This window comes from Pteronotus mesoamericanus, unplaced genomic scaffold (assembly GCF_021234165.1).
Source record: "Pteronotus mesoamericanus isolate MK-2021 breed Mesoamerican mustached bat unplaced genomic scaffold, CSHL_Meso_final contig_164, whole genome shotgun sequence".
Lineage (NCBI taxonomy): Eukaryota > Metazoa > Chordata > Mammalia > Chiroptera > Mormoopidae > Pteronotus > Pteronotus mesoamericanus.
This window is the reverse complement of record NW_026555065.1, coordinates 17,083,558-17,215,237: the sequence shown is the minus strand read 5'-3', so window position 1 is coordinate 17,215,237 and position 131,680 is coordinate 17,083,558. Positions and strand designations below refer to the sequence as shown.

General features: G+C 41.0%; 2 protein-coding genes across 3 annotated transcripts; one reads left to right on the top strand and one right to left on the bottom strand.

Moving 5' to 3' along the window:
- Positions 1–10,130: 10,130 nt before the first annotated feature.
- SHC4 (SHC adaptor protein 4) lies at positions 10,131–119,631 on the bottom strand. Its single transcript, XM_054565455.1, has 12 exons — positions 118,809–119,631; positions 88,337–88,407; positions 69,362–69,425; positions 66,302–66,421; positions 56,493–56,546; positions 51,863–51,914; positions 42,612–42,735; positions 40,956–41,127; positions 38,842–38,902; positions 32,024–32,203; positions 18,167–18,420; positions 10,131–11,450 (listed from the first exon to the last, which is right to left on the bottom strand). The coding sequence occupies exons 1-12, from the start codon at positions 119,391–119,393 to the stop codon at positions 11,295–11,297; spliced, it is 1,893 nt and encodes a 630-aa protein (XP_054421430.1). The 5' UTR covers positions 119,394–119,631; the 3' UTR covers positions 10,131–11,294.
- EID1 (EP300 interacting inhibitor of differentiation 1) lies at positions 59,875–61,614 on the top strand. 2 transcript variants are annotated; one of them, XR_008528427.1, is made up of 2 exons: positions 59,875–61,024; positions 61,367–61,614. XR_008528427.1 is itself a non-coding variant. In XM_054565454.1 (1 exon), exon 1 carries the CDS (start codon positions 59,961–59,963, stop codon positions 60,525–60,527), a length of 567 nt encoding a protein of 188 aa, XP_054421429.1. In that variant the 5' UTR covers positions 59,875–59,960; the 3' UTR covers positions 60,528–61,203. The 2 variants fall into 2 exon arrangements, 1 of the variants encoding a protein (XP_054421429.1); XM_054565454.1 differs by lacking the exon at positions 61,367–61,614 and having other exon boundaries at positions 59,875–61,203.
- Positions 119,632–131,680: the final 12,049 nt, after the last annotated feature.

Genomic DNA, 131,680 nt, shown 5'->3' with positions numbered 1-131,680 from the left:
AGACACCCAAACACTTTGCCTCCAGCTTTCAGCTAGGAAGAACCAGTCTTGCCTGGGCCCCTTGTCCCTTCCCTCACCGCAAGATGTTGGAAACTGGTGCGGTGACTCTCCCCTCTCCAACCCCCCACCCCACGTTTGCCACTCCTAAACTCCGGCTCACAGGATTCCTCGCTTCCCTATAAAACCCTTACCTTGGAGTTTGGCCTTCTGACTCTCTAAGGTGCTTGCCTCCTCATCATCCAAACAGCTTAAATGTTTTGTTTTGTTTTGTGTCTGTTGTGTTTACTTTGCATCTTGCTTACTACGTCCCACCTTGTCTGAACTTGTGTTTACAGTGCATCTGTAAACACTGTGCTTCATTTTAACATTTAGCAAGATAACATTTACTAAGAACTGTCCAGGCCTTGACACCTTTGTCCTTTCTAACACAACCTCACCATCCCATCCCTGTGAGAGCTACACTGACCCCTATAACTCCATCAACTCGCCTAATAGGCACTTAACCTGTAGCAACAAAGTGCGTGAAATCACTGGCTGAGCTGCCTATGGTTCCCAGAATATTTTTGTTTTGCTCCAGGTATTTTTTGGCTTGTATTGCCCTACCTTACTTCTCCACCTATTAGGTCTTCAAGATAGATGAGTTCCTCTTCATAGCCTTTTATAACACACACCTCCCAGAAATGATATTTCCCACCTCTGTACACAGTGTGCATATCTTATTATAGTTCTTATATCTACCATAATTAGTTGTGTGTGTTTCACTCAGTCCAATGTTGGTATATTGTAGCACTTACTTTGCTTCTTGGACATCCAGCATGCTTCATGGCCCCTGGTAGGCATTCAAAACAAATTTTTGAAATGAGTAAATGAATGAACAAACAAATAATGAAAACTTTTTGTGCCAGAAAAAGCAAATAAAGGCACTCAGGTACATGGCAGTTGTTGAAATCTGAGCTTAGGTATCTGTTAGTAAGAGCTAGGCTTCGTGATTTCTATGCCTCACTGAAGCCATCAGCAAACTTTGTGTAACGTCCTGTGCTGAAGGTTAAGGTGGAAAGCTATGGCAAGAATGTGGAGTGATCCCTGCCCACAAACTGCTGTTCCTTAGAGAGGAGAAAGCATAAAATAAGTAAGGAAGAAAAGCACATGATGAAGTAGTGTTTACAATCCCTTACATAGTTCTTTAGGATTTGGTAAATTCTTTCACAGACACTAGCTCATTTGGTCCTCACAACACAATCCTGTGAGGGGCTAGGACAAGTACCGGATCCCATTTTACATCAGAAGAGACTGACAAAAAAAATGTAAATGACTTGTCTGTGGCTGCACAGCTAATATGAGACAATTCCACCCAGCTTATCTCCAAATCCAGAGCTTGTCATTAACTATAAAATATATGTAAATATATTTAAAATATAAAATATAAATGAGACTTAAGCACATGAGTCACCAAAAAATGGTAAGTCAGAGACCCTTGCCTCTAAAAATGGATTTGAGTGGAATTATAGCTATATTATAATCAATGAAATTTTCTTGACTGCCTATCCTGTTTAATTCCTGGCTTAGGTGCTTGAATACAAAGTGTAAGACAGCCTGCCTACCCTCAAGGTAGCCACACTCTTTTTGGAGTGCAAGATGCTTACATAAAAAGGCAACACAAAAACAGATATGAAATATGAGTAGAATAGGCAATAACCATGGAGGAAAGTGAACATCTAATGAAGGCTCCATCAGGGAAGTTTCCTAGAGGAAGAGGAAGAGGGAGTCAACAGGCAGGTTGACTAGCATGAGTGATTGCAATGTAAAGACCACACCAGCAAAAATGAAAGATTCTTATCCTGAGAGGTAAGGTTGGAGAAATAAGCAGATAGAAGGTAGCAAGTGGAAGAGCTTGAGACCTGGAGGAATGGGAAGGCATTCTACATAGATAAGATATGACGCACACAAGAAATGAACATGTCCAGACATACACAAACAGACAGAGGTATTCCGGGGTAATAAAAACAAATATGGGGAAGGAGAGAAACACTAGGAAAGCCTTAAATGTTGGGAGATTATTTGTGGGAATGCTTATCATTCCCACAAATAATCCTTATCAGAGTTTATCTTCCATTTTTAAAATTTGTTTTAATATACTGACTCTAGAGAGACGGAAGAAAGGAAGGGGAGGGAGGGAGGGAGAGAAAGAGAAATCAGGAGATGCTAACCACGTGAACTACATGGCCAGGGCTATCTTGCATTTTTTTTAAACAGACATACCTGTGAGCTAGGAGGAGCTACCTCTACCAGACTCGTTTACATTTCAAGTGTAAATGTCACATAGTTGATGAGAAATGGTCCCTCTCATTAAGAAGCATTTTTAAAGGTGGAGTTAAGCTATCATTTCTCCTTTTTCCTACCTACTCTTTGATGTCAAAGCTATCAGATCAATGCAATGCCATCATGAAATGAGTGCTATCTTTAAAAAAAAACCAAACAAATACTGAACTTAAAGAAGATCTGAGCTCATCTCCCAGCTCTCCTACACAATAACTTTTGTCCACACAATTTCTTTAAACCCTCTGAGCCTCCAAGTCCCTATCTGAAAATAGGAATGATATCTACTACACAGGATTATGGAAAGGATGAAATAAGATTGTGTGAAAGAGCTTTTGAAATGTGGGAATCTTATTTCAACATTTATTATTTTTATTCTGTCTCTCTGCAATTATGGCTGATTGGACTGGAGTCCATACTGGAATCTGAGATAGTAGGGAAAAATCAGGAAGTTATAATTGCCGGAACCCAAATGCTGCAGTGAGTTCAGAGTGGATGGTAGAAAAATACAAGTGTGAATGTGTGCAGAGGGCAACAGGAACTTATGAAATGGGGCAAAGGAGAAGTTTATTCAAGAGAGATAGCTTTATAAGAACAAGACAAAAATAAGAAGTGCTAGAGATAGATAGAGTACTTAAAAGAACTGAGGAAGATCAGACCATTATCTGTAGTATTCAATCCATGATATTTTGGGAGCATCGACTCTGTGCCACACACCCTTCCAGAGGCTGATTTTCTGCTTACACGTGGGTCAAAATGCCTGCCCTGATCAAGCTCCTTCTAGAATCTACTCCTGCCCACAGCCACTACGACCTCACCATCATCACCCCACCACTACCCTGAGACCTGATCCATACCTGATTGGATCAAAGGTGAGCATCAGACCCGAACTATGACATATTCCCTTTCCAGATAACTGAAATAAGGTTTCATGAAACTGAGTCAGGTGGTAACCATACAGAGAGAAAGCAAACTTTTATTACACTTGTCTGTATTTTATGGGAAATATGCTTCCTCCATAGCTGTGTCATATATATGGTAGACCTTAGACGGAAGAAAATGAACTTCTGTCACTCAAAGCCATGGATCTTTCTGGTTCCTGCACTTGTTTTTTATACTCACCCAAGGACATATTCATTGATTTTAGAGATGGAGGGGAGAGAGAGAGAAAGAGGGAAAGAAACATTGATGTGAGAGAAAAACATCAATTTGTTGCCTCTCATAGGCATCCCAACTGTGGGCCAAACCTGCAACCTAGGCATGTGTCCTGACCAGGAATTGAACCTGCTGTGACTTTTTGGTTCATGGGATGATACTCCAACCAGCTGAGCCATACCAACCAGCACTAGTTCCTACACTTTGTAAAGGCTGACACCTCAACTTTTCCTTGGGGTTGTTGATATCCAAACTTTAAAACATCTTTTGACTTGAGCTGGCTTGGGTCACATAGTGGTTGAATAGTTTCACTTAAAGTTTTACATTCACCCAGAACCTTATTTGGAAATAAGTTCTTTGCGAATGTAATTAGTTAAGCGGTCATACTGGGTAAGGATGGGTGCTAAATCTAAATACTGGTGTCCCTAAAAGAAGAGGAAAGGACACAGAGTGACACACAAGAGGAAGATAGCCATGTGAAGATGGAGGCAGAGATTGGAGTTATTCTGCCACAAGCCAAGGAACACCTGGGGCCACCAGAAGCTGGTAGAGGCAAGGGAGGATTCTTCTGTAGAGCTTTCAGAGGGAGTATGACCCTTGAGCTCATGGTCAACACCTTGATTTCAGACTTCTAGTCTCCAGAACTGTGAGAAAATATATTTTTGTTGTTTTAAGCCACCTAGGTGGGTTTCCATTTCTTGCAAGCAAGCATTTATGACTAGGATGTATTTGTGATGATAGATTGTATTCGAAAAGTCTAGACCAATTGAAACCAGAACCAATAAGTAGAGACAAGGATTGAATCTTTATGGGCATTTCTTTCAGATGCTGGCAATCTGAGAAGATGGCAGGTTATATACCCTAAAAACCATCTGAACATCTCATCTCAAGCCAGCCTTTTTAGAAGAAGAAAGGGTAGGGAAAGAATTTGGAGAAAAGGTTAATCAAATAAGAGTTGCAGCTTGGAGGCAATTTTCCTAGTACTTTATCTGTTGAACAATAATTATTCTTTTTTTTTTTTTGAACAATTCTTTATCTGTTTCCTTCTTGGAATGCAATGGCTCAGGTACCATAACCATGGCTTGCAGACCCCCAATACACAAAGGCTGAATTGCTTTGTCACCCTCCTGGAGTCATGTGGTCACGCATTCTAGTTCCTGGAATAACAGCTTTCCACCTGCATTAATCACTTAAGTCTATCAACTACGACTGATGCTAAAATCTTTAACTCTTAAGTTTCCCTATCACAATTACTCTCCCAATATCACCCATGGTGCACTGTTGGAACTCGAGGATCTTCTGATGGGTCATTAAATGATACAAACAAGTCATTTCTTCAGTTACCATGAAAAATATGTAACTTGCAATTTTATTTTATTTTTTTAAAGATTTTATTTATTTATTTTTAGAAAGAGGGAAAGGGAAGGAGAAAGAGAGAAAGAGAAACATCAATGCGTTATTGCCTCTTGCGTGTCCCCTGCTGGAGACCTGGTCCGCAACCCAGGCATATGCCCTAGACTGGGCGTCGAATCGGTGACACTTTGGTGTGCGGGCCAGCACTCAGTCCACTGAGCCACATTAGCCAGGGCTTTCTTTTTACTTATTTTTTTTAAATATTTTATTTATTTATTTTTAGAGTAAGGGAAAGGGAAGGAGAAAGAAAAGGAGAGAAACATCAGTGTATTGTTGCCTCTCGCATGCCCCTTACGGGGGTAAATTGAAATTTTATATGTTTTTATTTTCACATAAAAGTAAGGCTTGTGTATTAGGGATCTACCAAGATATTAGGGATTACTAATGTTTAGAATTCATAAATTAAAATTAGCACCTTATTCAAGTTTATCATGAGTGATTGTTCATAATTTCTATGCACAACATTGCAAAGCCCCTGTCATATATACTTGAAGATAATGAAATTCCCAGTTGGGGAGAAGAATGTTAATAGTGATACAATGACAAGTTTTTTGAAAAATTTATAAGGCAGTTTTTTGGAACATAAAAATCATATGAATGAGATCAAATTCTTCCCTTAAAGGTAAGTAAATAAGCAATTCCTGGTGTTACTTTCCATTTCTTTATTGTTACTGAGTTACTTTGTCCCTACCAAATAAAAGGGAGTGGTTTGGGGATGAAATGTATGTGTCATGGTCTTTTGCAAACTCTTTGTCTTTAGCCAAATGAGTATGAGAACCGATTGCCTAGATTTAAGGTTTATGATTTTCAGTCACAAGATTTTTAATCAGAAAACCATGAATGCTATCAGAAGCAGTGATAATGACCATTTGATAAAGATACAAATCTACGAGTTATTTGAACCTTGGCCAGGTAGTTCAGTTGTCCCAATATGCCAAGGTTACAGGTTTGATCCCCAGTCAGGGCACATGCAGGAATCAACTGGTGAATGCATGGATAACTGGAACAAGAGATCGATGTTTCTCTCTCTCTCTCTCTCTCTCCCTTCTTCTCTCTCTGAAAATCAATAAATAACATTTAAGGAAAAAAAAAGAAATATATTTGAATTTGGAATGCAGAACCTCCCAAAGGCCACTCCACTTAATGTTTCTTGAAATATTCAGTAGATTACAGAGACGGAAGTACCCAAAACGAGATATTAAATTGATGTATATTTTATTTTTTATTATTTTTTAAGGATTTTATTTTACTCATTTTTAGAGAGGGGAAGGGAAGGAGAAAGAGAGGGAGAGGAAACACCAATGTCAGAGAGAAATATAGATCGGTTGCCTCTTGTACCGGGGACTGAACCTATAACCCTGGCATGTGCCCTGACCAGGCATCACACCGGTGACCCTTTGCTTTGCAGAATGATGCCCAACCAACAGAGCCACACCAGTCAGGGCAAATTGGTGTATACTTTTAAAGCTTAGATAACACATTCAATGCATATTGACAAAACACAACATAATGTAATCATACCATTCATAAAAATACTACAGGATTTATTTAAAATGTTAATGGATTTGAAAACTCAGATAGTATAGTCCAGTAATGGATACATGTTTAAAGTTGTTTGGTGTTCTTCTGTCTTAGGTCGGGTTCTTAGAAGTGAACGTTGGGATGAATATTTGAGCACAAGTGATTGACTAAGGAAGGGCTTCCCGGAGAAAGCTGCCAGGGAGGCAGGGAGGCCAGGGGAGGGGAAGAAGCCCCGCAGGGCTGTGCTTTGGGAGAAGTGCCCGCCAAAGCCTGATTCACAGGGAGCTATGGAGTGGAATCAGGATGGGGCCAAGGAGCTCCTGCACCAATGACGGTGGCAGGGAAGCGGAGGAGGGGCAATCCCAGGTGCTTCTGGCATTGTGGGGGCTCAAAGCAACAACCCTAGCCTGAGGCAGTCCTCAGAATGACTAGTCCCTGTGCACGTAGTTAAGAGCAAAACACGTAGTCACCAGCAGAAGAGCATACACGTATGGTTCAAAGATCCAGCAGGGTCTGGGTGGAGTTGGCAGTATCCCCTGCAACATCTGTGTTTGCCATCCTTTGACTTTGTCAGGGTATCTCTGCAGATGATATTAAACATCTACTTTGGAGGCTCTTCATGAAGGTGATGGCTCATGCAGCTCCTCCAGGCGACCCCACCTAGTCCCAGCACAAGGAAGTCTAGGGCAACCGAGAGGATCCTACCACCATGTTCTGTGGATTCAGGGAAACTGCCCGGAGTTAATAAAGCGGCAATCTTCCTAAAAATCTTTTGACATGTCTCAGTTTCACCACAAAACTTTTTTTAAATTAAAGGTTTTATTTTGAGAATATTGTAGGTTCATATGCAGTTGTAGGAGATAATACAGAGAAATCTCCTATAAGCTTTGCCCAGTTTCTATCAACGATAACCTCTTGAAAAACCATAGTCCAATATCACATCCAGGATGTCTGCATTGATAGTCAAGATTCGAAACAATCCCATCACAAAAGGATCTTTTGTGTTGCCGTTTTCTAACGTTATACACCTCCCTCCTTCCTCCTAACTCCCTCCTTAACTCCTAATCTGTTCTCCATTTCCATAATTTTATCATTTCAAGAATGTATATGAATGTAGTTCTAGTCCTGACTGGTGTGGCTCAGTTGGTTAGGCATCATCCTGCAAACCAAAATGTCACACATTCAATTCCTTGTCAGGGCACATGCCTAGTTTGCAGGTTCGTTCCCTGGTCAGGGCATGTAGGAGGGGCAACCAATCGATGTTTATTTCCCTCTCTCTCCCCCTCCTTTATCCTCTCTCCCCTCCTCTCTCTATAAGAAGCAAGGTAAAAATGTCCTTAGGTGAGGATTAAAAAATGTTCTAAAATATGTAACCTTTTGAGATTAGCATTTTTTGCTCTGCATAATTTTCTGGAGACTTGCTCAAGTTGTTGGGTGTTTGCGTATCTCATTCCTTTTTATTGCTGAGTAGTATTCCATGGTATAAATGTACCACAGCTTGTTTAACCATTCACCTGGGAACATCTGGGTTGTTTCCAGTTTTAGCTAGTTGAAAACAAAGCTACCATGAACATTCCTGTACAAGTTTTTGTATGACATAAATTTCCACTCCTCTGTGATCCATGCCCAGGAGTACAATTACTCAATTGAATATTAGCTGCATGTTTAGTTTTGTAATAAACTACCAAATTGATTTCCAGAGTAGCTGTACTATTTTACATCCTCACCAGGAACGTATGTGTGATCTACTTTCTCCGCGTCCTAGCCAGCATTTAGTGTTTTTTGCTAGTTTTCATTTTACCCATTCTAATAGGTACGTAGTAGTATCTTCTTATGATTTTAATTTGCATCACCCTACTGGCTAATGGTGTTGAACATATTTTCATGTGTTTATTTGCCATCTCTCTGTCTTCAGAGGAATGTCTGTGGTTTTTTTTTTCTTTTTTGCCCATATTCTAATCAGACTTGTTACCGTTGTTTTAAAGTTTTTTTAAATATAATCTAGATATTAGCCCTTTTTCAGACATGTGGTTTGCAAATATTTTTGCACAGTCTATTGCTTGTCCTTCCTCCTCCAAACAGTCTCTCACAAAGCAAAAATTTGTAATTTTGATAATGTGCAATATACCAATTTTTTCTTTTTTCTCCAGTTTTTTTTTAATGAATCATGCCAAGTCTAAGAACTCTTTGCCTAGCCCTGTATCCTGAAGACTTGCCCCAATGTTTTTCTTTCTTAAAGCTTCATAGTTTTACATTTTACATTCAAGTCTATAATGCATTTGAGTTCTTGTTTATGTGAAGTGTGCGGTTTGGCCTTTTGCCTAGAGGTCCAATTGCTCCAGCTCTGCTTGTTGAATGACCCAGCATCTCCCTCTTTTGGAGTCACCGAGACTGGCTGAGTCCCTCCACCATAGGCCATGGCTCCTAAAACGTAGCCCTTCTGCACAGCCCGCCCACCTTCTGTTACTGTTCCCTCCTCTCACCCTTCGCAGGCCCCCCACTGCGCCCTCCCATGGGTTTCCCACACTCGGCCCTCACCTTTGCAAAACAGAGTTCCTATTTAAAATCTCAAATTACTCAATTTAAGAGAGCCATCTGTTTCCTGTCAGGACCCTGACACACCCTACACGTGACAAATTTTCCAAATCCCAAACATCAGACATATACTGACAATTGTCACAAAGTAATAATCATTTATTTTTTTTTTGAAAAGTCATTTACAGGTATTTATAGGCAAATAGATTTCTACTTGAAGACAAATGAAAATAAGAGTGTGTCATTAAAATAGCATGCAATCAAACAATTCCCTTGTTGTTTCTTTTTGTTTTAACTGCACATGGGGTATCTGTAAGTTCAATATTTGCTCATCCAACTATTATACGATTACAGTCAAATACTGACTATCCATGTGTGCTGATCTCATCATTTATACTCTCTGAATCTGTTTATATCAGGAACTCTTTCTTGCTACCCAGGTAACACTACTCAGCCAGACTGAGACCACAGCCCATTTCTTTCTCTGACAAAGGGGATTAGATCACCTGTAAGTTTCTATGTCCTATACCCCTCCTGATCCTCTTCCTTTATGAGGACAGATAATCAGGAACTAAGGTGTATGCAAAATTGATGAAAAATACATTATTTCCTAGTTGTACAAAAGGAAGCAAACCTGTCTAAGAAATTAATAGCAGAAGAAAGAAAATCATAAACCTTTTCATAAAAATATTAGAGTTCAATATGCTGGATTTCTGATTACTTCTATCCAAAAGAAGATCCCATATCTTATTTAAAACGTAGCAAGTATATCACAATTACAAATATTAAGTTGTATCTACATAGCCAAAATGAAGTGGGGTTAAGGCTATTCTCCAGATAACTCAGGATAAAAAAAAGCACTCTATAGTAACGGCCGTACCTCTCTATGCAAAGGCAAGTAAAGGGCTGAAGCAGTTTTCTACTGCTCAAAACCACCACATCCACTTCTACCATGTTTACTTATATTATGCCAAAGTTTCAATGTTTTTGACCAAAAGGCTTGGGGTATCCACTATCAGAATGTTGATCTCAGTGGCACCATTCATTTTGAGTACACAGACTAGAGGAAAATAGCGAAGTTTTCACCTGAACTATACAGACTGGTAATCAGCATTGACCCCTAAAAAATGGAAATGTTGTTTTTTATATAGATTCTTATTACCTGAGGGCTGAAATGGACCTCGGAATTCACCTGGCCCAGCTCTCTCACTTTATGGAAGGGAAATGGGAGTCCAGGCAGCTTCAGCGACTCGCTCATGGTGACATTGGTGACAGTCATCCCCGAGTCCCTCCCTGCACGGTGCTTCGCTATGCCTCAGGTGCCAGTGTGTCTACGTGTGCCAAACCTTTCCAAATGGCTCATCTACTGTTTCTCCCTTCTGTGTTTTATAGGATCATATTCTAGAAGAGGTGCTATGGATTCATGTAGGTGAAGGAGAGACTGTCATTCACTCACAGCCAATCAGGAAGATATCTCTCCATACTTTCAAATAAATTCAGTATTTAAAATAGTAATGGAACCAACTTGGATAGTAAATATGAAGAACACTGGTTTGTTTTCCATCTTTAAAATCCATGCACTCATGGGCTATTTTTGGTGGGGGAGGAGGGAAAAAGGGAGAAATACGATGAAATCAGAAATGGCTGATAGATTAGCCCTCTTCAGCTTGTCACACGCTGCGTACAAACAGTCCAAATACCAAAAACTGAGAAATACTAGGCCAAACAATTTGGGCCCCAACCCTTTAATCAGCAAATGGGATAGGCCAATGAAACAGACCAACACTTTCAGTGGCTTCTGATTTGATTCCACTGGCATAGACACAGTCCAAACTCAATGTCAAATTTATTTTAACATTGCAGTGAAAGTGCTACTAAACAGAAAATACAATAAAGTCAAACAAATTGCTTCTTATTTTTGTAACAAGGAAAAACTTCTTTTTGGCAAATGGTTCTGCAGTAATAGAATATGAAGACATGTAACTAATCTCCCCAATATGAAAATGTCCCCAAATTATCAAGTTGAAAGGCACATACTGCTGCCCCAGCAGTTCATTCAAGTTGTCTTTAGCATGTGAAATTTTAGTTGTGCTTTTAGCTTGTTTGTTAATGCAATATGGCCTTAAAAAGTGACATCCGTGCATATGTACAATTTGCTTTCAAATGGACCAATCCTCTTCCCCTTTTCTGATGTCCACTTTCTGAAGATAAATTTTTGTTAGTCCACAATGGTGTTGTAAAGATGCACTTCACAGTTTGTGTTCTATTTCATCTAGAAACCAAGTTTGAATTATCCGTTTGTCCTAACACAGAATGGATTTTCTTGGATTATCAGCATGATGATATTTATATTCTCATTTGTTTAAATGCAAAAGTCCTGGTATATTATCTTTTCTCACTGGTTGTTTGAGGCTCACTTCACTCCCAGAAGAGATGATTGGCAAACTATTATCCATGTGGTATCTGATAAGGTGGCCGACATTATCAAATACATGATCCTTGGTCCTCACCTTGAAAGGGAAGATGAAAGAATTTAGGTTAAGTGATAACAGTTCTCCTGACAGATGTAAATAATCAGGGGGTGTGCGTGGAAAACAGACATATTCCTGAGGGAGATACTTTGCTTAATAAAAAAAAGGAAAAAGAAAGGATACTTTTAAATTTTGTATCCTTAGTAAACAATTTTTTCATTCCCCAATACATTTTTAAAGCAATTATCCCTCCCAGTTAGGAAAATGGTAAGGACTTTTCACTCAATCCAAATTTGCAATCAATTGTTTCCCACATTACTGTTTGATATATTCATGTCACTATTCCTATAATTAGTGTAATTAGTTACGTGGGTTCTATACAAGCATGAATCTCAGGATTATAATTAAATCCCATCAAGCATAGTCCTTTCTTAATATCCTGTCTGTGTAGGAAGGAGGCCCTTCTGGAAAAGCCCTACTTCTCTGCAGAGGCTCAACACAAATCCCGTGTCCTCCAAGAAGCCTCCTCAGACCTTTCAAAATACCAGAAGTGTTTTAATAAAATACTTTTGTTAATATTTAGTATTAATAAAAATACTTTTGTTAATAAAATCTTTGTATTAATATTTACTAATACTATATTAATATAATATATGATGTAATGTTAATATAATTATATTTAATAATATATGATATAATATTAATATAAAATTAATAAAATGTATTAAATTGGTACAAAAAATTGGTACTCGTGTCTCCTTCCTGCAGACTTCCTGGTAGTGATTCATAAATACCTGTTATATTGAACTTCTGGTCTGTATGCCAAAGATACCCAGTTGCCATAGGCCTGCCTTCTCCTGTGAACTCTCCTCCCTAGAATTATATCCTCAGCCTAGGCCTGGCACAAGACATTGCTTTCCGCTGTGACCCCCCGGGCTCAGCAGCCTGGCCGTGAGGCACTGCTGTCTGGAGGGTGGCTGGGAGCTGTCTAGGACAGGGAAGCTGTGCGGTCGGGAGACACCTTGTTATGTAATTCTACTACCTCTTGTCAAGGGATTCTTTGAATTCTGTCTAGATATTGGTTTTCAGAATATTAAACACAAACTTATTGGAATAACTGACTGAATTTCAATATGGACTGTGAATTACATAGTGGTATTGTATCAAGATTTTAATTTCCTGATTTTCATCAATGTACTATGTCTATGTAAGAGAATATCCCTACTCTTAGAAAACCCACACTCGAGAATTAAAAGAAAAAGGGCATGATGTCTCCAACTTACTTTCAAAAGGCTCCAGACCTGGGAAATGTGTTTGCCTCTTCCATCTCATCCCTAACCCAAGTCAAATCAGTGGATCAGCCCTGCCAGTCCGTGTTCTTAATATCGGCTCAGTCTGCCCCCTCCTCTGTATTTCTCCTGCCTCCACCTGGATCGAACTTTCACTAGTTTTTACCTAGAATCTCCTACTTACTTCCTCTGTCCCTGGTCTTTCCCCTTCTCTCTAATTGATCCTGCATACAAATGAGAAATTAATTTTCCTAGTGCAAGGATTACAAACTAACCATTCTGGCCAAACACCCAGGAGATGTTTTTAGTTTGCTGGGAAGTAAGGTGGAAGGTGCCCAATAAGGAGTTTTTAAGTAAAAAATGGGGAGGTTTCATGTAAAATCTGGCTTTGTGGCTTCTTTGGAAAAATCAAATCTGGCTATACCGGCCCCTGCTCCAACTGACAGCAGCTGACTGGGGCTGAGGTATGACGGTCCGCCTTACACAGGCCATGCACGTTCTAGTTCGTTACAGCCCACCATACCCTATGCTCACCCCCGTACTTGCCCAGCTTCACACACTCACAGCACTGGCCCGGCCCTGCAAACGTGAGCTGCTGTGACTCCAATCACACAGGCTTTATGAGTGTGTGTGTGGTGACAGATCTACCCTCTGAACAAAATTGCAAGTGTCCACTATACAGGCGTATCTCATTTTATTGCACTTTATTGAGCTTCACAAATATTGTATTTTTTATAAATTGAAGTTTTGTGGCAACCCCGTCTCAAACAATTCTACTGGCACCATTCTTCCGAGAGCATTTGCTCACTTCGTATCTGTGTAACATTTTGGTAATTCCCACAATATTTCAAACTGTTTTTGTTATTATTATACTTGTCATGGTGACCTTCGATGGTACTATTGCAGTTGTTTGGGGGCAACACGAGTGAGCCACACCCATAGCAAGTGGAGAACCTAACTGATATGTTGTGCGTGTTCTGACTGCTCCCGGGGAAGGCATCCCCCTGGGGATAAGTCTTTTGGATACATACCCAGAAGCTGGATATTTGAATCATATGGGAGTTTTATTTTTTAATTTTTTGAGGGAGCTACATACTGTTTTCCATAGCAGCTGCACCATTTTATATTCCCATCAACAGTGCACAAGGTTCAAATTTCTGCACACCAACACTTACTCTTTCCTGTTTTTTGGCTAATGCCCACCCTAACAGGTGTGAGATGATTTTACAGTGAATTAGATTGGCATTTCTCTAATGATAGTGTTGTTGATCATATACTTGTTGGCCATTTGCACATCTTCTTTGGGTAATGTCTCCTCTAGTTGTTTGCCATTTTTAAATCAGGGTATTTGTCTTTTGCTTTTGCTATTGAGTTGTAGGAATTCCTAATATATTTTGAAAATTAATCCCTTATCAGATATATAGCTTGCAAATACTTTCTCTCATTCTGTAGGTTGCCTTTTCACTCTTTTGATTGTTTCCTGTGCTGTGTAGAAAGTTTTTAGTACCATTTGTTGTGTTTTGCATTTGTTTTCTGTATTTTGGGTGTCGTATCCAAGAAATCACTGCCAAGACCAATGTTATGAAACATTTCCCCTATGCTTTCTCCTAGGAATGTTAGAGTTTCAGGTGTCACATTTAAGCCTTTGATCTATTTTAAGTTTATTTTTGTATATGGTATAAAGATAAAGGCTTGATTTCATTCTTTTGCATATGGATATCCAGTGTTTCCAACACCTTTGTTGAAGAGACTGTCTTTTTCTCCATTGTGTGTTCTTGGCAACCTCGTCAAAGGTTATTTGACCATAGGTTTATTTCTGGGCTCTCTATTTTGTTCTGTTGGTCTATATGTCTGTCTTTATGCCGGTATCAAACTGTTTTGATTATTACAGCTTTGTAATATTGTGTGAAATCAGTAAGTGTCCTGTCTCCAGTGTTGACCTTCTTTCTCAAGGTTATTGTGGCTTTTGGTGTCTCCTGTAGTTTAAAATGAATTTTAGCATTGCTTTTCTATTTCTGTAAAAAAAAAAAAAAAGCTATTGGGGTTTTAATATAGATTGCATTAAATCTAGATTGTTTGGGGTAGTATAGACATTTTAACAATATTAAATATTCCAATCCATAAAATATGGTCATCTTTCCATTTATTTGTCTATTCTTTAATTTCTTTCAGCAATACTTTGTAGTTTTCAGTGTATCAGTCTTTTGTATCCTTGGTTAAGTTCATTCTTAAGTATTTTACTCTTTTTTAATGCTATTGTAAATGGGATTGTTTCCTTAGTTTCCTTTTTTGATTGCTCTTTCTTAGTGTACAGAAATTCAATTGATTTTTGTATGCTGATTTTGTATTATGCCACCTGTTGAAATTGCTTATTAGTTCTAACAGTGTTTTGTGGAATCTTTAGGGTTTTCTTCATATTAGATGACATCATCTAAAATCATTTTACTTCCTCCTTTCCAAATTGGATGTCTTTTTATTTCTTTTTCTTGCCTAATTGCTCTACATAGTATTTCTAATACTATGATTAAAAAAAGAGGTAAGGGTGGGCATCCTTGCCTTGTCCCTGATTTTAGAGCAAAAGCTTTTAGTTTTTCACTGTTTAATATTAGTTGCAGGCATTACATATATGGCCTTTATTAGTCTTTGTTGAGTGTTTTTTAAGCATGAAAAGCTATTGAATTTTGTCAAACGATTTTTCTTCATCTATTGAGGTTATCACGTGATTTTTATCTTTCATTCTGCTACTGTGATATGTCATGCTGATTTTCACGTGTTAAACCATACTTCCAATTCCAGGCATAAATCCCATTTGGTCATGGTGTATGCTCCCTTTAATGCACTGCTACATTGAGTTTGCTAGCATTTTGTTGAGGATTTTTGCATCTATGTTTATCACAGATATGGCTCTGTAGTTTTCTTTTCTTATAGTATCTTTGTTTTAGTTTTCAGTATCATGGTAATGCTAGCCCCATAAAAGGAGTCTGAAAGTGTTTACCCCTCTTCTATTTTTTGGAAAAGTTTAAAAAGGACTGGCATTCATTATTCCTTAAACGTTTGGTAGAATCCACAAATAAGCCATCTGCTCATGGGCTTTACTTTATTGGAAAGTTTTTGATTACTGATTCTATCTCCTTCCTAGTAATTCATCTGTTCAGATTTTCTATGTCTTTATGATTCCATCTAGGTGGACTGTGTTTTAAGGAATTTATCCATTTCTTCTAGGTTATCCAATTTCTTGGCATGTAATTTTTCTTGGTAATCTCTTACAATCATTTGATTTCTCTGGGATCAGTCATTTGTTCCTTTGTTGCTTTTTGTTTTATAGCCCGCAAATGAGTTAAATCATGCACTTCTTATTTTTTTCCATTTGACTTACTTCATTTAGTATAATACTCTCAAGATCCATCAATGCTGTTGCAAATTGCCATCAGTTGTAATGTCTCCCCTTTCAGTTCTGATTTTATTTATTTGTGTCTTCCTTCTGGTTCTCTTAGCTAACTCGTTAAGGGTTTGTCAATTTTGTTTGCCTTTCAAAAAACCAACTCATAGATTTGTGGATTTTCTATTGTTTTTGCTATTCTCTTTCATTTATTTCTGCTCTAATCTGAATTATTTCCTATCTTCTGCTAATTGTAGGCTTAGTTTGCTTTTCTTTTTCTAGTTCCAAATGTGTAAAATAAGACTGTTTACTTGAGATCTTTGTTTTTTCTTAATGTAGGCATTTATAACTACCAACTTTCCTTCATATTGCTTTTGCTGCATGCCATAGTTTTGGTATGCTGTGTTTTCATTTTAGTTTGTCTCCAGATATTTTCAAATTTCTCTTTCACATCTTCTTTGACTCATTGGTGATTCAAGAGTGTGTTGTTTTAACTTCCACATATTTGTAAATATTTCAATTTTCTTTCTGTCATTAATTTCTAGTTTCATCCCATTGTGATTTGAAAAGATACTTCGTAGGATTTCAATCTTCTTAAACTAATTAAGACTTGCTCAGACCTGGTAGCTTAGTTGATTAGAGTGTTGTCCCAATACAGTAAGATTGTAGGTTTTATCCCCAGTCAGGGCACATATAAATTTCAACCAATGAATGCATAAATAAGTGGAACAGAACATTGATGTTTCTCTTTCTCCTTTCCTTTCTCTCTCTCTCTCAAATCAATCAATAATTTTTTTTAATTTATTAAGAATTGTCTTGTGATCTAACATACAACCTATCCCAAGATTTGTGACCTAACATTAATGTTCCAAGGGTGCTTGAGAAGAATGTGTATCCTGCTGCTACTGGGTAGAATGTTCTGTATATGCTTATTAGGTTCATTTTATCTATAGTGTTGTTCAAGTCCTTGGTTTCTTTCCTGATATCCTATGTGGATGTCCTATCCATTATTGAAAGTAGGGTATTGAAATCCCTTACTGATATTGTTTTGCTGTCTATTTCTCCCTTTAGTTGTGTTAATGTTTGTGTCATACATTTGGGTGCTCTGATGATAGGTGCATAATATTGATAACTGATATCTTTCTAGTGAATTAATTCTTTTATCATTATATAATGTCATTCTCTGTTTCACCTGACAGTTTTTGACTTAAAGTCCGCTTTGTCTGATATAAATATGGCCACCCCTGCTCTCTTTTGGTTATCATTTGCATGGAATATCTTTATTTATCCTTTCACTTTCAACCTCTGGGTGTCCTTAAATCTAAAGCGAGCCTCTTATAGGAAGCATATAGGTCTTCTTTTTTTATCCATTGAATTGTTATACAGCTTTTGGTTGGAGAGTTTAAACTATTTACACTTAAAGTAATTATGAATAAGAACTTCATATTACCATTTTGGTTTTATTATTCCAGGATCATTTCTGTCTACGGGCATCCTCTGCCCCAGCCATACATCTTTTATTGGCTTCATACCATTTTAATGCTGTGCCTACTCTTGTGGTTCCTTTCCTACACTCCAAATGTCCCCCTCTTTTAAGATTTTGCCCTCTTTCAAGGTTCATTTTACATGTCAGACTCTGCAAGAAGCCTTTCATTTTGCTTCATCTACAGCATCGCTCTATCCTGAAAAACACCATAATGCTTTGATTGAATGATTGTTATTTCATTCATCCTTATAATTATTTAAGCATCTATTTTAAGAAATTGCAAGCACCCTGACAGCAAGGATAAAGTATGTAATACTGAGCAATTGTCAATTGTGAATCCCTGTACTTCCATGTACGTATTCGTTTAATTCACTGAATTGAATTGAGAGGGGCAGAAAGAGGTTGTGCCCTGCTTGATCCTCACAGGGTAGCTCCCTCTCAAATCCCTCCACTAATCTCTATTTAGGATTTGCTGTTCCAGTTGGAGAGTTCAAGAAAAAGTAAACCCTTAGCTTTGAACACTCTTTAACAATACCAGGTTTGGGGTCTCTCATTCAGAGTAATCAAACATCCTGTAAAGACTATAAGAAGTCAATGATACCTTGCCTTCAGGATCCACCAGAAGAAGATGTTTTGCCTGGCCTCCCTGTAGTCCACTCAGCACGTATTGGCCAGGAGATGTTGCACTCTCTCGAACCAAAAAGTCCCCATCCTTGACTAAGAGGCTCTCTGCAGCCTTTCTGCTAAGCTTGCCATGGTAGCAATCTTCATCCCGCAGCTGCTGCTTAATGTGTGGCAAAGAATGTGGGCTGGCAGGCTGGGCCGTGGCACCTGGCTGAACGGTTTCTGGTGCTTCTGAAGTCAAAATACAAAAAGAGACATCACGAAGTCACCCTCCCATCCATCCATTTATTCACTCAGCAAATATAACTTGAGGCCCTACTATGTGCCAGGCACTATTTAAATAATGCTGTTTCTGGAACAAATAGGGTTTTTGTTTTCAGAACTTCCAACAGGCTCTAATTTAATGGTAGATCCAAACATTTCCTTTGGCTTCTGTTACAGGAAAGTAAAGGCTTATCCAGGTGCAGGAGTTCTTTCAGATGAGACATGGAACTGACACATGAGAACTGCTTTTATAACTATGGCCAGAGGCTCTTTATGTCCCAGGGGCTATATGATGAAGAGAAAGAGGCTTAGCTTTATTTAGATTCTAGATAACTTTAAGACTTTCCCAAACTCTTTGAAAATGCCGAATTTGGGCTGTGCCAATTTTTCAGAATTTAACCATAAAAATTAAACAAATTACTAATCTGCTTCAGAGAGGCTTCTAACCAAATCCTTTAAAGCTATGCTGAACCTCACAGCATTCCTGTTAAAGGACTACTCTGCTGTTTGCATCATTCACTTGCCTGGACAAAACAGAGTCAATCAGGTAAAAGAAGGCAAAACACAGGAATGCATGGCCTGAGCAGCTCCCCAGGTCTGTCCAGAGTGTTATCCAGAGTTGAGAGCACTGGAGGTGACAAGGTACATCCAGGCAGCACTTAATAATACTAATGATACTCAGTGATGATAATTATTGTGTAGTTCCCATTTATTGAGTATGACAGGTACTGTTCAATGTACACACACACACACACACACACACACACACATAATTGTGTTGTACTGTCAAAATTAGATAGGTAAGGAAATGGATCTTTAAAAAAGCTTAAATAACTTACCCAAAGTTGCACTGCTAATATGTTATAGAAATGAGACTTGAAATGAGATCTGACTCTAATGCCCAGGTTGTTAATCACTACATTCTATGTCCCTTCCTTGCCTGGGATGTGAAAATCTTTCCATTTTCACAACTGGTCTAGCCACTGTACTTCGGTAGTACCCACAAAGGTCCTTAGAAGATAACAAGGCTATCAGGATGATGATATACAGCACCTCCAAAAGTAATAACAAAATTCTTATGTCTAAATCCAGGTAAAAGTTATATGTTTATTATGGAAAACTTACCACAAAAATAACATGGATACCGGACTTTGTCTTTCAAATGCAAAGGACCTTTTACAAAAAAAATTAGCCTTCACCTTTATAAATGTGAAGGGGTGTTTACATGTCCTTACTCAAGGGTCTCACAAATGAAAAATTCTCTGGATTCTGAGTTTTACAACTTACACGTGACAATCCTATGAAGTCATTGATATAGGAAACCAAGGCCGTGTAGACAAAATCCTGTTCTTCTGTTACTATGTTATAGTATTGTCCCTGCTTAAGAACTTCTTTCCACATAACACTATTATAATGCAGCATTCACAAATATATCTTTTAAAAATATCTGTAGTCTATATCTAGTGTGTATATTCTCCTCCACAATCAAGTATTTCTATCATTGTTGGAAAAAACCTGAAATAATGTGTCTAGATTTGATAAATAAGACTTGTAGTTGGTCTCACTGCTGCCTTCTTTCAGGCATAATGGGGAACCTCTGATGGGCAGCTGTGTGTGTGTTTATGTATATGAGAGAGAAAGTGTTTGTGTAAGTGTGAGGGAGAAGCATGCATGTGTGGGGGCGCACACACATCTTAGTGCATGATGGATTTTTGTTTATTCTGATATTATGATGGAGAGCTTTCGGATAAGGACACAACAAAAGAAAAAGAGACATTATAACATCTTGAAAAAAGGCAACTAGTCATGGGCCAGCCACAGGATCTGGACAATATTTTCTTAACATGATTTCCCAAATTAGCACAAGGACAAGATACACTGTACTAGATTTCAATCCTCCGAACATCTGCTGAAAATCTAATTCTACTAAAAGAGAATATCTCACAGACTTGTGTAAATTTCTGTTTTAATTAAAAACTTACACATGCTAATTCTTTCAAATCTTGGAAAAACAAAGAAAATTAATTACCTATGGTCCTATCATCAAACACAACCACCTTAACATGGTGGTGCATTATCTATTATCTTGGTCCTTTCCTTACATAAAGTTAACTTTAAGAAATATAATCATAATTTAAATATAGTTATTACATGTAATACCCATACAATACCTAATACTGTTTTTTGCCATGTATAATGCACACATTTTTGCCTAAATTTTTGAGGGAAATATAAGGATGTACATTATACCTGGGTAGTATTAATTCCATACCTATATAAATGTTTTTAATTGTTTTATTTGCTTATGCATTAAAATGTAAATCTAGAAAGCAATAACAATATACTTATGTTCAAAAATAAGTGCTAAATTCCTTTATAATACCAAAAAAGTATTTAAATATAAATAAATAAATAATTGAATTAATAAATTAAACCAAAAGATTTTTTTCCTGAAAGTTTGGGCTAAGAATGTGGGTGAGCCTTATTCATGGCAGAATATGGTAAATAATTGATTTGACATATTTTCTCAGAAGTAGGAAATGTTAAGAAAGCGACAAGGAAAGCCACTCTAGATTTAACTGAGACCACAAAAGTAAAAAAGTGATAAGAATCATGGAAGTAATCATTTTATCTTGGAGTTCCCATTAGCAACTGAAGATACATTGATCACAAGCAAAACTGCAGGACAGAACAAGATAGATATGAATATCCACACCCATATGCATCTGATGGGCAAAATCTCTGAGAAAGGGAATATAGCTTAAAAAATACAAAAAATATAAACTCTAGAATAAACAATTGCAAATAATGTTAATGTGAAAGGAAGGATGAGACATTTAAAGAAACAAAACAATGTGAACTGTTACAGCATTCAGATCTGGTGCCTCCAAGATGGTGGAGTAATTTCCTCCCAGGACCAATCTGGAATCACAAGTAAATTGTAGAGAAATCATGTAGAATAATGAACTGAATAATAGTTGGAGATAAACTTTATAACCATGGACAGCAGAATAAACTACTTCACCACAAGATGACTGGTAGGAAGTGTGGACGAGGCGTGAGAGGGCTGGCGAGCCCCCACAGGTAGCAGCCGAAGTTTTGGAGGGATATTTCAGTGGCCAGGCGGGTCTCCCTGAAAAGTGTGGGGTCTACCCCAGGCTGGGCTCCCCAGCCTACAGCACCAGAACCAGAAAGGAACCCAGAGAACATCCAACTGTGAAAAGTGGCGGGGTTTCTGTTTGCCAGGGAGAGATGGCTGGAGACGCAGAGAGCCTCCTCAAGAGCCAATGCACACAATTTCACTTGCAGCTTCTTACCATGGGCTTGAGCAAAGGTGGGGGCAGAGTGGACTAGAGATGCCTGAGGAGAGTCTGGGGATGGTGGCGTGAGAGAGAGAACGGAGGCAGCAGCTGCCAGGATCCCTGGGCTGAGTCGTCCCCCACACTGCAGAGCCACCTTTCTCAGGCAGAGCACTGCTCTCCAAGCGGCATCAGCCTGAGGGGAAGCAACCTACACAGACTGAAAGTGAAGGAGTGGAAAAAAAATTCCAAGCAAACAGACATAAAAAAAAAAAGCTGGGGTAGGAACACTTACATCAGACAAAATAGATTTCAAAACAAAGGGCATAAAAAAAGACAAAGGACACTACTTAATACTTAAGGGAATAATCCATCAAGAAGATATAACCCTTGTAAACATACATGCATCCAACATAGTAGCACCCAAATATATAGGGAAAATCTTGGAGGACTTCAAGAACCATATAGACAGCAACACTCTGAGAGTACGTGATTTTAACACCCCACTATCAACAATGGACAGATCTTCCAAATACAGAATCAAGAAGGATACTGTGGCATTGAACGACATCCTAGATCAAATGGACTGAATTGATACATAAAGACAGTTCCCCCCAAAGAAGCAAAATATACATTTTTTTCAAATGTACATGGAACATTCTCAAAAATAGACCACATGATAAGCAAAAGAAGCCTTAACAAATTCAAGAAAATTGAAATCATATCAAGCATTTCCTCAGATCACAATGACTTGAAACTAGAAATCAACCTAGAAGAAAAAACTCAAAAACAGTCAAATTTATGGAAACTGAATAACATGTTATAAAATAATGAATGGGCTAACAACAAGATCAAGGAAGAAATCAAAAAGTTTCTGAAAAAAGATGAAAATGAACATACAACAGCCCTAAACCTATGGGACACAGCAAAGGCCATCCTGAGAGGGAAGTTAATAGCCATGCAGGCCTATCTAAAAAAGAGAGAAAAATCTCAAATAAGCAACCTAACCCTACATCTACAAGAAATAGAGGAACAACAATAGACAAAGCCCCAGAGCAAGTAGAAGGAAATAATCAAGATCAGAGCAGAATTGAATGACATAGAGACTAAAAGAACAATTCAAAGGATCAATAAGTCCAGGAACTGGCTCTTTGAAAAGATAAACAAAATCAGCCTTTAACCAGACTCATCAAGAAAAAAAGAGAGAGGACCCAAATAAAAGCAGAAATGAAAGAGGAGAAATTACAACCAATACCACAGAAATACAAGAGATTGTAAGAAATTACTACAAACAACTATATGCTAAGAAATTTGACAACCTGGGTGAAATGAACAAATTTCTAGAAACATATAATCTTCCAAAATTGAACCAAGAAGAAACAGAAAGGCAGAATAGACCTATAACAACTAGGTCTATCCTACTAGGTTACAACTAGTGAATTTGAGGCAGTAATCAAAAACTCCCAGCACACAAAAGCTCTGGACTGGATGGCTTCACAGGCGAATTTTACCAAACATTTAGAAAAGAGCTAACTCATATCCTTCTCAAACTATTCCAAAAAAATTCAAGAAGAGGGAAGACCCCCAGGCTCTTTGTATGAGGCCAGTATTATCCTAATTCCAAAACCAGGTAAAGGCACAACAGAGAAAGAAAACTACAGGCCAATATCACTCACTGATGAACATAGATGCTAAAATCCTCAACAAAATATTGGCAACTGGACCCAGCAATACATTGAAAAGACCATAGGCCATGATCAATTGGGATTTGTGCCAGGGATGCAAGCATAGTATAATATTTGCAAATCAACAAATACAATACACCACAGAAACAAAATGAAAGACAAAAATCACATGACCATATCAATAGATGCTGAAAAAGCAATTGATAAAATTTGCACCCATTTATGATAAAATTGCTCAGCAAAGTGGGAATAGAGGGAATATACCTCAACATAATAAAGGTCATACATGAGGAACCTACAGCCAACATCATACTCGACAGGCAAAAACTAAAATCTTTCCCCCTAAGATTGGGAACAAGGTAAAGGTGCCCACTTTTGCCACTTTTATTCAACATAATAATGGAAGTTCTAGCCACAGCGATCAGACAATAGAAGAAATAAAAGGCATCCAAACTGGAAAGGAGGGAGTAAGACTGTCATTATCTGCAGATGACATGAGAGTGTACAAAGAAAACCCTATAGGCTATACCAAAAAAGCTGCTCGAACTAATAAGTGAATTTGGCAAAATAGCAGGATACAAAGCCAATATTCAGAAATTGAAAGCATTCTTGTACACCAACAATGAAATAGCAGAAACTAGGAAAAAAATCTCATTTACTATAATAGCAAGAAAAATAAAGTACCTAGGAATAAACTTAACCAAGGAGGTAAAAGACCTGTACTCAGAAAACTATGTAACACTGAAGAAATTAAGGAAGATACAAATAAATGGAAGCATATACTGTGTTCATGGACTGGAAGAATTAACATCATTAAACTGTCCATACTACCCAAAGCAATCTATAGATTCAATGCAATCTTTATTAAAATACCAATGACATATTTCACAGATTTAGAAAAAATATTTCAAAATTTTATATGGAACCAAAAACAACCCCAAATAGCCTCAACAATCTTAGAAGAAAGAACAGAGTAGGAGGGATCACAATACCTGATATCAAACTACACTACAAGGCCACTATAATCAAAACAGTCTGGTACTGGCATAATAACATACATCAATGGAACAGAATAGAGAGCCCAGAAATAAACCCATGTCTATATGGTCAATTAATATTTGACAAAGGGAGCAGGAGCATAAAATGGAGAAAAAATAGCCTCTTCAACAAATGGTGTTGGGATGGTGTTGGGATGACTGGAATGGTAAATGCAGAAAAATGAAACTAGACCACCAACTTACACCATACACCAGAATAAACTCAAAACGGATAAAAAACTTAAATATAAGTTGTGACACCAGAAAAATCCTAGAGGAAAATATAGGCAGTAAAATTCAAGATATCCCACACAGCAATGTATCTGCCAATATATCTTCTAGTGCAAGGGAAATAAAGGAAAGAATAAACAAATGGGACTAAATTAAATTTAAAAGTTTTTGCACAGCTAAAGATAATGTCATCAAAATCAAAAGGGAACCAACCATATGGGAAAACATATTTATCAATGATACCTTGGACATGGGCTTGATCTCCAAAATACATAAAGAACTCATATGATTCAACACTAGGAAGACAAACAATCCAACTAAAAAATGGGCAAAGGACCCAAAGAGACACTTCTCCAAGGAGAACATGCAGAGGTCTCATAAGCATATGAGAGGATGCTTAACATCACTGGCCATAATAGAAATGCAAATTAAAACCACAAGGAGATACCACCTCACACAGGTCAGAAAGACAGGTCATTAACAAATCAACAAACAAGTGCTGGCAAAGTTGTGGAGAAATGGGAACCATAATACACTGTTGGTGGGAATGCAAACTAGTGCAGCCACTGTGGAAAAACAGTATGGAATTTCTTCAAAAAACTAAAAATGGAACTGCCTTTTGATCCAGCAATTCCACTGCTGGGAATATATCCAAAGGAACCTGGATTTGGGAACCCTGGATGAACAGAACGAAAAAAGCAAACAAATGAGCAAAATAGAACCAGAAGCATAAAAACAAGGAGCAGACTGACCAAAGGGGAAAGGGGAAGGGAGACAAGTGGGGGAAGAATTAGAAAGATCTAGTCAAGGAACAGGTGTAAATGACCCAAGACATGGACAACAGGGCGGGGACTGACTGTGGGAGTGGGAGGGTGGGCGGGGCAGGGGAGAGCAACGGGGAAAATTGGGACAACTGTGATAGAACAACAATAAAAAAAATGAATAAATAAAGTTGTTTTGAAAGACAGAATTCAGTTTTTTTAAATTGATTTGTGGAGAGACAGAGAGAGATCAGTTCATTGTTCCACTTATTTATGCATTTGCTGGTTGATTCTTGTATGTGCCCTGACCAGCAATCAAACCTGCAACTTTGATGTACTTGGACAACTCTCCAACCAACTGACCTACCTGGTCAGGGCAATGCATTCAGGTTTTTAAAAGCATCTGTAAAGGGATGTTTTGATAATATCGATTATTATATTATCAAAGGACTGGAAAATAACTCTTTATAGAATTAAAAATGTATACAAAAGTCAGTACAGCAGATAGCCACATAACTAAAGATAAAGTCAGAAGAGGGATATAAACTTTGTGAGATAGGTGTTAGGGTTGGGGGACAATCATCAGTTTTCTGTTGTGGGAAGAAGAGCCTTCCCTTTTCTCCCCATGACATGTTATAATGACTCCATCTCTGATTCAGGAGGACCATAAGTGGTGACTTCTCTTTATTCACATAGTTGTATTTTACAAAGTTGCCATCAACACTGAATTAATGAAAAGTGAGCCACTGTCCCTAGGGAATATGCAGGGTCATGCACCTCTAAGCCTCAGCTCACATTTTCATCAATCATACATAATCTTGTTTTATGTGTGTTTCTGTACAAAGACTCCTTATGTAGTATATATTGTTGATTCATTAACACTGAACTCACAGCCAACAGCACTGTAACTGAGTGAAACTTACCTAACACACTTATTTTCTCAGTAAGGCACATCACAGCCTTCTTGAGCTTAGGAATGCTACACAGAACTTCAACATTACACTTGGAGGCCATTTTAAACAGCAAAATCATCAAGAAATATCACAAAGTGTGAAAAACATGGCACTAAATAGTCAGTAAAGGGTGCTTAGTTACATCATGAAAGCTGAAACAAAAAGTCAGGGAACTGCCTTGTTTGACTTCAGATGGAATGCACACTGGCAACTCAAATTTTCTGTTGTTCTGCACATGTCTGCAAATCACCCCTAAAGTGCCATTGATACCAATAGACAGCCTGTCCCGACTACTGGGAGCAGGTTCCAGGTGGCAAATAGGAGGGGATCACCAGGGGAGTTGAGGTTAGGCCTGTGAAATGGAACACATGAGCTGCTTGTGCACCAAGCCACGCCCCTTGTGCATGGAGGCCTGAGGTTCAAACATGGAGGGCCTGGCATGTAGCCAGACAATACCTTAGCAAACCACTGGGGGCCATGGTGAGCACACGGAGTTTCATTTACGCGTTGCCCAGGTAATGGAAGGTGCCTTGCAACCGGTTGGCCCCCAGAGTGCAGAGGTCCTGTTCCTGGCGGCAGATGCCCCCCACCCACTGAGGCTGTCCTTGGTGCTGGCTGAGAAACAGTACAGGGTTTCCAGTGTCCCTTTACTAAGGATTTGGTTTGGTCACTCTGTGGGTGGGCTCTGAGTGTGGGCAACTTGCTAAACATGGGGACTAGGGTGTAATGCTCTTGCTCATCGCTCCCTGCTTCAGACCTGCACTCAGATGGTGCACTGGCCTGTCCTCTCCCTGGGCCATGTGACGTTAGCAGTCTGGCCCAGGAGCATGGGACGTTGTGGCCCTAAAAGCCGCAATGGCTGCTTTCAGCCAATTGCTGTGCCAGCTCCACATCCAGCCATCAGGAGGGAGCCTGAGGCCAGACAGCAGCTGGAAACAAGCTAAGCTACCTGGATGACTGCTCAGCAGCCGTCTCAGGCTCCAAAAGACCATAAAGCGGAGCAGGAACTGTGGGCACTGCCTTTAGTTTTGGTCTTGCTGAGGATGGTTGTGCTTTGTCTGGGTTTTGTGGAGGAGGTGAGTTTTGAGAGGAGTCCCCCATTCTCCCAGATCATTCAGCATCTGAATAAAAACCTCTTTTCTTTCTCAACAGCCTTTGCCTCTAGAGTTTGCCTTTGGTGGCAGCAGGCAGCCAAACCCCCATTTTTGTTCAGTAACACCATGAGTTTGATTTTGGTGTTATGAATAAATTTTAATGAGTGAGCAAATTCTCAAATGTGGAATCCATGAATAATGAGAATCAACTGTATATTGTTTATCAGTATAGATTACTGGGCATGTGAAAATTATAAAATATGAATTTATTTGCATTATTGAGGGGAAAATATGTTCACTCAATAAGACATCTAGCCCTGCCTGGTGTGGCTCCGTGGAACGAGCACTGGCCTGTGCACTGAAAGGTCGCCAGTTCGATTCCCAATCAGGGCACATTGCTGGGTTGTGGGACAGGTCCCCAGTTGGGAACATGCAAGAGGGAACCAACTGATGTTTCTCCCACACATCGATGTTTTTCTTCCTCTCTTTCTCCCTCCCTTCCCTCTCTATGAAAATAAATAAATAATTTTTTTTAAAAAAAGATGTCTAAAAGTTGGTAATAAAAGATGTTAACATAAAATGTTAAGCATGGATGAAGGGCTGAAATGCTACTCAGATAAAAATTATCTGTAATATACATGAAGAATTACATATTTATAAGGTACATTATAAAGCCTTAGTAATTAGTATATAGTAATTACTATACTGTTACAAAACAAATGGGCCGATAGAAAAAAATATTCACATATATAAAGGCTCAGAAACATATTCATAAACACAGAGAAATCTAGTACAATAGAGGTTGGCATTAAAGAAAGAGGAGATTATTTAGTCAGCGGTGTTTTGAAAATTAAATCCTTTACATAGATAACATTGTTAGATCCCTTATATCTCATAAAATATAGTTCAAGTAGAGTACATATTTTATTATAAAAATAAAACAACAAAGCTGATAGAAGAAAATGTAGAAGTTGGATAAAGAACAGAGAAATTTAATCCAAAGCAAATAGAAGGAAGATATAGGAAAGATAAAAAATTGAAATCAATAAAACAGAAAACAAGAAAAAATGGAGAAAATGAAAGCAAAACTTGGGTACTTTGGAAAGATTAATTGAATTAATAAATCTCAATGAACACTGATCAAGCAAAGAAGAGAGAAGATAGAAAATACCAATAGCAGGAAAGAAAGATGGCATCCTTCAGGCAACAAGGGGGTAACAAAGAAGTATTTGGGAGATTTCACGCAGAATTGACTCTAAGTGAATAAAGCAAAATCCTGCTAAGTTTTTTGGTAAACTACATTGCCAAAGAAATAACAATCTCTTCTGGTCTCTGGCTGTTTGGCCTCTAAAGCAAACTCTACCCTTTCAAGCCCATACCAACAGGAAACAGGCTGTAAAAGCAGTGAAGCCCCCAAGAAAGGCATGTTTTCCAACATCTACTTTAAATGTACACATGAAGGATAATGGCAGGAACAGCCCAGAAGGCACAGTTCCAGCCCACAGGTAACAGAGAGTTCCTCTCCCAAAGCAGAACGAGAGTCCTAGCAAATCACCTTCTCCTACTTCCAGCGCAGGGAGCCAGCACAATTACCGCCTGGCAGGGTCTGGAAATCACCAGACACCAGTGACCGCTGTGTATTCTGCACGCTTCCCTTTTGTAAGCGTTATGTTTTTTGCGGTCACGTTATTGGTTGTGGAGGAGGGCAGACAACTTGATAAATTATAAGAATCCCTATCTGATCTTGATGGAGAGGACACACATCACCCGGATGTCAGGGACTTTTAACCTGGATGCTGTAATCGTATGCGGTATTTGCAGTGACTTCCTTTTGTAGAGCAAATATATTCTATGTGAAAAGAAGAGCTCATGGATATTTGGGTGGCAGAAAGGTAGCAGAGACTTTCGTTCACCAGCATCTGCTCTCTCTTTCATTACACGATGGTTTAGCTGGATTTGTGGCCATCCAGCTACAGTAGCTTTTCTAGCCCCTTTGAAGCTGGGTATGGCCACATGACTAAGTTCCATGATAAGAGAGGCTAAATATGCCTGAAAAAGCTAGAAAGAAATAAGAAGAAACATTAGAGGAGAAATGTTAAAAAGTGTATGTAAGGTATTTTCCAGAAATGCATGTACAGAGAGTTATCCCTACTTTGGGAGCTAGATTAAAATTTTTGGAGGGAGTAATGATAGGCTAAAATTAACCTTGAGGGTGTAGCAAGAAGCTCAGGAGGGCTATGGTGTATTAAATCCTAGTAGGAAATAAAGAGTGAAAGAGTACTAGAGAGCTAAATTGTTAAAGTTGTTGCCACCAAGTCAGGGAGTGGGGAAAAAGATGACAAAGTAGGCTGGTGTCAGTGAAAACACATTTTGACTTACTGTCTCGGATTCAGCAGGACTTATTTACTTTCCACCAATGGCAGGAATGATGTTATGGATTACTTTTGCCTTTTCACATTATTAAACTATTCATGACAAAAGGCAAAATTTCTTTGCTTGAGTTATGAATACTTTTCACATTAAAGACTTGATTATAAATGAACTGCAGCTGAGAATCAAGGAGTAGATCAGATCACCTAATTTGGGCCATATTTCTAATAATATGTTGCCGCTCTGTAAAATCCATGACATGGAAGCTATCGAGCGTATAGTCTTATAAAGTTACTTTTAAAACCTGAGGTCCACAAACTTTTTTTTCCAAAAAGCCATCCCTCTAACAAATACTGCCTTATCCATACCGGATACCCTACAGTGTAGTGAAGTCCACTGCAGCAACCTGAACTCATCGCATACCCCATCATCCATGGAGCGAGACTCCCTCTGTGGTGAACGTGGAGATCCACTACTCAGATCCCCTGCAAGGGAGGACCGAGTGCCTCAGGTGTTAGCGGCCAGCCCCTAGCTGGCCACCCCTTCAGGGTCTGCCTCAGCTGCAGAGAGCTGCCCTCCCCTCCTGCAAGCCCTCGTGTGGCCCACATCCAAAGGCTGAGGTAAGTGGGCCCAACATGGGGCAATTCTGACAGGTCCTATATGTTCTCTGCAGGGTTGGCTGAGGCTCTGTCAGGGCTGCATGGGAGCTCCATCTCTCCCTCTGCCTAAGCCTGCACCCTACCCCCACCCTTCCTGATAACTGATCCCAATAAAGACCCTGCCTGACAAGCCCCATCTCAGTGTCTGCTTCCAGAGAACCCTACAGGGATGTTTGGGAGCCAAGAGTGCTCTTGGGAAGCTGGCTAGAAGATGGCCCCTTTGCCATCGGGCTGGCAATGAGGACCTTTGTTTCTTAGTTGAGAGTTAAGGTGACCTGGTTAAGCCAAGGCTCAGTAAAATCTCCTTTTAAATTTCATCCTGCCGTCTGGCCATGTTAGCTGTAAAGTTGCCCTTGGCAGTTCTGGCAAGGCTTCCTGGGCTAGTGAAAAGACTTGTTCAGCGACCAGTTCTCCATCTTTGTAATTAACCAAATTTGACACTTTAGCCAATCTCTGAACCCAACACGCTTCAATATTTTATGAAGAGCACGTTTTGTTTATTTTTCAGTTGATTATAGGCTTTTTGCTTGTTTTTGCTTTTATTTATTTATGTTCCTGTTTCTGCATTTTTTTCCTGGAAGCAATTTGGCAAGAAAGTGATATATTTTAAGATTAAGTAAGATCTTATTGTTTTTACTCACAGTGTATGGTTTTTAAAAGGAGCCATCTTATTTCAGTCTATACAAATGACTTACCAAGTGGTTTTGAAATGAATAAAACTAACACCATCAGCCCAAATCATGGCCATTGTTCCTCAGGCAAACAAATTCAGAATTTTCTCCTGGTTTTGACAGTCCTTCCTACACCAAGAGTATAGAGCAGGAACCAAAAATTGGGAGTCAATTTAAAGTATTTGAAAAGTTTATTCTAAATCAAAGTCCCAAAATCTTGAAATCCATTAACATTGCCACAAGGTTCTGTTAATAACTGTTATTACCAGTTATTGTAGTGAGGGACTGAGGTAAGAAAGAACCGTTTTAGTTCCCTGAAAATAAAGCCACGAAAATAGATTTTTGTAAAATGAGAGACTAAGTGTAGTGAGTTGAATAGTAACCCTAAAAGGATAGGTTCAAATCCCCAACTCCCCATACCTATAAATGTGACCTAATTTGGGAAAAGGGTAATTGCAGATGTCATTAATGATCTCGAGATGAGATCCTCCTGGATTTAGGTGGACCATAAATTCAGAGACTGTTGTCTCATTAAGATAAAGAAGAGGGAGATTTGAGACACAGGGGAGAAGCCCATGTGAAGACTGAGGCAGAGATTGGAGTGATCTGCCTACAAGCCAAGGAACCAGGAAAGTCATGGAACAGATTTTTCTCCAGAGCTTTCAGAGGAACCAACCCAGCTAATATCTTGATTTAGGATTTCTGGCCACTAAAACTGAAACAATAAATACCCTGTTTACGGTAGCAGGTTTGTGGTAACTTGTTACAGCACCCACAAGAAACTAGTACAGACAGAAAGTTGCTACTTACTTTCATGGTGCCACAGGCTCCCCGTTGGCTGAGCTGAGCTTTGATTTCGGGCAGGACTGAGTGTACTTTGAAGAGCCTGCGTATTAATGTAGCAAGGGTCGTCGAAGAGATCCACTCGACACGTGTGCTTCATCAATGAGGTGTCTCTTTGGGACAGCAGCCCTCTCTCATGGGCATTACCTGTAGTGATTAGTCATGATCAGTGTATCGTGTTTTGCTTTGTGAACAATAAATAAAATGATACTTGAGTCTAGAATTGATAGGAAGCGAAAAGCCACCCTTAACCCCTACAAGGATTGAATGTTGACCTTTAGGTTTGATCTGTAAAAATAAGATAAGCTCAAGTCTTTGAGGAAGAGTTCCCTGTCCTTGGTTTCCCTGCCCTACGGCTTCAACAACAGACAGAAGAGAAGCAAGAAGATCCCAAAGAAGAACTGCCAGGAAGGAAAAGTGCCAACTTTCCCGCAAACAGCACAAGCCCACAGGACAACACTGCTCTGAGCTGCAGTCCAGGAACCAAGAAAACACATGTGCCACGTGGAACTCGAATATCAATTATTTAAATTGCTTTTCAAAAACCTCAATACTTGATTAAAAATTATTAAGAGTGGGAAGTCTCTCTTCTCTCTATGCCCAAAGCTTTGTCCTGGCCAGCTCAACCTTGCAGCGACTCCTCATGTTTGCTGTCACGTAACAAAAAGGACTCAGTCCACAGGTTATCATCTCCTCCCCCTTGCTCTGTCCTCTCCTTCTCCACTCTATTCTACATAGTATGGCAAAATGACTGTTTGAGAACTGAAACTCAGATTATATTTCTCAGCAGTTCAAAACCCTTTAATTCCTTTCCATTGCATCTTCAAATAAAGCTCAAAGTTGTCAACAAGCCCTGGGCTCTACTCTTGGCCACCCACCTTGCCTTGTAAGCCCTCTCCTACCCAGGGTCTGCCAGGGCTCACACTGGCCTCCTTGCAGTATGACCTCCAACGTGGGGCCATCTTCTATGATCGACGTGCTCTTCTCTCCCCTTCTCCATCATCCTCATCCTTCGAGTGTCAGTTTAAACCTCACTTTCTCAAGAGAGCCTCCTCTCACCTTCTCAGATTAGGCTGTCTCTCTGCTTTCCTAGCAGTTTGTGCCTGACCTTTGAAGTTCTATGTCACAAGGGAAGTAAGTTCTGTTGCTTATGTTATTATTTAATCTCTGTGCTACTTCTAGACTGCGCATTCCATGAAGACAGGTATCCTGTCTGTCTTGTTTGTGGCTGCAAACCCCAGCTCCTAGCACACATCTGGTACATAAAATGACATCAACAAATAGTCACTGGATGAATGGCTACTAGTACCATATTTCACTACCGGATTGCAGGTGGTTAAAGTACTTTGTACTATCCAGATGGTTCTGTCCTGAGACTGCTGGGATAGAATATTTGCTTTTCTGTTGAAACAAGTACATTTATAGGCGTGGCCATATGTGCTACAAGATGACCAGAAGGCTGCATGTAAAGTGGTGGCATTGACATTCCATTCTCTCACCATAAAACAGTAACAATCGTTCTATTGTTTCTGTCATTAAACCACTTCCATGTGGCCCCAAAAGGACCAACTTCATATTGAATTTCACATAGTGCTATGGTTCCTGGAATGCATAGAATGGAAATTCAAGAGTACAACAAATAGGGGACGCCCAGCCAAAGGACAATAGTTCTTACTACCTGCTCCTCCTTTACACCTTGTCAGCGTTACATGTCACTTATGTCACATGATATTACGTATATGGGATACCCCGAGGGAGTACTGGGTTTTCTACAGAGGAAGGGGTTGACAAGGCATTTCATTTGTTTGCAGCATTTTGTAACACATGACAGTTTCCATTTGTTTGGTTAACTTAATTTATGAAACGTATTATCTAATTTAAACTAAACTTACTTTCATAAATGGATATGTCGCTAAAAGATCACTCCAAAGATATCAAGGACTGAAGATTATTCTTCCTAGTACAATCTCCTCCTTAGAAACATAAGAACTTATGAATAAAAATAATCTAACTAGATCCAAAATTTGACCTACCAAAAGTTAAAATTTTTAAGATTTGAGTGTGGATTTATAACAGTTTTCTTTATCAGTAAATGCTTTAAATGTCTATCAGGCCTTGAGATGTTATCTAATGACAGTATTCTGCCAATGTAATTAACAACACTTTAGAAAATGTTTATCATTAACTCTTATTTTGAAATTTTCTATTTTTGTGTGTTTTATAATGTGCAATAACTTATATATAATTATCACTTATTTAGGAGTGCTTGTGTAATAAGGTACAGCTAAGCCCCCCTAAGGGGATTTGTAATGGGGTCCAGAAATTGGGGTGTCCAAGAAAAATATAGGATATTCTCATCCCTACCCCACCCCTCCATGAGGGATGGGAAACAGGAGCAGGGCCACCGAGTTATTTTGGTATCAATAAAAGGCCAGTTTCACATCAGACAAGGAGCAGGGCCCTTGAGAATTATTTTGCATGTCAATAACAGCTGGACAGCTTCATTCCTCATATGCAAAGATGGTCATTTTGGATCTCAACAAGGCTAACCAGGAAAGTTTGCAGACGTTTAACCCAGATTGTAACTGGGCAAGCAGCTCCCCTGATTGCAGGACCTGCTAGAGGAGTCAGATGTGGGGTTGCTGGGGAGGCTTCCCACCTGGGTTGGGACCCAGGCGCAGCAGCCATGCTAGAGGCTTCGACCACGCAGCTGAGGAAGCCCCCGTTACAGCGTGCGTGCAAGAGAGATCAGAGATGGTTCGCTCCGCGCCCCGAGGGAACAATGAGAAGACCACGTGGGAAGGAAAGGGGAGAAAGGACTCTTGCTAGTGGGTCATGAGAAGGTGCCACATGGTTCTGAATTGAGAACTGGAGATCGCGGCGACGCAGTGAATGGTGCCAGGGACAACGAGAGGCCTGCCTAGCTGAGCCCTGGACTTCTGTTCTTTTTCTTCTGAAGGGCGGTCCCCCTGACTGGCCTGACTAGGCAAAGTGGCGAAGGCAGGACTACATGTGTGTTAGTGGGTGTTTTAAATGGTGGGTGTTTTAAAGGGACTTTGGGATTTAAGGGCGACATTTAGCCATTAATCAAAACCTATATAACTTTTGAATAAATAGTTCCTTTCCTTTTCACCAGGCTCTGCCATTGAGAGCCATGATTTCAAGGGCGGCCGGCAAACCTAGAACAGAAGGACCCCAGAGGAAGTAGGGGGTGTTGTTCTGGTAATGGTGTCTGGGGCTCCCCTGACAACGGGTCCATTGTTCGGTAACACCTGCTCATAAAAATTTACTGAAAGTGGAATATGAACTAAAGTGTTTGCAATCAGTGTGCTTCTAAATTCACATGAACCTGACTTCAAACCCCTGTGTTATCTCTTACTATTTGTGTGGCCTGAGGCGTTACTTAGCCTGTCAGTTTTCATATTTGTAAAATGGGGGTGCCCAGCTTAAAATGCAGTTATGAGGATTAAGTGAAAGAATGTGGGTGAGACACTCACTGAGCATAGTGCCTGACTCATAGCAGGCATTCAGTAAGTAGTTCCTATCAATGCTCAGTTGTGTATTTATTCATTGACGCTGGACCTCTGCCTCTGATGATTATCTGTGGCTGTAATATCCTCCCCATCCTTTCTTTACCTAACTTCTATTTATCTTTTAGGGTTCTTCTCTGTCCTGGCCAACTGTACACTAAATGCCACACTATACACTAAAAGTTTGCAGGTTCGAATTCTAGTCAGGGTGCATTTGGGAAGCAACTAACTAATGTCTCTCTGCCTCTCTCTCCCACCCCCCCCCCACCCCTTTCTTCTCTCTTTAAAATCAATAAACATATCTTCGGGTAAGGATTTAAAAAAAGAAGATTCTTCTCTGATCCATCTCCTTCAGGAAGCCTTCCCCTAAGTTCTTCCCGCCCCCAGGCTGGGCAACGTACCACTCTCTGGTACACTATAGGTATCTGTTTGCTTGTCTGTCTTCCCCTTGAGACTACACACTCCTCTAGTCCTTGAGGAGACTAGAATCGACTTACCTGTGTATCTTCTTCATCTACAAAGCCTGGTGGAAAGCAGAGGCTCAAAAGGAAACTGTTTGTCAGCTGAGTGGACAGATGACTGAGTGCCTTCCCATTTTGACCCCCCATTTTCTAATGACCCTGAGCCAAACTTTAGCACTGGGCTCTGACTCGTCTGTTCCTGGCAGGGCATTGACATGAGCTGACCACAGCAAGTCTGCCATCCCATGGGGTTGCACAAAAGCGCCAATGTCTATTCCCAGCCTGTCTTGGAAACTACCGTACTTTTTTTTCAAATGTGCCATTATATTTAAGTCAACAATCTTGTCTTAAATTTAAAAAATAAAAAAGAGATATCTCACCCTGTACCCAAATTTAAAATCTTTCTAGGATGAAGCGTGTGGGTGATGAGGCTTAACCACACATGCCAGCCATTAGGCATTCCACAAGTTTTTTGTGCCAAGTATTACTCTGAGAACCAATCCAACCAGCCTAACTGAAGATTTGCGGCATAATATAAATGCATGCACAGTGTATATATTATAAGTACCAACATTTTTAAGTGCAAGCCCTTAGGGTTGGTAGGAATTTAACATCTTTTTGATTAAAAATATCAACATTTCCATTTTAACTTGAAGGCTGGGAAACACTATTTTATCTTGCTAATTATTTTTTCCATAAGGGAATGTGTTATTGAGGATAGGAATATTTTACACATCTGGCAGTAAATACAATTAACTCCTGCAACAACCAGAAGCCTTTAACAGTATTTATAATACACTGGAATTCAAGTTTAGGAGGAAATGTCTTGGGAGGAAAAAGCCAAACCTTATTGAAAATATTTGTATAGGTGTCTCTCAAATGCTTATATATGTATCTCTGGGAAAAGCCATAAAAATATCTATTTGCTATTCTAGCAATTGCTATTAATTTGCTCATTGGCCAAGAATTTCAGATCACTTTTTAAACACATGCCCAAGTAGTCAGAGGCAGGCCCCACGACAGAAACGCCTGATTCCTGGGTCTCTGTGGGCGCTGAGGTAGGGAAGTCCTTCCTGCCACAACGGGAGGAAACGCACACTTGTCGTGGCCCCTGGAGCGGGGCTGAGTCTTTCTACCCATCACGGTCTCAATGACTGAGGTCCAGGGAGATGGCATCCTAGCCATCTAGTTCCCACGGGAAGCCAGGACTCTGCTTTTTAAAAAACAATGCTGTAGCTCAGTGCTTGACCCATAGGACAATAAGTCGTCATTGAGTGAACAATTAAATAAATGAAGAATATAAAATGAGATGAAAGCAGAGCACAGAGATAACTCCAAGAGAGCTTCAGCACAGGTAGAAAATGGTTACAGTACAACAGGGTGCATGTGCTGTGCTCCTGACTGTTAGGTCCTTGGGTCAGGGATTCCAGAATAAGGAAAAGGAGGGAGGGAGGGAGGAATTAGGCATCCTAGGGAGCACAGTTTTAGAAAGACATTTACATTTACCATTAATTTAATTTGTTTTAGTCGTATTATTAAGAATTAGTTTAAAATTTTAAACAACTTTAAAGAATGGCATGAAATTTTAATCTCTACCAAAAGAAGCCATGTTTTTGAATAATTTTAAATACTTCATTAGCTCACTACTCTTATTATTTTTGCAGGTTGGATGAAAATGGTAATTACAGCTGTACCAAAAAAACGATAAACCCTCATGTTCCCCTACTGTATAAAAATGATAAAATTAATATATTACATTGGCGTAGTTCCTTAAGAAATACAAAAGCATCCTTGGAAGTGACTACCTTCTACATGGCCAGTTCCTGCTGGTTTAGTTGTTGTCCCTAAGTGTGGTTATCCAACTCTATCCTCCTCTGCATTATTTACAGTCCAGTTATCTCCTGCTTTAAAGCTGCAAAGCTTTTCTTCCCAATTAAATAAGTACTTTCGACGATTTATAAGAATGTAGTGGCTACCTGTCAGTGTGCCTTGTTTTTATGAAAATATACTTCCAATCTGATAGGCGATGCCCTACACTGGGTGTTGTGCAAAAGCAGGCCTGAGGCACGGGGGCAGGACCATAATTGGAACTCTCATATATCCGGTTTCTTTTTGTTCCCTTTGCCAAGCAGAGATAAAGGTTTTCTATTAATCCTAATCAATTTGACAAGCATTAATTTTCACATTAGCCTACTGTCTGATCTTTGAAGTGAGTCCCTGGTGTTTTGAGCAAAGAAAGCACCCTTTTCAGTGAGAGCTTTCATGATGTCAAGGCAGCGAAAGACCCCATTAGGCAGAAGGACAGATGGTAGAAGGAGAAACAAGCCTTCCAAGTGACACACATGTGGCATTCAAAGTCTCTTGGCATATGGGATGCCTGCAGCTGAAGTAGTACGTGTTTAGTTACATACACCTGCCTTTCCCATGAAGTGTTTAAAAGCAAGGTCCACACATCACTACATGACTTAAAGGGAGTAGAGAGATGTCCTGGCTAGTGTAGCTCAGTTGGTTGGAGTGCAATCCTGCAGAGTGAAGGGTCATAGGTTGGATTCCCCATCAGGGCACAAATCCAGGTTTCGGGTTCGATCTTGGTCAGGGCATGTACAAGAAGGCAACGAATCGATGTTTGTCTTTCACTTTTCTCTCTCTCTCTCTCTCCTCTCTCTCTCTCTTTCTCTCTCTCTCTCTCTCAGCAACAGAAAAGAAAAAAAATATCCTTGGGTGGTGATTTCAAAAAAAAAAGAAGAAGAAGAAGTAAGGCGAGTGGCAGATGGGGAGGAGCAGCTGTACCTACCTGTTGCCCTGCTTTGCTCCAAACAGTTCTCATACACACTGCTGCACTTGGAGTTTCCAGGCTGTGTGAACAACAAATCATGAAACATTTACAAACATAGCATATGTTCCTAAACTTCCAAAAAAACAAACAAAGCTCTAATAATACTCCCAGCAGAATACAGCAGACTTCACTTTCTGATACAGGAAGTGTCTAATGGGTCAAAAAAGGAAACTGAGGTGTGGGGTGGGGAGTGTAGACTCCTTTCAACAGCGCATTGTTTTGGAGCTGTGGAGACTGGGTTGAGGGCTGTCAAGGCTGCCACTGTGAGGCTCATACCCAGAGGGATATTGCTTCTGCTTGGGAGGTCACATTCCAGGACTCAATCCAAGCCTCAGCAAGAAAGTGTGGCTTCCAGGACACTTGTATAAACACTGGCCATTTGGCAAACCTCTATCTAACTGTGAAGTGGCAAATTTGAGCTCTACTCTGCTGAGATCTGTGCCAGGCTCACCTTTCATACTTAAACATCTCATGCTCTCTTCACTAACGGAATGGGGTCCACTGATACCTTTGAGAAGGAGTGTTTTTGCTTTAGAATGATTAATCTAGCAGTTTTGTTCAGGACCATTTTGGGGAGTGAAATTAGAGACAAGGAAGGAGCTTTCAGAATCATCTGGGCAAGTGAGGACCAGAACTTAGAAAGATGCAATAGGAATGCAAAAGGCTGGATATATTCCAAAGGCCTTTTCATGGCAGAATCCTAGGTCTGGACGACTGTGTTGATGTGGACCTCAAAGTGTGAGAAACGCAAAAGACTGCAGAGTATTGAAAGAGTGGTAATGCCATTATTTAACATGAGTAAATCAGGAGAGAAATTTAGTTTGGAGTCAATTCTGGGTTCAATCCTGATATATTCTGGATTCTGGGTTCAATCCTGATATAAACAAGCAATGTAATGTTTGTGGCATGAGAGCTGGAGAGAGAGGCAATAGCTGCAGAGAGAGAAGCTTGAGGAGTATGCACACAGGTGTCAGGCCTCAGGAGAAGTCGGGGCCAAGGGCAGTGCACTGGAGTGTGCTTTCTGGTTGGCAAAGCACGGGCTCGGATTCCCAGGGGAGGGGATGCAAGAATACTAGATATAAAAAGAAACGATGCACCGTACTTTGGAACACATCAAAAATAAGATGGACTGATGGATGATAGATGGCTACATAGGATGACATAGCAAAAATAGTAAAATGTTAATTGTAGAATCTGGATGGTAAGTATATGAGTATTCATTGTATAACTCTTTCAAATTTTTTGTATGTTTGAAAATTTTCATAATAAAATTTGGAAAACATGACAAAAAAAAAGAAAAAGAGCAACTAGAGATGGAAGATCAGTATCACACAATGAAAATGTTTTAGAGGCTAACAGAAGAGGCCTAAAAATAGAAGTAGCCAACAGGTATCGAATGCTGGAGACAAGTTCAGAATATTGAAAGAGGAAATAGATCTAGCGATTAAACCATTGGTGACCACTGTAAAAGTAATTCCTATCGAGTTGTCGAGTTCAGATCTTAAAAGCATAGTATAGATTTGAACGCAGAGATAAAGCCAGTTTTTTTTCTTAGACAGTTGTGAGTGAAGATACATGAAGAGGTGGGACATTATTAGTTGGGTTGGAGGAGCCCAAGTGTATTTGCAGACAGAAGGGAAAGAACTGGTAGACAGAGAGAGAATCAGGATTAAGACGGAAGTTGATAAACAGAACAAGGGCACAGAATTGGTAGGAGGGGAAGGGATTAAGAGCTCAGGGGAAAGATTCATTGTGGAGACAGTAACTAAGGAAGAGAAGCAAAGAGAACACAGGAAGGCTTGGAGATGAGAAAGCGTGAAGTTGAGGATAACATGTCGGACTGCTCTACGGTTCCCAGTTAACCAAGATGGGAGGTCAGCTGCTGGGGCTGAGGCTGGGGAATCAGGAGTCAAAATGATCTACTCCAGGCATCCTCAATGATTCACTCTCTGGCTCTTTGATAAGGAAGATGATACTTTCTCTAATCTAGCATTTGGAAACCCTCAAATTAAGCTCTAGTGATAAGGACAGAATCACATTTCTAGTTCCAATAATGATAAAATGTCACTTACCAAATAGCACAATTTTTCACACCGTATTGGGCAGTAAGCCATTTGTTCTGTGGCTTGAACTTTGATCCGCACGTCTGAAACACCACCCACAGGTGGCTGCTTTCCTGGTATTTCATTGTAATACTCATGATCTTCTCTCTCCTCCGCATGGTCATCAATATGCACCTCCTCACTGTAAGGGAAAAAAGAATCCCCAAGAGGCTGGGCGGGAATTCAAATGCTGTAGGGGATGCAGAGGGATCAGAACCATGCAAATCATTCTGAAAAACTTTACATTCATGTTGTAAGTTTACAGATGTGCGTAAGTAATGTCCAACATCTGGATGGAAGCAACCAGATGGCTGAGTTGTTTAGATTTCTGTAGACAATTAAAGTGGGGTAAGCCAACCAAAATGCTAAGGGTGATGCTTTTGTGTCTTTCTCTCCTCCAGTAATTAAAAAAATATATGCACATGTATATGAACTCCTTGAATATAAGGAATTTTTATTTTGTCAATAGGATATAAAAATACTAAGCTTTCCTGGGTATCTCCAGCATACTTTGTACCATTTCATAAATGCTTTGCTCACAGAAAATGCAGACGGGGGCAGATGACCTGGCCCAGTTTATTAAACCAAAATGAAAAAAATTAAAAAGCTATGGCCAGCTATCTTGTCTGCACAGATCTAGAGGAGTATATGGGATTCATAAAGAAATATTAGAACCATATGTGGCAGGAGGATAGATTTATGTAAACATGCATTGCTTTTAAAATTGAAACAGGGCAAAAAATAAATAAATGTACTTTTCTTCCAAAATGGAATTAGTAAAAGTTTCTTATGAAAAGGAACAAATCAAGTCCTTTTGGACTAAACTGATTCCACTGACAACACACAGTTTTGTTGGGTTCATTACATGTCAACAGAATGACAACACTAAGATGTAAGTGCTATCCTGGGAACGAGTCAACATCCAGGCCTTCTGGTAACCCCCTCTCCTTGGCTATGCTGAACCACCTCAAAAAGGGCATCTCCAAACCCAGTGTTTGTTGACACATAAAGTGACAAGTTATTGGGCAAAATGTATTTAAAAGTGCCAAAGAATTTCACTTCTTAGGCAAGAAATCTGCAAGCCAGGGGCCTTACTGCATTCCATGGGCCTGAAAGCGTTCCCTTTTGTTGCTACCCTTCTGTGCCTTAACAACTGAATCCTTGGGCCATGCTGTGTTTCATCCCTGCCACAGTTTAGCTAGAGCTGATCTATTTACATTGCAAACCAACAAACTAACAGGAATTCCTGCAATAGACTCATTATTTTGCTCTTTTTTTTTTTTTACTGATATTCTATGAATTTGGGGTTGAAACAAATCTGAGAAGTTTGTTGATGTTTATTTATGATGCTGTTCAAGCAATTTATAGCTCTCTAGAACATCAGAGAAACATGGCTGAACCCTTCTCACTTTTAGTGTCTCCTTTAATTTTGTTACAGAGCAAGAGGAAATATGTAGACAAATATGAATAGAACAAAACACAAAATGTTACTATTAGTTTGTACTGAAACAGTGCCTATTTACAAGAAAAAAATACTAATTTCACTAATCTATTTTAAAATGCTATAATAATTTTAAAATTAAACAAAATATAGTAAGTGAAGTAATTATAGAACTCTTGGCTGACCTTTCACAAGAAGTACTCAAAGAAGGATTTTTCAAATACTGTTTAAACCGGAGTTCAAAAGCCTGCCCAATGGTACTTATGACATCTTGGGCCATTCCGTTGCGGCATTCCAATATGTGGCAGGCTGCAAAAGGACATACAAAAAAAATTATAACAAAGTTTTGGTAAGAGAAGATTATATAAAATCAAAATACTTCCAGAGCATGAACTTGTATTTGAATAAAAGGGTGCAGGTTTACAAGCTCTTTTCGGCTCTAAAATGGCATAATAATACCTCATATTTCACATGCATCAAAGACACACTCAGATTTTATATCTAAATATCCCAAAACACAAATTTTGGTCTCACTGCAGTTTCTGGGGCCCATATTTTTATAAAAGTAGGACGCCTTTTGACTAATACTCAAGTTTCATGTTAGCCCTCAAATTCAGTACAAGAAATGTTCAGGGCAGCAGTCCGCAGGGAAGATTAGGTTTTCAGTCTGGCCTTTGCATGGTATGCTACAGAAGATTGAAATAAAGGTGACTTTCCAAACCTACCAACCCCTCTAGCGCCAAAAGGTATATAAACTACTAGAGAAGACAGAGGCTTTAGAATACCCCCTCCTCTAGCCATCCCTTTGCCCTCATTGCTGGCGGGGATGGCATGCTAATCCCGTCTTTGAAACCCTCCGAAACAACTACCTCCAATAAGCATCCAAATCAAGACTTTGTGATGCTGACACTACTAGAAGATATTACAATTTTTATTAGACATTTTCTCTGAGAAGCACTTACTGGGAAGAGCTAGTTTTCACAGGCAAATTAGAGAAATAAATTGTGAAGGGGGCAGCTGACAAAATATCACTAACTAACAAATCTGCTGCTATATATAAAAAATGGGAGCTTGTGTTCAGGAACTATAAAATAATCCCCCCAACATAAGGAATATCATTCTTGCCTTGATTAGAGTATGGGAGTCTGGTGTCATGCTTAGGGCCTTGCAATATGAAGATTCAATTGAATCTGAGGTTTCATAACAATGACTTAGTCCTAAGGATGACTTCGAGGTAGAAGCAATGTCTCATGAGAAATTTTAAAAATATATGTGTAGGTTTGTATAGCCTGACCAATCGAGGGATGAGGAAGAGCTTGATAATGGTTAAATATGTACAAGAATGTTGTAAAAACTGTCAGCTATTCTCTAAGAATAGAAAATTGAGTGCATAGGAAATCAGATTAGATACTGGGGAAGCATCGTGGGTCTTGGGGACCATAAAACTAACACTGGGACACATTACTGATACCTGACTTTATGGAATGATTTAACTGTTTTGATTTGGAAGACTAATTTTATGCTGTGCATTGTCTCAGAAAGAATTTTGTATTTATTCAAAGTGAGAGCTGATTCATTCATATCTGAGAGAACTTGCAGAGCCTATACTAGCAGGTTATGGTAGTCTTATGTTGATAATCTTATCGATAAATATCACATAATGTCCTAACTGGTGTGGTTCAGTGGGTTAGGCAACACCCTGCAAATCAAAGGGCTGCTGGTTTGATTCCCGGTCAGGGCACATGCCTGGGTTGTGGGCCAGGTCCCCAGCTGGGGGTGTGCGAGAGGCAACTGATAGATGTCTCTCTTCCCTCTCTTTTCCCCTCCGTTCCCTTCTCTCCAAAAATAAGTAAATAAAGTCTTTTTTAAAATCAGATAATTGCCATTTCAGATTAGCTTAATGTTTATTTAAAGGATTTATGTCTTTGAACACTTTTGGAAGGGATGGGGGGCAGGGTGCTATTACTAAATCAAACAATGCTAAGGAGTCAAACTCCCACAGTTATTCATCATTTCTTATAAAGTTGTCTCTTTAAAGAAGCAACTTGGATCCTAAAGTAGAATAGGAGCTAATTACAGTTTTGAAAACCCAATTGGGAATACCTATAAATTTATATCCTTTCTACCAAAGGAGATGTTTCATCTTTACACTGATATTTTAAATGGCTCCTTCTTTTTCTCTACAGTAGCTTCACATAGTGACCAATGCACAGGTGTTTTAAAATTATGTTTTGAAAAAAAAATATGATTGATATGATTTGAATAAATACTGATTTTCCTGAATCACATCAATAATTCTACTGTGAGAAACTGTCTTCAACTGTATTAAAACAAGACCTACAGTGAGCCCCCATTGGGGGGCATGTTCTTACAGCATTGAGTGGTAGAAATGACTGCATGGGTCGTTTGTGGAAATGGTCTCCTCCCTCCTGGTCAGGCCTCATATCCTTAACTGTACAAAGTGCCCTTGGAGATGTAGCCTCTAGTTGAGCCAAGAAAAAAAAAGCTGTGTTACATAGTGATTTAAAAAAAAAACAAAAACGTAATTCACTTGAATTTTTTTTTGGTTTTTCATTTCATGAATTCCTGGTCCTATTAAAAATGAATAAAAGACCAGATAGTATATTGAAATGGACATAAACATTTTTGTAATTTTATTTTTTCTTAGGACCAAGGGGATGTCTAGAAATAAACACGGGGAAGACAATGAGAGAGGCAGAAAATTCAAACATGAATGATTGGATGGGTGGAAGGATAGGAGGGAGGTAGGGCTGGAAGGAGGGAGGAGGGGAGACAAAGTGTGCCTCCCAGGAGAGGGATGAGAGAACAAGGATGTTTAAAACAACTCTGTGAAAAGATTCAGATCCAAGTGCATGTTCCCATTATACCACAATCTGTGTAACCCCAAATAAGTTGCTCTACAGCAAGGTCCTCACCTGCCAAGACAGGGCACCGGATGATCTTTGAAGTCCCTTGTTGTTTTATAGAAATCTTACCTTTCCTCTGTTGCAGTACCTTAAACCCTCAGAGGAACAGGGCAAGGCACACTGGGCAGGCAGGAATGAATGAATCAACTAAACCCACAACCGTTCTCTACCACTTCTCCTATACTTCTAATATGGTTTATTTCTCTCAATGTTTCTGATACTTTGAGGTTTAGGTTCTGTTCCTGGGATAATGCTACCAACATAAAATTCTGCTTTATTTTGGATAACCTTGCTACTTGTCATATTACTTCTTTGAGAAGATTAAAAAAAAAAATGGTGCCTGTCCCCATGAAAGAAACAACACTGGACAAAAAAAAAGTCTGGCCCTGTGCAGACAGAGACTCTGTGCAGCCTCGTCAGCTTCAGAGGACACGCGCAGTTTGACAGTGCTATTACTGCCACTCACGTGCCACTCTGCGAAATGGTCTCGGTTCTTTTTTAAGTGGGTCATGGGCCAGAATGGGGACGAGCTTTAAATCACATACAAGTAAGTCCATTTTCTTAACACATCTCCAAAACCTCAGATAAGCAGCCAGTTTGGCCAAGAATTGTCCAATCTTTAGCTAACGGAAAGACAGACAAGTATATAAAAAATCCCAGGTCCAAAAAGAATGTGACTTTCCAGTGATACAATAACTTTGAAAGGAGGCCTGAGCTCTGATCTCAGTGTCTAGAATCAGAAGCTCATCTGGGTTCTTTTCATTCCATCTGTACCCAAATAGACCCACATTTATACCCCTGGGTATCAGGTACCATGTATATTAAGTAGGATTTAAGAGAATCTTAAATTCAAATGTAAGAGAATCTTAGATTCAAATGCTTCTGTCTTTTACACTTGGTTTCTTAATAAAAGTCTTGAAAAAGAGGCTGAGACTATTCTTAGAGAATAACGGGTTCTTCTTTACTGTTATATTTGTTTTTTTAATAGACAAGTTTTTTTGGTTTTGTTTCTGGGGAGGTTTTGGCAGTTAACAGAAAGTAAGAAGTTCAAAAGCGCAGTCCCTGAGATTAACCACCAGATGGTGCTGTGGGATCGAAGCATGGAGTCCACCACCCCTGAGAGAGAAACCTGCCTGAAGCAGCAAGCCAGTACTTATCTAATGTAACAGGCACACTAGTGCGTGTATTTTATAAGCACAAACATAAATCTAAATAAATGAATTAATTTAAATTGGTTTAACAGTCTTTTATAACTTTCTTCAGACTCAGAACGATGGCCTTCGTACATCTAGGTAGTCCAGGTAAATCAGGTCCTCTTAACAGATTAGACTCAGAGAAAATATTTAGGCCTTCCTGGACTGCTGCACATTTGGAGTAAGAGGTGAAGAGACTTCCTCATTTACGGCAGGAACAGGGGCAGGCTGTATTAGTCACTAAGAAAACTCAAAACATTCTTACTGGAATTTACCTTTTCTATAGAAAAGGCCTTTCATACAGTGAGGAGCTCACTAAAGGGTCCTAGCCAAAAGGGAAAAAAGTGACAACTGCCCTGACTTGAATGCACGAAGGCTAAAAGTGAATCAAACAAGCAAGAGACAGTGGGAACATTCAGGATTATTAGCTGGCCTCCCCTGCCTGTCTTCACTTCCTGTCAGCCACGCCTCCTCATCCCTGAGGCCTGGCTCCCGCCGCTACCAGCCCACGGACAGCCCGCTTCCCAAGGTGACCCGTGGCCTGTTAACTGCTCGACTGAATGACATTTTCCACCTTCATTTCCCTTAACTCCTGTTTAGTATGAGACATTCCAGAGTGTCTTCTCCCTGAGAAACCTGCTCTTCCTCCTCCTTGGATGCTCCACTCACCTCCTGCTCTTCTCCCCTCCCCGACTACTCCTCGTCTCCCATAGTCTCCTCAGACTTCTCCTACAACCCGAAGCCCTCAGCCCTCTCCTCTCTGGGCTCCTCCTTTGGTGATCTCACTCACCCTCAGGGCTAAGAAGTTGCAGTTTCTCCAATCCCTGCCCCCCCACACACAGAAGACTCAATTTAATATGCTCTTTCTCCACCCCACCCCCAGCCTCCGCCTACCATCACCCTCTCACCCCCAGACTTCTCCTGCCGGCTCAATATTTCCCCCTGAATGAACCACACTCACCAGAGTAATTTTTATAACGTTGGCTTTCTGTTTTCATTATTTTTTGTACTTATTCAAGAATTTAGAACACTTTTCCTTTTAGAAATGACAATTATTCATTGTAGGGGTTTTAGATAAAAAGACCCCAAGCAGAAATTAAAATTACACAAGTCTCACAATCCACAGATAGCTACAACTTTTTGGCACGTGCCTTTTCAGTCTTTTTTCCATGCACATCTACTTCCAAAAAATTACCTGGGGCCATACTATGTACATTGTCTCATAATCTGCTTTCTGCATTTAATAATACTACAAATATTTTCCCCATGTCATTATTTATTCTTCTAGAACACTAGCTTTAATTTATGTGTAGTATTAGTACAGTCTGTGGGTTCATTTAAATACTTGCTATTCAGGAATATTGAATTAATTTTATTTTTCCATTACATAATATATGACAATGATCTTTACTGCTTAGTCTTTGAGCATGCCCTAATTATTTCCTCAAAAGTGAAATTGTTAGTTCAAAAGTATTTATTTCTTTTTTTAAGTTTTGATTCAAGTTGCTCTCCAAAATATTTGGGGTGTATTTCTAAGAGAAGTGTTCAGGAGTACCTGCTACTCTAAACCACATTTTACCTTTTGTCAATGATTGAAACTTGATGATGAAATATGATATCTAATTATAATTTATGTTTCTTTGATTGCTGGTAAGGTTAAACTTTTTAAAAAATTTAAATGTTTCTCAGTGCCTTGGAATGTTCTTTTGTAAATGTGTGTTCAGGGTTTGGATTTGGCCCAGGTGCTTATTGGCTGGATGAGCTTAGGAAAGTCATCTCGTTGTCCTCAACTGCAGTATTTGCATTTATAAAAGGGAATACTATTAATACCTACCCTCTAAGATTGCTGTGTGAAGATGAAATGAAATAATGCAGACAAAATACTCTTGGTATATGAGAGCATGCAGTAAATGGTAGCTATTTCTTTTCGGGGAGGGGGGAGGCTATTTTTCTATTGGGTTTTTGTCTTTTTCCTATCTGTAAAAATCCCTGTTCCAAATCACACAAGATAATAGCTACCATTCACTGTATGCTTACTATAAGCCTGGCACTGAGATATTTGCACTGCATACAGGATCTCATTCAATCCTCAGGGCTGTCTGCTTTCCCTTTCTTCATCAACCCTCATATCTAAACAGTGCCCAAGTACCAGTAGTTTACAAGTTTGTCCAAACGGTCCCTTCCTCCCCCAAGGCAGTTTAGAACTAATGAGATGCCCTCTGAATTGGACTCTACAATTCCAGACTTGCTTTTCTGCCCAATGTCACTTTTACAGATACAAATGTCAGAAAAATTATTATTTTACAATTGCAATGGAATGACAACAGCGAGTAATTTTCCTAAAGCTCAGATCTGCAGTGGTTCCGAATGACCATTTGACTAGCATTCAAAACCCTTCACAATCTGTTTCTGGCCTATCTGGTCAGCCACAGATCCTCTGCTTCTATCCCTTCCCGTCTCCGTAACCCTACCTTTACACACACACATGCACATGTGAACATACACAACATAGGCACCCATGCTACACATATAACCCAAAGTTCTCGCTACATGGCCCTGTGACCTGTGCCTTTATTAATTTCTCCCACAAACCCTGATAGCACCTGCTGTGTTCCAGGCACTGTTCTCTAGGCTCCCAGTGCTCTGTGCACATCATACAGGTTATGTTTCTCTCTGTCACTAAATGATGAGCCCCTGGAGGCCACTAGGAATTGCTGTTCTTCCACAGGGATTAGCTCAGTTTCTTGTATACTGGTACGTAATTAATAATTGTTTGTAAACTTGAAAGCTGTGTCAGTACCTCTGTGCAGAAATTCGAGCTCAGAGATTCAGACAAGGGGAAAGGATTTAACCCTAGAGGGGTGTGCAAGCAGGGGTGGGTTGAGAATAGAGTGGTTATGCACAGAAGTTTCAATAACCAAGAGAAAGGACGAGGGGACAAGAAAATGAGCAATAAGTGATAGAGAGGTACTAACTTTTTAATCCAAGAAAATTATGCTATGTTTGTATGTCATTTATCTACTAGACAGATCTGTTCCCCTAAAGAAGAAAGATGAGATGAGCAAGGGAAAAAACTGATGCTTTGTGCATGTTATCTCAGTTGTTACTCCTCCCAATGCCACCAGCGAGTAGCTGTTGTCATTCCCACTTAAAGAGACTGGGGTTCAGGGATGTGAAACAACTTGACAAAAGTCATATGGTGAGATGATGGAAGAATTGGGATTCCTACCCAGTCTTTCTGGCTCCAGCATCTTTCTTATTTTCTAGTCAGTCTGAGACTAAAGGAAAAAAAACCCCTGAAACTTATTTGAACTGTTTCTGTCTCTCAAATCCCATCCATGGACTCAGTCAACAGTTTCCATAAATGTCTTCTCAGAATCCCCGTGCCCGGATCCCTGAGGATCCTACTTAAGCAGCTTAGCTCTGATGAATTACTCAAACACCAACACAGGATCTTTCAAAGCAAATGAGCTACAACATTTTCTCTGCTTCTCATGTTTCACTTAAGCAAAGAGGATATTTGCAAGCATGTAGATCCTCTTTGGCCATTACCCTCAGCAACCGGCATTAACTTTGAACTTCTCACCACCATTTACTGAAGGGCAATGACATGCCAAGCGATATTCGGTGACTGATGGCATAGTTACCAAACATCTTGATTTCCTGATTTGTTCTTCTTTCCACCCTGTCCTTTTTGGGATAAGATAAAAGACTTTGTTGTTCAGAAGCCTTACTAAAAATAGTATGCAGTTATTCTTTAGGGAAGCTCAGGCTTATTTAAAAGGGGTTGCTCTTTTCTGGTATCCTTTGTTGTGTTCCGGTCCTACACCCCCATTTCCCCTTCACTAGTTCCTGTCTCTCTACCCACTCTTTGACCATTACCTGTTCTTAAGAGTAAGTCAATTTCAAAGAAGTTTTGCATAGCATTCACCACGTGTTCCTTCCTCTCCACCTTATCAGAACCATGATCTTTTGGCAAGTATGTACTGGGCACCTACTATGTGCCTGGTTCTGTGCCAGCAGCTGGTCCTCATAATTTCATTTCTGACAATCAAAACAGCTTCCTGTTATTGGATCTCCCAGCCTTAGGATTTCTCTCTGAATCCATCTACTGCCTCCTGCTTTGTAAACAGCATTCTCCACCCATTTGGCTGTAGGGTTATGTGCCCTCTAGATGCCTTTTAGAGTTTTTTTCTCCATATGCAATCTGCATTCTACTCCATTCTATTCATTTTCTCCCCCGCAGGCATGACATATACATTTCAACCTTTGCGCTTTACAGCTCTTTGAATTTTCAAATTCCACTCCATATAAACTTAATAGATGTCTTGGGGCAAACATGATCCCAGAGATGGCAGAGGATGTTGCCCAATAGATTCTAGTTAAGGAGGAGAAGTGTCCTAACATTCATCCCAAGAGGAGTCTGAATGATCCAGAGTTAGGAATGAGAAGCAGTAATAACCATGTCTGTCCAGAGAAGTCCAATGACCCAAGGAACTTAAGGCTCTTGACCCAATGTGCTGCTAGGAGATGAGTTTCTTGGGCCACCTTGCTAAATCCTGAGATGAGAAACCCAATCAACTCACTCACTCACTCAATGAAATAGTTATCGGGTACCATCTCCGTGCTAAGCATTGTGATGAGTGCCTGACGCAAAAATAGTGAAAAAGGTAAACAGTTCCTGCCTTCATGGAGCCTTTAGTAGAAAATAAAGACATTAAACACTTCAATAAGTGAGTAAATAAAATAAAAATGTGGGAGAAGTGTTAATAAAAAGAAAAATAAAGTGTTGTGATGCAGCATAGCAGGACATGGAAACTGGAGAGAGGAGGTGATCTCGACCAAAGAAGGCCTCTCTGAAGAAGAGACATTCAAACTGAGATCGAAATGGTGAGAAGCCAAACACTCAAAGTGACATGTCAGGCTCTTGTAAGTGAATAGGCTACACACACGCGTGCGCACGCAAACTGAGGCCAATGCAGGCCAATAACCTCCCAAGCTTGGGTCTTATCTGTAATTTATTTGCCCGTTGAAGATGTTCAGCCCTTTCTATCAAAGCCAAAACAGCTTTTCTTTCGATTAAACAAATAGGTAAGACTTTTGGTTAATGGCTCTCTCAAGTGATTGGGATTTAAATCCCACCTATATTTTTTTTGACTTTGCTCTGCTATTTATTTCCAACTCAAATTCACATATTTCCAGATCCGAATATCACACTCTAGTGATCCTCATCACTCTGTATATCGAAAATAACTGTTACTTTTTAAAGTTGGTATATATCAGCTCCTAAGAAAATCTAGAAGTTGCTTTCCATACCTCGTTGATTAACTGGATCTTTAGCTACGTAGGCAACATAGTCTGTAGTATCCTATAAAAAAAGGGAAAATGATTGCATTTAAAATGAATGGATTGTACTGTTGAAAGATAAGAGTACATTTGACATGCTACTGAGGCAAGGACTTAAGTATTAATGTTAAGAGGAAATAAAAGTATCTCAGGAGTAAACATAAACAAATATACACTATATAATTTAGTACTTGTGGGGTCCACATTCTCTGCCCCTTGAGGAGAGAATCTGAAGATTAAAGATTAAAGGGAGACCATGTCATTAAGAATAAAAGAGAATATAGGTAGGAAACATGTTAGGACATATATTCCTTAAAAATGATTAGGTACTCTATTTCTCTCCTGTGTTGAAAGGTAAAATACCAGGGGTTATGCAATCACAAAGGTTTCATAAACTAGGGTATGGAATCATGATGTCCTAGTTGTCCAAATAGACACAATGTACATCAGAAAATAAGTCGATTAAAGAAAACCTTTGAGTTTTGTGATAATTAGCTTGCTTGTGTACAGTACAAGTTCACTTACGGAATAATAAAGCAAAAATACAAGAATTTATTTGATCAAGGTAAAGAAAAAAATCATTTTTGAAAAAGAAAGCCTATCAAAACCTAAGGAGTTTAGCCCTAGCTGGTGTGGTAGCTCAGTGGACTGAGCACCAGCCTGTGAACCAAAGGGTCACTGGTTCGAGTTCCAGCATAGGGCACAAGCCTGGGTTGCAGGACAGGTCCCCAGCACGAGGCATGCGAAATGCAACCACACATTGATGTTTCCCCTCTGTCTCTTCTCCTCTCTAGAAATAACGTTAAAATAAATAAGTGAATAAAACCTAAGGAATTTTTCTTAAAAGTGCCCTGGTTGGTGTGGCTCAGTGGATTGAATGCCAGCCCGTGAACCAAAAGGTCACCGGTTCCACTACCAGTCAGGGCATATGCCTGGGCTATGGGCCAGCTCACCAGTAGGGGGCATGTGAAAGGCAACCACACACTGATTTTTCTGTCCCTCTTTTTCTCCCTCTCTTCCCTTCTCCCTAAAAATAAATAAAATTTTTTAAAAGTTTAAAAAAAAAAAGATATGTTGCTGACTTTGTAAAAACTAACAAATAAAAAGCCCCTTGGTAACTGATTTTTATTGAAAACAGTAAGCTGATGGATGAATCGTAAGATTTTAATAATTAAAGATGCATTTTGTTATCTCAGTTCTCAGGAAAAAAAACACACTGTCATTTGAAGATTAGAAGTATAATTCTCTAGAGGGAAGATACAATCAACTGGCAGGAAATAAAAGCTCATGTTTGTAATACCCTCAAGGACAATCACTTAATAACCCACAATGAATCATACAGGAAGCAGATCTCAGTATCAGCACAACTTGCCTGGAGTTATTTTAAAAAATAACACACACCTATGAATTTCTCGTATGCAAAACGATAAAAGGCTTGAAATATCTTGTTTATAAATGAGTCCAAATTTATAGGCTTTGTTTTATACTAATTTAGAAGGAAAGCTACCATTGCTGGGGGCTTGCTTGCTATTTTTTAAATTAAAGAGGTGGGATGATGCCAACAACGTTGTATATTAGATGATGGAAAAGGGGTCATGGGACCTCTCAGACCTTAGTTTTCACATCTTCCAAACAGCGTCCAACAGTCTTATAGCTGTAAAATTCTGTAACTGTAAATGTCTGGGAGAGTTTAAAGAATGTTAAAAGTAAAGCACAAATAGTGGCGGAAACTATAAGAAAATGCATTTAATGTGGCCGTACTCATTAATGTAATTTGAAATGGAGGAAGTATATGTAAATACAGAAGCGTTACCAAGAACTGTCTTCAGGGCTGAGAGAAGAAAGACAGGTAAACTGTTTTTGAGAAGAGAGTAAAGGTGAGAATGAGCAAAAGTCACTAAGTAAGGAAGAATGCCCAGTATTTTTTAAACTTTAGAGAAAACATTGTAGAAAAAAGGGCACTACATTAGGCCATGGAGGCTTAGCTCCTGCTCCCTGGTACCCAGTTAGCTGTGAAGTTGTAAATTATTTCAGTGAGTGACCTGGAAAAAATATGGACCGGTGTTAACAACATCGGTGACAGTTACCTCGTATCACTCTGTGCCAGGCACAATCAGGTTACCTGCATCAATTCATTCAATTCTCCTGACACTAGGAGGCAAGAGTAATCCTTCCCTATTTTACAGGTGAGGGCTGGGCAGCTTAGACAGGATACACAGGTCAAGCCAACTTGACCCCAAAGCCTGGCACTCCACCCTACTACCTCCCTGACCTGAGGGCACAACCTCACTCGGAGATCTCTAATGCTAATGTTAGGATGACTCTACTTTCAATTTCCAAAGGGGAGGCTGTTGCCCTAGCTGTAGGAAGCATGGAGGTCTCACTCCATTCAGTAGGCAAAAACTTTCCCACAAGGGCTACACATCCTTTACTGTTTGGTTTTGGGAGGGCGATGCTTTGGTGGGTTGAAAGAACTACAGAACTAAAGGCACATGAAGACAGTCTAAAAATAATTCAGATTCTGGAGAACTATGAGAGACATCTTGCAGGGCATGCTTATGACAAATGTTTGTGGTAAATAAAAGGATTTGCATACCAATCCTATATATGACAGTAAGCCATGAAACTTGAAAGGGGAAATTTAAGGCAAACAACGACGATTATTTTTCGCACTACATTTATAGAACATGTTACTTAAAGCATGTTAAGGAAGGTATCTGAGTTCCTTCATGGATGACGAAATGATAATGGATTAGAAAAAGAAAAGACAGTGCCAGCTGGATTCAGCCAACTCTCTCTACCAAACATGTCCCTTGGTGTCACTGTGGGGCCAGATTACAAAGCTGGATGGATCAGCCTTCAGATTCAGGCCTGGGCTCACATTGCAGCTACAAAGTGGCAGACACCTTGCATGTCCAGTTTGCTTATGAATCCACTATTAACCATTTGTGAAATCTCTTGGGGAAAGGTGGAACTCTAAAATTTGGTTTACTTTTAAATGGTGGCACCATGGAACTAAAATATTCCCTTGAAAATAACCATACTCAAAGCTGAAAGGTGAGGAAATGGTGAAGCCTAAAGGGAAAATTAGGTATCCATTAATCAAAGAAGCAAACAAACAATGATTTAAGACAACCTGCCTAGCAAACAAACAATGATTTAAGACCTGGACAACCTGCCTTTAGAACTTCCTTGAAACCTGTGGAAGAAAAACCACCACAGGTTTCAAGGAAGTTCTAAAGGCAGGTTGTCTAGGTTTGACATGGTTAAATATTTTGAGTCACAGGTAGCCAATGGGGAGACCAATTATTACTGAAATGTTTTAAAGAATGGCTGATTTAAATAGCATTTAACTGCCTTTTTGTATGTGAAGTACATACAAAAAAGACAACACCCAAGTGGAGGAACTTGCTTAAATACATTAGAAGCCAGTGAAGGGAGCAATGTTTATACAGAGAAACATCAGAACTTTCTTTTTAGGATAATTTATTTTTCCTTGAAATATTTAGCCTCAAGATTAAAATCAATCAAAACCCTGCAGTGACACCGGCTGCCAGATTATTTTTACTACCACTCCATACCTGCCTTCAGATTCTAAGTTATGTGTCCTATCATGTATGACCCTAAATTTTGTTCCTCATTTGGAAGAAAGAAGCTAAATGCGATGGAGAGAAAAAAATCAACTGCTAAAGTGGATTTTATTGCCTCATTTCTGAAGGATATGCTCTTCATAATAAATGTAGAGAAGCTGGTAACATATTGTCGGCAAGGACAAGGTCTTCATACGTTCCCGACGTTTTCTTGATGTTACTGTTGTTCAATCATTATGAAAGTCAGACTCTGTCCTCCTCTAGCCTTTTGTATGTTTGCAGGTAGAAAGATGGCACGGTGTCACAAAGGAGTAAAGTCTTCCTTCTACTCAGATTTGTTTTTTTTTGGGGGGGGGGGTGTTCAATTACAGGCTTCTTAGCTTTCACGCCCCTCTCCTTTTGCTTTAGTCCAGAAATGATGCAGTATCCAATCAGAGAATGACCTTCCACTATGCAAAGTAGGCTCACAGAGAGAGTACCATTCATGGGAAATGAGCACCATGTGACCTCTTGGAAGAGACAAACTGCTGTTCTTGGTAGAGAGAAACTGCTGTTCTCTCTCCCCACCTGAGGGTTATCTCCTTAAATTTCTGCAAAGCAGGATGTATCTAGATTAGGCTTAATTGCCCTGTGTGGTTGATAGGCTTCCCTTCATATGCCAAGTCCAATTGATTAGTAGCAACTGCCTGGAGAAGAATTCTGAGGAAGGACTGGCAACACATGTATGATATGCTTTATTTTTCATGACTTTGATGTTATCAATGAGAAGTTTCTCGGATTATAACTCTATAGCTAATACCACACTGGAGTATTATTAGCTCACCTATTAACCCAAATATTTTAAAAATCAGTGACAGGACATATTTTGTCAAAACCAAATTGATTACCTGCTACATCCAGCTATTCACAAATTCTAGTAAGATATTTGGTAAGGACATGTAGTGGCTAATAGGCTTTACGTGGAAGCTCTTTTACCTCTTATAAAAGAACTTTTATGAATTCATACTTACAGGATCCCCTCCAGAGGCAAATGAAATAGACTGCATATGATGATTGGCAATAATCTGGAAAACATAAACAAATCAAACATGTATGATGCTATAAGTTAGTTACTCCTAGTTACATACAATCTGACAGTAATAGACATACATATATATTTCATTTTGGCTTGGACAGCATCTCTTTGAAACCACCCCACCCACATTCTGTATTAATCTCACTTAGACCATGAGACTTTGGGTTGGTTTGACATGCCCATCTCATTGCCTCTCTCCTTGCAGGTGGGCACATGATCCAGGCCTAGCTAATCAGAACACACTTGAATATATCAGAGTCAGTCAGTGTCTTTGGGGGGAAACTGATGTGGACAAAAGGAAAGGATACATCTCTTTCTCTTTGTCTTTCTCTCCCCCCGCCCCCATTAAGGACCATGTAAGCCCAAAGATTCTCTGAGCTGTCTTTTGCTGACATGTGAGGAAACCTTACTGGAAAAATGAAGCTCTACCTCTGGAGAAAAAATAGCTGAGAATTAAAAATAGAATAAAGTCTGGTGGTGATTGTTTCATCATTTCAACCAATTCCTGTCTCCCTTTATTGTTTTTTCTATTTTAATAACTTATTTTTATATAAATTAGTTTGAATTGGGTTTATTTGCCATGAAAAGTAGCCTAAAGAACTAACATTAAGATTTCCAGTATGAAATGATTATTCAAGGGAATTGCATTACTTAGCCAAGAAGTTTATCTCTTTCACTTTAGATTCTAGGATTACTTGTTTGTAATACCCACAGTGTAATGACCAATTTGCAGAGATGTATTTCCCAAGTTGTTTTGAAGGTACATTAAAATATCAGCTGTGCACCTATTAATTAATCTTGTCTTCAGAAGTGTTTAACAGAAGATAGTAAAGTAGCTTATGTAAAATGACCAAGAATTCTACTCCTAAATGTATGTATATCCAACAGAATTGTGTAAATATGTGTACCAAAAAGTATGCCAAAGAAAGATAATCACTGACCTTTTCATAGTAAAGTACAACTTTAACAATCCCAATCAAATGACTATTGTCATATTCAAGCACTGAACTACTACATAGCAACAATATGTTTCTTCAGCAAAAGAAGGTAGACACAAAAAAATACAGGTTGCATGGATTCATTTGTACAAAGTTCAAAAACAGGCAAACTTATTTTATTCTGCTTGAAGTCAGGAGAGTAGTTACTTCTGAGCAAGGAAGAGACAGCAAGGGGTTTTCTGGGATGAAATCATGTTTCTTCACCTGGGTAGTAGTTACACAAGTATGTTCATTTTGTGATAATCATGATGTGTACACCTCTCTCTATTTACATTTCAGTTAAAATGGTTCCAAAAAATATCAGTATACAATAATCAATGTCATTCCTATATATTAGCAATAGTCAATTAGACACTGTATTTGGGGGCAGAGGGAGGTATATTTTACAAAGGTACCTATGTATAAATCTTAAAAGATTTGTTTAAAACTTTTTGGAAAAATTCATTGAAGGGTATAAATATTACCTGAACAAGTAAAAAATAAAAGATATATATCCCTTTTATGGATTAGAAGGTAATACTGTAAAGATGTCAACTCTCCCCCAAATTAATCTGTAATTGCTATGCAATTCCAATAAAAATTCCACCCATGTCATTCAGAGAACTTTTCATGCTGCTTCTAAAATTCACATGGAAGAATACATGTGCAAAAAAAGCTAAAGAAATTTTTTCAAAGAACAAAAAGACTAGATTTTCCTTATTAGCAATGCATATTATAAAGCTAGAAATTTTATTAGAATACAAAGTCTGAAAACAGACTCACATAGTCATATGGACTTTTAGTCTACGGTAAATGTTGCATCAAACAGACAAAAGGACAAGTGATTAAATTAATGGAGTTGGCTGAATTAGCGAGAGAGAGAGAGAGAGAGAGAGAGAGAGAGAGATGGAAAATATATAAGTAAATCTTGTCTTCATACAATCTATATAAATAAATGTTTGATTCATAAAAGATCTATACATATATCAGAAGACCGATAAAAGATTATACTTATGATCTTTGAGACAGGAAAAACCTATATTAATAGACAGAAAAAGACATACCAAAAAACCCCTTAGATTACATAAAAACCCATTTTAAAACTTTTGTATAAGAACCCTATAACAAGACAAACAATAGTGAAAGAGAATGTCCTTGCAACATGTAAAACAAAGTATTCATATACAGAGTTTATAAGGAATTCTTATCAATCAGTAAGAAAAAGAAATAAACTCAAAGCCAGCTAATTTTCAGAGGTAATACAAACGTTCAAGAAATATTGAAAAACAACCTACAAGAAATTAAGACTATTCAAAATAAAACAAGGTAACATTAAATTGATAAAACAGTCAAGTTCAACACAATCATGTGTGGCAAGGGTGTGGATAGTCTTAAACACTTAGCTAGAGCTTAAATTTGTACAGCAACTTTGGAAAGCAATTTGACAGTATTTATTACCACTAGAGTATGCATACCCTATGACTCCACCTTTCCGCTTCTAAGTATTTATTCTAGAGAAACACTGGCACACGTGGACGTTCATTTAGCCACAGTTTATAGTACAAAAAAATCAGAAATTATTTTTACACAAACAGGTCAACCATAGTATAGTTATACAAAGAGAATGCTATGGAAAAAAACCCCACATATACTAACAAAGCTAAATTTTCAAGACAATGTTGAGATGTTTGTTTTATAAATTGAAGACAGTTGTATGAAATGTAATAAAGTTTTCTCCTTGAGGACCTAAGATTCACGTAAATGCAAAGAAAAAGGATCTAAAGAATACACACACCAAATTGATATTAATGGAAATTTACCCCTTGCGAAGAGAAATGGGACCGAGTATTTCCTCACTATAACTTTTTAAAAAGAGCACAGATAATATGCTTATATACAAATTTAACTTTTTGTAATGAGGATCAGTTCTTAACATGTTGATTTGTGGTTGAGAACACCATGTGTTTGGAAGTGTGGATTTACAAGTCACTAGCGCAGACAAGAGGTAGTTAAAAACCTCGGAACAGACACCATCGGTGGAGGTGGGAGGAAGGAGCAGGCGCAGGAGGAAGGAAGGAAGCGAGAAGGAGGACGATAGAGCATTACAGCAGGCTTGTGTTTCCCAGTTCGTAGCATCGTAAGCAGCACAACGGTTAAGTAAAACGGAGACGAAGTAATGCTCTTGCATGCACAGACTTTAGATACGATTTCGATCAAACAAAACAGACCACCGAGCCGCGAGGACTGTCTCCCGCGACACAGCCAGCAGCCCCACACCCTAGCAGCGCGCCAAGTGGCGCGGCGGTGTATGGGGGTCACGCAGACGCACGGGGTCGCGCATGCAGTTTGCGCAAGCTCAAAAGCGGAGCGCCGCGTAAGCTCCGATATTGCTGAAAACATCTTGCAAGAGATTGAGCCGCGGTACCATGTTGGAAATGCACGAGTTGTCCCAGCTGTATGAAGAAAGCAATGACCTGCAGATGGGTGTGATACATGGCGAGAGTGACCTTCCGCAGATGGAGGTAGGCCGTGCGAGCCGGGAACCGTCCCCGAACCCCTCCCGCAACCGGGCCCAGCTGCAGCTCAAGGAAGACGGCCCAATGGAGGAGGAGGGAGCTGAACCAGTGGCGGGGCCGGAGGGTGACCGTGGTCTTGCTAAGCGGCCCAGCCCCGGGGAGCAGCCAGGCCAGGCCGAGGGCCTTGACTTGGAGATCGAGGGTGAGCAATTTGATGACTGGGAGGATGACTACGACTATCCAGAAGAAGAGCGGCTGAGTGGTTCAGGCTACAGAGTACCAGAGGCCCTCGAAGAAGTCAAGATGTTCCTGAGAACGTCCAGAGCAAGAGAAGCAGCCCTGGATGGTGGTTTTCAGAGGCACTATGAGAAGACCCCATTTGATCAGTTGGCTTTTATCGAAGAGCTTTTTTCACTTATGGTAGTTAATCGTCTGACAGAAGAACTGGGTTGTGATGAGATTATTGATAGAGAGTAGTTAAATGTAGTTACAGAGGAGGAAACTACTTGAGGACAGACCCAACATTACACTCGCGTTTATTCCAGATAGTTTTGTGCCAATGAAAACCTTGATCTTCAAAAAAAATGTTTTGTTTTGCAGAATAGAATAGGCAGTGATTACACAATTGTGGAAAAGTAAAAACTTAAAGAAAAAGGATTTTAGGACTGTTGAAACTTGTTTTCAAAAATATCGTGAAACGCCTGTGGCTTTGACTTTCTTATCGATCCAGATTATTTTCTGTGCATTAGGGAAAATTACTTCCATATTTCATTGTAAGGGATGGTTTTGCAAGAATAAGTTAAGACCAAGACAAACTGCCAGTACAAGAGCTAATTACTGATACTAATTACAAGAGAAAAAGTAGTATGTCCAACTTTGGACACCAGATGTCTCTGAGTCATTTGGACAGAAAGGCTATTGAGAAAACTTTGAAGATTCCACTTTGTGATCTCTCCAAGCTGTAGTTATCAAAGGTAAATTTTTAGTGTATGATAATTGAATATTCTTAGTGTCCTGGAAGGATAAGCAAACCCAAAAAGAAATATGTATCATGTGTAATATATCTTAACATGTTTCCAAGGGCATCTGAAATTTTATTTGTACATGTATGTTAATCCATAATAAAGCTACTGTGATCTGTAATTCAAGAAAATTCATTATCTTGACCATTTTGTTAAAAGTCAGAATTTAAATCCTTATTAAATTTTCAGATTCAGACATTGAAATTTATGTGAAAGTACAAAGAAAAGAAACTATTTCTAATACTCTCATATCTTAGAGAAATTTTGTTTTATCATTCTCTGTTAACTTTACAGGGAAAAGGCTGGTTGAACTTTATAACGCAAGAAATGTTAAGTGGAAATTGTCATGTAAAAGGAAGGCCTGCATTTAAAAAAGACTTTATGAACAATTATGCTACTAACCTTTAAAGATTTTAAACCTGTCCAGAAATTCCTGAAGTTTCCCTCTGTCTCCTCTTCTAATTAAGCTTCTTATTGGTTATGCACCAGCATTTGAGACAATAAAAATTTCCTGTTCTGTGTATTTTGTTTGGCTAATAGTATTGCATATATACTTTATGTACTACTTTTATTGTATCCTACTTTTTTATTGTATTTTGCAACCACATTATGATTTAAATTTAACCACTATAAGGTAAAGTTCCAGCTTCAAATACATGATTTGCAAATTAATTTGTGGAAACTAAATTTAATAAGTTTCTGTATGAGAATTTTCCAACCTGGGAAAATGAATGAGCATGTTGCTATGGCTATTTTATTAAGGTTCTAAAGTTCTGTGATAATTATGTCAGGAGACAATGACCAGTAAAACTGAGTATACCATCAGGTCTTATGATCAGTAAAAAGGTACTAGATGTTCCTGTTCCATTATGGTAGTAAAAGACACATCCAGTACAACACAATAACTCCAAGTCTTATGCAGGGGGTTTGTTTTCTGTAAAACACGGATGGGCCTGACAAGGATGAGGATGAGTGTAATCGCTAACACTGGCTTGGTGCGGAGGAAGAGAGAGATGAGGGGGAAGACTAGATAGTAGATAACAAACTTAATCCCGCCTCACTTCTTTCACTGCACTTTCAGCCAATTTATAGCTGCAGTTACGTGAGTCTGTGGATAAACAATCAGTTGCTGGTGTGATGTGAATTAATGGTACTCCGAGAAGAAAAAAGGTTGCCAGTACAAAAGGATGCCAATACGCAATGAGCTGACCAGCTGCATTTACCTCCTGATAAAGATGACAGGAAATAGGCGCCCCCCCCCCCAAAACAAAAACAAAAAACAGGTCTACTCACCTGGAGGTATGATTCTGTTTCTCTGGGACTGACAGAAACAAGAGAAGGGGAAAAGAAAACCACTCCCTGTTGGGTTTGAGGGCTTGTTTTGCAGAGAAACAACTGCATTCTACAACTGACTCTGAATGGTTGGTTGTCAGTAGTGAACTGAGAGACTACTGAAATTAATAGTTGGTAATTTACTGAGCATAGAAAATTGTAACATTTTTAACACCCCTGTTAGGGGTGTAAAATCACTTGTATTTCTATTATATTTAAAGTTATCACAGACTAGAACCAACCTACCTGATTCAAATCTAGGCTCCACTATTTACTAGCTCTGTAACTAGGTAAATTACTTAGTATTTCTGCCTTAAGCTCCTGAATTGAAAATAGGGATAATTAGATATATGTATATCTTCCTTTAATGGGAACTAAAGAAAGGATTCTGGGGAAATTGTGTTCCTGATTTTGTGACGTGGGGAGAGGGAACTTAAAGAAGCTTATGAGTATGTAATGTGATTGGGAGCATTTTCTTGATCAGATATTTGGTTAAATGAGCTATTTCATATCAGCTGCCCTAAGGACATATGTCTGTTTTTTGTTTGGCTCATGCTTCTAATTTTAATTTTTTATTATTTTATTTTATTGTTTATGCTATTACAGTTGTCCCAATTTTTGCCCCATTGTCCCCCTCCGCCCTGCCTGCCTCACTTCTATAGTCAGTACCCCCACCGTTGTCCATGTGCATTGGTCCTTTATATATGTTCTTTGATTAGTCCCTTCACCTCTCAGTTAGTCCCTGCCTCCTGCTTACCCTCTTACTGCTGTCAGTCTGTTCCATAATTCAATGCCTCTGGTTTTATTTTGCTCATTAGATTCCTCTTATAACTGAGATCATTTAGTATTTGTCTTTCACCAACTGGCTTACTTCACTTAGCGTAATAGTCTGCAGTTCCACTCGTGCCATTGCAAAAGGAATTCCTGTCTTTCTACTGCATAGTATTCCATTGTGTAAATGTACCACAGTTGTTTTTTTTTATCCACTCATCTACTGATGGGCACTTAGGCTGTTTTCAAATCTTGGCTATTGTAAATCGCACTGTTGTGAACACAGGAATGCATATATTCTTTTGAACTGGTGATTTGGGATTCTTTGGGTATGTTCCCAGCAGTGGAATTGCTGGGTCAAAAGGCAGTTCCATTTTTAATTTTTTGAGGAAGTTCCATATAGTCTTCCTTAGTGGCTGCACCAGTCTGCATTCCCACCAACAGTGCACTACGGTGCCCCTTTTCTCCACATCCTCACCAGCACTTGTTTGTTGATTTATCAATGACAGCCATTCTGACTGGTGTGAGAGGATATCTCATTGTGGTTTCCATTTCCATCTCTCTGATGACTAGTGATGTTTAGCATTTTATTTTTATATAGCTATGGGCCATCTGAATGTCCTCCTTGGAGAAGTGTCTATTTAGGCCCTTTGCCCATTTTTTAATTGTATTATTTTTCTTCCTCGTGTTGAGTCATATAATTCTTTCATATTTTGGAGATTAAACCCTTGTTCAATATATCATTGGCAAATATGCTCTCCCATACAGTTGGTTCCCTTTTCATCTTGATGATGCTTTCTTTAGTTGTGCAGGAGCTTTTTAATTTAATGTAGTCGCATTTGTTTATTTTTTTTCTTTATGTCCCTTGACCTAGGAGACATATTGGCAAAAATACTGCTACACAAGATTTCTGAAATTTTACTGCCTGTGTTTTCCTCTAGGATTTTTATGACATACTTAAGTCTTTTCATCCATTTTGATAAGTTCTTAATTAAAAACCAACACTTCATAATCAAAAGAGCAGTAAAAGTCCCAAGCTTCCCTCTTTCCCCACCCAAAAGTGGGGATCTGAAGGTTCTTGACCTACAGTGACGGGAGAAGCACCTGGTTCACCTTTACACTGGAAGGCACACTGTTTGCCACGTTCCCCAGCGTTGTGTCCCTAACATGGAGCCCAGGTGGCACTCACCGTTTATCACTGCGCTTGCACCATTGTTTTCTCCTGTACCTCAACACTGCATTACCTGCCTGGCCTCTGTAAATACTTGCGATTAAAAGATGCCTCTATTTTCTGTTTGTTTTGCCCTCCACATCTCCGTATTATCCTTCTCAATTTCAGTAGCTGTTAGAGTTGGTGGTAGAAGATGTAGAAATGAATAAAGAAATAGAAAGTGGAAGCTGCTGAGACTGACATTGTTGCTTAAGCCCTAAAATACTAAATTAAGTATGCCAAGAAGCCTGTTGCTTGAATAAAACAAGGAATATACAAAAACAAAACAAAACAAAAACCCTATAACTTGCTTTTCCAAAATGTATTTTGCCATCCCCAAATATGGTAAGTTTTTAAAACTGGAAGCATTAAATGTTTTATTTCCTGTCTCTGAGGTTCTTGAAATAATTCAAGGGTCCTGTATTCAACGACATCTCATAACTAAAAGCATTAAGCGTTGCTGGTACCATACGCGTGTGAAAACTAAAAATAAATTTTAGATCTACGAATGTCTTGAAGGCAAAGCTTCTGAAATACTGAAGGAATGTTTTCCCTTCCACCCAGATGTGTTGCGTCTTTTAAGTACAGCCCCAAATGGTCTGCTGTCATTGTACCGATGGTATCACCTCTCTTGAATAACCAGTGAGGGCCCAGCTGGACAGGAATCTATTTTGAACTGTTCCATGTTAAGCATTTTCCTCAGTGATGATTTATACTACTTTGTGACCAATGTATTCTGCTTTTGAAGTTAGAAAATAAAGCAGCCCTGAAAACCACAAGTGAATTTTTTGGCAAAAAATGGAAGTCAAAAATGTATGTAACTATACTTAAATGTTATTGACAATTCTGTAATTTTATATAATATGTTTCTCCTGTTAAGTACTGGGTATATGAAAAGGTCTCAAGAATGTCTGAGTAAATAATAGTGGGTATCATATGACTGGCACTGTGCTAAGTGATTTACATCCATGGTCTCACCTAATCCTCTGCATAACCCTGTGAGACATACAATTGCTAAATCCATCCTGTCAGAAACACCATGAATAGGTACTGTGACCCTCATTTCACTGATGAGGAAAATTGAGTGCTAGGGTAACTTGCTCATTCATAGCAAAACCCGGATTTCAACCCATATGTGACCTCAAAATCTCAGTGTTTTGTCTCTGCCAAGTACACAGTAAACCTTCCATGAGTCCCTGATCAGCAGCACTCTGTACAGTATAAAACCTTAAATATTGAAAATCTCAAATCACTACAAATAAGAAAAACTCGACTCTAACACACATAAATAACCTGATATAAGGAAGTTAGTTTAGAAAGTAATAAGCAAGTCAAAAATTGTCCTGTTTTAAGGTACACAATTAGCCCAATGTATGCTTCAGCAATGCTGTTCTTTGTGAAATAAGGTTTACAGGCATACCACAGTATCATAAGTCATCAAAGATGAGAAAATTATACAATAACATTTTAGAAAGCTTTCAACCTCAAGGGTTGTAAGAAAATGTTTTCTGCTTAAATTTGAGTTAACTAGAATATAAACCCTAATATCACCCTTCCTCTGTCCTTAATTCTGATAATGAAATTGCTTTTTCTTCATAGAGGGTTGGCAGAATGGAATAAATGACTGATTCAAGGATAGGAGTTGCCAAATGGTATTTACTATATTCTTTGCACCTTGGTTTTTATTACTAAGGTAAGGGGCAAGTATGTAAGGAGTCAAATGGCCCAGCAATGGGTTAGAAATGCCATTCTTATTTTTGTTTTATATAAATTCTTGTCAGATTCTGCCACCGCCGCCCCAGGCCTTAGTAAAATTTAGGTACACTCTGTCTGAATCTTTAACCTCTTTATTATGCCCAAGCTCCTCCAGAGAAATAGATAATATGTTCAGCTATAAATGACATCCATGATCTTACCTGTTGGTTGTCCAGATTCATCAGTGTGAGGCTGCATGTTGAGATGGTCAGTTTTATATTCATTCCTGAAAACTGAAGGTTACTTTTGCCAAGAACTGTTGATAAGAACTTAACTGGAGGCTTAAAAAAGAAAAAAAACACTCTATGTTACAAATATTTGTTAGAGAATGAATGTTCTTTAAATGTTAAAAAATAAGTGAAATGAGATGAAATTATTTTTTAATAAAAACTTTTTTAAAGTTGGAATGCAGCAAATTCTTTAGTAAATAGTGAAATTTGAGCTCTCAGAACTTTTCTCATACATTCATTTCTCCCCCAGTATTGGGAGTAGGGGCCTGGTTTATATAAAAGGAGTGCCTGTGAGAATTTGGACTAGCTGAACCCTCAAGGCGTTTTAAATACCACAAGTATAAAAAAGAGAAAAAGTTGCTGTCTTTTTTTGTGATGATCAAGAACATGAAAAACACAATATACCAAAACTTATGGGATGCAGCAGTGCTTAAGCAGAGAATTTATAGCTATAAACACATTAAAAAAGAAAGACCTCAACAACATAACTTTACAATTTAAGGAACTTGAAAAATAAACCAAACCCAAACTTAGCAGAAGGAAAGGAAAAAAATGAAGACTGGAGGACAAATAAATGATATATAGATTAGAAAAACAAAAGAGAAAGTCAAAACTAAAAGTTGGTTTTTTACAAAGGTCAAAATTTGCAAACCTTTAGTTAGATGGACTAATAAGAAAAGATTTATGTTAGATCAGAAATCAAAATGGGGACCTTACTATTGATTTAACAAATAAAAATTATGAGTACTATAAGTAATTGAATGCCAACAAATTGAATCCAATTGTAGATGAGATGAAACATTAAACCTACCAAGACTAAATCATGAACAAACAGAAAATCTGGATAGACCTATAACTAGTCAAAACAGAGAAGCGCTGACAAAGATATGAGGAAATTGAAACCCTGTGCACTATTGGTATGAATGTAAAATGGTGCAACCACTATAGAAAACAATATGGCAATTCCTCAGAAAGTTAAAAATAGGATCACTATTTTTAGGATTATAAAAATAGGATTATATGATCTAGCAATTCCACTTCTTGTTATCCACCCAAAAAAACCTGAAAGCAGAGACTTGAACAAATATTTGGATATCTGTATTCAAAGCAGCATTATTCATATTATCTAAAATGTGGAAACAACCCAAGTATCCATCAACAGATAAATGGATAAACAAAATGCATTATATACATACAATGGGATGTTATTCAGCCTTAAAAAGTAAGAAATTCTGATACATGCTACAACATGGATGAACTTTGAGGACATTTTGCTAAGTGAAAAAGACAGAGTGTGAGTCCACTTCCATGAAGTAAGTACTCAGAGTAGTCAAAATCAGAGACAGAAAGTAGAATGGTGGATGAAATGGGATTCCTGTTGCCTATTTTCTTTATTCCAATAAAGCAGAATTCCTTTCTCTCTCTCTCACACACACACAGTAGAATGGAGAGAGGAATGGGAAGTTATTGTTTAATGGGTGTAGAGTTGCGGTTTTACAAGATGAAAAGGATTCTGGAGATGGATGGTCGTGGTGATTGTGCAAACAACATGAATGTACTTAATATCACTAAACTCTACACTTAAAAATGGTTAATAGGCATAAACTTTATATTGTGTATATTTTACCACAATTTTTTAAACTGAAGGAAAAAAAGTATAAAAAAATGTAAAGTGATTGGAAGAGTCCCTGGTATGTATGAAGTGTTCAATAAATTCTAGCTTGTCAAAGGAAATTAAAATTTTCTTTTTTTTATTCTTTAAAGGTGTACTTTCTGGAACAATAATAGCCTGGTGTGTTTTGTCTTACGTTGCTTTGGTGTGTGGACTCCCTACTCCTGAAATGAGAAAGTGTTAAACGAATGAGCCTGTTTCTTGGGCTCATCTGGTTGAAGCATCCTATTCAGAGAGATTCTGAGAAGCAGGAGGATGCTGGAGGCTACTCTGAGGCCAAGCGTTCTGGCAAGTAAACTAGTAATAGGCAATTCTAACAGGATTCAAAAGTGGAATGCTAAAGCCCATGACACTGAACCCGAACTCTATACCTGACCTAATTGCGGTTTCGGCCTTCTCCAGGAATGCAATCTTAATCTGTCATCCTGGAATTTCCTGGTCAATACCAATGAGGGAACCTCTCACATGGGCCCTCTGCATCTTGAAAAGGAAACTGAGGCAATCTCCCCCCTCCCACCACCACCCCGTTTTGCCCTAAGGGAAAGTAACCTTGCCTAAAACAATACTTTCTTTTTTCTTTTTTTGCTAATAACGTTCTTGTCCAGCACAGTTTCTGCCTATAAAAGCCTTCTAAATTATACAGCTTCTCAGAGCACCTCTCTATTTATTAGATGGGAGGCTACCCAATTCATGAATCACTCAATAAGGCCAATTAGATCTTCAAATTTACTTGATTGAATTTTTGTTTTTTAAAAGAAGGAGGCAGAGGCAGGATTTAAACCGAAGTCTATCTAACATCAAAACTTGTGCTCTTTCATCATGAAAAGCTCCTTCTATATATGTGTTATCTCACCTTTTCCAGCACCCATGTTTCCTTTTGAAAATAGGCCAAGGGGTTTAAAAAGTCTAAAATGTTAAAATGTAGAATGCATACATTATGTAATACTCAGATTGGAAGGTACCAAATGGGTCATCTGGTTCAACAATTTAACTACAAGAACAAGAATGGAGTCTCAGAGAGAGAAGAAATGATGTTGAAAAGAAAATAAAGATCCAGGCCTGGAAACCAGATTTCCTAACTCGGATCCCAGGTGCCTTCTCTGCTGCCACTCCAGGCCCGGCCATTTAAGACAGTGCCCAGCAAGTACGAAAAAGTTTAGGGACCAGAGCAACTTTGAAGTGCATCTCTAATATCATGCCAGCTAATATAGGCCATTCTGGACCTTAAGTCATATGGTGGAGTGGACTCATAACTCTTTTGATACCATCTTTCCCATAGTTGGGAAAATATAAAATAAGAAAACCACACCAATATTTACCTTTCGCTTTTTTATGGCTCCATTTGCCCCAGGGACAGTTTCACACAAGCGACTTATTGCTTCCCTGTGGAACAAAAACAATATGAAGGCTTAGCGTACTATCTAGAACGCAGTAAATGTTCAATAAATGTTAGCAAATATTATGACTAAAATGTGTATGCATATAACGGTGAGTCTGAAGTAAACAACCTTCCCCTGTCCCCATAGGAGAAAATACCATGCTTAGTACTTCTGTAGTCTAAACCCCAAAAATCCCAGCAACACCCTTCTACTGAAAAATTGCTTTACAATAAGCAGTTCTACCATTCACCCTCATCTCTTTTTTTTCCCTTGTATTTTCAGGTTTGGTTTTAAGTGGTGTTGATTTTTAAACAGAAAGGAGGGGCAGAACTTGATTGGGAATATTTTGCAGTTTACCTTGAGCATAATCCTCTCTGTGGTGTTATGAATGAAAAGCTTCATAGTATCTCAGCACCAAAAACAATTAAAGACAAGAGAACCTGACACTAGAGGAAGTTTGAACGCATAGGGAGAGAACTGAACTTCTAGGTGGTTTCAAATGGAGCCTTATTGACTAAATTACTACTACAAGCCATTGAGCTTTCATGTAATTTCACAGAAGAAAAGAAAATCAATAACAAATTTCCTCCTTTGCTTATTTTTCTGCCCTTACTATACATTGTGCTTCCTGAGAGAAAGGCACCGCTAAAATAAGTAGTTGTTCCTTAATGGAAGTGGCGAACAAGCTGGCGCCCTCCTCTCCAGAAATGCAGTTAGAACTAAGAGCTTTTGTGTCTGGGACTCAGCATTTATAACTGCCCAAGCTTTCACTTGCGTAATATGAACCCTTGTCTTGTGGCTTTCAACACGTATATTAAACTTTTCACAAAGCAAATGGAAATCTCTAAGCACTTTCCCAGATCCCCCGGAGATCACTGTTTAAATTACTAAACTATATTAATGCACACACTACATTTTAAAAATATATATGTATTCTATTTCATGAAAATATTTTCTATGAGATGTTTTAGAAAGGAGGAGCAGTCAGAGAAGAGAGAGAGGTAGAGATAGCAATTCTAGTAGACACTTTGGAAAGATAAGCAAAATTCCCAAAAATTCTAGGCATCATTTTGGATTTATCACGTATGTTTTAGTTCTGATTATTTTTTTTCTGGGTAAATGAAACTCTTCTCAAGGTATTATTTGGTCTGCTTTTTGTATAATTACCTGCAACCAGAAGATAGAATGACTTTTTGGTTTAGCGTGTTTTCTCGGGATTTCATATTTATAATTTCTCTAGATTCCAAACTTTGTCTCTGGCGTCAAATAGATGGATACGGTTAATGTTTTTAGTCATCTTAGTGATTAATAATTGATGAGGCACATATAATTGATCCCAACAGGCCTCTGCTGTTGCCAAAATAGTGCAGGAACTCCACTACGTTTTTGGTGTTTAATAAAGAGGTATTTATAAGAAAGGTATTATCAGATCCTTTACTCCATGAGAGCCTACTGGTCTACTGGAGTGCTTTGGTCTGAAAAGCTCCTTGTAAATGGTTTGACACAAAAGTAGAAACAAAGGTGGACATTGATGCTGCTAAGTATAATAATGGTTATTAGAAGTTGTTACTTTTTATATAGTACCCTGTGGTTTTATAGAGTGCTTTCCCAGACATTTTTTTTTTATTTTCATACCAACAGTCAATATCTTCTAACAAAAAGTAAAGTTGTGAATTTGAATTAAAGGGAATGCATTATAGCAGGAGCAGCTCTCGAGGGTTTGGAAGGATGAAACTTCCTGCAGAGTGGAGTTTGGGAATTCTACACAGAAGGAAAAATCTGTGCAAAGATACCAAAACATAAATTATGATATAAGGGGAACTACAAGTGCTCTTTAATATTGCTAGAGCATAAAGTGAGGTAGAGCAAGAATGAATAAGAACTGCTTGGAGTCTGAAAACTTTTTCAGTAAAGGACCAGATAGGAAATATTTTTGTTTGCTTGTTGCAACTACTCATCTCTGTCGTTGCAACTCAAAATCTCTTTATATAAAACTTTGCTCAGAAGGAAAAAGAGGAAGTTTGCGCTATGAGCTTGCTTTTAAAAAGTTATATTGTTCACCATGTTCATAGCAGTATTATTCACAATAGCTAAAATGAAGAAGCAACCCAAGTGTCAATCCACAGAAGGATGGATAAGCACAATGTGGTACTGTTATATGTACAATGGAATATTATTCAGCCTTAAAAAGGAAATTCTGTAGTATGCTACAACATGGATAAACCTTGAGGACACTATGCTAAGTGAAATAAGCCAGTCACAAAAAGACAAATAGTACATGACTCCACTTACATGACGTATGTGGAATAGTCAAGGTCATAAAGACAGAAAGTAGACTGGTGGTTGCCAGGGGTCTGGGGGGAGGGGAGAATTGGGAGTTACTGTTTAATGGATATAGACTTTCAGTTTTATAAGATTAAAAGAATGATGGGGTTGGATGGTAATGATGGCTGCAAAACAGTAAGAATTCATTTACTAGCACTGAATATACACCTACAAATGTGATAAGATGGTAAGTTTTATGTTATGTGTATTTTACCACAATAAACAAAGAAAAAAATATTTTTTAAAAAACTAGTTATTAATTTGAGACTCTGAAGAGAGTCACATGCACTCTCTCTCCAGTCAAAAGGCCTGTTCATACAAACTTTTCTATTTAGTTTTAGAGCGCCCACCACCCGCTTCGCCATCACCCTCAGAAAACCATTTGTGGGCCTCTTGGGAATCCACAGATCCCTGGTTAAGAACCACTACTTTAAAATAACTTCTCAAATTCGGCTTTCTTTGCTGATATCAGTGTTAACAAATCTCCTGAAATGCCAGCCAGGGAAGATAGATACATGCCTGCATTTTGTTGCCTTTCTTTACAAAGATCTTTTTTTCCCCTCAGACTGGGACCGAAAGATTAACTGTAATATTTTCAAGAACAAACAGTACTTTCAATGCTTTTCTGAAGTTTCAGCTACCCTCTCTGACCTAAAGCACTGACTTTACAAATGCTGAGGAGAAAGAAAACAGAGAACCCCACGCAGGGATTTCTCATGCCCCTGCCACCCCGCAGCTGCCCAAGCAGCCTGCATTTCTGCACAGCCCTTTTTTGGAGCTGACCTGCTCTGAGGTGTTCTCCAGCTAGCAAACCTTCAGCAAACATCTCCCCTTAGAGGAGCAGAACTTTTGGAGTTTAAATGGCTGAAGATTTCCACCCCGGGAGCCTGTACTAGAGGGAAAGTGGGAGAAACGCCCCACAGCACCAACAGTGGCCACTTTGTTTATTGTTTTGCCACATGAGCGGGAAGGGGAGAAGTGGGCTGATGTAAGAGAATGAGAATGCAGTTGAAGATTTGCTTTTAAGCATATAAAGCCCTGCCTACGCCATAAGACCAAAAAAAGATATTTTGTCTGTCTTAACAGAGTCCAAACTAATCATGCAAACAAAGCCACTTTTCTTCATCAACCCACAGTCGCTACAGTACTGAAGTTATAATTTTTCTGTGTCTTTAACCCTTAAACAGTTCAGCTCCTCTGGAAGCAACGTTGCCTAACTGCCCCCCTCCCCTTGATTTTTCAGTTTGGAAGGCAATATCACAATCCAAGACAAAGTGGAGCATTTAGTGGGGGGAGGGGCTGTGGGACAAATTGTTTCTAGTGAATGTCAAAATGCACTTCTTCAGTAAATAGGAAAGCCAGAAAATGTGTAACACAAAACCAGGCAAATGGCCCACTGGAATGGTTAAAGGCAGCTCTCTCCACCTCCCCCCCCGCCCCGCCCCCACACACACATAGTGAAGGAGCGGTTTCAGTTCTGCCCAGGCCAACAGAAATTAGAATAAATTTTAATCACCGCAAACGCTTTTCCAAAACAATACTCAAAAATATATAGGCGAACAAAGCGATCTGTATTTCCCAAGGAACCTTCCCTTACTTATCATCTCCAACATGAATCCTTAAAGAAATCAGTGACCAATATGGAAGGGACGATTGTTACTTGAATGTCTCAAACAACCTTCATATTGATGAATGAAGGGACTTGTAATTCAGACGACACATCAGTGTGGTATTATGTTGTTCTGATTGTTCTGGGGAAACTATTACCTTTTTTTGTCAATCTCTCCTTTAGAACATCAAGGCTCAGTGATCTATGTGTTCAATTTCATTCAGCTTGGTGAAATTAAAGACATCCAAGAACTTGTGCAAGCCCTCAGCCAGGACACTTTAGAACAGGAGCCTGCCTCTATGGCGATAAGCACACAATGAAGCAGTCAATGCCCAGAAAACCAGCTGAAAACAGAAAGCTTCAAACTCCCTTTGTGCTATTATCAAGGGCATCGCCCATGCACTCTAGGAGGGTAGACTCAGCCCACAAAATATATCCTTTCATTTTAGAAACGGGCACTTGGGTCCCAGGGTGGTCAAATAAAACCCTTCAGCACTCCCCACAGCATTTACTCTCACATTGACTTATCGCACCACTGCATTCAACCTGAATCATATTTAAAATCTGATTCTAGAGCACATTTGCAATTCTACCCTGCTCGAGCAACCACAAAACATGGGTTGTTCTGTCTCCTCCGTCATTCTGCCCTTTGGTTCTGATGCAAACGTGGACCCATCGGCTGCCCTTGAATGAAGCAACAGACCATCCTGTCCCCAGTAGGGCACCTCCCCTACCAGTCTCCCCTGGTGAACTGAAATGAAGTCATTTTTCTCCTATCCCCACAATGATCTCCTGTAATAGAATCACATATTTCAAAATGCAAACACCTGTAACCACAAATTCTATGACTTATACACCTTCAAAATATGTAAGCACTATGAAAATGACACTAGAGAAATAGGGTTGATTTCATAGGAAACACAATGGAATTTGTAAATCCCAAAGCCTGTTCTCCTTTACTTTTAACTGGGATTTTCTAAAACAGCTGTTTTAGACAAAATATTCAAAATATTATGAAATTACATCTTTTGGAGCTGGAGAGTGTACTAAATTATTCAGTGTGGTCACAAGAGTCAAAGCTCATTTTTTAAAAAAACTAAACAGATCCAACTTAATTACCCAACTGTATTTACCACATTTCATTAAAAATAATGTTTATCGACTTACAAAAATTAGGCCTATCTTCAAAAAAGAAAGATTGGAACTATTTAGATATTTAAAACAGTTTGCCATGGAGGTATAACACTGAGGAAGGCAACAATTGGTGGAAGGAGTGTATGACTTCCACCATTGTTTGTAAAAAACAAACAAACAAACTTTTTTTAAGGGCGTTTTGGCATGGGTGCCACATATCTATAAAACAGACTTCATTTGGTAATTCCATCTTTATTTTTTAATGTGCGTGTGCACCTCTGGAAGGAATCAATAATTGGCCAGCCAGTTGCGTCCACAGTGGGAGATAATGGTAGGACAACCGCGGCCTGCACATCTACTAAGCATTCACTGGTATAACCATTTACGTCCGTGGTGATGAAACTTGAAAGTTCTTAAGAATTGACTGAGATGCTGCTTAAAGTGCAGATTCTTGGAATTGATTCTACAGGTTCTAATTCTATATGTCTGGGGTGGGGCCTAGGAATCTGCAATTTAACAATCCTCCCAAGTGAAAGCAGATCAGTTCATGGATCACACAGCTGATTAAAATTTCTACTTGCCCTCATTGCCCAGGATGCCTGGTGCTGTGCTCTACAGCTCCGACCAGATGGTTGCATTAGTGGGTGCTAAAGAATTAGGTCACCTGTTTCTAGCAGCTAGGGTAAGGGAGGAAGGCTACACCACCTGTACATTTGAGGGTATTCCATTTGAGTGAAAATCTGTCTTCAACTGAGTCACTCAATATGCTGGAATAGACATTTGGTATAATCCATCCTTTCCTCTCTCCTTGGTTCCCTTCATCCCTGCCACCTCCTCATTGGGAAGGGCTTTCACCAGAGGGCATCTAGAGGTCCTGCACCTCTTCGCTCACATCACCCCTGGCACACACAGGTGGTGGTGAGTGACCTGAATTTTCTCTCCCATCTGGCGGCCTGGATGGTGAGAGGCGTAGTCCATCTGCTCCTCAAAATGCACTCATGCTCTAGGCAGTGGTTCTAAACCTTGGCTGTACATTGGGGAAACATGAAGGAGATACAACAGATCCTGAAAACTGGGTCTCATCTCTGGACACACTGATTTGACTGGTATAGGGTCGGGCTGGAAGACCGGGAGCTCTCAAAGTTCCCTCAGGTGTTCCTAACAGAGCTAAAGTTGCAAACCACTCAATAGCAGCGCTTGGCAGGCCTTTGTGGTGAAGGGCTAGAGTCAAAATGTTAGGTTTTGCAGGCCTTTCAGTCCCTGCTGCAACCGCTCAACTCAGCAGTTGTAGTTCCAAAAGCAGCCACAAACAATATATAAACAAATGGGCATGATCGTGTGCCAATGACACTTATGGATACTGAAATTTGAATTCCATGTAATTTCCACACTCAAGATATTCTCCTTTTGATTTTTTTCTCCACAATTAAAAAATGTCAAAAGCCATTCTTGGCTCAAAAGGTGGTAAAATCAAAAATCAGGTAGCAGGCTGGATTTGGCTGGCAGGTTGTGGCTTGCTGACCCTTCTTCTGGAGGCAAGAAATGAATGTAAGAGGTTTTGGGGTCAGGTCTGCTATTAGCTTGTGCGTGGCAGAAAACCTATTAGAATACAATCTTATAACCTTTACAGATGGATATTATTTATATTCTTTTGGACTTGGTCTTGTACAGTGTCTTGGTATAGGAAGCTAGATTTTATAAAAGTAAACCTTCTACCATGTAAATATAAGGATATGGAACTCCTTTTGCAAACTGTAAATTATCATCTTCCATTCTTTTTCCCTTCTACAAGCACTCAGTGGAGGGAGAGAGAGGGGAACTAAAATTCTTTTTTAAAAATATCGACTAATTTTCATTATGTGACACCATGTGCATAATCCAGTGCAAAGTACTTGGGGAAATACAAAATAAACAAAAGTGCAAAATTATAGTACATGATAAAAGGAAAAAAGTTAAGGGCTTTAATTTCTCTATAACTCCTCCAGGGTAACCGAGAGTGAAGAAAAGAAGCTAAGTGGGCTCTGCAATCAAACAGCCATTGCTGAAAATCTAGCTGTTTCTTATAAGCTCTGACCTTGGGCAAGTTTTTGAAGCTCTCTCTGTCTCCGTTTCTTTCATATATAAAGTAGGAATAATAACAGTGCTTTAAACAAGGTCTCAGTAAATGCTAGCCATTATCATTGCTTTATCCTTATCATTTCTGCCTGCTTTAAAGACTGGATCTAGGGGTGGGGGGAGGTAGAAGAGGGTGAAGTGGGGATAAATGATGATGGAAGGAGACTTGACTTGGGAACACACAATACAATATACAGATGGTATTATAGAACTGTACACCTGAAAGCCATAATTTTATTAACCAATGTCACCCCCAAAAATTCAATAAAAAAGTAAAAAATATAATAACTTGGTCTAACCTGCTTTGTACAATGCCTCATATCCAGCAGAGTACTCCTATGTGTTATAACTGGCATACTATAGGTAATATGTTGTACAAGAGGTCCACCTATGTCTGTCATGAAAATAGTAATGGTCCGTTCCTAGAAAGGTAGAATGCCTCTGATTTCCTTTAGAAAACCCATGCACATAGTAGGCTTTCTTGGACATATATGTTCACTATGCAAATGTTTAGATAGTTCTATGGCATGAAAAAAGTATGATCCTTGTCCTCCTATATAACCCACACTTCCCTTTCGAAGAGAAGTCCTCACTGCCCCAGTTGTTGCAGTGCTCACTGATAGTAGCTCACAGCTGAGTTCCCAGAAATTGCCTTCTCTTTAAGGCAGTTACCTTTCCTACAGATATGCCCCCTTCCCAGGCACTGCAGGCAACCACTGACAAGTCAATATGGGGAGTTTAAGGCCTGGCCTATTTGCCCAGCCCACAAGATTTGCTGAAGCCTTTGTTGAGTCAGCATCACTGTTCAACCTGCCCCTGCCCCGTCTTGCATCCCTCATCCCTCAGGATCTTGAGAGCCCTCCCAGGAAACTTTCTGCATTTAACTCTCCATCTAGAGCCTGTTTCTAGGTCTAGCCCAACTCCTGTTAATGAGCTGCTACCAGAATTATGCTACTTTACATGGCATATACACTTAGCTAGATGACATCTTTCCTTTTTTTTCTTTTTTTGTAGTTTAGCTTAAGCAGGTAAGTATAGTAATCAAGGCTTTCTTTTTAAGAATCTGCATTGTCACAGATGACAGTATAAAAATCATTGCAGAGAAATTTCATAAGTAGTTCAGATGACCTGCATCAAAAAGATCCACTTCTTACTGTCCAAACATATGTAAAAATATACTTTTTTCCTAGAGTAGGTGCAGCTCTCACAAGACACAACTCATGTTTAATTAAAGGAGTCAGAGCTGAGCATTTACGCCATTGAGCCTCCCTCTGTTTTGCTAAGGAGAATACTAACAGGAAATGAAACATCTGCGTGGCAGGTGAAGACACGCACCAACTGTCCTTCATTTTTCTTGGGCCACATTTTTCTTTTATCTAAAACTCTCTCAGGCTGAGATGAGCCTTCAGTGAATTTTAAGTGTCTCCCATCTAGCTCACTCTTCCCACAAAAAAACTGTATCACTGATTTTTCTGGCTATATATACATATACATATACATATTACATAATATATAATACATATAGCAGAATTAAAACTCACTGCTCTGGGATTCCCTAGGCTTTACCCTTGTCCTCTCAAAAACAAAATAAAAACCTCATGCTGTTTGGGATTTTCTAGGGAACTGCCTTTTCAAAACTAGGGGTTTCCATATGATTTGTGGTCAAACGGGGGACCTGATTTTGAAACCACTGGGTAGGGCTTCCCTTTCGCCTGGGTTCTCAATGTGTGGCCCATGGACCAGCAGCATCAGCAACATCTGGGAACTTGTCAGACATGCAAATTCTTGAATCCAAAATTGGGAGTGGGGCCCAACAGTTCTGTGTTTTAACAAACCCTCCAGGTGACTGATTCTCTTGCATGCTAAAGTTTGAGAACCACTATCTGACGCAATCTCTTTTTTCCCTCAGCAGAGATCAGAAAAGGACACTAAAAATATCCTCACCTACAGACTTATGAGTATCTGTATGAAAGGTCTCTCAGAGGGAACTCACAAACCAGGAATCTGGCTTCTTGAATCAGGCCAAATTCCTGTCTGAAGATTGAATGTTTCCTTATTCTGTCTCTTCTGGTTTTCCGCATTTCCCTGAGTTTTTTCCTTAATATTCTCACTCTGGTTGAGGCATACTACACAAGATTCAGACAGATATGACTTCTGGTTCCACCACTCATTAACTTGCTAGGTGACCTTGGTGAGTTCTGTACTATCTCAGTATCCTCACGGGCACAATAGGTTTAATAGTAACATCTATTTTATAAATGTTAAGTTCTGTGATAATGACAATGCTGATGTGACTAGCTATTAATAATAAACTGCTCTATACACTTTTTGCTAATAATTGAAAATCATGTTTAAGTCCCTGAAGTAGAAAGAGGAGAAAGTTTAGCCAGTTCCATGTGGACTGAGAAATCCTACTCTTCACCTGAATCAATTCCTTGGACCCCCAAGGCTTTTTGAACCAAAATGAGTATCTTCGATGAATTTATTTTTAGTCCTTTGTTCAGTAATATATACAAATGGTACCCATGTGCCAGACAGTCTATCACGGAACCAGGGACCTGACCCAATTGCCTAAGAGTTCCTCATTCTAGAATTTGGCCTAGTTAAGGATACCAGGTACCACATTTATAGATGGTCTAGTTCTTTGACTGCCAGCAGTGACCACAAAGCCTTCAAGACCTCCAGAGAAGCCCTGGAACCTCTGTTAATAAATATTTATTAATCCAACTATGCCCCAGGCACCGTAGCTCTGATGACTGGCAGACCCATGGACTGGGGCCCATGGATGAGAGCGAACCTTCAAGCCCAAAACTAATGCATGAGGGAGCCCTTATGACTGGACTGCTCCATTGAAATAGAGCTACGGGGGGCCCAGTCCCTTCTAGGCCAGACACACTCTGGGGTACTCTCTGAGTTTTCTGAAGAGGCTCCCATGCAACTACAGCACGAGTGTTTCCAGAAACAATGGTTCCAGAGGCTTATTCTACTTGCACTGTAGAATGATTCAGACCAGGAGGTGACCACCGTGTCCATCAAAATCAAAATTAGAAACCGACTCTGCTGCTCCTGGACAATATTTGCAGAGTATAATCAAGACTGCTTGGTGTGTTACAAATATTCAGTATTAACTCCTAAAAGAAGCCAAAAAGGGCCACAAAAGGGAGGGAGGTACTCGAATGCATGTTCATCTGGCTCTAAATGCTGTAAAGAAGGCCTGGAGCAGAGAGTGGGGGTTGTGAAGGGGAATCACTGGAGAAAGCTATTCCATTCTGCAATCAGAGCTAAAAATAATGAGGTCTTCCCAAAATGCATAGGCTTTAACATTCATGCATTTTAAGCACTGAATTAATTTGTTTCTCCTCAAACACTTAAGGCCATTCACTACCACACATACTTGGACATGGACAGACAGCTAACTATTCTCACTTGGGTCAGTGAATGTGTGTATGCGTATCATCTATTTGAGAATGTGTGTTTATGTGTATGTATATCTGTGATAATATCTACACATCTGTAAGTTTTTATAGATTCAAATGGCTAAAGGAGCAGGCCCTGATTTTAGCTGCAACATATTTTTAGAAACCACTCCATAAAGTAGATCATATTTTCCATGGAAAAGATGCTATAATTGGGAATTTCATTCCTAACCAATGGCTTTTTGGCAAATAAAATATAGAAACTGTTACCAGCCTGTCATGGAACAAAAATAATAACCATTTTATAAACCTCTATAAATATCTGAAGTATTATAACAATGCCCTGAGTCCTAGAAAAGGAGCATAAACAAATACAATACCTATCCATGTAGTCTTAAAGTTATCTTCACTACATGAAAATACAGCTCCTTTGAATTATGTTCTAAAATTAACGCACTAGCTATAATAAAGTGAGACACTTGATTAACAACTTTGCACACTTTACATCTTAGTGGAACATTTTGGGAATGATTTAAATAGTCCCAGTCTCCACAGTCCCAATTTCTCTCTCTCTCTCTCTCTCTCTCTCTCTCTCTCTCTCTCTCTCATCCAAAGAAATTGATTTAATGTCTTCATTTCCCTTGGAGGTACAAATTCACTGCATCTACTACCTCCATCTGACACGCTTCTTTCTCCTCCTGACTTTTCCTCTCCTCCTCCCTCTCCTGGGACAGGGCTGTTACGGAATTACCATATTGCCACAGTGTAACTCTGTCCTGGCCAAAGATGGCTGATCCAGGATCAGGCCCCAACCCCCACTTTACCTGATAATTTGATATTTGGAGCTGAGGCACCCAGAGGTGGGGAGTCTCTGCACTCCTGCTGCTGAGGCCTCAGGGAGCCCAGACCCCTAATCCTTCCACTGAATTGTTCACTGCTCCTCAGGTCCCGTGAACTGCCCCAACATCCTCTCAAGAAATCCCCCCTTTGGCATAAGCTAGTCTTCAAGGTTTGCTATGGTCTGAATGTTTGTCTTCTCAAAATTTGTATGTTGAAATCCTAACCTCCAAAGATATTAGTAAGTGGGGCCTTTAGAAGCTCATGAATGAGATTAGAGCTGTCATAAAGCAGAGCTCCCCGGCCTCGTCTGCCACAGGAGAGGAGAGTGAGACGTGTGTGGCTCAGGAAAGGGTAACTTGATCGCGGACGTGCTGGCTTCCAGATCGGTGAGAAATAAACTTCTGTTGTCTCTGAGCCACCCAGTCTGTGGCACTTTGTTGTGGTGCCGCAAACGGGCTAAGACAAGGTTCATCCGTGCTGCAGCGTGTGTCAGAATCTCCTCCCCTTTTTCCCCCAGCTTTATGGGGGTAGAATTGAGAAATAAAAATGCAAAATATTTAAAGTGTACAATGTGATGGCTTGGTATACATTGTGAAAAAATTCCCACAAGTCAGATTAATTAACACCACCGTCACCTGTTTACCATTTTTGTGTGTGAAAACACTAAGATTTAGCATCTTAGCAACTTTCAATTATACAACACAATATTATCAACCACAGTCACCATTAGATCCTCAGACCTTCATCATCATATAACTGAAAGTTGTACCTTTTTACCAATACCTCCCCATTTCCTCAAATCCTCAGCCCCTGGCAGCTGCCATTCAACTCTCTGTTGCTATAATTAAACTTTATTCTTTTTTTGTCCAACTTTTTTTTTTTTAGATTCCACATATAAGTGATACCACACGTTGTCTGCCTTATTTCACTTAGCATAATGCCCTACAGTTTCATACATGTTGTCACAATTGGCAGAATTTCTTTCTTTTTTAAGGCTGACTAATATTCCAGTGTACATGCACGTGTGTGCACCACATTTTATGTATCCATTCATTTCTCAATCAATACTTGGGCTATTTCCATCTATGTTTCTTGTGAATAATGCTTCTATTGTATGAACAAAAGATAACAACGATCTGTTCAAGTTCTTGTTTTCAATTCTTTTAGATACATGCCCAGAAACAGAATTTCTGGATGATATGTTAATTCTACTTTTAATTTTTGAGGAAATTGCATACTGTTTTCCGTAGTGGCTCCACTATTTTACATTGCCACCAGTAATGCACAAGAGTTCCCAACTTCTCTACATCCTCACAAACATTTGTTATATTCTGTTTTTTGAAATAGCCATTCTAATGAGTGTTAAATCCTATCTCATTGTGGTTTTGGTTTGCATTTCCCTGATGATTAGTGATATTGAGCATCTTATCATGTGCTTATTGCCCATTTGTTTATCTTCTTTAGAGAAATGCCCATACAAGTCATTTTTTTAATAGAGTTTTTATTTTTGTTGTTGAGTTGTAAGAACTCCTTATGTATTCTGGATACTAATCCTTTATCATATATATGATTTGCAAATATTTTTCAGATTTTGCGGGTTGCTTTGGAAACTATACTCTCGGCTTTAGACCTGTTCATTCACACAGTAACTGTACACCTTCCTATATGTGAAAGACATGCCGAACGACTGAGGACAAAGGTACCGTTGGCTTTCATGCCCTCTCTTTCTTCACCTGACTCTGTAGGGCTCTCAAAACTCTTCCCAATTGCTTGGAAATATTTTTTATTACTAGGTCTTTGAAGTCTTCTAAAAGGAATTTAATTGGCTATTTCATCTCAGATATGTGAGAAGTGAGATCTCAGTCCTAAACAGATGGTGGGGAGCTGAGGAGCAGCGGAACATGAAGCTACAAGAGGCGGTCATCGTGCTCCCCCCACACAGACCAAAACCTCCAGCAGGGGCTTCTTGACATCTACACTCATGTGAAAGGATGTATGTCCACCACCACCAGTGTTTGCTAAGGAGCATTTGACTATTATGTTTTATCGTACAAGGCGAGAAGGCACCTTGCACACAAAAACCGGAATTTACTTATGAAAAATTGTGTATTGATTCTTAGATATTTACACTTCAGTCACTTCAAAGTACTCTCCATTTGATGTAATATACCTATTGAGATTTGTTTTCACTGCTCAACACAGTTTTTTAACTCATCGATTTTGATGTCTTTTAGTGTTTCTGCCATTTTTCGTTTCACCTCTTCCACATGGGCAAAACTTTTCCCTTTGAGGACTTTTTTAATCCAGTGAAACAAAAAACTTGTCACTCGGAGTGAAACTGCGTGAATAGGAAGGATGGGGCATGGGAGTCGTGCTGTTTTTCGTCAAAAACTACTAAACACTCAATGCAGTGTGGGCAGGTGCGCTCGTAAATCACCCATCATGAAATGGGCAAACACATTGAAAGAATCTTCAAAAAACATTCATTGAAGCTGAACACAGCCTCTCACAACAATGCCAGCTGGTACAGTGATACAGAAGGGTTCCTAGAACACTTACCTAGCGGGAGAAGCTCATACTACAAGGGCCCACCCTCCAGAAGATAATCCTGGGTTTTTTTGGGTCCCCCCTCTGTAACTGTTCTCATTAGCTGATAAAGGTCATAAATCTTGACCCTAAAACACTAGATGTTTATTGGGGTCTTAACATTCCTTCCTGGCCAATGAACAGCGAAAAATTTTTTTTCCAACCACGTATATCCCTTCTCAGCCAGGGTACTCATTTTTCCATCTTAACAGGAATACTATGAACTAGAAACTTTAAAATTCTTGAGTATTTTTAATCCTTACCACTCTTGTCAGTAAAGTTCTTCATTGGAGCGTGTTCCCCTGCCTGGCAAGTTAACAGACTCGGCCTTTTATCCACCCTCTGATGGTCTTCATTTTGCATGTCATGTGAGCAGCAATCTTACTCCTTACTCCATGTCCTCATCACAAGTCAACACACATACCAGATGCCATACAGTTACTCCAAGCCTAAGGCAGAGCTGCACGCACTTACCCATGCATAGCTGCAACCAATCCCATTGCTACAATTCTCAGGAAATTTAGATAATTGCCAGCCTGTACTCAAAGAGATTTATTAATTTAGCTACCTAACATGAACATTTTTGACCTCTACAGAATACTTTCCTTCCTAATGTTCACATATCGTAGAAACCACATACACAGGTCTTTAGGTGAATGTTTAGCTGCATCCCGGACCCGCTTTGCATTTGTCTAATGGGTGTTCATGCACACAAGTAATATGCATTTGTCTCTAAAGAACTGCCTTTAATGTCCTGTTGAAGCCAAAGAATCACAACTTCAAGCTTGTGAACTAAATTTGCAGAATCACTGCTCAGGAGCAATTACGTTTCCAACAGGAAATTAGTCCAATTACAATATCCTCTGAATTATAGTCTCTGAGTCCTTGTTGTTTTACCTAGCACAAAATCGCCTGAACAGCTTGCTGACCGTCTACAGCAGCCGTACAAAAAAACCACTAGTCAGGGTTTTCATCCCCCATGGAATGGATGCAATAAATGACCCATGCCATGCAGCCCCTTAGGATCAGCTAGAGAAAATGCATCTTAGGCCAGAACCCCAAAAGTGAACTTTCCCTACCCATTCTCTAACCACTCCCCATTTTCCTCCATAGACGCCCATGAGCAATCACAGAATGAGGCGAGCCCAGTGCCGCCACATCTTTCCAGCTGTCCTGGAGCATGCCGGGGGACAGATCCTGGGCTGGTGTCTCACACTTTGTCTGGCTGATTTTTTTTAACCAAATAGGAGTTACAAGTATAAGGCGAAAAATGCATGAGGCTGACAGAGTAGCAAGCCAATGATCTGGAGGTCCCTCCTACCAGCAGTGTGCTTTTCCCCTTATGGTACACGGGGTGTTGCAAAAGTAGGTTTACAGCTGTGAGGACGCAGAACAGAGTTTATTTTTGTATTATTATTTATTAACTATTGTATTATTTTCCATACAAACAACTATAAACCAATAGTTTTGCTCCACCCTGTATTATGTCCTGTGGTGATGAATTAAATGTCCCCATTGACAGTTTGCTAAGCTTTGTTCTTCAGGGTGGGAATCCAAGCCCTGTCCCATCAGCTCCACTTACAGTGTTGCGTTTGATGCGTTTATTCCTCCTTCAGTACCTGAGGCAGGTCCCCACATAAACATGGAGAAAGGGCCATCCTTAGGGGGAGAGAGAAGACTTCTTTGCAGGGCGTGGATGCTTACTCAAGGGAGGGTAGTCAGGCTTTAGGTTTTAGTGACCTGATTTGACACATATGGTATGTGTTTCTGATCAAATTAGGTTTTTTGTTTTCTTTAGCTTTGTCTTTAAACTCACAATGAGATTTTTATAGGAGAGAACAAATGACTATATCATAGCATGATTTTCATTTTCCCCCTTTTCTTATTTCCTTTTGGTATTGTTTTCCATACATTTTGCAAACAACAGTGGTTGTGAGCCTTTATTTTCCTAATGATCTTGTTTCTCTTTACTATGAAGAAAAACCTCCTCCTTTACCCTTTAGCATGAATACTCAATGACTAAATATTGAGATCTGGTCCTAAATCAGTCAAGAAGATAAATGCCTGGGTAAGAATCGGGGGAGGGACAACCGTTGCAGACACTTTAGGCCCGCCTCAGGACTAAATCTGGACTGAGGTACAAAAGTGCATGGGAGCTCGGAAAGTGAGTGACGTCTTGTCCTGGTATGTCCTGTGCTGCTCTATTTGAGTACTTCCTGTGTTCTAGGCCCTCAAACAAGTGGCAGACAGGTCCCTCATAAAGACAAGAACTGTACTCCGCCTTTTTGCTCTGCTTCAAATGCTACTTCAAATGCTGTGTGTTAATCATAGCTCTCCCTTTCTTCATAGGAATTTGATGTTGCCGTCTCCCTGTGTTACCTGGAAAAATGTATAAACTAGGATAGAGATGATGAGACTATTCACCAGAGTGGGACATTGGCCTAAATACGGTTCTTTGTATCTCGAAGTGACAATTCATTACACAAGTTTATCAGCGCTGACACCTGATTGCTCTTATGTCGAATAGTAAATGTCAGGACTTAGATGTGGTCTTGCAAAACAGAGTTCATTCTCCTGGGATTCTAACTAGGCCACTGAAAAAAATTTTTCTTGCATTAAGTAAAATTATGAGCAAAATGAAACTTTGTAAATATGCAAAAATTAAATTTGAAATCACTTGAAACTTGATTCAACAGTAATGTTTAGATAGCATCTAAGATAACTGGTAATAAAGCAACTTGAGTAGTGGGTGAATGTCAAAATACATAGAAGTTGAGGAGGAAAGGAAAACAAGATAAAGAAGGAAAAATTAAGAGACAGACGAAGAATAACTATGGGAAGTAGGGTGAAAATTAGAAGTCTGAGGGAAAGTGAACCATTTTTTTATGCTGGTCACATGAAAACAGTGTGGCCAGAAACACAAATATGGCTTTGAGGTACACACTTCATTGAATGCACTAATCTAATAGCAAGAGGAGAGGGGGACCTAAAGAACAGATTCTGATCTCCCCAAAAATGTTCCCACCTGGGTAACAGAAGGAGGTCTATTGTTGTCCACTAACACCTAGAATGTCCTACAAGACCTGGAGTTTCAAAGATCACTCCCAATGTCAGAAATATGTGTATCAGCTCCTAAGGAAAAAAGTAAAAATACTTCCTCTGTATATTGAATTTTCTGTGAAATATCAGCATGGAATACATTACTTAAAGAAACTTCAGAGATGAATTCTGCATGGTAACTGTTCTGTTCAGTAAATTTCAATTTTTGTTAATTCCTAAAAGTGGGTCATACCTATTTTATATCTTCCTTGTCTTCTATCTCACATTCCTTGGTGGTGTTTCTCCTTCTCCCATCTGGGTCAGGGAGCCTTAGGGCTGCTGCTGAGCCCAGGTAGCTACAAGATGCAGTGCCTCAAACTCTGCCAGCTCCAGAGAAGGGGTTCAGGAGCTGGGAGTGGGCTGCCTAGAACATATGCTTCTGAAGCAGGGAGACTGATGTTTAGCCCTGTGTATGGAAATCAGCTTCACTGCTTTTGAGTCATACCATAGACAAGGTTCCTTGGCTACTGTGGCTAGAGTCTCCTGACTTCAGGTCAAGCCACTTGCACCATAGGGCACCTTGAACCCTGAATTTTCCGTCCAGTCAGCCTCTCCCTTCTCTGAGTTGGAGCCAAACCAGACATTTTTTTGCATCCACTCCTGAAAGAAAATGTACATTCTTCACACTCTTACCATACCACCTGCCCAGGTTTGGGGCCATGTCAGAGCCGATGCTGCGGCCGGATGGGGGGCGTGGCCATCTTTCCTCTGCCTGAGCTCTACTCTCCAGAATACTGCCAAGGCTGGATCCCTCACTTTACTCAGGGTTTAGCTCAAGTAGCTTCTCCTCCAAGAGGCCTTCCCCACCTCCAAATCTAAAAAGAGACCACCAACCTCGAGCTTCTACAAATCTGCCCAGAGCACAGTCGGCCAAGCCCAGATCACGTACAGATACATCTACAAAGAACAATGTCCAGAAACAATGCCAGACACCTTCCCTGGGATGTGTACACTAGTCACAAACGGAAACTTCATAGCATAGAACAAACAGTCTTTTACCATTTATTAAACAATAGAAAAACAATAGATTTACATACTTACAACAATTTAAAAAATGGGTCCTAACAAAAAATAGGTGCGTGGCTGGGAGGGAGGAGTATCATCTAGTACTGTTCTTCTGCAGAACAACCTAGCGATACACATCAACAGCCTTCAAAGTATTTATATTGTTTGGCTCAGTGATAAACACTGAGGCCATTATACTATGTGAAATAAACCAATCGAAACAGACAAATGTTGTCTGATTCTACTTATATGAGGTACCTAGAGTAGTCAAATTCATAGACTTAAAGTAGAATGGTGGTTGCCAGGAGCTGGAGGTGGGGGCAGGCAATGGGGAGTTGTTGTTAAATAAATACAGTTTCCACATTGGGAAGATGAGAAATAGTGTAACAGGTCTCAGATTCTGCAAGGTCCGATTTCTAGGCCTAATTTTAAATACTTCTGGTACCCAAGAAAGCAGCTATTTCTATGACTGCATCGTCTTATCAGTTCTTATATAAAATCCAGGTGCTCTGCCACAGAACTGGAAAATCTTTCACATTATGAGATAAAGCCACTTATCCAAAGTCACTGGACTGTATTCTACATTCCGGTCACTCTTGTGACTTTAAAAAAAAACAAAACAGTCCTCTTCTTCTGCCTCTGTAACTTGTCTGCTGAGCCCCCACAGCCCAGCCAGCTCACTTTTTTCTACCTCTGTGATTTTCTAAATAAACTTTCTCCTATAATTAAAAATAAAAATAAAATAATAAATAGTCCTCCAAGCCCTTCCCATTTTTGTTCTCTTACCTTGTAACTTGAGTTCTCTTTCCAAAATCCAGTGACCTCATTGATTGCAGCACCTCAATGCAGCCCATGTACTGGAATAAGAAAAAAAAGAACCGGTAGGAAAAAAATAGCACAAAGATGTTCCTTAGCTTTAGAATGATTTCCTGAGAAACACCTTAAATCAGTTCCTGCCATCAAGTTACATTTACAAACACAGTCTACCATTGATATTTCTGACCATGAACGGACACATACCGTAAACTTCAGTTCAGCTATAAAACATCAGCTAAAGCCAAGCTATGATATCAAGGATGCAGGTAACAAACACAAGTATGAATTCACTGGTTAAGATCTTGAGCTCTGGGGTCAGACCATGTGAATTTGAATCCAGGCTCTGTCACTTGTTACAGAACCGCAGTGAGGTAGTCAACATCCTTGTATCTCAGTTTTGTCACCAGTAAAATGGGGATATAATTAGAATTGTTGTGAGAGTAAATCATTTCTTACAGGGGTCCTAAAAGCAGGCGCCTGGCACATGCAACTATTAGAGGAAGTAAAAATAAATGTGAGACTAATAATACAGGAACACTGTAGCTTCTACAGAGATCAAACAAGCATATAAATGCAGTTAATATAGGAGTTAGTAACATCAGAAAATCTTATTTTTTGCAAAATCATATACAAGAACTCAAGAAAAGGCAAAGCCTTATGTCCTTTGCCAAGAATGAGGGAATTGAACTTGATCATGAAGTATTAGAAAAGGAATTGGCACCTACAAAGCTCAAAGATGGCTTATATTTAATGCGGCGGCAGTGGGAGGCGCACCAGGCTGCCAGCCAGGGAATGATGTGATCGGCCTATGTCTGAGGAGCCGTGTGTCAGCAGCAGTCTGAAGGTGGGTTAATAGTGAGGGAGTAAGTGAGGATGCGCCTGCTGAGAAGGAAGTAATGACAGCCCACGCTGAAAAGGGCTGGTGGCAGCAGGGAGGAGGGGACAGATTCAAGTGGCATCATGGAAATAGATACTACATGATTCTGTAGTTGATTTGATGTAAAGAGTAAGAGAGAAGGATGAGTCAAGGATGACTCAGACATTTCCAGCCAGCGTAGCAGAGGGAACAGTGATTCCATTAACAGAAACAGGAAAGTCAGGACAAGGAAAGATGAGCTGGTTTGGGACCCATTGACTGAAAGACACTGGTGGGGTATCCAGGAAATAACAAGCTGGCAGTTTAAAACTGGATTCTGGGATCATGGAAAGAAATTAAGCCTGGGGATGAAGGCTTAGTAGTCGTCTGTGTAGCTTTGCCAGGTGAGGTCGTGGGAGTAAATCCTCTTAGCAGAGCCTTAGTTGATGAGGAAGAGGGTTTCTCAGAGAATGAGCTCGGAAACGTTCTGAGAGCCGAACGGCCTGATTGAAAGTGATCTGTCGGCTCCTTGAAAATTATATACTTACTGTTAGGAAGCCATCCAGCCTCCCTCTGCATGGAAATGGCAAAAGCACTGTGGAAAGAAGGCTGGAGCCAAGGGTTGCCTCCCTAGACACTTTGTGTAGTGGTTCTGAACAAATTCTGTAGATTTAGCATCCTAAGAGCCCCCTAGAGCCTGGGGTCGGGGAGAGCGTGCTGGCCAGGACAACCACCAGGTGACTCCCAGCCAGGCCCCTGTTCACTGCACTCCTCTTAGGGGTCTCTAGTATTGACACAAAAAAGTTTTTTTTAATGTCTTATTCAGTCCCAGTCACATTTAACTTCCCAAGCCTTGAGTAACTCAGGGAAGTAAGTGACATCTAGAGATTTCTGTTCAATGAAGCCTACAACCTAGTAGGGAAGGAAAGCTAGATTTAGGGAGTATGGTACAACGCCTGTCTCAGAATTGTCGTGGAATGAGATTCCAAGAGTCCATGCTCTACATCAAGGTGGATGGAGAAGGTGGTTTTCCTAGTCTCCCTGGCTGCTCCAGCACTTCCTGCCTTTCGGAGTCTCCTGCTTCCCTCTCTCCTGCACTCCTGCTGGAAAGTGCGGGCTCTCGCAGGAGCTGGGGGGACAGGTCTCACTACCCCTCCACGTCCTTGTCAGTGCACAGGAGAGCGTCGTTTCTCCATTCAGTGTGAATCAGCGATTTCAGATGTGGTGACTCAGCCTACCAGTGCACATTTTTTGAAAATGTGATGAAGCACCTGCATTTTTCACACTCTGCCAGAGTGATTTTTCCAAAACGAGTATCAGAACATGCCCCTCCCTCACTTAAAATTCCTGGCATTTATCAAAACAAATGCAATACTATAAGCCTAGACCCTGTGTTTTCTGGCCCCTGCTTACCCCTTCCTCTCCCTCTGTGTCACTCTCCCCCGATGCCCTCTGTTGCCACATGAGCCTTCTTTCTACTCCTCGAATACTGCCAACTCTTTCCCAACACAGGGCCTTTGCACTCGCTGCTCTTCTCGCCCAGCTGCTGGCTCTGACCAGCTCTTCCCCTGCTGCTCTGTGAGGATGACTCCCTGACTTCAGGTTTTAATTCGGATGTCACTGCCTCAGAATCCCCCCCAGTCACCTTCCTCACCACTGACCACTGACCGATTATCAGATTTACTTGTTGATTTGCTTGTTACCTGTCTTCCTTCCCTGGCTGTGAGCACCACAGGGGCAAAGAACCATGATCACCCTTGTTTTCCCATCATCTGGGACAGTGCTTGGGAGATGTCAATACTAATGAAAGAATGAATACTGCTTCTATTGTTCGATTCTGACAGTATCTTTTAAATGAGCAGAGGGCAGGAGAAGAGACCGAGGGAAGTGCAGGTTGGACTGGGAATAAGTGGACTCAGAATGAGACTGAGGAATGACAGGCCAGGAAGTTAACCTTTGGAAAGTTTCTAGAGTTCTTTGTTATTTCCTCCATGCTTGTTCTCCCATCTGAGAGACTGGCAACAAACAACCTAAACGAGAGGGTCTCGTAGCCAAATGGGTGGAGTGGAGAACAGTGCGCTGTTCCTCGGGTGCTGTGGGGAGAAGCCCTAAATGGTAACGAACCCTCCCATGTGAGGGACACTGTCTAAGTGCGACAACTCTCAGCCCGGTGAAGTGACTCACCAACGGTGAGATTTTAGTGGGGAGTGGGAGCGGAGCACAGGGAGAGAGGGGATCTTCCAAGGTTTTGTTCTTAATCACGTTTCATGGTGCTAACCACCTCACCCCTTTCCTTTTCAGGCAGAACCAGACATGGCTTCAGATCCCCCCTCCCCTTCACTGAAACCTCTGCTGTGCTTCGCACACTTGTCTGTCAGCATCGACACAGGGGATACCTTCTGGCAGCCTCACTGAGATAAACTGAAGTTTCTGAAGAAACATGAGTGATGAGGTGCCCAATGGGAAGGCTGTCTGAGAACTGCACCTCCACTTTCTCACCCCCCCCCCCCGATAGAGAGGCCTGAGGTCATCATGACAATGGTAAGTTTCCCCCTCTGCCCTGGGCATGAGTGAGGAAGCCACTCTGAGCAGAGTGAAGGGAGGGAATCAAAGCCTGATTGTTGCCACAATTACCCCTGATACCAGAATGGAGTTGGCCTGTCCGTTGACTCACACAGCCCACTTCACTCAGAAACCATTGCTGTGAGGAAGCAGGGACCGAGCAGCACATAAAAATAATCTCTCCACTTCTCTCTACCTGTATAAGCGGGCAGTGGCTGAATGCCAAGGCCTGAGGGAGAAGGTGAGTTTGTTGATTTAGGTATAAACTGGGGATGACGATACCTCTCATTCATTTACTAAATGCAGATCTACGTCAGACATGGTGTCTGTTCTCAAGCAACCCAGCCCCATAAGCGTAGGACAACTGTGAAAGAGACGACTCTTCTTTCTGTGGGGTTAGTCATTGTTGTTAATGCCATTTAATAGATGAGTAAATTAAGGCCTATTGAAGGGAAGTGCCTGGCTCGGTTTCATTTGTTCAGTAAGACTAAATTAGGGTTTATGCTAGAGTCCAAAGTGCATTTCGGGGGCTCTGTGTGTAAGTCTTGTATAACAGAAACATCAGAAAGAGAAGGGGTCGGTCGCCCGGCTGGCTCCCTCTGGCTCTCCGTTGCTCTGCCCCGGCGGGTGAGAATGGGGTGGCCTGAGGGCCACCTGGTAAGAGCAGGCATGACCGTGGCTCTTCTGGGGACTGCAGGAGGTGGCACATGAGACGGACGACACTCCCTAATTCCTTACCATGTGATGAGGAAAGGACACTGAAGATTTTTCTTAGAGACGTACAGGGGTGGTGAGAAAGTGGCAGAGCTCAGCAGTGCTCAGACAACCTGCCCATTCAGCACCTGACAGACAGCTCACCTACCTCCCCGCTCGCTCTCCCTTCTGCCCCAAGGCAGTAATAATATTTTTGTGCTGTCTGAGCTCCAACCACTTGCTCCCTAGGAGAGGTGAACAGCCTGTTCATGGACATGCATATCTAGGTCTTTGCAATCCAGAGAAGAAAGTACTGGGGGTTTCAGAGAAAAGGGATGATATGGAAACTTCTCATTCTGACTCTTACAGAATGATATATTCCTATCCTCAGACAGAATGTCTGAAGGACACATAAAAAACTGTTAACCGTGGCTACCTCTGGGAATGGGAGAGGGGCAGCCCTTTACTTCTTACTTAACATTTTGTATTGTTTATATTTTTAAAAATAAGCAGGCAGTATTATTTAGTTAAAAAATTAAATAAAGCCTACCACCTAAGCTCTAGGAACCACCGTTTATTAATCACTAAGTAGGATAAAGTCCCCTTCTTCCCCATGGCATATTTCCTCCCTGAGAATGCGCCTGGCCCTGCACTAGGAATATGGAGAATGTCGTTCAGGACAAGGTGTGAGGCCTAAGACCTGCGCGTGCTCAGACAAGGAATAAAAGCACTTTGGAACAATCAGAACACTGAGAACAGTATAGAATCAAGAATGATATGACAAGGTCTGACCTTCATGGAATAATGTTCAACAGTGATAGCGGCCACCAAGGCAGCCTGAAGACATTGCAAGATTTTTCTGCCACCTTTAAAAAACGTTCAGTCTTTCCCATGTTAAAAAAAAAAAAAAAAAAAAAAAAAACGGGGAAAGGGGAGAGAACATTCTCCTCATAATCTTGAGACATTGTCTCTACTTTTCACTTACGTTTCACCTTACGATAGTAGTTTCTGGCCTCAAAACTCCACAGAAACTGCCTGAGAAAACCAACCACCTCCTCAGAGTCCACTCCAGTGAGATATGTGCTCATGTGCCGAGGGCGTCCACCATTGCCGACCTCTAGCCACCTCTTTACTCTGAACCTCTCTTTTCTTCATTTTCTTGAGAGTGTTTTCTTGTTGCTCATATTTACCCTCTGACTATTCTGTCTTAGTCTCCTTTGCTGAGAGAAAATATTTGCAAATGGTATATCTGATAAGGGACTTTCATCTAGAATATATAAAGAACTTTTCCAACTCAATAATAAAGACAAGTAACCTAATTTTTTAATGGACAAATGATCTGAATAGACATTTTTCCAAAGAATATACAAATGGCCAATAAGCACATAAAAAAATGCTCAATACTGTTCATCACTAGGGAACTGCACATCAAAACCACAATGAGATATTAATTCATACTCTCTTGGATGGCTGTAATTTAAAAAACAAACTGAAAATAGCAATTATTGGCAAAAACATGGAGGAACTAGAATCCTCATATATTGCTGATAGGAATGTAAAATGGTGCAGCCACTAAGGAAAACAGGTTGGCAATTCCTCAAAAGATAAAACTTGGAATTATCGTATGACCCAGCAATTCCCACTGTTAGATATATACACATAAAAACGGAAGACATATTCCTTCACCAAAACTTGCACACACATGTCATAGCACCATTATTCATAAAAGCCAAAAAGTAGAAACAACCCAAATATCCATCAACTGACAGATGGATCAATAAAAAGTGGCATAGCATGTAATGGAATAGTATTTGGCAATAAAAAAGGACTGAAGTAGTGATACATGCCATCACATGGATGAATCCTGAAAATATTATTCTAAGGGAAAGAAGGCAGTCACAAAATACCACGTACTATACCACATATATAAATGTGCAGAATCAACAAGTGTATAGAGCTAGGAAGGAGGGCCGGAAGGTCGAGGGGCTGGGATATGACCGCTCAAGGGTAGAGGATTGCTTTGGGGGTTGATAAAGTTGTTCTAATATTGCTGACAGTAGCACAGCTCTGTGAATATACTAAAAGCCATTGAATCGTACTCTTTCCATGGGTGAATTGTATGGTATGTGAATTATATCTCAGCAAAGCTATTACCAAACAACCATAACAACCACAATAACAGGTCTCACAAACAATATCTGCAGGCAGCGTGCGGCCCTGATAGAAATGATTCAGGAAATACATGTGAATGGATGATGACAAATGAATGAATGAGACATCAGAAATCATTACAGTGGTTTGAAATCTTCAGCACCCTTGAGGCAGAGATCATTGCTCTTCCTTTGGGCCCCCAGAGCATCTTGGTCACACCCCAAGGTTGCACTCACCCTGTGGTGCTGCTCTTTGTTTCGGTGTCTACACCCACTGCTGGACTGTGGGCTTCTCAAGGGCAGGGAGTGAGACTTAGTCATCATTATCCCCAGAACCTCTTAGAGGGCAATAAATGATTTATTTGAATGAAGTGGCCAAGAAATGATGTTCAGGAAGTCTCAAAATAACCTGCATCCTAACTGGACCATCTCTAATGTGTTCCTTCTTAAAGGGATATATTGCCAGTTAAAATAACCCTGAAGTTAAGCCCTCCTTGTGCCAGGCTTGAGTCAAAGTGTGCATCATGTGGGCAGGGAATGGAAAGTCCTTCCCTTTTTAGTGCAGCACCAGTTGAATGAAAATCTGGGCAGGCAGACATTGGGGATGAGGGAGCCCGCTTCCGGAATGGGAGCTCTATGAGAGAGTGGGTTTAGCGGGACTTCAGGGAGACAAACAGGGAGACAGGTCTCAGTGGAAGAGGCCCAGGTGGTCTTGGCAAACCTGACTTTTTTAGAGTGATTTTACGGCACCTTTGAAAGTTCCCACCCAAGCACCCAGGGCTGCTGACACCTTCCGTCTCCCCACTATTCTCCGTCCCCTTCTGTTTTGCATCGGAGCACTCAATGCTGGCAGTACTATGTATTTGTTTGTTTGTTTGTTGTCTCCCCCACTAGAATTTTAGCAGCAGAGAGCTGGACTGCTCTACCCCAACACCTAGAATACTGCCTGACACATAATAGCTTCTCAAAATAAACTTTGGTTGATTGAATTGAACAAGTTTTTAAAAAGCCAAACATCTACTCTGCTGAAAGCTCCTTCTCTTGCTCTGGATTCGTTCGTTCATTCACATTTGAGGTCTTTGCAACCCTCTGAGTCCTTAATGCTCACAAAGATGGAATCTTCTAAAAGTAAGTTAGGTGTTATGTTTGTTCTTCCAAAGCCAGATCTCCCTCTTGGGGTTTCCTGACCACGCCAAACACGGCTGTGCAGCGAGCAAAGCCTGTCAGTCCGGCTCAGACCCTCGCCTTGCGGCGCTTTCCTTGTTAAGCAGACTCCTGCACCCACAGCAGATGGAGAGAGCGCCCATTTTTTTTAAAGCCCGTTCCTAGTATCTCTAAGGCAAGCCAAACTGATAACAGCTGAGTATAATATCCTGGGGGATTTTCAAATGAAATAAGAAAAGCTTTAACTTAACTCAGAAGAAATGTTTCTCTTTGACCATGGGTACTCCAGGATCTTGCCCATAGAGAGTCCTTAGGGCCAGGAGCCCAGATCAACAATAACCTTGGTCTGGTTGACACCTTAGTGGCACTCTAGTATACTAGGATACAAGCTGTCTACAAGTGTCCAAAACAGCCTTCTCATTCATCTGAAAAAAAAAGGTACTGGGTGTCTGTGGGCACGGAAACTATGACAACCATCTGCGTCACATGAGGCGGCTCTGTCACGTCTCATACCAATATCCTACTCCCATTGCGAATCCTCTTGTGAACTGAGAGAGGTTGCATCCCTGCCTGCAGCCTTAAGCACAGACACAGTCACTCAGGTGGAGGTCATTTCCATGGCAGAAACCACCCTGGAAGTGTCCAGAAGGCTGTGACCTCGCCTAGGAATAACTTTACACCCTTGTGTTGGGAGACACAAGCGGCTCTTTCTGTCGCTGGGCACAGCCAGAAAAGCCATCCTCTGTGATCCTGTGCTTTTGCACAAACAGAGGCTTACACTGTGTCTATCCTCATGAGTGTTGTTACAGTGTGATACCCCTTTCACAGGTGGGAAAACCGACTCAAAGAGGCAGAGGTCTGCTCAAGGGCCACAGGGCTGGCTGATGGAGAAGAACCCAGAGGTTTTTGATGCTTACACCTGTGCTCTTCAAAGTCATCTGCCTGACCTGGAGAAGTTTACCATCCAAGCCCTGCCTCTATGAAAAACACAAGATAGTCCCCAGTGAGGCTGAACACTGGCTTAACAGGTTCAAGTGCCTTTCATCCTATGGATGAGACATCTACTGACAGCAGTTCCCTCACAGTACCTGGGGTCAGTAGAAGTTTCCCCAAGACGCTTACCCTCCGCAGTGCCCCATGTTCCACGAAGAGTAGAGTTGGTGGCGATATTTAAAATGAAAATAAGCTCTTACCAGTGTGACTCAGTTGGCTGGATGCCATCCTGCAAAATGAAAGGTCACCAGATCAATTCCCGGTCAGGGCACATGCCTGGATTTTGGGTTTGGTCCCCAGCCGGGACACATACGAAAGGCAATGAATCAATGTTCCTCTCACATTGATGTTTCTCCCCCTCCCTTCCCCTCTCTTTAAAAATAAAATAAATAAATAAAATCTTTTTTAAAAAAGAAAATAAATTCAAGTACCTAAAAGCTTCCGCACTGAAGATACTGCATTGTATCCCTCATCCATCCTCCCTTGCCATTTGCTGAGCCCTTTCCATGTGCCAGTCACTGTGCTCAGCACCACACACAGAGTAGCTTTTTTGAGCCTCAAAATAGCCGTATGAAGCAGGTAAGGTACTGTTCCTATTTTATAGATGGAGAAACTGAGGCCTTGAGATGTCAAGTTATTTGCCCAGGGTTTCCTAGCTAGTGCAGGCAAAGCTGAGATTCAAGCTCAGGCCTGCCTTTCAGAGCCCAGGCTGTCTCGCTCTCTCTTCCAATATATAAAAATATTTTTCCATGAAGAAAAGAAATAGCGGCGTGGTAAAGCCAGTCACCCCCCACAGGTGGCAGATGTTTTATATTCTGTACTAACTGAGAGTGACTTGAAGAATGACTGCTGCATCCACCACCTAAGACAGTAAGTACTGCACTCTGTTTCACACTATGTCGATCACCCTTCGTGTCCTTGAAAAACAGGAATTTTATGGTACAAGGGTGAATTATCCTTGACCAAATGTGCTTTTTGCAGAAACTCCTTGGGGACCTAGTGCCTTATATTCAATGTTAATGTTGAGTTTCAAAAGCCACAACAAATAGCTTTAAGCTAAGTCCTTTGTGGGGAGCACCAAGTTTGACCGTGTGTCTCAGCCTGCTAAGAAACTTGTAAGAGATTTTTACCCCTGTGTAGGCATAACCCTAGGAGACCAGGAATGCTGCTCTCTATTGTCCTTGGCGAGAGCCTCTCACCTGGTGGGACTGGCTACCGAAATGGAAGTGAGAACTGGAAGACTGGCCCTACCCACATTAAATTGCTTTTGAAATAGCAATTGACTACTCTCACCTCATGGACACAGCAAAATCTCAAAGCATTAATGCATTCCAAGGAAGAGAAGCTTTAACCGCGCAGCTCACGGGAAGAACAACTGAGTAATTGATCCCAACAGCCGTTTAACTAGACATGTAAGGTTCAAAAAGCAAGATTTCTCTTATTCTCTGGAAGGCACTATACACTTTATTTTTCTCTTTTGTTCTCATTTGCATACTTCCCCTAGTCTTTTCTTTATATAACACAACATGGGCATTATAAGTGCTTTTCCACAAATATTTCCAATGTTTCGCCTTCCCAGCACATATTAGGACTGCATTTCTACTGCCCCTTTGATGTTGGGTGCGGCTCCTGATTTATCAGGGATATTCAAGCAGACTCTCGCAATAGGGGAGTAATTTTTCATATTTCCTTTCTCTTGCAATTGGGAAGCACAGAGACAGAGCCTCCCTCAGCCCACTCCTAAAGGAGAATGACACATATGAGAGACCCCAGGCAATTTGCTGTGGGCACATAGCATCAACAAGAAATAAGCCTTTTTTGTCCAAGCCACTGAAATGCTGGTGTTGCTTATTAACACAGAAGGACATAGTCCATCCTGACTGACACAGTAACCGTGAAAGGGGAGAAAGGCTATGCCACAGTCTAGCAGCCTGGGCTCTGAGAGGCAGGCCTGAGCTTGAATCTCAGCTTTGCCTGCACTAGCTAGGAAACCCTGGGCAAATAACTTGACATCTCAAGGCCTCAGTTTCTCCATCTATAAAATAGGAACAGTACCTTATCTGCTTCATACGGCTATTATGAGGCTCAAAAAAGCTACTCTGAGTGTGGTGCTGAGCACAGTGACTGGCACATGGAAAGGGCTCAGCAAATGGCAATGACTATATTGAGATGACAGTGTTTCTCCTCCTGATCCTCTTCCGTTTATCCTGGCTCCTAGTTTGGAGAGCTGATAGATAAGCCTCTACTGTGAAGGGACCTGAATCAAGAGCCCTAGTTATAGGAGTAGGATAAACACCGGGATGCAAGGTGTATAGGAGGGTCTCGGACCCAGCCTCTGGGAATCAGTGAAGATTTTTCGGAAGAAGGGATACTACTGTGAGTCATAAAAAGCAACTAAGGAGAGATTGGGTGGGAGGGTACTTCCAGGCAGTGAGCACAGCATGTGCAAGAGGTAAGGGCAAGAATAAAGGGTGCTCCAAAAACACCCAATTCTTCAATATGACTGGAGTGTAGAGATATATGGCTGGGGCTACAGGCAGAGGTTACAGTACATTAGTAATCTAGTTAATTGCCTGCTCACACAATTCAGGCCTCTTGGAGGGCCAGAAGCTGGGTCCCATTTACTATGCATCCTCAGAGTTGGCACAGTATGTGGTACACAGTAGGCTCTCAATAAATGTTCACAGAATGTCAGATGACTATAACCACATTTCAGGATACTTCAGCTTAAGTATGATGCCAGTTTCTCCTCATCTTTCCATAAGTTTCCAAACAACACTTCCACCCAGACCACTTCCCAGACCCAAATAAATATAAGCTAAAAATACAGCCCAGGTCATGAATCATAAATGAGATGGAAAAGCAGTGAGTCACAGTAGTGAATCTGCTTCCCAAGAGAGTGTTGCTGGGTGTCCTTTGCTCTGAAAGGTGAGGCCAAATGCCAGCACCATTATTGTGCAGATGAAGCTAATGCAATTCCCAGACTTGCCATTGGGTGCCCACCTGGTATTCTGAGGCCCCCATTCAGAGGGGCCAAGAGCAACCCTGTGCATCCCCACAGAAGTTAACAAGGGTGCCCTGGGTGTGTGCTCAAGCTTATGGCATAGGGCCCTGCCTACCATCTCAGTGGTCCAACATATCCACCGTCTTAACTATGGCCTTAATTTGGTCACCGCTGTAGTCAAGGCAACGCCTTTGCCAAATGGCTTAGCAGATGACCTACTAATTATATTTTGTATACTTGTCCAATTAAGTTGGAAAGAGAATCTAATCTAATAGCAATGGGGTGCATGTGGTCTCTCCTGCCAACCCATAGTGCAATTGAAAGCTTACATCTTTGGGTTTTCAAGACCTTATTTCTCAGTTCTGAGCTCCTCAAAAATATTAAATAAATTATACCCTTCACCCCAAGACAACACAAATCTGACCCAGCTTGGGGTGCCTAGAGTTTTTGGTTGTACCAGAGCCTAGAGTTTTTGGTTCAAACAAACATTCATTGGAGGAATAATACGCACCACAAAGGAGGACTAGTGTAAGTACTAACACAAAGGAGACAAACTGTAGCAGCTCTGTCAACCTGTCTCTTCTATTCCTTTTTTCCCACCCAGCAGTGTCTGCACCCACCCCACTTTAGAAACTGAAATACCCTTAAGCATTTGTTCCTGCCTCTGCCCGTCAAATTAAAACTCACTCTCTGGAAATAATCTGAAACCTTGGATAGTAGCACCTACAACTAAATTATTAAAAACTGGGTACCATTTAATTGTCACTGAAATAGATCAATTGGAAAAAGTCAACATCTTTGTCATCAGTTGTCATGCTTAGTCAAACATTATGTCCCAGCAGAAGCACTGCATGATGGTGGTTTCAATCTCCCCCGCTCTCTAGGACTGTAACTATGCCCAGTGTGTGGTCACGTCTGGAGGTCATGGTGGCCAAAGAACCTCATTCACACCGCCCCCCTCCGAGTCACAGCACTGCAGTTTGACATGAATGGTCAGTTGTTCTGTTATGCTGAAACCACAACTCACATTAGTCAGTCTCCCACATGGTGATAAACTGCTGAGTGATGTCGTGCTGGTTTTCAGCTTTTATGACTTCTCTGAAAGAATCAGCCAACAATATGCCTCTGCAGAATCGCAGCCCAAATGTTAAGCATCTCTCATTACACTTCTTTTTACATGAAACACAAGGGTTTTCTGTAGCTCAACTCAGTGAATTCTGACTCCTGATAATATGACTTAAAAGGACACCAGAGCTTGAGGGGACCTTAGAGATTATCCATTCTAACCTCTCTCCTTTTCATGGATTAAAAAAGAAAAATCAAGTGGCTTCTCTGATGTCACTCAGCATTTAAAAGACCCATGGAGTAGAACCCACTAAAGACACTAAACAGGAGTCAGAATGTACAAGGAGAACCGGAAGATTAAGATGCAGTGAAAGTCAAGGGCACGCAGAGCTTCATAGAGGAACAGACTGTTAACTGAACCGAGGGCAAGCAGAGAGGACCCATATGCTGAGGGGCTAGAAAACGTCCATTGGAATGTGGCAACTGCCGGTTTTAGCTGTTGGCGTTAGTGGAGCAGCAACGGTAGAGCAGGGCAGTAGACGCCAGAGAACAGGGGATCTGGCATGTGCTATGGAGGTGAGGAAGGAAGCCAGTGAGCATAGTGATTTTGTTTTTATTTCTCTGCTGAGAAATTTATACTTTAACAAAAAGTGAAAGATAAACTGAGGGGAGGAGGTTATTTAAAGGATGGAACAGACTTGCACTTGCTTATAGGACAGAAAGGTTGACAATGGCAAGAGGGGGAGAAAATGGAAAGATCGCAGTCCCTGGGGAAGCAGAAGTGGACACCATCCATGAAGTGAGTACAGCCTGATATCAAATAATTTCTTTTAATCATGAGTCAGACTCTCCCAAGTGCCCAAATCAAATAACCTTCAATGTTGGAAGAAACATTTGCCCTTTTCATATGTCTGGATACTATTTGGGGACTCTTAAATATCGTTATAAATAATCAGTTTGTATAAATGGAAATGTTAGGGTAGAGTAGAGACAAAAATCTCATTGCTTCAGCAACCACAGGGTTGCTTCAGAATTAAAGCGCAGTCATGATGATAGAAGAGCTAAGAGAAGGGACCTGCGAGTCGAGGTTTCAAAACAAAACCTTAGACTCACAAAACCTTTGCATTGGAAAAGCCTATCTTCCCCAGTCCCCATATTTTTGAAGCATTTTACTCACTTCAAAAAGTTTGTGTAACCTTACAAAGCTCTCAACAAGTATAGAAAATTGCTAACGTGTTCCCTCTATCACAGACATTAAGTTCTCAACAAATTCTACCATAGATTTGAGAATCAGACCCAAATCTCTGTAGATTACTTAAAGTGATGCCTTCAGAAAACAACTCAAATAGAATCTCAAGTTTATTTTGCTTATTTTGTAGCTAGAACTTTTTTCAAAATCTCAGCATTTCTAGCTGAACACACAGAAAAGTGTACAAGGAAGATCTCTATTTTCTTTAAAGTCTCTTTGCATGAGGTAGATTATTAGTATTCTTGATTATTACATTAAGTAATGAATTCCACAAAGATATATAGTTCAATGTAAGCACTCAAAGAGATAAGAATGTGAAGATTCGAAAGGTAAGAAGAGGTCAACTGGTGGTGATAGCTAATAAGGAGAGTCTAGTTCAGGTTTGAGATTCTCAAGGAAATCAAGAAGCTCCTTTCCTTTCCCAGCCACTGACTATACTCTGAACCTCCAACCATTGCCCTGAATACTCCTGACCAAGGGCATTCATTGAATATACAAATGCAAACCAAGAATAGGCGACACCATGCAGATGGCTCTAGACCAGCCATTCCCATTATACTTAAAAAAGGCTTCTGTTGGTAGCATTGCTCCCTTTAACATCCTTCTGAAATTCCATATCCTCCAGAAAGTCCCACTGAAGAAATGAGATGGACAATTCAACCATGACCGAAAATCATCCTTTTCAACAACCGAAGCCTACAGACTTTGAAGTGGTCCAGGGATGGGCTGTCGTAAAGTCCCGCACAGCTTTGGGTGTTACACTGTGTGATGACCTGCCTTTGTCTCATCCGTCTTAAACCATGAGCTCCTAAGGGGTCAGAGCAGAGACTCTGGGTTGCCTACCTATATCCTTTCCCTGTTTTTCCTTTCCTCTTTTCCTCTTTTCCTCCTCACTAACAGAACCCCCGACATACCCAGCTTAAAAATCACCATTTCCCAGCTTCCCTTAAAGCCAAGAGACCCACGAGATGTAAGAGAATGTCCTTGGGTTCAAGGAAAGCTATTAAAAAGGGCCATCTCGGCCCTGAGGGACACCGTTCTTGTTCTTACCCTTACTTCCTGCTGCTTGAAAAATGGGCATGATGGGCATGGAGCCTTGAGTGAGCCTGAGGATGGAAACCATGTGTTAGGGGTGGCCAAATGAAAAGACGGAAGGAGCCTGGGTTACTGAAGACTGTGGGGCCGGAACAGAGCCCGGGCCTACCTACCTACAGGCTTCATCTACATGAACCAAAAAGTAAACCTCTGTCTTATGTAAACTCCAGTTATTTGAATCTTTGTAATAACCTCATCCGAAGTGATACAGAGGCCTTTTAACTTGTGTTATGCAGACAGCAGCCAAGGAATCAGGGCTCCTCTGCAGCTCCCTTCTTACCAAATGAGGGTTTTGTGAAAGCGTTTGGGACTGGAATCAGTTCAGCATCCTTAACTCGATTTTCCTACATATCAGCAAAAATAACATTTTAAAAGTAATAATCAAAGGTAACAATCCCTATTTTCTGAAAGCAAAGACTTTATACAATAACACCTTAACCAGGGGTCTCATCCTTGACAATTTCAAGTGTCCTAAACATGACTAAGAATATAGAAGTAGCTTCCCAAATAGAATTAATTAAGTCAACACTAAAGCTTATACGTGATTTTTTTTCCCTTAGGAGAGCACCTCAATCCTTCCTTCAGAGCCCATTTACTCTTGACTGAATCACAACTACAACAAGTTGTCTTCTCAGGAGCTCAGAAACCCAAACTGAAGTTGTGGGTTCTCCTGGACACAAGGCTCAGCGTCAAAAGCAAAGAGTGACAGCTGACCAAGCAGAAGAAAATCTGAAAAATTGTAAAAATATAGACATATAAATTTCAAAATCTCACTTATTTGGGGACTCAGAGTTCAGGGCCAACTAAGGCATTGCACTCATGAGCTCCTGAGGGCGTGCCCGGGACCCCCACAGCACCCCGGCTGCACAAATGGAAGCTCCTTTCCATCTGTGTCCACTCACAGGTGGTTCTTGGACCCAAGAAAGTTGAAAACACAAGTCCACACAAAACTTATACTTGAGTGTTCATAGCAGCAGTATTATTTATAAAAACCAAAAAGTGGAAACAACCCAAATGTCTATCAACTTATGAATGGATCAACACAATGGTATGTCCACACAATGGAATATTATTTGGCTACCAAAAAAAATGAAGTACTGATATGTGCTAAACATGGATAAATCTTGAAAATAGTATGCTAGGTGAAAGAAGCCAGACACAAAGGACAGCATATTATATAATCCCATTTATATAAACTGTCCCAAATAGGAGAATCCATAGAGACAGAGTGTTGATTAGTGGCTGCCAAGGGCTGGAGGGGGCCATAGACAGTGACCACTAGTGGGTACATGGCTTCTCTTTGGAGTGGTGAAAATGTTCTATAATTAGATAGCAGTATGGCAGTACTATTGTAAGAATATACTTTAAAGCCACTATATCATACACTTAAAGTGTGAATTTTATGGTATGTGAATTACATCTCAACCAAAGTTACACAAATAAAACTTAGATCTAGAGAAAAAGTGTGGCATTTCCCTTTCAAAAGAATTTTTTTAATTGGCTATCAAGCAACTTGGAAGAGAAAGAAACACATATTTTCATTATACAATGGTTTCCACTTAAAATATTTTAAGTTGTAGAAGACTTCTAAAAGGGAGAAGCTTCCATTACCTGAAAAATTCCGTAATTTCCTGGTGATGTCAACTAAATGAGCTTGACTGTCTCAGGATTCATACCAGTGAATGCTGACAGCATCTGTGGGCATCTCATTCAGAAAAAAACAGCCCCCCTCTTAGCTCACTTAAACAGTTGGGCAATGACTCACAGAGTTTCTGCCCTTTCACTTTTTCAGCGTTGCTCAGTGTGTGTAGGAAGCATTAACTCACTAGTAGGTGAGCCACATCAAAAGCTTTCTGGAAGTCAGCAGGCTATAAATCATAAATAAATATATTATCCGTGAGTATGGACATTATGCTTCCTGGAGGCCTCCAGGATCAATACTCACTCCCTGCCAAGACCCAAGGGCCTCCCACAGCAATGCTGACATCCATCCCTCCGCTTCCTTCTCCCTCTATTTCCTTTCCTCCCCCTTTCCTCCTCAGAATCGCTTTCCTTAGTTTTATGTTGGGGTTTGCTGCCCGGCTCTCTCCCCCTCCTCAGTGATCATCTTTGCTGTCTGCACAAAACGTCCTGAACATTCCCTTCTCAAACTCCCGTCACTGAACAATGACAGGCCGATTGCAGCCTTAGTCTTTATTTTCCCAGAACTTTGCAACTTACTACTGCTTGTCATAACAGATCTGGCACTGAATAAGGATATCTTTGTTTTTGAGTGAACAGCTTGTAGCTGCTCCTGATAGGTTAACGTATTTTTAAAACTCATCTCTGTATTTGAAGGGATTGAGAAGAGATGCTTGAAATAACTAAGGTCCCCAGAGCGCAGCATTAAGCAGACAGGCACATGTTAGCTCCAGGGGTTGTCTATCCATAATGAATACATTCGGGAGTTGGGGTGGGGTGAAGTTAAAGCTACTCTAAGAAGTTTTAGGTATTTGTTTCAAACTTTCATTACTTCTAAGATATTGTCATATCAAAAACTCTTTCCAAGCATCTCTTCATCCAGCCAGACTAAGTATCTTTAGCATCATTTCAGAAACCAAAAGAAAACTAGAATAAAAATAGATGAGCCTCTGGTCAGAGTTCTCCTCTATCCCACCCACAGATTCCATTCTTGGCCGAAGTACGAAGCCTGTGTTCTCTCCAGCAAAGCCATGCAGGTCAGTGGGCAGAAGACAGAGCACCCTGCCTGCCTGGGAATACCCCTCCTTGGTCTGCACGTTCTCTCATTTGTTCAAAGAGGTAGTTCTGCTCACATATGACTACTTTTGACTCCTAGAAGTGGAGGTGAAATGGAATGGTGGAAGAGAAACCCAGCTCCTAAAAAGATGTCATCCTTTCTGGCCCTAAATAAGCTAGCCTGTACAGTAGAACGAACCAGTTGGCAGCCAGAAATGCACACCAGAGTGCATTTAAGTCCAGTGTTATTCTCTGATAGAAATACAGCACATAAAAGTATCAGTTTTGTTTTCTGAAATAACATACATGCTCACACTTACAGACCTGCACCCACACAGAAGGCGGCCAATCTCTCGCACACAACCCACACATAAGGTTGAGTCTCTCGCCTTCCTTGAGGAAACGGTCTGTCTTGATAGACTTCAGCCACTCCAACTACACAATAAGTGGGAGAGCATGATCCCAGACCGAGGACCAGGATCCCCTTGTTCCGGGGGCACCCACCTCCCTGGGGCCAGGCATGGGGCAGCAGCCGTCTGCAGGTAAGGGTAGTGGCTGAGGGCAGAAGGCAGCACGCTCAAGCGGCACAGCGAAGGTGAGGGTCTCCTCCCAGGGTCGGGAAGTCAGGGAGATGTCTATGAATAGAGGAAGCGTGTCCACTCCCCTGGGACACCATGATGAGCACGTACCACATGCAAGGGGGCCCCAACCTGTCAGTCGGAGAGAAAAAAGCACGTTGCCGGACATCAGGCACGCTATGTCCTCACCTGTGTCAACAAGTAAGTTTACGTGTGTATATAAATATGCAGTGTTTCGGAAGAAGTCTGGAAGAATACAAAACAAACTGTTAGTAGCAGCAACTGCACCAGAGAAGGGACAGTCATCACCTTTTACCTTCTTCATTGTTTGAATTTCTCCCCAAATGAGTAGTATGTACCACCTTTGACATTTCAGAAAATACAATAGATAACAAATAGGTTAAACAAAAAAACTTAAAAAAGTTAGTCCTCTTTGCTCTTCCTCCCTTATTCTTCTGTTTTCAAATGATACAGAGAGAGAGCAGTCTCATTCACCAGGACCAGGTAGCTTTTGCATGCCAAGGAGCCCTGGGTGAGTAAGAGTTAAAATATATCCATTTTGTTGAGTAAAGTACCTTGGTTTCTGGCAAACAGATATGTAAAACTAAATTGGTCTTTGTTAGAGCCTATTCCAATAGTTAATGTTATCACACCTGAGAAAGCTATGTATTTTTTTTCCAAATGACAAACAAAAGCTACTGCTAACAAATCACATCTGCCCTTACAACAAACATTTTATTTGTTTAATGTTTACCAAATGCTACAGAGATACAAACGGCATCTTTTAAAATGCAGATTGTTGTAAGAAAAACAAAAAACAAAGGGTCTTCATGTGGTCTTAAGCTGGTAAAAATGTTGGCAGCAGTGGGGCAACTTAAGCATCACATGCTTTGGGTTTTTTCTCTGTAAGGGAAAGGCTGAGGGTCATAAATGCGTTTCTAAATTTAAACCTCCATCCCCTGAGATACCCTTTTAGTTACAGATTCAGTTCCATCTTCTGAAAACAGGGTCTTGGACCAGATTCTGCAGGGCCACCGGGATATCTGCAGTATTCTTAGCTGTGTTTTTTATTTTCTAGTTTGCCTTGGGACACTATATATCACTTTCCCTGAACAGAAACTGTTTGGAAACTAAGTACAACAGTATTCATTAAATGCTGTCTGCTCTTCAAGGACAAGATGTTGTTGTCAAGTTTAGTATTGGAAAATTTGTAGAATGTAAAACATACTCATTGATTGCAACTATGCAATAAAGCATTCATATGTGCTGACTAAAATCGGTAATGTGTTGTGAGTCATATCAACAAATCAAGCTGGTGAGTGGTTGACACACAGCACTGCAGTAAAACTGCTAATGGACTGCCACTTAACCAATTTGCTGGGGCCAACAGGCCCCTAGAATGTCCACACCTTCTGCAGCCATCATTTGAATCACAGACTTACCATGAATCCCATTGTATTGGTGCCACACCTGTATATGACAATTGTAATAGCCAATGAAATCACATCATTAAAGTAGGTATAAAGCAAACTGATAAAATACTGGGAGGGACCCCCCCCCAAAAAAAAACGGAATTTTCCTCTGGAGGCCAGGCCCATTGTAGTACAGGCTTCCCCCGCGAGGTGAGTGTTCTAGGAACCCATCTGCAACAGTGTGCCTGCTGGTGGTGTTGTGAGAGGCTGTGTTCGGCTTCAGTGAATTGTTTTTTGAAGACTCTCAATGCATTTTCCCATTTCATGATGGGTGATTTATGAGTGCACCTGCCCACAATGTGCTGAGTGTTCAGCAGTTTTTGATCAAAAACGGAAGGATCCTTATGCTCCTCCCTGCCTATTCACCCGATCTCACCCCAAATGACTTTTTTTTTGTTTTCCCAGATGAAAAAAGTCCTCAAAGGGAAAAAATTTGCCAATGTGGAAGAGGTAAAACAAAAAAAACAGCAGAAGCACCAAAAGTATCAAAATCAGCGTGTTCAAAAACTGTTTTGAGCAGTGGAAAAAAGTCTCGATAGGTGTATTGCATCAAATGGAGAGTATTTTGTAGTACAGGCTTCCCCCACTAAGTGAGCGTTCTAGGAACCCACTGGTATCAGTGTCCCAGCTGGTGGTCTCCTGAGAGGCTGCATGTGGAGTTTTTTAAAGGTAGACATTTCCATGAAAATTAAGTCAAAGGCTTTGGAAAGATTTTATGAACAGTAAGTTGTTTTTAAAAATAATGTTAGATGTGCATAAGACAACTTTAAGTGATTTTTAAAATAAAACTCATTCTGCACTCATAGTGCTTTAAAGGTGTGTCTAAGATCTCACTTTAAACAAATTAGAAGGAGGAATGTAGAGAAGAAACTATGGGGAGAATTCATGCAAGAACAATGAAGGGGGACATTAATCATTGTTATTTATAAACTGAGAGTAAGACCTCGACTCTACAAAATGAAAGCACATTTATGTAAGTTTAACTTAAGTGTCAAAAGAACATAGGAAACAATTTTCTTCAGAGAAGAGGCCTTCTACTATATATTAAGACACACTCCATTCTTCCACCCTTGAAAATCACCTAAAATCTATCTACTTTAATAGGACAATCTTCAGACAAGTAAAGATGCCTGATCGCCTGGCTTGATCCATGAAGTGCACACCAGGCCTGAGGCTCTCCCTAACTCTGCCTGTCTGCGGACACCACTCTCTCTTCTAGATGACTCTCAGCAACTTGAAGTTCAATGTAACGGAGCTCAAACCTCTTACCTTCTCAATACTGTTCCCCTCCTGTGTTCCTCCATGTCTTTTACTGGCATGTCTTTTCACCCCACCCTCTTTTCAAAACCTCAGGTGGGTTGCTTTGGAATCTGCTCTTCCTCTTTGCCCTCTTCATCAAATTTTTCTTCCATAACATCTCTAATGATGTTTCTTAACGCCATGTCCTCTAATAAGACTCTGATATAGACAATTGTCACCTTGACTATTGCTGTAATAGCCTTTGAACAAGATTCCCCACCTCCAGTCATTCTCTTCTCTACAAAAATGAATCCTGATGGCTCTGCTTAAACATCTCTTCTTCACCTGATGGCTAAGGCCTGTTCTAACCTTGCTTAAATCTTAGTTTATCTACCAGTCTTTTCTAAGCAGCTTCTACTCTAACCAAACTAAAATCAGTGCTCTCCCTTTTATATAACCCATATTTCCTTACCTATGTTCCCTCTATTTGGAATACCCTTTTAAAAATATGTATTTCCTGTGCTTAAATTTCTGTCCATTCTTAGGGTCCATCTCAAAGACCATAATCTGCCCTAGAAGCCTTTTCTGATCACCCACCCAGAAGTTGTCTGTACCTCTTAGAGTTCGCTACACTGATATATTCGGCTATTTTCTGTGGGTATATATCATTTTCTACTGTGTATTATGATTATCCACCTCCTAGTTTCAACTAAGAGTTTCACAAAGTGTGTTTGACAAAAGACTAGCTCCAGGAAGAAGCTCAATAGAAAGTTTGAAAATGCTGCCTGTGTAGTCCCCGCCTTAGGAATTCCAGTGTGGGTGCAGAAAAATGCATGTGTATGCCCAATGTCATAAGGGTGGAATTGACAGGAGGCAGTGTGGCATAAGACAGAGTGAGTGGTCTAGAATGACTCTGATTTCTGCCTCGAACAAGGCGGTGGGGCGGGATGTCACTCACTAAGAACGCAAGAGGGAGCAGGGGTGCTGGTATCCAATAATGTTTGGTTTGCATCAGTTAAATTGAATGTCTTAGTGGAGAGGGGCAGTAAGAGGATAGAAGGCCAAATCCATACCTCTGTCTCAGTTCTCGTATCCCTTGAATTCTCCATCGGTTCTGACATAGTTTGGTCCAACTTCTTTCTCCTCGAAACCCCCCTCACTCCCTAGATGACCGTCCTCTCTCCATCCTGCTCCGCAAGCTGCTACATCCGTCACTGATGCCTTTCCTTCCTCTGCCTCCAAAACATCCTGAATGTGGCGCACTCAAAACCCTCTTCTCTTCTTGCAATACATTCTCCTTTTAGTAGCCTTGCCCAACCCCTGCATCTTGATGATAACAGCAGCAAAAATAATTTCTCCTCAGCCCTATTCTATTTTCTGCTGGAGACGCCCCCTAGATGCTTTGAGGTCACCTAAAATGCAGCACATGCCAAATGGAATATAGTCCCCAAAACACTTCCTGCTTCCCCACTTCCTCTTTGAGTGGGTCTCACATCTATCCTCATTTTTATTGCTACTGCCTTTACTCCCAAACTGCTTCTCACCTGCGCTCCCTTTCCCAGTCCCCCTTATTTTAGACCCTCTCTGAGAATTGCAGCTTATGTAACTTTCTAAAAGATTACCTCTGAGCTTGTCATTCCCCTATATTAAAGAAATATCCGATGGTTTTCCGTTGGAAAACCCAACCTTTCAGATATAACTTTGTTATAATATCAGTCCATCTTATTTTCCCTCAGATCTCCTAGATATACTTGGTGCCTTCTCCAAACAAATCAAGTTGCTAGTTTCCAAAAGCATCCTCCACTTTCCCACCTCCATGCGTCCCCTTCTGCCGTTCTCTCTTTATCTTTAACCTTTGGCATTTTAAGTATGATGTGTCTTGGAGAGGGCCTCTTTGCATCCACCTTGCTTGGGACTATCCTTGTTTCCTGGACATGCATGTCTCTTTCCTTCACCAAATTAGGGAAGTTTTCTGTCATTATTTTTTCAAATAAGTTTTCAATTTCTTGCTCCTTCTCTTCTCCTTCTGGCACCTTTATGATTAGAATGTTGGAACATTTGAAGTTGCCCCAGAGGCTCCTTTACCTATCCTTGGTTTTGTTTTTTTGGGGGTTTGGGTTTTTTTTGCATTCTTTTTTCTTCTTGCTTTTCTTATTGAATGTTTCCTTCCAGCCAAGTAAGAAAGGGCTTGGTGTTCGGTTTCATGTGATTTAAAAATATATATCATTTAATGACATTTCTTGTGCCTAAGTTTACGATTGCAAATTTATACTTATTTATCATCATTACTATAAAAACAATAAATTTCATATGAACTCAATCAAAAATCCGGTTCTTTGAGACCCCTCAACTTTTCCAAATACCCCCTTGCAGAGCTCTCCTGTTTCCCGTAAAGTCTCTGTATGGGCAGCACTGAGGCCTGCATCTTCTGGTCACCATGATGTTGATATGTCAATGCAAATATGGTGACACCTCCTGAGCTCCATAGCTTGTGTCTCTTAGGAGAGATAACCCTTGCTCCCTCACATCCCTGCTGCTGGTGGGACGGGTGCGGAGTCGCCCTGCCTCAATGAGCTGTGTGCATCATTTAGATCCCTGTCCTCGTGGCGGAACTGTGACACTGGGAACCGCCTCATATAGGGGAACAGGGTCGGTTCAATACAATCCATGTGGTGATGTGGTACTGACTTTAAAGTGATATGAATATGGAAGTGGAAAGAAAAGTCATGTTGGGGAAATGACCCCAGAAGGTTGTGGAAGATGAATGAAATGGGGCCAAGCCATACAAGTTGTACAAGTACTGGTCCAGCATGGACATGTTACCATCCACAGGGACCTCCATAAACAGAAAGGTGGAACTGGCAAAAAGCGATGCACTGTTGGCCCCTTGCCATTTCTTTCTTGCTTTCTTTTCCCTTCTTACTGATTTTTTTAATAAATTGATTTTAGAGAGAGAGAAAGGGAGGGAGAGAAAGAGAAACATTGATTTGTTGTTCCATTTACTTATGCATTCATTGGTTGATTACTGTATGTGTCCTGACTAGGGATTGAACACACAACCTTGGCCTAGCGGGACAGCACTCTAACCAACTGAGCTACTCAGCCAGGGCTCCCTTCTCAATGCTTTTTAAAGACAGTTTTCCTATTTTAAGAAAGTTTTCATTCTGGTCTTTTAAAAAACACATGCACAGCATTATAATCAAGTAGACACATTTGGCATGGCACATTTAGTTCAGGGAGTGAGGGACTGTGAAGCGAGATTTGGGTAGAAAATAGAGCATTGCACGCAGAACTTAGTTCTTGTCTGGGCTCCACCACTAAGTTGCTGTGTGTGGCATGGGGCAAGTCACTTCAGATCTCTGAGCCTCTGTTTTCTCAACGATAAGTAAGGTTTTGAACTTGGCGATCTCTAAGACTCTTTCTTCTAGTTAATGCTCCGGTGACCAGGGGTGGTCAAGAACTGGACAGATCAAGCCATGTGTGAGGGTTTAAAGAGAATAACAGGTAAAATCTGCCAAGATTCTTCTAAGCTCTAACAGAATCTTCTTCTACACCTACTCCAAGAAAGAAACAGCAAGGAAAATGTAATACCCTCAATGTCAAATTGTCATTTTTGGCTGACAAGTATTTCCTCTCACCTGTTCTACCTCCTTTTTAACCACCAACTAGAAAAGAGGGAAATTAGCAGAGGCAGAGAGCCATCTCCATCAGCTGTGAGTGCCTGACCCCACACCTCTCAGGTCTGCCTTTATTTTGCATAAACTGTGGGACTATCTTTTTAGGGTTTCCTGGTGCTACAAATCTCCCTCTTTCAAAGTTACCAGACTGTCTATGTGAGTGACAGGGCCTTTTCCTCTCAGCACTTTGTCTATAGAAAATAGAGAAGGACTGACTAACTCCTGCCGTTCCTGCAGTCCTCAGGTTGGAGACCAAGCCCCAGCCTGGCCTGGCTGACTAGACCACATGTTCGGCGCCAAGTTCTCAGGATCCCATTCACCCTGGCCTGCCCCTGGACCAGCCTGGCCTCTGCCCTCCCTGCAATCCTACACTCGCCTGCTGTTCCACAGCCTCGCTCCTCTCTCCCTGTGCCCGTGCCAGTATAACACACCCCTTTCTGCTCCTCTGGTAAAGCCAGCTCAGTGTCAGCAAGAGGGCCCTAGGGCATTCCTTCTCCTCTCTATCAGCAAAGAGATGTTATAAATGGTTTCCTTCAGGAAACTGTCCTGAATCTGTTTTCTAACCACAAAAAGTCCTAAGAGAAGACGATTAAAAACCAGTGGAAAAGGAGACCTGGAGTCTCAAGATCTTGGACAGCATTTTGCTCAAACTTATTGTTTTAAATCTGAGAAAATGAGGCCCAGAGAGGTAAGGTGACTTGCCCAAGGTGACACAGCAATTTAATGTGAGAGCCTTGATTCTAACTCAGATCTCTTTGCTCCTAGACCTGCGCTCTCCTCGAGAAAAAAACACTTGGGGCAGAAAGAACATTGCAACTCTGTGAACCAAGTCTAATCTAGACAACACACAATGCTAATCTATTGGTTCAGTATTAAGACATGACATTACACACAGGTGGATACACAGTAAAAGTATACTGTGAAATTTACAAAAGAAATAAAGAAATATCTCAACTCAAATTCATACTTGCAAAAAAGATGAGTAGCCCAATACCCAAGGACATCTATGTGGGCAAATATATTGCAATAAATGTTCTGGAGGACTGTTATGGATTGAATTACACTGCCCAGAAAGGTAGGTTGAAGTCTTAACCCCCAGAACCTATGAATGTGACCTTATTAAGAGATAGAGTCTTTGCAGATGTAATCAAATTAAGATGTAGTCATATTGAATTAATATGGACCTTAATCCAGTGACTGGTGTCCTCATAAAAGAGGGAAATTTGAACATGAACACACAGGAGAGAAAGCCATGAAGATGGAGACAGAGATTACAGTCATAAATCTAAAGCCAAGGAATGTCGAGGTCTGCTGCCATCTACCCGAAGCTTGAAAAGGTAGAAAAAGATCCTCCCCTAGCACCTTCAGAGAGAACATGGCCCTGCAAATAGCTTGATATCAGAGCTCTAGTCTCCAGAATTGCAAGGGAAGAAATACCTGCTGTTGTAAGCCATCCAATTTGTGGTATTTGTTATAGCAGCTCTAGGAAACTCATACAGTCTGAGGGATTGGTTGGCTGGGATGAGATGAAGTGAGGAGACTGAAATCATACAAATGAATGCAACACAGCAAGTTCTTTGGGCTGTCCTGTAATACAGTTACCTATCCTGCACAGTGTGGTCCTGCACATGCACTACTCCATTCACAAACTTCCAAAACTGCTGGGAAGAAGATGAGCAGTGGAGGGAGAGAAGCCTGGGTTTGAATCCTGTCTGCTGCTTAGGTGGTAAAGTGTAGGGTAAATAACAGACTTTTAGGGGTCTCGGTGTCTTCACGTAGAGAACACAACCTCCTTCACAGGGTTAGTGTGAGAATTACCATGTCTACCTGTAGCAGCAGCTCCTTCAGGGTAAATTTCATTGTCTCTGCTTTATTTAGTCTTTGAACTAAATCACAGGCAATGTGGGGGTTGGGGATGGGAAAGTTTAAACATTTCCTACACGGAAAAAGGAGCCTAGGGTCATTAAGTGCTGGTGCTGGGGTCACCTTCAAGGCCCTACAGACCAAGCTTCTCATGTTAGAGACGAGCACACCAGTCACATTGTATATTTTCCACACTCACCACAGACTATGGGGGGCACCTGGGAGAGAGCCCAGAGAATGTCTGTTGATGGATGAAGTGACTTGAGAGGACCTCATACAGAAGTAAGACTTAATATTATGGTGAAAATCAACCATTCGGCATTATTTAACAGGCTTCACCCACCTCGCTACTTTGCTCAGAGCTGGCTGTCCATTTCTGGCCCAGTATCTATCAAAGAATGATCTGTTAGGCCACCTTCCTTGAAATCTTCAGGGGGTTCAAAGCCTGAGCGTAAATGAAAATAATTCCAAAATAGGTGTTCAGGACTCATAAAGTGTTTTCAGCTGTATAATTGCTTCTACATCATTAGAACAAAAGAAGGGTCATTTTAAAAAAGCATATTCAACTCAAAGTCAATGCTCAGTTAGAGTAGGTGGCAAATACAGTTGCTAGTGTGAAGATAAATCATGCAAGAAAACAAAATGAACTATGCCATTTTTTAGTCCCCAAAATATAATACCCACCACTGCCTTTCTTACGTCTGCTGTGTTGCCCTCCTAGCACTTATTACACGTGGCATATTAAAAGGACTTCTTTATTCAGTCACAGCCCGTCTCCCACTGAGAAAATCTAAGTTCCCTCAGGGCGCAGACCTGGTCTCTTTTATTCACTTACATATACCCAGGGCCTGGAACAGTTCCTGTCACATAATTGGTTCACAATACATATTTGTTGAATAAATGAGTGAATGAATAAACAAACAAGTTTGAGCACGGAGGGGAGCGGTTGTATAATGTGGATAAGAAAACGACATATCTGGCTGTCTTTTGCCCACAAAATTCGTCCCTCTACCCCTCACCACTAAGAGCATCTCTCTCACTTCTTTGCCCTGATTCCATCATCACCAAGTAACTTTTGATTTCAATCTTCCTATGTGTGTGTTTCTATAGAGGGATCGCAATTTTGGTTCAATTTTTTTTTCCACTGTAAATTACTAGATTACTAGATTGGCATTTCTTTTTTTTTTTTTTAATTGGTTGACATTTCACAGGGGTCTGAGGAAGAGAATCTCAACCAGGATGAACACCTGTGGTGAAAAAAGCTAAGAATGGCACATAAGGGTCTTGGGTTCCAGATCTAACTGTCCTCTGGACTTCTGTGTGGCCTTAAAGAAAAAAATCACTTTTCTGGGCTTCAGTTTTCCTGTAGAGGCATTGAACTTGATGACTTCAGAGTCCCTTCTATCTTTCAAAGTTAGGATTCTATCAAAATTATCAAAGGAGGCTCTTCCATGTATTTTGACTTCCTGAGAGAGGTGTTAACTGGTATCTTGTGTCACTATCTAACAGCAAGATAGTGTAGTTCCCTTGGGACGTGGGTCAGCACTTTTCTTGGGGTCAGTTATCATCGCCAGGAAAAGACAGGTAGTATTCCCATCGCACATGTAAAACGCCAATGGAGGCATTCCCCAGGGACAGCGGAGATCACACAGCAACTCTTTCACGTTTAAAATTGTACAGGTGCATGTGTGTGGGGTGGTGGAAGACAGTACAAGAGGGAAGGAAATGCACAGCAGAAGGTAGAGGAAGTCTAGGTGGTGGGAAGGCAGGTGCCAAGACCATGGGTTTGGAGAGTCACTCATTTTCCTGTTAGGACCTAGCAGACACTGCAGCTTGACCAATGAGAAAGTGCCCATGAACTGTTAGTAGATACATGAAACTGTTTCCATTATGAGCCATGTCACTATGGGGGAGGGCAAGAGCTGAGTGTCCCATAAATCCATCTTCCTTAGAGGTCTTAGTTTTCTATTTGCCAAGGCTGCTCCAAGCTCGCTCTCTTTGTAACCCTTCCATTGTTCATTATTGGTCTTCCTAAAGATTTTAATTGTCTGTGCGTAATACGGTTATTGGGCTAGTTCTCAAATTTAAACCTTCAGATGAGACTTCTCACCTGAGTGCTAGTCTTTGTGACTGGCTTCCTACAAGTAAGTACCACTTAGACGTCATTATGTTAAATGTCACAAGGAAAGCGAACAGCACAAGTCTCCCCAATTCACTCAGTTTCTATCACTGACATCACTCAGTTTCTATCTTGTGCTGAGGCTTAACTTTGAATGTATTTGTTTATTCCTCACAACCCCCTTTATCAATAGCCATGCACAACTGCCATAAACAACAATAACAAACTCACCAACCTGCCCACTGCTCAATAAAGGCTGTCTACTCTATTATTTGTATTATGACTTGAAAGGATCTGATCCATCACCCAGAACTGTTGAGGCTTCTCACAGAGTCTCTCTTGTTCATCTCCGGTCTTGCGTCTCCACCTTCATCCATGTTTTCATCCTTCTTGCCTAAACTTCCAGAGCATCTTTCTTACTGGCCTTCCAATCTCTAATTTTTCCCTGCTTCAATCCATCTCAAATAACTCCTCAGGTTGATCTTTTCTTTTTTTAAAGATTTTATTTATTTATTTTTAGGGAGGGAAAAAGAGGGGGAGAGAAACACTGATGTGCCAGAGCGGATTGGTTGCTCTCGCACCACCCCAGCTGGGGACCTGGCTGGCAACCCCCGCGTGTGCCCTGACTGGGAGTCAAACAGGCGACCCTTCGATCCACGGGCGGGCTCTCAACCCACTGACCCACACCAGCCAGGGCAAGTTGATCTTTTTAAAACCACTTTCATCAAGTCACAGTTTGCCTATAAACTTACAAGGGATCTTGTTTGTCAATCAGTGTTTAAAAACTCGTCGTTCAGCATTTAAGAGTTTCCCTTCCTCCCCAAGCTACCCACGATCCAGCCATGTTTCTATTCGACTCGTATTTGTTTGAGCACCAGCTATGAACCAGCCACTCTGTTATTATCCGCTACCTCCAGCTTTCCCCCTTCTCGTCAGTTAAGCCCAGCTTACGTGATGCTCCCCTGCAGCCACCAGAGATGCCTGCCTTTTGGGCTGTGCTCAAACCCTTGCCCCGACCGGAATCTCTTCCTTTCTGCCAGTCCACTTCTGTGCTCTCTTCCAAGATGCACCTTCTCCTACAGGTTTCCAGTGTGAATGAATGCCAGACCACAACCTTTCCCTTTTTTGGAATTTGTAGATATCTATTGCTAAGTATATTTCTTTTATTTCACAAGCATTCATTGGCTTCAATACACCAATTGAAATATGAGCTGCAGAAGGGCAGGGACCAAATCTTCTTTTCTTCTTTTACTCTGAACCGGAATGGGCAAGACCAGATGCGAAGCCAGCAAAGACCTTGATTTGGCACGCAGCTCACAAACAAGGCCCACTTGCCGCATTGTAGGCAATAGAGGCAAAAAAAAAAAAAAAAAAAAAAAAGGCACCAAAAACCTCAGGCTAGCTCCCCGTACAAGGCTGCAGATTTGGCCATGTTTTGAGAAGTGGTTGTTAAATGCTGAATTAATTTTTTTAAATAATTCAAGCTCCTTACACACCATGTATCGCCCTAGCACAGAAATCTCTACAGAAATACAGTGGCTGTCATAACCTACTGGGTCTCAATCACTAATCAGATTTGAAATTCTTGACTCTTCCTGGCCAGAATGCTAGGTCCAGTGTAGACGAGAGGGTCTGGCCTCGGCTGTCCCTATCAGAAGTTGCCCCTGCACCTTCCGACTATCCGCGAGTCAGCACCACTTCATGCCTTTGAACCAAAGTTATCCGACGATGGCTCAAACCAGTACAAGCCAGGTGTTTGTAGACCCTGAAAGCCCTGCTCCCCTTCTTCCCTCGGTCTAGTTGTACAATGTCTTATCCAGACCTAGATCACAAGCAGGTGATGGGCAGCCCGTTGGGGAAGCAGAGAAGAAACCCCTTTCCCAAGGAGTTCTTAGGCGTTCAGGGAAGGAAATAGAAATGGACTTACCTTCACATAGTAGTTCATGCCCATCCCCAACAGGTGCTGCAGAAAGTGCCTGTCCTGCCTGCTCCCCGGGGTTGGCTCCCCAGGGCCCGGAAGGGGGCAGGCATCCGGAGTTAAGGCGGTTGCCCGGTGCCTCACCAGGTCCTGCTGCGGCGGAGGTGCAGACCCGGGCCGATTCAGGCTGGTTTCGGGGGGAGCCGGGCTGCTGGAGGCCGGATCCTGGCTTTCCTGGAGCTTCAGCCGGGGCACCTCTTTGGTACCCAAACAAAAGTTTTTCAGACTCAGCAAGGTGGCTGGGTTGGCTAGCTTCACGCTGGCCATACGGGGGATCAAGGTGCACAGTGGGGTGGGGCTCTCCTGGGACGCCAAGGTGGCATCTTCTGTCGGCAAATGAGGTGCCAGGGCGGGGTAGGAAGGCTGCGACGAGCCCTTGTTCCCGACGGAGCCTCCGGGACTGCCTTCGTCCAAGGACGTGATGGACTCGTTCCGAAAGCGGCTGTACTTGGCCCTGTGCAGCATCCCGGGGTGCCCGAAGAGTCCTACATACAGCACGAGTCCTGCCAAGCTCTCCTGACCGCGTTCTCGCATAGCCTTGGCAGTGTTGAAACAGGATACTGTTGCATAAATCGCTTCGTAGTCTGCTAGATAAACGGTACAGAAAACAAATGCCTCGACGCCCCGCGCAACTCTCGGCGGCCACCCTTCCAGCGCTGCTCCCGAGCCCTTCGGGATGACAGCCGAGAGGGAAACCGCCTCCCCAGCTTTCAGTCTCTCCCTGGCCCAGGCGGCAGCACCCGGTGTTCTCGCCTCGGATTCCTCGCTGGGAAAGCCGGTGTCCAGGCTTGCGGCGGCGGGGATCACTCACGGCCAACTCTTAGGCACCGAAGCCGCCGGCCACCGGCCACCCGGCCCCGCCGCATCGCCAGCCGTGCGGGAGCTCGCAGAAATATTTAGCGCCCCCACCTCCAGCCACCCCTCTGCGCACAGGAACTTTCAAACCTGCTCCCTGTGGTTCCCACAGGGCGGGGCAATGACTGGCCTATTAACCCTTTATTTGTTCCAGCGATTGTTCATTAAAAAAAAGAAAAGAAAGGAAAGGTATCTCTGAGCCCAAGGGCCTTCTGCCTGAGTTCGTAGATTCTGATGGCTGCCCTCTCTTGAAAGATCTCCTCTTGCATCCCGCCCAGGCCACAAGCCAGGAATACTAGTGACCGGAGCTGCTCGGCATTATTTCAAGGACTTGCGATAGCCCGTGTTCCTCAGATCCCCTCCCAGCCTGCCCGCCCTCGCTCAGAGCTCCCCTCCCTCCTGCACAGCCTCAGAGCTTCTGTCGGGAGCGGGAGCGCGTCGGCCGCAGAAGGCTGAGATGCGCGGCCTGATACGCAGAGTGTTGAAATTTTTATGAATGAACTTTGCTGAATGAATTTCTCTCTGTGTGTGCAAGCTAATAAATCTGTGAATGAAGCTGAGAATAGCTGTAATTGACTGATGGGCTCAGGGGTGCTTGGTTTTTATCCAATCAGGCAGCAGCTTGGTGACTCATGCACCATAAATATACTAAGCTAGTAGCCAGGAGAAATAAAGCTGGAGGGAGAGATTCTGTTTTGCGATTATCTGATGAAGGGGTTAAAAGGAAAGGCATCATTTACTATAAATCACCAGTCAGCTGGGCGCAGCAGGTTAAAAGGTCTATTTTCTTCTTCATTGAGATGGCCAGGAAAGTCAAGCAGAAGAGCTCAAAATTAGATCCATTGTTCTACGGATATTAGGACATATGGTACATAACTCCCCTGGGAAGCCAGTGATGTATTTTTCTTAGAAACATAGTTCTTTTTTTATTGATTGCTGGTTTCATCTCCCATCTGGTGCAACTTCCTGTACCTATCAAATGCATTCTGAAGACGTGATGACAACTGCAAGAGGCTTCGCACACAGGAAGCCAGGAAAGAAGCCAGGAGGGGGAAACGCAGGTTCTTTCAGGAATGGAGAAGAGGAAACTGCTGAAACGCTGGGAGGACGTGGAAATCACTTATCGGAAGAAACAAGAAAATCTCTGCTGAAGGTTACATTTTTTTGGTGGGCCAAGGCTCTTGCGTCTGAATTAATTCATTGAAGAATTAAAACGAATTGGCCACCACAGGAATCAGGGATGCCGCCTTCATTGTCTTATTGCCCATGAGGCTGCAATTGGTTCGTGTGTACTGATGACTTTTGCAGCCTGAGCTCCTTTGGGATCCAAACACAGGTTGTGGGTTAAATGGTAGCTTGTGACCAGCCAAAAAGGCATCCTCTCTGGCTTCCTGCTCCCCCACAGAAGTAATGTACCTTTTCACATCTTGTCTGCCAAGCCTGTTAGGATGTGTTTTTCCTTAGGAAGCCCCTTTTGCATCTTCAGAAACCTTGCCTTCCATCCTTGGCGACCTCCTGTCCCTGCCCCAACACCTCCTCCCGGCAAAACTGAGGGGTGCGGTTAAACCAGTTTTAAGTCCCATCCCTGGGGCTAAACAGACAGGCCCTGGGCAAGATTGGGAAGTAACCTTCCCCTGTTTCATTTCCCCTTCTCTTTCCTCCCCTCCCAGGGACTCCTTCCTTGCCACACAAGCCCCACGCTATGCTGCTTGAGAAAGCTACTTTACCCCTCTGTGCCTGAACGCCCTTGTATGTTAGGAGTAGCTACCTACTGGACATGTTATGAGGGTTCATGAGCTCATTCTAACTCCTGAAAAGCACTTGGCACCTTGCTCCATACAGTGCCTGGTTCATAAGTACATGTCAGGCAACGTAGAGAAAGGCCATTTGAACTAGGACCACCTGCCCCTGAAGCCAGTCCTCTTACCCCTACAATCTATCTACACCTGTCTGGGCTATTAAGAGAAATTTGCACAAATTAGAAACCAAGGAAGTCAACACTGGTTTGTTTTTTTTTTTTTTGTAACAATTTTTTTTTTTTTGGTAACAATTTTGTGGGCCTGGAACAATAGAAGCCCACCTGGCTGGTGTGAATCCTCGCTGAGGCCTTTATGACTGGAGAGGAGGGTGCCCAAGGGAGCCAGGTACCCAGGTATGCGCCTCACCCGCCAGACCCCAGGGATTCAGACCAACCCTCATTCCTCAGGCGCAGTGAGTGCCCGGAGAGCTGGAGCCCAGGGGAACCAGGTGGGACCAGATAAGGTAAGAAAGCAGCCCCGGCTGCTGTGGGCTGCTGCTGTCCCTGGGAACCCTGGAGGCCTTGGCTCTTCTCGGCAGCTCTGCCAGGGCCTTTTAGGAGGATGAGAGAAACCAGAGCTGCAGCTGCGGAGCTGGGGAAGAGCCTCAAAGCCAAGCCAGCCCGGCAGGGCGGCTCTCAGCACAGAGGCAGGGGCTAACGCGCCGCCCCAACAGTCCAAGAAAAGCCTCAGCGCGTGGATTTTTATTCCAGGTAGGGGGGTGGGCAAAGCGGAAGATTCTCTTTTTCCAGAACATTAGAATATCTTTTTCAAATAGTGATGACGACAATAATATTAATAAGAACTACTATTTATGGAGTGCAAGACAGTTTCCCTGTGTTAAAAAAAAAAAAATTCAGCCCCATAAATCTGAAGATCTAATTGATTTTATTAAATGATTTGGGCAGCATCCCAACTAGCAACAAGAAGGGTGTTCCAGTGGGTTGTACAAAATGGAGGGTCTTTATAGGAAGCGGGGGCGGGGAGGGGTAAGGGAACTATTAGACAGAAAGAAAGGACTGTTTTGGAGCAGGGACACATTTTTCTTGGAGGAATTAGGAGGGGAGGGGTTTTTATTATGTAGATTGTCTCTTCCCTCCCTGGGGGTTGGCGAGGGCCGGTGTCAGAGATTTCCTTACTGGGGCCTGACCAGAAAATTCCGTACTGGTTGATTAAGATTCTGTTTCTGGGAGAGGTTGGAACTTCAATTAGTTCAGGTATTAAATCTGGGTTTGGTATCATGGGCTTTTAACACAAGTGATGCCATTTGGGGCCTGGGGGTTGTTTTTTTTTCTTTTTTTTTCTTTAACACTTGCATTCTCATTTAATCATTATAATAACTTTTGGAGGCTGGGACTATTTTCATCATCGCCTTGTACATGCGGAAAGAGGCTCAGAGCAAGTTCAGTGACTAGGCCAAGGTCCCCTGATGGCCGAACGATGATGCCGGGACCCCTCCAGCAGCTCAGCCTGGCTGCGAATCCTGCGCCATCGCCACGGTGCCCTGCTGCCTGCCAGGGCACCAAAGAGCTCTAGTCTACATCCCAGGACCGTCGTCTCACACTGCAGAAGAGACCACCATGGAGGCTCTGAATTTACAGTAAGCCACCCTGGTTTACTGGCTTGTCTAAGCCCCACAGCCAGTCAGTGGTGGGCCTAGGGCGGAACCAAGCGCTGAGTCACCCCAACCGCAGGCCCAGCCCCCTGTGACACCAGTGGGCACGTGCAAGAACCTAACTCACACTCGGTGCTCGCTAGATGTTCCTGCTTGCTCCCTCTCGGAATCCTGGGAGATCGTATCTACACCATTCACCCTAAATACCTCACAGGATTGCCAGGAGTAAAAGCATGAATAATAGATAAGAAGAGCCATTATTGTCAATTAACCATGAGAGTACCATTAACCCTTCTCATCACTTCCCTGGAAAGCAAAGTTCTGCTTAGACTGCTGTGGTGTGCCTCCTTTGTTTGGAGATGTCCCCATGCCAAGGGCACCTGCTATGAATCCAAGTGCCAATTGTTAAGTCCCAGCCGGCTGTGACTGGGCTTCTTGGAACAGGCAGGTTCAAGGAAGAGCTGGGTCAGGCTGGAGCACAACACAATAGTATTGGCCAGGTCCTGCCCGGATTTCTTAGAGGAGCTGGGGAGAAGGGGACCCGGGCAAAAATGCCTGCCTGGCTTTGGAAGATAACCTAATGTGGGATTTGGGGTGGATGAAGGGTGTGCTAGGGAGCGTAGGGAGGTGGAAACAGAACAAGACAGAAATAACTCTGGGGGGATGTAGGCCAATTGCTACTTTGGAACGAAACTGGAGCAGGTGGCATCAGAGTGCCATAGCACAAGGACACTAACTCCAGGCACCAAATACCATTTCTATCACAAAGCAGAGCTACTCCTGAAGAACTTTCCCTGAGAATGAGTCTTATAGCCCATCAGTGAGGAATGAAAACATTATGGAAGCTTCATTTCAGGGGGGGAAAAAAACCCACAAGACAATATTTATATAAAGCTCTTACCAGAGACCAAAATACCATTTTGAGGATGGGGAAGTGACAGGTCTGGAAGGGCTGAGTCTCTGAGAGTCAGAACCTCACATCACAACAATGGAGGCAGGTCCATTTCCCCCAGAGCTGCCATTAAAGCAATGTCTTCCTTTTGTCTCTTGACCAAAATGTTTAGTGTTTTTAGTCTTCCAGCTTTGTAGGTAAACAGCTCTCTGATGGTTCTGTTGGCCCTAACTGACTCTCCTGGAACTAGGACCAGCTTGAAACAGATGTTTTCCCATCTGTTGAAAATGAGGTAATGTCCCAGGAAGTGCTATGTAAAGAGTTAGACGTCATGCAGATAAAGAATAGATGAGTTACTTAGGGTCAGATTCAGTTGCAAATAATGTAAAAATCCAAAAGAACAGTGGTTTAAACAAAAAATTTACTTCCCTGGAAGCGGGGAGTCCAGACATAGCATCAGCGCTTGGCCATCCTTAAAGTGTTTCTCTTCTCCTCACAGTCCAGAAGGGCTGATGGCGCTCCAGCCATTTAATCTGCAGTCCAGACAGCAAAGTGGATGAAAGGACACAGAAGGACATGCCTACTCTTTTTCAAGAAACATCCTGGGAACCCAACAGAATGTTTCTAGTGACATCACATTAGCCAGGACTTAGTCACATGGGTGCACCAAGCTGTACAAGAAAATAAAGTCTTCATCTGAGAATGAAGCCTTTCGTCTGAGTGCATGGTTGCCACACAGAAAACCAGAGCCTGTTACTGGGGAAGGAGCGGGGAATGGATATTGTGGTAGACAATAGCATCTCTGCCGTCATATTATTTTCTGAAGACCATCTACCTCAATGGACTGTAATGCCAGCATAGGCTATTGCTTCTCAGCCTTTTGCCTAAGATCAAGTGTAGTAAAGCTAGCATAGGATAAAAATATTCTGGGTCGGTTTTGTTTTTTGTTCTTTTTTTTTACACACACACTGTTCTCCTCTTTTTTTGTACACACACACATATATACATGAAGCCTAAAAATGACCCATGGAGCCCTGGCTGGTGTGGCCCTGTGGATTGAATGCCGGCCTGCAAGCAGAGAGATCATGGGTTCAATTCCTGGTCAGGGTACATGCCTGGGTTGCAGGTCAGGTCCCCTGTTAGGGACATATGATAGGCAGCCAGTTGAGGTACCTCTTGCGCATTGATGTTTCTCTCCCTGTCTTTCTCCCTCCTTTCTCCTTTCTCTAAAAAAAAAAATAATAAATACAATTTTTTTAAAAAATAGCCCATGGAAAAACAGGTGCTGTCAGAACAGAAACTTTCCCCTGCATGAGACTGGTGGAGTCTGTAGGCCTCTGAAAAGTGACCAGGTGCTTCCAGGACCAGCATCAGGCAGTGACAGGAAGTGCGTCCAGGCCGCTGTAAATGGCAGCCTAAGTGGTCCATGGGCCCAGGATCATACAAGAAGGAATGAGCGGGTGTTGGACAGGGGCTCAGACTACCGTCATCAAGACGCATCCAACTCAGGGGCAGGATCCCAGTTCTGAGGACTGGCAAGACAAAAAGGCAGAGGCAGGGCCCTGGGCAGATTTAAACTCTAGCACCTTGAGTTGGCTAATCCAAACTTCATTTCCAGCCATCTTTTCCTTTGCCCACTTCTACCAGGAAAAACTAAATACTTAATTTCTCAAGCTTCCTTGCAACTGCAGGGGGAAGTAAAGTGTGAGAGGAAAGGGAGAAATTGAGGCGAAAAACTGTTACACAATAAAGAACCAGGGTTTGATAGTTTAGAAAACTCTCAGACTATCTGGATTTCAAAAGATGCTGTAACTAAGAGTTGCTGTCAGGAATACGTACTCTACGGGAAAAGTCAAGGGGGTGGCGCCCCGGAAAGATCAGGTCAGAGTATAAAGTCACTCCAAAAGGCTCTTAGATGCAGCATGTGCCTCACAAATACCCTCAATCACACTAGAGAGCTTAAAGGTCTGTTCTCTCAGCCATGGCAGCAAAAGCCAAAAATAGAGATGGGATTATCTCTCAAAGGCCTGAGAATGAGACTCTTGTCTATTGAAGTAAATCCCCATGACATAGATGAGAGACACACCAGGTTCTTGAGAATGTCATGCCAGCAGAAACACTGCCCAGGGACGGAGCCACAGGTCCAAAGGATTATACCGAGACCTTGAAACCTAGTGGAATTTGCTCAGCGGTATTTAGAAATTACTTGAGATGAATGCTGCTTTTTTTTGCTTTCAATTTCCTTCCCATCGGAACTGGAATACCTCTAACTCTTATCCCTTGCTGTCCCATCATCACATTTTTGTGAGCAGATGCTTTGTTCCTTCAGTTCACAGGCCCCCAGGTCCCCAGGTCCCCAGATCCCCACAGTGGCTCCTTCCCAGAGCTTCACCATACCTGATATAGATGATGGATTTGGGACTTTTCAGCTGATGAGACTTTGGACTCCGAGTAGATGCTATAATAGGTTGAGACTTTGGGGACCTTGGGATGAGGTGAATGTATTTTTGCATGTGGGACAGATGTGAACTTTGGTGTCCTGAGGATGGATTTACTTAAGTTAAAATATTAAATTGTGTTGTTTAAGCTGCTAAGTTTATGGTTTTATTTTTGTTCATGTTTTTTTTGTTTGTTTGTTTGGGTTTTTGGGGGTATTTTTGTTTTTTTTTTTGTGGGGTTTTTTTTTTTTTTTGGCAGCAATAGAAACTAATGCAGGTACTTTGTACTGTGAGTCAGGGGGGAAAGAATTTTTGCACCCTGAGATAAATAAGCATCAACAACCACCAAAATAAATAAGTAAATATATGAGCGGGAAGAAAAGCTTGCCCCCATGTAGTTCTAACTCCCCAAACAAATGATATCTGAAGCCTTTCTCGTCACTTACTGACTCCCTAACCAGACAGCCTTTGCAGCGCTGTGCGGCGAAGCCATGGATGGGGTGGCCCCCGCACATGTGGTCCTCCGGGGAGAGCCCTGCCCTTCTTCTTCCACGAGTAGACTAACCGCAAACTCGGTGACCTTGGTGGTTTCGTGTTCCTCCTTTTCAATAACCATTGCATTTTATGTTTTGCGCTCCAATCTTTCTAAAGTTTGGGTTCCCTACAGAACTGCCTCATACGGTAAACTATTTTTCCTTTCAAAATGTGTCTCTGAATCTTCCTTTCACACTGTCTACATCATTTTGGCAAATGACTACCTCTCAGAGCCCTAGTTTCTCTTCAACTGCTCAAAAGTGATAATAATGTTACCTCATATGTGGCATTACTGTAAGGATCAAAGGGGTGTGTGGCACATGGTAGGCCGTCCTATGAGATAGTCACTACTATCGTATCATAGCAGAGGCCCAAAGGAGGAGCAGAACAAAACAATAGTAAGGCTGAACGGACACTGAGCCCATGCATTCTAATCTAGAACTCTTCAGAATTTCCCTAAATTGTGTTTCTAAAAGAGTCCTTATCTTTTAAAGACACATCCGGAAGACCTAGCACAGCAGCGATGTGATTATTGAAATTTACTTTAAAATAATCTGGCAGAGGAGAAAAAGTGGTGGGGGATGGGGCGCAAATGAAGTGAGGTGGGCTCTGTGTTGACAATGGCTTCAAAGCCGGATGACAGAGACATGGGGATTAATGACCCTCCACATCTGCAGAGCCTGGAATAACGTTGCTTCTACAGATGAAGCACGGCGGTCCCTGCAGAAAGCAGGGCTGGGGAAGGGCACACAATAGGGTAGCCAGACTATCCCACGCCCGCTGCTCCTGCGGGGCTGGTTGGGAGAGGGCAGGCCACGAGCGGCGTGCAGTGTGGGCCAGGTCATCTGTGCCTGTCAGGACTGCAGGGTTAGTGCTGGGAGGTGTCTCCAGCCTAAGGTTCCACTCCTGAAACAGACATTTAAGAAATTCTCTTTGTCTTCCTGAACCTCCATTTCTACAGAGGAAAATGGGTGTGAGGAATGCATACTCTTTGCTGAAGTCTTGGGCAGTAGGCCGTTCGTGGCTCTACAAAAGCATGGCTTGTTCGCTGCACCTTGGGCTGTTCGTGGCGGCAGCATACTGTAATTGAAGAGGATGCTTTCTCTGGCCTGCAAACCAAAGGGTCGACTGTTTGATTCCCAGTCAGAGCATAAAATAAATAAATAAAATCTTTGAAAAAAAAAGAAAAGAAGAGGATGCCTTCAGGTGAATCATACTGTTGTTCTCTAGACAGTAAAGTAGAGGAGAGGTTTCCTAATGTATGTTTTTCTTCAACAATCATACACATGTCCGTAAATTCTATTAATAACCAATGCACTGCTACACCTCAACTTTTCTAGCCCGAACTCAAAGTTCTGGATTCAGACTTCTTCAGGACAATCTTGACACTCAACAGGTCAAAATTACAGTCTTGATCACCCGCAGCGTCTTCCAGTCCCCCCTCTGTCAGCCCCGACTCCTTCCTCGGTTTGTGTCCCACACCTCATCGCCAAATCTCTACACTTTATCTTGGAACTCTTTACTTAATTTTCTATTCACATAGCTTTATATACGGGTCAAGCCCTGGTCGTCTTTCAGACACTCTCCCTCCACCCATTCAATACACTCTTGTCCGTATTATCTTTCTTCCTAATTCAAAAATATGATCACTTCAGTTCCTAGGTTAAAACCGTTCATGACTACTATGATTTACAGGCTCAAATTCCAGTCCTTCACCACGGCAAACCCCGGCTAGCTTTTCAACCTCTTCTCTAATTGTTATTCCTTATAAATCCTATTTCTAGCAAACCATGCTACTGGCTACTATTAAGGGACAAAGATATTATATCAAAAAATGAAGGTATTCTGGGACAACAGTCTTGAGAATTTTGGTGAATCCCTAGACCCCTTGTACCCTCTCCCTCATCTTCAGATTTCAAATAATGCATTTTTCAGCTTTTTGAAACCTGTTCTCAGATTATTCATGTGCACTGAATCAAACAACTGATACCAACTTACAGTAGTGTTGGTGGTGACCACCTTTAAATAGACCTTATTCTGCTCATCAAAGAGGGAATGAACCAGCAATATGGTAAAGCTGGTTCAAATGGGATTTAAACAGTTTACCAGGAAAGACATTATAAAATAATTTTGCCAAGCTGGAGATGAAACCATACCTTTGGGATTATCATTTCTACTGGATCAAAATTGTTTGCCTCTATTCCAGACAAGCTCTCCAAGGTAACATGTAACTTCAGAGTCTAAGTCCTTAATTAACAGTAAAAAGTAAAATCAAAGACACTACCTTCCCCTGGATCATTAAATAATTCTTGGTTGATCCTATGAAATAATGCTTCAGTATAAAATTTAAAAGACATACTCTCCATCTACCTTATTTCCAAATTTTTAATGATTTTTTTCAAGCACATCAATGGATGAGATAAAACTGAAGGAACTTCAGGAATCAATTAGTAGATACATGAGGGGAGATTATAAAATTCTAATATATGTTCCTCCCTTTATTTTTTTTTAAAGATTTTATTTTATTTTTAGAGAGAGGGGAAGAGAGGGAGAAAGAGAGGGAAAGAAATATCAATGTGTGGTTGCCTCTCACTCACTCCCCACCGGGGACCTGGCCCACAACCCAAGCATGTGCCCTGACTGGGAATCAAACCGGCAACCCCTTGCTTCACAGTACAGCACTCAATCCACTGAGGCACACCATCCAGGGCTGTTCCTCCCTTTAAAATCACCTGCAACAACAGCTTTGCTGGTAAAACAAACTGAAATTAGTGAGGAACCTCTCTGAAAGACTAATACCCTCTTATGAGTTTAATGATTTTTAGATCAAAGATAAAGCTTGAGTCCCTAGGTTTACTAGAGACCCAAGTTTAGCCAAGACTTTGGAAAACTATTATTTCCTAGAAGAACCACAAAGGCCACCTGGTAGCGCAGACACAATCTGGTATAGGGGGAAACCACTGGTTCTGGATTTGAATCCTAATTCAACCATTCATCAACTGATGGTCTCTGAAACTGTTTCCACACGTGCAAGTGGATGATCATAAGGATCAAAAACAGGAGAGAAATGGTTTCCAAATGTTGCTTCCCAAACCAGTACTTGTCTATGAATAAGTTTTTGCCAGTTTATACAAAAATGATAATAATTTTAAAGGCTCATAGGGGGAGAGGTAGACCTTATTGTAAGAGCTTTTATAAGGTTGAATTTAAATATTGTATTTTCAAAAACAAACTCATAGAGAGAGACAACACACAGACTGGTGGTTATCAGAGAAACAGGGAGTGGGGGGAAGGGAAACGCATAAAGGGGGTAAAATATATGATGATGACAGATGGAAACTAGACTTTTGGTGGTGAGCATGCAATAATAATACAGTATACAGATATAGAATTATAATGTTGTATACCTGGAATTTATACAACGTTATTAACCGATGTTACCTCCGTTTAAAACAGCTGTTTTATATTTTGAAATAATCTTTTCTATTCTGCGTGTGTGGCAAAATGTCTATTGTATTATAAAATAATGGTAATCATAAACAGTAGTTTCTCTTAAATGGTTTTACAGTCAAAGTTGGCAACTCCATGTTTACCTCCAACTGTTCTTTGATAGTGTTCTGGGAGCCATTGTAAGAGAGTGTGTGAATCTACTCTGTAGTCTCTGAAAGCGCCACTGCTTGAATGGTGATGAAAACATTATCCAGCTGGTCCTAAAAGTTCCCAAAGAGTCCACTCTAAAGCAGCTCTCCCCTGGGAGTGCAAGTGGTCCAGGCCTCTCACAGAGAAAGAACTCCCGGCCACAGGGCAACAGAGCGCCTCTGGGTTAATCCCTGACCCTCTCTGTAAGGAGGGTAATTTCACCCTTAAAGACTTTTACTTTCAGTGTGGAAAGAGAATACAGCCTGATAGGACTCTCCCTCTTCAGTGGCTACGGAACTGCCCTGGCCTAAGTAGGGTGATGAAAGAGAAGAAGCCCGTTTCCTCCAGGAAAGAGGAGACAACAAGGAATAGGAGGGCCTGCTGCTCATATTTGGAAAGCTGTGTGGAGCTGAAAGAGCCCTAAATCACCAGGACACATGATACAGGAATGCGTCCAAAGGAGCTGGGCAGCCCAGGACTTCTGTCAAGATAAGCGGTGCTGCCCGGGCTGGTGTGGCTCCGTGGACTGAGTACCAGCCTGAGAAAGGAGAGGTCACCACCAGTTTGATTCCCGGTTGGGGCCCCAGCCTGGGCGGCAGGCCGCCTGGGTTGGGGACGCGCGGAAGGCACCTGATCGCACACTGATGTTTCTGTCTGTCTTTTTCTCCCTTTCTTCCCTTCTCTCTAAAAATCAATAAGTAAAATCTTAAAAAATAAAAAAAGATAAATGGTGCTAGAATAACCCCTGTCCATCTCTTGAGCTGACCATACGTTTTAAATCCCCCTTTTCACTTTACACGGAAGTATTTCATTGAAAGGAATAAAATAAGCCAGATGAAAATTAAATACACCTATATCCTAATTTAGTGGCCATCCTGTCAACATTTTACTATAAAACCTCAGGGGGTTTCTTTGTCCTATGCATAAACATTTTTTCAAACAAAAATAACATAATATTGTGCATATGGTTTTCTACTTATTTCTTCTCACTTAACAGAAAAACACATTTTTCCTCATGTCACTAAATGTATGATATTATTTTAATTGCTATG

Excerpts from the sequence above, each read along its gene's own strand:
- SHC4 (XM_054565455.1), bottom strand. The coding sequence starts at position 119,393 with ATGCGAGAACGCGGTCAGGAGAGCTTGGCAGGACTCGTGCTGTATGTA. Across the intron at positions 88,408-118,808 it reads GCATGAACTACTATGTGAAG|TACATGGGCTGCATTGAGGT; the intron begins GTAAGTCCATTT and ends TTCTTATTCCAG. Across the intron at positions 56,547-66,301 it reads TGAATCTGGACAACCAACAG|ATTATTGCCAATCATCATAT; the intron begins GTAAGATCATGG and ends TATGTTTTCCAG.
- EID1 (XM_054565454.1), top strand. The coding sequence starts at position 59,961 with ATGTTGGAAATGCACGAGTTGTCCCAGCTGTATGAAGAAAGCAATGAC.